This window comes from Erythrolamprus reginae, chromosome 1 (genome assembly GCF_031021105.1).
Source record: "Erythrolamprus reginae isolate rEryReg1 chromosome 1, rEryReg1.hap1, whole genome shotgun sequence".
Lineage (NCBI taxonomy): Eukaryota > Metazoa > Chordata > Lepidosauria > Squamata > Dipsadidae > Erythrolamprus > Erythrolamprus reginae.
In genome coordinates, this window is record NC_091950.1 from 376,836,505 (window position 1) to 376,975,525 (window position 139,021).

A 139,021-nucleotide genomic window follows, 5' to 3' on the forward strand; every position below is an offset into this window, starting at 1 on the left:
GGGAATCCCAGCAGCGCAAAAATGGACGCTTCGGCTGGCAAAAAGGGTGAATTTTGGGCTTGCACGCATTAATCGCTATGGGAAACATTGTTTCGTCTTACAAACTTTTCACCTTAAGAACCTCGTCCTAGAACCAATTAAGTTTGTAAGACACGGTATCACTGTACTTTGAGTAAATAAGAGCACTCCCACCATTCTAAACTGACTGAGACCATGGGTTATTTAGTCAGGCCAAGCCATATAATGGAATTTTGGCTTTGCTTTTGGACCTCACTCTTGTAGCTATCACATCCTACTTATTACACTAAGTTTAATAATATGGCCATTTTGTAATTTTATTCCAAAATAAAAGGTAAATCAAGTGCAATGTTCATGGAAGTTTAATGTTTTGAAAACACAGAAGTCTATATCATATAAGCACACCACACATTAAAACAAACTCAAAAATAGTTTTGTAAGTGACGTGATTGTGACAAATACATTTATTTAGCAAGCACAGTAAATTTGCTAATTTGCTTGCTTCAGCCTCCTGCCTGGCTAGTTGTTGCTTGAAGAGATATCCTCTCTGAAGTCAGTGTTGCTCACAATAGTTTTACAGACCATGAAGAAAAATAACCAGGAATAGAACAACACATTCTTAAGAGTGTAACACAAAATACATGTGAAATGGGAATGCTTGCAAACATGCAATATTTTATGCACAAATTTCAGGACATGATAAGACTTTCTCAGCAGAAACCTGTGATATTTTACTTAGATTTAAATAACAACAGCACAGCCCACACTATTTGGGGAAAATGTTCTGTATATGCTGAAAAGAGTAAATCAACTTTGTTTCCTTATTTGAAGCATTTCATGGCATTAAAATGAATCATGTGAACACCTAGCTGTAATCAGTCTAAACACAATTCATATTGAAGAAATGCTTAGCAGCATTCCTTTAACAAAATATTGTGTTCCCTGAAATCCCTCCATCATATATATATATTCTGCCTTTGACAAGAACATAGTAGAAGGATTTGAACCCAGCCAATATCCAGCATCTATAAGCTTCAAACCCAGAATGGCCAATCTATTCTCTTCAATGTGGTCATAAATTGACTATGCAATGGAAGGCAAGTAGAATGGTTGTTTGCTAAAAGCAACAGCCAAATAAATCTAATAGGTGCACCGTATTGTGGAGATTAGCCCTTGTCGTAAATGCACTTAAGGACGGCTTTCATGTGCAGCCTGGTGACAACATACAGTGGATTTTTCAATGTTTTTTCAACAGCTTTCATATTCAACTACTTCTTAGTTATGAACCTGCAATCTAACTGCACAATTTTATTTCTTAAAACAATTAAGGTCATATCATTTTTACATCAGCCAGGAAGGAAAGGATAGACTTTTTGAACTTATATAAGCATACTTAAGTATTTAATGAGAAATTGTTGATTCAAACCATAAGCTTGTTAAAGGCTGATTCTTAATTGTCAGTATTTTAAAGTTTTTCTCTGGTTTTGCTGATTTATTCCTATTTTCTGCCACTGGCCAAGAAATTGCTCCATCCAATTACAGTTAACTGCATTCCTTTCATCTTTAGTAGGACATGAATATCACTTTGCTTATTGAAGAGTAACATTGTTTGGATTAAGACCAAGCTAGCTAAAGAACTATTACAATGAATTTGGGATATTTATTTATTTATTTTATTAGCAAACTGATGAGGGAATGTCATCCCTTAAGGTAGGTCCTGTTTGATTTTGTATGTTCAATGCTATAAAAGCCAGATTAGGCCTCTAATCGATAATATCAAAGGAATAATCTAAAAGGCTATATAAATATCACTATCTGTATCTGTTTTATAAGAACAAGTGATTTGCACTTTTGCTTGTCTGCATGACAAAAATGTGCAAGAACCAAGGATTTAAGCAAATTCATAGTTTTGTATAATTATTTCTTTCTATTGATTAATTGGATGACCCTCCTTGATTTTTCTTTACCTGGATGGCTTCTAGATAAAATGCTACAACTCTAATTATTTGGGTGTATAATCCACTGAAGAAACATCAGAATATTTTATTAATGTCTAAATGACTATTCATTTGGAGCATGTTTGCCTTCATGATTAAGGACAAGAAGGCTTTATGTCTGAGAAACAAGAAATATTTGCAAGTGCCAATTAAGATGGTTTGAGTCTAGCAAGCAGGAATCTACAATGGTTAAAAAAGCAAGGCTTCCTAGTATTGAGGCAATGCAATGGTATGGGCTTTTTGTGATCAAAGTTAAGATACTCGATGACAGGCATTTTCAAACAGTAAATTGGGCAAGCTCTTTGGAAATTCCTCAGTTAATCAATCGGGTGGCAGACATGTGTTCGTGCCAATCTCTAGTTAATCATCTTTCATTAATGCATAGGCATTCTAGAACACAACTTAGAATGACATGGATATATGATGGTATTGCCATGAAAACCAAGTACTACTTCACAATTAACATTCTGAAAATAATTACTATAGGAAAAAAAATGTAGCCATATTGGTATAATCTTAATTTATAAACCCAGATTGGTAAGAATCATTTCTCCACTACTATTGCTACAATCAGATCAAATAGATTCCAATTAATCACAGATTCCAATTTACATGTACTAAGAAAGGATGATTAGTAGCTTTGGAACAAGCCACAAATGTAAATACATCTTAAACTGTGGTTTAACAGCTAGGCCTGTGCTAAGAATCTTTATAGTTTGGACAAGTTTTTTAGCACTGTTAGAATTGTATAAGTATGCCTACATACCACAAACAGCAAATTAAAAAAAAAACCTGACCATGTGAATAACATGCTTACAAACATCTTAATAAGTTACAAAACCTCACAGTTCATCTGAAATGAGGTACTATAGCTGTAAACATACCAATATATTCTATAAATGTTGCATAAACTTGGACTTTTAGCAGTTATTTAATGAGTTATGCCCTACACAAAGTAGAAAACCATATACTTAAAATTTCATCCACTTCGGTTAGACAAAAATACAGCATACTGATATAAAATGAATGTCAGTTTTACTTTCACAATTTGTTGTTTTCTGGAATAATGCAAGTATTGAAATTTTGTTACTTTATGGCTCTTGAAATTTATGAAATTATTCTGTTTCATGCCATTCCAATATGGGCACTGACTAGTCCTGGATAGCTGAAAGGCTCTTTTAGAAGTGACGCAGTGGTTAGAATGTAGTACTGCAAGCTACTACTGCTGACTGCCAGCTGACTGCAATTTGGCAGATTGAATATCATCAGGCTCAATCTTGATTTAGTCTTCCATCCTTCCAAGGTCCATATAATGAAGACCCAGATTATTGGGGGCCATAGGCTGACTCTGTAAACTGCTTAGAGAGGGCTGTAAAGCACTGTGAAGTGGTATATTAATCTGCGATTGATACTGATCTGCGTCAGCTCTGTGTCCTAACTTAGTTGCCATTTAAGGATTGGGATCTAAAATATAGTCAATTTCCTCAGCATTTGTAAAAAAGAAAAAATATTTATTTAGCAACCCAGGCTAGAAGACTGATAGGTGCCAAAATCGTGATGTTTTTGCCTGAAATTAAAATTCATGCATTTTCCCAATATACTTTTGTAACACTAGAAATGTGACCTCTAGAAACAACACTGACTCAAGAAAAATTCTAGCTGGAGTGGTTTCAGTATGAGAAGTAACAGGTATTTCAATGTATGTTCTTTATATATGATTGTTTTAAATAATCCATATAACTGCACAATTTGAAACATATACAGATAAAGTCTAGTTTCTAAAACAAAGCTTAGCAATCTACCACGAGGCTAAGCAAGTGTCTTAATTTTTTTTTTACTGCCACTTGCTCTGAAAATTATTCAGAATCCAGCAGATCAAAAAAATATGGCTCGCAATCTGACTTAATTTGGGCTGACCAATGCATCTTGAGGGCACCAGACTGGATGCTAACTTTATGAATCACAGGATGTTCATCTATTTCCATTTTAAAGGAAAACAAGAAGGGTCTTTGGTGCTTTTAACCCTCTTTGACCTCCATGTCCCTATAGGAAAAAGTATCTTGATTTTTCCGTTTGTGATAACTGGTCACTTAAAATGATTCTGAATTAAAAAGAACTGTCCAGGAGTACAGCAATGTTTCTCCTAATGAGTCTAAGTGTAGAGGGCAGGGGAAGAGGGACAAGGAATCAAATGTGTGTAAGAATGCTACATCCACAACTGGACAGTTGTGTCAATCATCAGAATACAAGTACCTAAGAGCAATGTTGTGTCATGGTGTCAGTAGCTATGTGCAATTTTGATGCAACTTCAGTTTGCTGCAGACACCACTGCAATTAAGACAGAGAAGTGACTTCAAGATAAGTGATGTGGAAAAAGCATTCTCCTTGAACAACAGAAGGGTTCCGGTCTAGCTTCCATTCCAGAAGGCAACATTAGAATGTAGAATCACCTTTTCCCATTCAGTTCTGGACTTTGTAGGCATCTTCTGACTGACCAATTGGGAACTGCCATAGGAATTAACAAATTTGGGGGCTTGAGGAGCCTCTCAGCATATAATGCATGGATACATATAAACCACACTGGCATACTGGATTTTTAAAAGAGGGCAAGATTAGAACACCTTTTTTTTGCTTATACTTTCTGTTTCAAACCTTGAATCTTATTACAGCCTATAAGTTTTGGTCAACTATTTCTTACTATCCGAAGCACCAGCTGCTCTCATTTCAGCTATATGCTTAGAAGGATGAAACAAACCTAAGTGTGGTGAAATACAAGACTGAATTCATCGGCAGACACGTCACAAGGAAGCAGGTATGTCTTAGCAGTAGTAGCAGCAGCAGCAGGAAGCCCATCAGGGTAATTGCATGCACCTTCTAATGGCAGATTTATTCCCTAGGTATGTTTGGAGGGGGGATTTTCACAGCAGAAGGTTCCACTCCCCAGATCTCTCTGGCATATTCAGTAATTGTCCTGTCACTGGAAAACTTGCCAGAGCATGCAATGTTCTTAATGACCTTTTTAGTCCATTCCCTAGGATTCTAAGAAGAAATAAGAAAGATATTATTAGGCTGATATCATAGCTTTAATAGTGCAAAGATAATTTTGTTAGTTATTCAACAGCTTGTTCTTCCAAAATTGATGAATTCAGAGCCAGAATTCATAATTTTCAGTTTCTTGGAGCTGCAATAAACTTTAACTGTGGTTTCTCCTCTTTGTCCACTCCTTATTTTTGTCTGTTTTAACTGATTGGGAATTGGAATTCCCCATTCCAGATAAATGATCTTAAACTACTGCCATCCAATCTACATTTAACCACTTTCAATATATATATCCATTTCAGATCGTGCAGAATGCAGCTGCGAGAGCTATCATGGGCTTTCCTAAATACGCCCATGTCACACCAACACTCCGCAGTCTGCATTGGTTGCCGATCAATTTCCGGTCACAATTCAAAGTATTGGTTATGACTTATAAAGCCCTTCATGGCACCGGACCAGAATATCTCCGGGACCGCTTTCTGCCGCACGAATCCCAGCGACCAGTTAGGTCCCACAGAATTGGCCTTCTCCGGGTCCCATCAACTAAACAATGTCGTTTGGCGGGACCCAGGGGAAGAGCCTTCTCTGTGGCGGCCCCGATCCCTTGGAACCAACTCCCCCCAGATATCAGAGTTGCCCCCACCCTCCTTGCCTTTCGTAAGCTCCTTAAAACCCACCTCTGTCGTCAGGCATGGGGGAATTGAGACTTTCCCTCCTCCTAGGCTTATAAAATTTATGCATGGTATGTTAGTATGTATGATTGGTTTCTAAATTGGGGTTTTAAATTAACTTAAATATTAGATTTGTTTACATTGTATTATTATTGCTGTGAGCCGCCCCAAGTCTGCGGAGAGGGGCGGCATACAAATCTGATTAATAAATAATAAATAAATAAATATAACTACCATGATTCCTGGAAAATAAGACTTGGTCTTAATTTTCTTTTGCCTCCAAAAAAGGGGCCAGGTCTTATTTTGGGGAATGTCTTCCACTGTCTCACCTTGTGGTGACGGCATTTGTTTGTTTGTTTGTGAAATTTATATGCCACCCAAATCCAATTGGGCGGCATATAAATTCTCAATCTCAATCTGTTATGTGAGATGCACTGGCTCCCAGTTTCTTTCAGGTACAAGTCAAGATGCCTATGTACATTCTGACTGGGCTTACTCTTAGATACCAGGAGTCCTTGTTATAATTTCCAGTTATGTCTTGAAAAAAACCTTTCTTATGAATTTGCAATTCAAACAATGAGGAAAGTCTTTATCTTACCATGTATAGTTGGTCCACTTGCCCTTGACATTTGATGTAGGCTTCATAATCAGCAAATACTTTAAACCTAAACAAAGTATAAATGCAAGCATGAATTCCAGTTATTTTGTGATCTCAGAGTCATAAAGAATCAACAGGAAACTCAAACTGCCCAAGGAGCTGCTGATACAGTTCTACAGAGGAATCATTGAGTCTGTCATCTGCATCTCTATAACTGTCTGGTTTGGCTCTGTAACCCAACAAGACCGACACAGACTTCAGAGGATAATCAGAACTGCAGAAAAAACAATTGCTGCCAACCTGCCTTCCATTGAGGACCTGTCAAAAAGGACGAGTCAAAAAGAGGGTGGGGAAAATATTTACTGACCCCTCGCATCCTGGACATAAACTGTTTCAACTCCTACCCCCAAAACATCGCTACAGAGCCCTACACACCAATACAAATAGACACAAGAAGAGTTTTTTCCAAAACACCATCACTCTGCTGAACAAATAATTCCCTCAACATTGTCAAACTATTTACTAAGTCTGCACTACTATTATTACTAATTTTTTCTCATCATTCCTATCACCCATCTCCTCCCACTTATGACTGAATGACTGTAACTTGTTATATTTTTATTAAGATTTTAAGATTTTTATTAATATTGTTCCCTGATTGCTTATTTGACCCCTATGACAATCATTAAGTTTTGTACCTCATGATTCTTGACAAATGTATATTTTCTTTTATGTATACTGAGAGCATATGCACCAAAGACAAATTCTTTGTGTGTCCAATCATACTTGACCAATAAAGAATTCTATTCTATTCTATTCTATTCTATATAAATAAATAAATAAATAAATAAATAAATAAATAAATAAATAAAATGTTGCAGCATGTTTGGATATGCTTTTCTTTCCCCTTTGAATAGTGTAAGTGAGGCTCTCTCCTCTATAACATAATTTCAAAGGACTTTTTCTGTGGTAGTTCCCTCTCTGAGAAAGTCTTACATCAGAATTGCTTAAAATTACCTTCTTATTTCATTAGTTGACTAATTTCACTGCATTGCCTCTCTCTAAATTTCAGGTACCTTTTAAAAATAAAAATATATCCAAAGAATGGCCTATGCCCTGATCACCACTTGGTTAGACTACAGTAATGGGCTGTATTTGGCATTGAACTTCGAAAGCTACAGCTGATTCAAAATGTGGCAGCCAGGCTCTTGACAGGCTAACTCTTTGAGAATAGAATTACATCTATCTTGAAGTTTCTGCATTGGCTGCACTGGCTTCTGAGCCCAATTCACAGCAAAAGGGAATAGGCCAGGGTCTGTATGTTATTAATAGAATATGTCATGCCCCTTCCTGGGTTTACAATATGTTGTGGTTAGCTCTGGCCCAGCTCCTGCCCCAGGCCTGTTTTGCTCCCAGTAGAATCTGTTGACAAAGTCTCCTCTGACCAAGGAAGCGTGAGTGACAGGGAAGAGGGGAGTTTGGCAGACAGCCCAGGAGGAGATCAGTCATCTGTATCATTCCTGGATTCTGAACAAGAATTAATGACACATCCACGCATGCGTAGAGTGATGCATAGGAGACAACAACTGAAGGATTACTACAAGAGAAAATGAGTCCACCTGTGGTTGGGTGGGGCTCCAGTAATTAGTACTACAGATAAAAGTGCAGCCTGGTGTTTTAGCCTCATGGCAGTTTATCTGATTCATTGTTTCATTAAGATTGTGGGTTTTGCTGTTCAGGATTGTGTGTGTGGACTCTCTGGACTTTAGAATTGGACTCAATTTCCCAGTTATTGGGTGAGCAATTGGACTGCATTTAACCTGTGCCTTGCGTGTACCAGAAAATCCCTTGACATTTAAAAAGGGAGCGGTTTCTGTTTTTCTGTTTATAAAAACTTTTGGGTGGTGTGTGTCTTCCTGAACTAATTACCCTGTAATTACAGGCGGTTGAGACACGCCGGCAGAACACAATATATAGTAGTCTTCCCCAATATGGTACTGCTGGGATGAGGAACTGTAGTTCCTGTACCTTTCAGCATGTATGGTGATTAATGTTGTGGCTGGAAATGTTGGAAGTTATATTTGAACCCACGCTGAGGACATTGAAAGAAAGTCCACTGTAAAAGCACACAATTGCTGCCTCTTACCTGTCATGATACATCAACATGTTAACAATATCCTGGAAACAGCTAGGATCATTTGGTGAGAAGAAGCCACTGTTTATTTGATCAATAACTTGCTTGAGCTCTGGAATCCTGTCGTAGTATTCCTTAGCAATGTACCTGAACAAGGAAAAATAGGCACACCTGTAACCTTTTCTGCTTCTATTGTTATTTACTTCTTGCATTTACATCCCACCTTTTCTCTTGGAATGGAAGGTGACACACACAAGGGTTTCCACAACGAGTGTCATGAGGTTAAGTAAAGTGTCATATCCTCCATTATCAAGGTGGACATTAGTTCAACACTTTATTTATTTATTTATTATATTTGTATGTCACCCCTCTCCGTAGACTCGGGGCGGCTCACAACAGCAACTTTAGCCACTACATCATATTGGCTGTACGGCAATACTCACCCAAACAGCCTAAATTATAGTGAGTTGGAAATAATACAGAAGACAGATTTAAGACGTCAAATTAAAAGGCTATTGCTGCATATTAATTCTTAATAAAGATATGATCAGTATTGGATCTTATACAATTTATGAAGAATATTGTAGAAATTGCAAGTTATTTTAAAAATGTTCCTATTTTTGATAAAATGAGTATGTAAGATCTGTTCCATTCTGCAGCAAGTTCTTCTTTTATTAATATAATTAATAAATATGTCACAATGTATAATTATATAAAATTAATTAATATGTCACAATGTATAACCCAATCTTCATAATAATAATAATATAATAATTTATTAGATTTGTATGCCGTTCCTCTCCAGAGACTCGGAGCGGCTTGTTATGACAAGGCTACTGCATTTCCTGTAGCAGTTTTCAATGACTGAATTTTCTAATAGGCTTTCCTCATAATCAGAGATATTGACCATAATTACCATAAGAGTAGGGATGGGATTCAGCCAGTTTGGGCAAACCCGATATTAATTTTACATCTGGTTCACCAAACCAGGAATTGCAAGGACTGGCTGGCCCCGCCCCCTCTGCCTTCTCCTCCCAGGAGTCTCCACGTGGCCTACTTTGGATGCTAGGTAAGAGCAGGATCTACATGGAGACTCTGGGAGGGAGAAAAACAGGCCTCCCAGAAGTTGCAGAAGTGTAGTAACAGGTCCATTTTTGGCCTCCAGAGCCAGGGGCTGGGTGTTTTCACTCTCTTGGAGGCTTGAGGAAAGCCTCCAGAGCCTTGGGAGGGTTAAAAATGGGCCTCCAAGAAGTTCGGAAATGGTTCTGTTTCCGGCCTTCGGAGGGCCTCTAGAACCCAGGGAAGGCAGTTTTCACCCTCCCAGAAGTTCAAAAAAAACTCTCCGGAGCCTGGGGAGGCCGAAAAATAGGACTCTCAGAAGTTCCAGAAATGGGCCTGTTTCTGGCCTCCGGAGCCTGGGGGAGGCCATTTTCGCCCTCCCGGGGGCTTGAGGGAAGCCTCTGAAGTCTGCGGAGAGCTAAAATGTTCCCCCCACTGTGGTTCAGGAAGCCAAATAGGGCAGGCCCACCATACCAATGGCCACCCAGCAACCAGCAGAGAATCGGTTGCTAACATTTTTGAATCTCACTCCTGCATAGGAGAGAATTCAGAGAAGAAAAATGGATTCTTAAGGAGTTCAGGTCTAACTTGACTGCTCTGCTTACTAGAGACAAGATAGAGAAGTCTCTCTGTCAAAATAGAAACTGAATTATGGCTAAGTGGTTGCCAATCAGTTTCTGGTCACAATTCAAAGTGTTGGTTATGACCTATAAAGCCCTTCATGGCACCGGACCAGAATATCTCCGGGACCGCCTTCTGCCACACGAATCCCAGCGCCCAGTTAGGTCTCACAGAGTTGGCCTCCTTTAGTTGTCAACTAAACAATGTCGTTTGGCGGGGCCCAGGGGAAGAGCCTTCTCTGTGGCGGCCCCGACCCTTTGGAACCAACTCCCCCCAGATATCAGAGTTGCCCCCACCCTCCTTGCCTTTCGTAAGCTCCTTAAAACCCACCTGTCGTCAGGCATGGGGGAATTGAGACTTTCCCTTCCCCCTGGGCTTCTAAAATTTATGCATGGTATGTCAGTATGTATGATTGGTTTTCTTAAATTGGGGTTTTTAAAATTAACTTAATTATTAGATTTGTTTACATTGTATTATTATTGTTGTTAGCCGCCCTGAGTCTACGGAGAGGGGCGGCATACCAATCTGATTAATAAATAAATAAAAATAAATAAATAATTCCTCTAAGGCAGGAATATCAAACACGCAGCCCACACACCAAATCTGGCCCACAATAGGCCCAGAGTTGTCCCATGGGTCTGTCCTGCAGATGGCAAGGGACCGGCCTGTGCTGCCCCGCCCACCTAGTCGGTCGGGACGAGCAGGCCACGCCCACCCCGGTTCCCAAAAGGCAAATAAAATCCTGATAAAGCCCATGATGGGACTGAGTTTGACACCCCTGCTCAAAGATGAAGCACCATCCTGAAGAAGCTCAGGAGAAGTTTCCTGCTGGTTCAAAGAATAAATCACATGCCCATAGGCTGTTTCTATGGCCTGTTCATGGAGAAAGGTTTATTTACAAACCCTTTCTTATCCATTGCTTCCACGTCATCCACTCGCATGCCAAAAATGAACAGATTATCCTCTCCAGCTTCTTCAGCCATTTCCACATTGGCCCCATCCATGGTCCCAATAGTGAGGGCTCCATTCAGCATGAATTTCATGTTTCCTGTCCCTGAGGCTTCAGTCCCAGCAGTAGATATCTGTTCAGATAGATCTGCAGCAGGAATCACTGGGATGGATTGGGAAAAGAAAAACAGGTGAGACTATATTCTTTTCCTATGTTAACAAAACCATTTATTTCTGCACCTAACATGAGCAAGCCTTGTGCGGTCTAATTTTACTGTTCTGAATAGACCAAGCAGTTCAACATCCCATGTGTTTGCTTCATTAATGCAGCTGCATGTCATACAGGACTGCATTTATACCTCTGCATTTGGAAGGGGTATATTTTCTTGTGCAAGAACCACATGGATCACAGTATGCAACTCTTTAGAGGCAACTTCCAACAGCTTCAGTCAGCACAGCCATAAGAAAGGTATACAGTGATCCCTCGAGTTTCGTGATCTTGAGCTTCGCGAAACGCTATATCGTGATTTTTCCACCGATGACGTCACTCTCTTCCTTCCTCATCTTTCTTTCTCTCTCTCTTTCTCTATCTTGCTTCTTCCTCTCTCACACTCTCTTCCTCCCTCTCTCATCTCTTTCTTTCCTTCTCTCTCTTTCTCTATCACTCCCCCTCTTGCTGGCGGGCGGCGGGCGGGCGAGCGGGGGCATCAGCGAGAAGCCGGGGTTTCCCCTTTGCGTGGGCGGCTGGGAAACCCCGATCTTCGTCTGCTCGCTACTGCTGCGTTACCGAGCAGATCAGCTGCTGGGCGGCCGAAGGAACCTTCCCTGGGTCTTCCCCCTCTTGCTGGCGGGCGGGTGAGCGGCGGGCATCAGCGAGGAGCCGGGGTTTCCCCTTTGCGTGGGCGGCCGGGAAGACCCAGGGAAGGTTCCTTCGGCCGCCCAGCAGCTGATCTGTTCGGTAGCGCAGCAGCAGCGAGGAGCCGAATCGGGTTTCCCCTTTGCGTGGGTGGCGGGGAACGCAAACTCCACCATCTACGCATGCGCGGCCATAGAAAAAAAGGGCGTGCATGCGCAGATGGTGTTTTTACTTCCGCAACCCTACATCGCGAAAAATCAATTATCGCGAGGGGTCTTGGAACGGAACCCTCGCGATAATAGAGGGATCACTGTACAATAAAAAAAGATCAGCAAATTCTGGAAATGCACAAGTTGTACACTACCTAGGCCGGGGGTCGGTAACCTGCGGCTCGGAGCCACATGCAGTTCTTTAGGCCCTCTATTGTGGTTCCATCCCACCACTGATTGTTCCGCCCCTTGCCCCCCCCATCCCAGTCACTCTCGCCAGGCCTGGGAAATTAAGGGTGATGATGGAACATGAAGAAGCGTCTGGAGCTGATTCTCTGGCATCTCACTCTTCCTGGAGCTTCTCTTGTTGGTGCCAGGCATGCCTTGGTTGCTTGTTCTTCATCTTGAGACACTGGCCCAACCCAGCTGTGACTGACGCTGGCCTCACTAACACAAGGGTTGGTGTATGTGTGAAAATGGGATCCAGGAAAATGGGATGATAGAAAGGGCTGAGCTGTGCCTTTAAAACATGCACAAGTTTGTGTGTGTGTGTGTGTTGACCCCCTGGCCACTGTGGCGGGGGCAAGATATTGCGCATAAGCACTTGCTTGAGTTCTCTTCAAGCGAGCGCCCGCCCACCACAAGCACGCCTTTGCTGCACTTTGAGTGAGCCCAGCCGCTCAGTTGAGGAGGGTCTCCCTGCTCATGCGCACCCTCCTGGCCTCATCACAGCTGGCCAAAGGAGGGTCATCAGAGCCTTAGTGCAGGAGCGAAGTGCCAAATTTGTGCCCAAGGCAGCCTTCGCCTCCTGCTGCTTTGGGCTGGATATAGCTGCGGGGGAACGGGACGGAGGCAAGGTGATGGCTAGAGGCTTAGTGCAGGAGCGAATCAGCCCTATACTTGCCTTTGTGCCACATTTTCACTGAAAGCAGCCCTCGCCTCCCACTGCACAAGGAGGACGGGGAGAGATGAAAGAGAGAAAAGGGAATTATCGGATCATCTTTTCTATCTCTCATCTCTCTACCATTCGCGTATGTGCACACACACAAGTAGGATACCTTCCTGACCTGGGATCACAGGGGGGCAATGACAACTCCTCCTCCTGCTGCCGCCACTGCGCTCCCAGGTGAGTAGCCAGCTGCGCTGCGCTGGAGAACCAGAGCTCTTCCCTCTGTGTATTCGGGGGCAGCGGTAGCTGTCCCTCCTTTCCTGAGCCGACACGAAGGGGACCGTGGCTGGCGTGAGCTGCCCACAAAGGACGCGGAATTGCATAAAGGGGCATTAGGGCAAGAGAGAGAAATCACCCTAGTGGCCCTTTTTATGATTCCGCATCCTTTGCAGGCAGCTCAGCCCAGCCACGGTCCCCTTCGTGTTGGAACAAAGCATCACATTTCTGCTCAAGGCAGCCCTCGCCTCCTGCCTCTTCAGGCTGGAGCTTGCACCTGCCATACTCAGGCAAAGAGCTGTAGGGGATGCCGGGGGTTGGGGTGATAGCTGGAGTGAAGAGAGAAGGGGGAGAGGGAGAGGAAAGAGAGAAACCAACGATAGAGAGAGAGGAGAGGGAGAGAGAAATGACAGCTGGAGGAAACGAATGAGAGAGAGCATGAGAGAAACAAATGAGAGAGAAAGAAGGGGGACGGGAAGAAGGCCCAAGAAATGAGAGAGCTAGAGGGACAGAATGAGAGGGAAAAGAGAGGGAAATGAATGAGAGAGAGAAGGAAAAGAAATAAAAAGAAAGAGGAATATGAAAGAAACAAATGAGAGGGAGAGAAAGAGAGAAATGAGAGAGAGAAAAGGAGAGAAAAAAAGAGGGAGAATGAGAGCGAGGAAAAGGGGAGAAACAAAGAAGGGGAACAGGGAGAGAATGAAAGAGATGGAAATAAATGAGAGAGAATAGGGGGGAAAGGTAGAAAGAAAAGAAAGAAAGGGAGAAGGGGAGAAAAAAGAGAAAAACAGAAATGAGAGGGAGCAGGGAGAGAGAGAGAGACATTTCCCACAGGGAAAAAAACGGGAGTCACAAAACTTGGGTAGGCGTGGCTGGGGGTCACAGTGGGAGTGACAGAGTTGGCCAAATCCACCCAGGTTTTGTGGCTCCCAGTATTTTCATTTTCTTTTATGTGGGAAACGGGTCCAAATGTCTCTTTGAGTATTTAAGGTTGCAGACCCCTAGGCCAACCTGCTTCCAAAACTGACCTACCTTTTTCAGCAAAAGACACTCTGTAGTTCTCCAAGAATATGACTTTGAGTCTATCTCCTATGTAAGGGTCATTATTGACAATTTCTCCAATGGCTGTGATCAATCTGATAATCTTTTTTGCCATGTGATAGCCTGGAGCTGCCTGGAAGATGCAAAGGAAAAACAAATTAAGAGGGTTTTTCCCCCAAAAAAAGGAGTGATTAAAGTCACAAGGCAAATGAATACCAAAATATACCATCTGGATTTCTTAATAAGAAACCACTACTCAGAATTCATTTAAAATCCTCCATCACTCGTGGCTTTTAAGAAGAGAGTGGACAGCCACTTGTCTGGAATGGCATAGGACAGGGGTGTCAAACTCAATTTCATTGAGGGCCGCAACAGAGTTGTGTTTTACCTCAGAGGGCTGGAGGGTAGGTAGCGCTGGCCGTGGCCATGGTGGGCATGACACGGGATCGCACCTCCACACACATGGTTTTATAAAAATAGTGAGGTGCACATTTCTGTGTTTTTTAATACTTACTTGAGCTACTTGCTCACCTTTGGAGAGACCAGATCAAGAAACTGACTCCACAAGAAGAGTAGAACTATGAATTATTGACATGGGTTATGTTGTAGGATGATGAAGATATTGAGGACTTGGATTCAGATAGTGTTTATGAATTAATGGGGGGCCCGGGGTTACAGGTAGTAGAACAGGTGGGAGGCCAGCCACAGGATGGGGCTATGAGTTCAGGATCTAGTAAGGGAGAATCAGACGCTTGCTGGGTTAATCCTAAATTCAGAAGGGTTCAGAAACGTAGAGACCAAAGGCCTGGAAGAAGATATTAAGGAGAGGAATGGGTTAAATATTGTAGTGATGTATTTGGCACGTCAGGGGGATAGTGGAGAAGAAGGGTGGAGTTTCAATGTTGCTGAAAAGAAATATGGATGTGTTTTCGCCAGGCTAAAGTAAGCCAAAGTATTTTGTATTGTATTTCGTCAGTGCTGCTGTTTTTAAAGCTATGTAATTAGGAAAATAAATCTTGTCTAAGTGAAGCAGGAAAAGGAATGTGAGAAATGTGGCTAAGAGAGAGACAACGGACCGAGTGATGTCTGGAATGTGTTGAAGTACAGGAGAGCAGAGAAATAAACGGAGTTGCTTTATTCATGAAATGATGCATTTAATGAGAATTATTTGTAATTACTAAACTTCTACCAAAAACCAGAACAGGTTATAGTAGCAGAATCCTGCAAGCCTGAAAGATAAAATACTTTACCTCCCCTCCCTTTTATAACCTTCTGAATTAAGGACAGCCTCCTGGAATACTGCGGAGGCCTTGTTTTGGGCCTGGAAGGCCTCCTGCTGCACTTTGGTGGCCAAAACTGGTTGTGGGAAGCCACATGCACATACACACCCCCAGTATCCCATTTTTACTATCAGAGGCACTGTGGGCTGGTACTTTCCTATTTCCAGGCTGGCCCCACAGGCCAGATCTAAGCATTCTGCAGGCCAGATTCAGCCTGCGGGCCTTGAGTTTGACACCCCTGGTATAGGATCTCCTGCTTGAGCAGGAGGTTGTAGTAGAAGATCTCCAAAGTCCCCTCCAAGTCTGTTACCCTGTTATTATTATATGACAATGATAAAGATGAAGGAAGCCATCTTCTAAATTTATCAGCTGAAATACCTAATTCCCAAAAGGAGTGCTATACATTTATATATATGAACACTTCTATATATAGTGTTTGATCTATCCCAGTAGAAGCTCCTGCTATATATAGATCTGCCTTTTTGTTCTTAATCTTTGCTGAGGTTTGCAACTCATAGATACTTTAATAAATCCATACCGCAATAGGAATTGTCAATGCCCCTGAGTTCTTATTTCAATATGACTTTCCAAGTAAAAAGGCTGTTTGAATTACACAAGGAAACGAAGAGAGACTAAAAATATTGGCCATGAATAGTTCTTACTTTGCATATTGAAATTTTAACATAAATGTGAAGTGTGTAGGCAGGCAATGATGGGTGAAAGGAATAAATATATAGTGATACCTTGTCTTACAAACCCCTCGTCATACAAACTTTTTGAGATACGAACCCAGGGTTTAAGATTTCTTTGCCTTGTCTTAAAAACCCTTTCCGTCTTACGAACCTGAGCCCGGGTCCGTGGGCTCTCTTTCTGTGCCTGCGCTCTCTGACTGCCGAAGGGATTCCCCTGCCTTGTGACTGTCACAGCTGGGGATTTCATATTTCCTTGCATGGGAATTCCCCGCCGGAATTCCCCGCCCCCTTTTGCACTAAATTCCCCCAAAAATCTGCCCTCCAAAAGCTTCCTAAGCCACCCCAAATCACTTCCAAAGTCTTCCAAACTCACCTCTCCTTTCAAAATGCCTCGTTCCTCCTTGCTGCCTTTCTTCACTTCATTTGCCTTTGTTAGGACCTCGATTTGGGTGGCATAGGAAGCGGCTGGAGGGGTGATTTTTGGGGGAATTTAGGGCAAGATAGGAAGATTTTGAAGTGGCGATTTTTGGGAGAATTTAGTGCAAGATAGGAAGCTTTTAGAATGGTGATTTTTGGGGGAATTTGGGGCGGCGTTAGCCTTCGTTAGGACCTCCATTCCTCGGTTCTCCTTGCTGTCTGTCTCCACTCCGTAAGCCTTCCCTTTGTCCGCCTGCCGCTTTTTCTTTAAGTCTTAAAGTTTGGATTTTGCAGGAATTATTTGCTTTTACATTGATTCCTATGAGAAACAATGTTTCGTCTTACGAACTTTTCACCTTATGAACCTCGTCCCGGAACCAATTAAGTTCGTAAGACAAGGTATCACTGTATATGTGTTGTGGTTAGCTCTGGCCCGACTCCTGCCCCAAGGACTGTGGATGTGGGGGAGACATTCACATGCCGCAGGCCTGTTTTGCTCCTGGTGGAATCTGCTTATGAAGGCTCCTCTGACCAAAAAGACATGAGTGACAGGGAGGAGGAGAGTGTGGCAGGCAGCTCAGAAGGAGATCAATTATCTAGCTCCTCCTTGGATTCGGAACAAGAGTTAATGATACAGCCACGCATGCGTAGAGTGATGCATAGGCAGCAACAACTGAAAGATTATTATCAAAGAAAATGAGGCCACCTGTGGTTGGGTGGGGCTGTGGTAATTAGTGAGGCTGCTTTAAATAGCAGCCTGTGGGTTTGGCCATTGTGGAGGATTATCTGATCGTTGTGTTTCGTGCCTGCCTTGCTGACTTCAACCTTTGTGTGCTGATTTTTCCCTGCTTTGAGACTAAACCAGAGCAAAGTGTGTTTCACTTTGTGAAAGAAGGACTGTGAATTGCCTCACAGCTGCAAGCTAAGTATCTCAGAACTGATAAGGGACTTGTACAAATTACCAGTTTGTTTGGAGACAAGTGCTCTTTGCTATACAAAAAGAGTGCTTAGTTTATTTGAATTTTCGATATAAAGAACATTGTTTTGAATTTTCAAACGTGTGTGTGTCTGAAATTTGTATCTGTGAATTTTCGGGAGGATTCTACCAGAGAGCTCGACAGAACAATATGTAGTCTTAAATACTAAGAAGTAAACTTAGCTTCACACTGAAATTCTTTACCTTTCCTCCAATCATAACTGTTCTTGGCACATAGGATTTTTTAGGGTCTTTTCTTATACCTGAAAAAAACCACAATAAAATTAAGACAGAGGAACATTATTTTTAAAATGGATGATTTTTTAAAAAGAAAGAATTAACAAAAATAATTCCACAAATTTACTTTCTGTGACATGTATAACTCCTATTTCAAGATAAGAATATCACTGAGAGGGGAAAAGCCATACATTTATAATTTAGGACAAAGTTATACTTGTTTCCTTAGACCAATAAGGGAAAATTTGTAGTTTTGAGATATTTGCCTAAGATCTAATCATGTAGTAGGATTGTATTATTATCCTTCTCACCCTTCCTTTTACCTACCGTATTTTTTGGTCTATAAAACAGATTCCTCCCCCAAAAAGTGGGTGGAAATGTCTGTGTGTCTTATACAGCCCCGCCCACATGCCATCCCCCACACGCTGTTTTCCGTCTCCACATGCCCCATTTTCAGCTTCAACGCATCCCATTTTTGGTCTATTCCAAGCGGCGGGGATTGCTACCACTAGCGATCACCGCCACTGATAGGCAGCGGTGATCTTCGCCACCTGGAACAGGCTAAAAACAATACATGTGGAAGCTGAAAACAGGACACACGGAAGTAGCAATAAGTGGCGGCGATCTTCGCAGCCTGGAAAAGCTAATTGGCAGTATTCAGGGAGGCCTACCCAACTTCCAATCAGCTATTCATGCTAAATCAGGCTGCGATAACATGCTGAAGCTGACCAGGATGTTTGCTGCAAGGATGCTAGCCAGATGAATATTGATGTATGCTGGGAGGCAGAGGCAGGTTTTTTTTTTTTTTTTCATTTTCCTCCCCAAAAGCTAGGTGCATCTTATGGTCCAGAGCGTCTTATAGTGTGAAAAATATGGTATTCCTATTGGTGTGATATGACTATCATTTATTGGTTGTATCTTATGCTGTATAATTATATTATACGAGTCTCCAGAGAGGGGTGGCATACAAATCTAATAAATTATTATTATATTATTATTACTATATCTTGTGATATATGTTTTGTCACTTTGTTGTTTGTATGTATACCGAGAGCTTTTGCACCAGAGACCAATTCCTTCTGTGTTCAATCAATTCCTTATGACACCAATAAGGAATATTCTATTTTATCACATTTCTAGCATGAAATGACAATCATACCAATTTCATTTTGTGAAATATTACATGATCTTTTTTGTCTGCTTGTTTATGACATGGTTCCGTGTTAAGATTTTGATCTCACCAAGGCTTCAATTATGTGTACCAATTCAGCTCAGGTTTCTGAATATGCTTCTTAACAAAGGCTAGTTTCCATCTTAAGTTCTAGCTTACTGAAGCATCATATTCAGAATAAAAGGACATGGTTGCTTCAACAGACATACAGTATATCTTCAGGTTACTTTCTGCTTGCTACCCAAATCCTTTTCATATAGACATTTTTTTCCACACTAATGTAGGAATATTATTATTAATGTTATATAGAAGGATTTAAAAGCTTTGATGCTGGCAAAAAAACTCACGATTATATAGAGTGATTATATGTAGGCAATTGAGGAGCTGCCTCTTGTATTCATGGATTCTCTTGACGTGCACATCAAACATAGAGGATGCATTAATTTTCACTTTGTACTGTTCCTCCAAGTATGCTGAGAACTTCAGTTTATTCTCCTGCCAAAAAGACATTGTAAGTTGATCGTGGAAAATTTAAACAGACATTCAACTCAAGTGCCTGGCCTAAATGGAATTTTTAAAAAAGATAGTATCTACTATATCATATAAATATAATTTTGCTAGGAGGTAGCATGGAAATGAATGTGATAAATAAATGAAGTTAGCTAGCTAGAGGTAAATACATGTGGTCTTTGATTTATGACCACAATTGGGATTGGAATTTCCTTCCTAAATTACTGAAGTCATAAGTTGAGTTGGAAATGATTTTATGATCATTTTTATGGCAGCTGCTAAGCAAATCACCATAATTATTAAGGTCATTAAACAGATCACACCTCCCTAATGGTATTTTTTGGTCAGCAATTAGCAAAAAAAGGTTGCAAATCATAATCATGTGATTGCCGAATTCTGCAACTGGTTGAGCCAAGTGCTTAGCGCCCAAATTACAATCACCAATCTCATGACTTGCAGGGATAGTATGATGATCATAAATTGTGAATGTAAGTCATAAATTACTTTTTCTGAAGCCATTGTCACTTCACTGTGAGTTGAGAGGTTATATAAATTTTTTTTTTTTTTAAATTTTTTATTATTAAAATATAGACATATACATCGTTATATACAACGTATGATACAAGATACAATGCGGGTATATCACATATAAAGGGAAAAGACAACAAAAAAACAAGAACAAAAAACAAACAAACAAACAAAAAAAAAACCTAATAACAATATCGGCGAATAAGCAGGGGAGTTGAATTGAAAACGAAAATTAGATCTAGATATTTTTGCTCAGTTAACATATTTCAAATAGGTTATCAAGAGTGTTAGAAGCCAGCGTTGCATTTACATATATTGTTAGGAAGTTCGCAAAAAATAATAATAGGTTTAGATAGTTAAATATATATACAGTCTCATGTAATAATATTAGATAATGAAATACTTTATACCGGATTTGTAACAGTTCATGGCTTGTTTTTTTTTTCTTTTTTGGTTTTTAACCTTCTTAAAGCCTATTGGTCTCTCTGTTGTTTTCTAGCCATTTATAGAGAGGGTCCCAACAACTGTTAAACGTATCTGACGGTTCGTTCCTGACTAATAGGGTCAGTTTCGACATTTCTGCGCAGTACATTATTTTCCTAAGTATTGCTTCTTTTGGGGGAAGATCTTCATTTTTCCACCACTGCGCGTATGTAAGTCTTGCTGCAGTAGTTAAATGGATGATAAGATGAGCTTGGGGTTTTGACAGTTTTTGCCTAGTTATACCTAGTAGAAAACACTCAGGGGTTTTGTCGAACGTCAAATTTAATATTTCCTCAATCCAATTTCCAATCATCACCCAATAGGTTTTGGCTTTACTGCATTCCCACCATATATGAAAGTAGGTACCCAATTCTTGTTGACATTTCCAGCAGATTGGTGAAAGTTTGTTGTTCACTTTGGTTAATTTAATTGGGGTAATATGCCAACGGTAAAACATTTTGACCAGGTTTTCTTTATATGAGGTGGCAATGGTCAGTTTATAGTTCTTTGTCCAAAGTGTTTGCCATTCCTCCTCTTTTATCTCTTTTTTAAGATCAAGGTGCCATTTCTTAACATTGGATTTTTGGTTGAAAGAGTCCAAGTCATTGTAATTTAAGAAGCCATAGAAGTTTTTGATTATCTTGTCTTGTGGACCTATACATAGCTTATCTAGCAAAGCATTTTTGGTAATCCCGGAATTTTTGGTGTCTTTGTTAAATTTGGTCTGGATCTGAAGGTATTCCCACCATTCCACTTTTTGGCCCAAATTCTCAAGTTCTAATCTTGTTTTAATTGTCCCATTTAGGTTTAAAATGTCTTTATATCTTATTATATTATTTCTCTTATGTAAATTAGGATGTACATAGGCTTCTAAAGGAGCATACCACATGGGAATTCCTTTGTATAATTTAGTTTTAGTTTTTTTCCAGGTGCCAATTAACGATTTTCTAATCAGGTGGTTGGAGAAGTATTTGTGGGTTGACGGCTTTTCGTCCCAGAGATAGTAATGCCACCCTGCATGGAGGTCATGGCCTTCTAATTTAAGAAGTCTAGTGTTTAATAAACTCATCCAATCTCTTGTCCAGTCTAGCGATGCAGCAATATAGTAGTTCTTCCAATTTGGAAGAGCCAGACCGCCCTCTTCTTTTTTCCCTTGTAAGTATTTTAGACGAATTCGGGGCCGTTTGTTTTGCCAGATAAAATTGTTGGTTATTTTAGTCAATTTGGTAAAAAAATCCTGTTTTACTTGTATAGGGATAGTTTGAAATAAAAACAGTATTTTAGGCAGAGTGTTCATTTTTATGGCTGCAATTCTCCCAAGGAGAGATAGTTGTAAATTCCTCCATTTTGACAGGTCTTTATTTATCTTGTCCAGTAATATATCGTAATTATTTGATTTCAAGCTTGACACTCTATTTGTCAAATTGATGCCAAGGTATTTGATTTTTGTGACAATTTGAATATCCAACTTAGCAGATAAAATATCTTTTTGTGCTTGTTGCATGTTTTTTGTTAAAATTTGGGTTTTAGTTTTGTTTATTTTGAGGCCTGCCACTGTACCATATTCTTCCAGAACTTCTAATAATTTAGGACCTGATTTTAAAGGATCTTCTAAGATTAATACCAAATCGTCTGCGAAAGCTTGGAGCTTATAAATTTCTTTCTTACAATTTAGACCCCGTATGTCTTCCTTGTCTCTAATTATTCTTGTTAGTACCTCAAGTGTTAAGATGAATAGTAAAGGGGACAATGGACAACCTTGTCTTGTGCCTTTGTGTAAAGAGATTTTGGTTGATGTATCTCCGTTGAGGATTATATAGGCCGATTGGACAGAGTAAATAGCTTTTATTGCGTTAATAAATTTGGGGCCAAATTCCATAAACTCAAGCTGTTTTATCATAAATTTCCAAGATACATTGTCGAAGGCCTTCTGGGCGTCGAGAAATATTAACGCCACTTGTTTCTCATTATGGGCTTCATAGTATTCGAGCGTGTCTAGTACAATTCTAATATTATTCTTTAGCTGTCTCCCGGGGAGAAAACCGTTCTGATCTGGATGTATAAAATAATTTAAAAAACTTTTGATTCTGTTCGCTAAGATAGAGGTGAATATCTTGTAATCGGCATTTAAGAGAGAGATCGGGCGATAATTAGCTATATCTGTATGGTCTGTATCTTTTTTTGGAATTAATGCTAGGTTTGCTTCTGTCCATGAATTTGGGATTTTGCCTCTATCTAGAGCTTCGTTTAACGTCTCTAAAAAGGCTTTTTCCATTTCTTTAGGGAGGTCTTTATAAAGTTCTGTGGGGAGTCCATCCGGACCTGGTGCTTTGTTGTTTTTTTGATTTTTTATTACTTCCTTTAATTCTGTTTCAGTAATCGGTTTATTGATTATATTGACCATATCTTGTGGTACTTTAGGGAGTTTAGCCTGTTCTAGGGTTTCTTGAATTTTTGCGTCTTGGGTATTATTTTGTATAGTTTCAGAATACTCATAAAGTTTACTATAAAAATCGCTAGCAATCGTTTTTTTCCTTTCCAAGTCATGACATGGTTCCCCATTTTTGTTTTTTAAACAGTTTATCAGTTTCTTTTCCTTTTGCTTCCTGAGCTTATTAGCTAGCCATTTGCTAGGTTTGTTGGCATTCTCAAAATTGTATTGATTAGTTCTTTTTATTTGTTGTGCCCAGTTTTGTTGGTCGATTAAGTTTAGTTGGTGTTTAATATGTAGCATACTTTGTTTGATTTCTTTTTTAGTGGGGAAGTTCTGAAGTTCTTCTTCTAAAGCCCTATACTCTTCTTCTAAATTAGCTAACTTCTGTTTTTTTTTGTTTAAATTCTCTAGCCATGAATGATATAGCTATCCCTCTAATAACAGCTTTGGCTGTATCCCAAACGTTTTGAAGGCTAGTATCCTCTTTTGAATTTTCTTGGAAGAAATAGTTCATTTCAGTTTTAAGTTTTTGTTTAAAATCTTCCTGACTTAAAATAGATTTCTGAAGCGACCATCTACAACTCTGTTTATTCCCTTTCCAACAAACTTTGAGCGCACTATGATCAGAAATATAATTAGGTTCTATATCTATCGAGTGGATTTTAGTGTTAATTTCTATTGTCGACCAGACCATATCCAATCTTGACCAAGATTGATGCCTATCAGAATAAAAGGTAAATTTTTTAAGTTTGGGGTTTCTGTCCCTCCAGCTATCTTTCAATTTTAGTTCTTTAATTAGATCGAAAAAGGTTTTAGGTAGAATTCTTTTCTTTTGTTTAGTCTTTTTGTCATTCTTATAGTCCATTTCGTTGTTAGTTATGCCATTAAAGTCCCCTAATAAGCAGATGTTCTCAGTGGAATGCTCTCTGATGGTGATTAATAGTTTTTTGTAAAACTTTTCTTGGCCTTCATTCGGGGCATAAATATTTATTAAAGTTATTTTGTCTTTTTCTATGGTAAGTTCTAGAATTAAAATTCTGCCTTCTCTATCTTTATATTTCAATTCAGCTTGAATATTAGGATTGATATAACATATTACACCTCTCTTTTTTTCCCCGGCAAGCGACGTAAACAGATTTCCAAGTTTATTTCTTTTGAGTAGGTGCTCAAATTTTTTTTTGATGTGCACTTCTTGCAATGCAATAATGTCGAAGTTTAATTTAGCTATTTTATTTAAAGTTTGGCTTCTTTTTTTTGGTGCATTTAGGCCATTTATGTTAATTGAGTATAGCTCAATTCCTTTGTTTAATTTTCCTTGTGACAAGTTTAAGTTATCTGTACTTGGGTCTTGTTGCCCTAGTGCTTCTAGTTTCTTTTGGGTATCCTGTATAGCCATTGTTGCCTAAAGTTAGTTTATCAGTAGCCTGAGTTCTTTCTAAACTTGTTGGGCTCTGTTCTATAGGTTGTACGCTAGTGGAAGGGAGGGTCATTGTTCCGGTATCGTCTTGGTTTTCAGGAGTTCGGTCGGTAGAGAAATTTTTGTCGAAAAATTCTTCAGCTTTTTCGACAGAGTCTATTTTTATTTTCCTATCTTGCCAGGTCACCAGCATACCCTCTGGGACCAGCCATCTGAAATTTATATTGTGTCTGGTCAATTTTGCTGACAGAAAGGTGTATGGCCTACGAAGGTCTCTGACGTGTTTTGGGACCTGTTTTAATATTACCAATTGTCTCCCTTTATGTTCTATAGGGTCTTCCCGTGCTCTGTGAAGGATTTCATCCCTGACTGATTTTTTGATAAATTTGATGTGGACTTCTTTGGGGAGGTTATGGCGTCTAGCGTAATTAGTGTTTATACGATAGGTTATATAAATTTGTTTACTAAATAAATAAACCTTCTAACAGTAGTTAAACAAATGGTTGTGAGGATGAGATTGATAGAGCGATAGATATGACAGGGCTTTATTGTTCTCTGAGCTTGCTTGTTTTTTACAGATGTTTCATTACCCCAAGCAAGGTAACATCGGTGTAGAAAGGATGATAGACAGACAGACAGACAGACAGACAGACAGACAGATATCTAGATAATAGAGCAAAGTACCTGTTGCAATTATTACCTGTTTGACTTTAGCTACATCCCTAATAAAAGCTTCATCATTGACAAAATCCAGCAGCTTCTTTAGCTGGCTAAGATCAGTTAGGAAATCTTCCCCAATTCTCTATATAAAGAGAATAAAAATTATAATTAACAGAACTGATATATTTTTGACAGCTGAATGCTTCTATTACTATGTACATTTTTCATTGTTAAGAATCACATGTAATGTTTTGATACTGAGATGAAATCTGGTTCACTCTTATAGGTTTTGTTGACAATGAATAGGCTAAATTAGGACTAACCACTGAATTGGATACTGGACATAATACAAGATGATTCTGCCAAAATGGAAAAGCTGAGACAAAACAAATAAAAACAACAGCATCTCTATCCTTTCCCTTGATATCAAATGTCTTCCCCTGATGTGGCTCAATCAAGAGAGGATCCACTGGCAGATGCAGTATTTGGGGGAAGGTAATGGTGGGCAGCACCCTTTGTGGCCAGGTGTGGAGCTCCGGTAGGTCCCCTGCACCCAAATGCAGAGCTCCGGTAGGTCTCCGGCACCCAGGTGCGGAGCTCCAGTAGGTCTCCTGCACCCAGACGTGGAGCTCCGGTAGGTCCCCTGCACCCAGACGTGGAGCTCCGGTAGGTCCCCTGCACCCAGGTGCGGAGCTCCGGTAGGTCCCCTGCACCCAGGTGCGGAGCTCCGGTAGGTCCCCTGCACCCAGATGTGGAGCTCCGGTAGGTCCCCTGCACCCAGGTGTGGAGCTCCGGTAGGTCCCCTGCACCCAGGTGTGGAGCTCCGGTAGGTCCCCTGCACCCAGATGTGGAGCTCCGGTAGGTCCCCTGCACCCAGATGTGGAGCTCCGGTAGGTTTCTTGCACCCAGGTGTGGAGCTCCGGTAGGTCTGGAACCGTGCACTCGCGCAACCAGCAACATGCCAGTGATTTTTGCCGGGTTTTTTGCTTCTGTCCATGCACGGAAGCAAAGAAATAGGCAAAAACCGGCCAAGTATTGCATGCACTAGTGTCCTCATGTAATTGAGGTTTGGGCAAAAATTGCTGCTTTTTGCTTCTGCGCATGCACAGAAACAAAAAAGCGGTGAAAATGGCCCAAATCTCACTCACGCGAGGATGCCCATGCAGGATTTCAACTGCTGCCCATGCGCAGCACCCAAATCTTATGCGTGCACACCAGATGCATGTGCGTGTGTATTGAGTGCACTGTGGGCGCCGGTGATTGGCAGCCCATCACTGGGAGAAGGCATGCCAATATTTGGAGTAATAATGCTAACTAACTGACTTGTTTTTATAAACATTAAGGTAGATAAATGCTAATAATAATAATATTAATTATAGTTATTTTTATGATCAGCCGACACAGACTTAAAGATTAAGCACTCTGGTTAAATTTTACGTTTCAAAAGAAAATTTAAGTAAGAAGAAGTGTCTACCCGATACAAAGTTGAACATGACTTTTCTCTAATCTGAATGCAGACTTACTATTTATCTATAGTTGTTTACAGATTCAAAATCATACTTTTATCAATCACTATATTGTTATGCTGTGCTCTGGAATCATCCTAAGTATCAGACCAGATAGTTTGTACTACATTGTCTCTTCTTTCTCCCCTCTTTTTGAAAGCAGGGACAATATTTGCTTCTTTCCAGTCATCTGGCGCTTCATCAGACTGCAGCTCAAACCCAACCAAGTATTTCTACAAGCATTTCCTATTGGCTGATAATGTCTTGTATCTTACCTCCACAATGACCTCAGAGAGTCCTGGGTTACACAGCAGAAGCCATCGTCTGGGAGTGATACCATTGGTTTTATTTTGAAATTTTTCTGGCTCTATCTCATAGAAATCGTTGAATCTACAATGTATATGAGTGAGAAAGTTTTAACAGGAACAGAATGTAATACACATTATTTGATGCCAATTGACACCATTAACTCTTTAGCAGCTCGAAGCAACCGTAAAAAAGAGAATGAAGTCATAGAATATGTTTATGAAAAATATAATCCAGATCTTGAGCAGTGCTTCCACATATACCAAAGTGTTGTGGTTACCTCTGGCCCAGCTCCTGCCCCAAGGACTGTAGATGTGGGGGAGACATCCACATGCTGCAGGCCTGTTTTGCCCCCCCGGTGGAATCTGCTGATGAAGGCTCCTCTGACCAAGAAGACATGAGTGACAGGGAGGAGGAGAGTGGGGCAGACAGCTCCGAAGGAGATCAATTATCTAGCTCCTCCTTGGATTCAGAACAAGAGTTAATGATACAGCCACGCATGCGGAGAGCGATGCATAGGCAGCAACATCTGAGAGATTATTATCAAAGAAAATGAGGCCACCTGTGGTTGGGTGGGGCTGTGGTAATTAGGGAGGCTGCTATAAATAGCAGCCTGTGGGTTTGGCCATTGTGGAGGATTATCTGATGGTTGTGTTTCGTGACTGCTTTACTGACTTTGACTTTTTGTGTGCTGATTTTTCCCCGCTTTGAAACTAAACCAGAGCAAAGTGTGTGTCACTTTGTGAAAGAAGAAGGACTGTGAATTGCCTCACAGCTGCAAGCTAAGTATCACAAAACTGATAAGGGACTTGTACAAATTACCAGTTTGTTTGGAGACGAGTGCTCTTTGCTATACCAAAAGAGGGCTTGGTTTAAGTGAATTTTCATTATAAAGAACATTGTTTTGAATTTTCAAACGTGTGTGTCTGAAATTTGTTCCTGTGAATTTTTGGGAGGATTCTACCAGAGAGCCCGACAGAACACCAAAGTATTTGTGTTCTGTCTGAAAAAACATTGACAAAGTGAAAGCAATTTAATATCTTCAGATATTCAGGATTACAGTTCCAAATGTACTTTGCAACAGAACACTGATTCATAGAGATTGAAATGGAAGCCATCTGGAGGTTACTAGATTATAATCTAGTATAATTATTAATTATCTGCCCCTGAAAATGGATTATGCCCAGGAAATGTATCAAAATGAAGAAATGTTTGGGAAATAATTCATAAGCAGAAAGCTTGCAGGTGATGGAAATGAGAGGTTTTAAAGTGAGACATGATAACTATTGGATGAAGCAGACAAGTTCTATGTAGCCAGCAATAGGATGAGATGAACTTTAACATTCTTTTAAAATCCTATGCCTCTAAAAATGGGGAACGTTGTCTCCATTAAAATCATTCAAGCTGCATATACTTAAGAATTACAGGGAAGGACTAGATTAAATCCCGTTTCTAGACTTGTTAGGTTTCAATGTATGGGGAGTCTTCTATTATGTAAATTTGAAACCGAAATGCAAATTGAGGAAATCAATTTGTGCTGACTATACAAACTAGCCTTAATTCATTCATTCAATTCCATTCATTCATTCATCCAATCCATTCATTCATTCAATTCATTCATTCATCCAATCCATTCATTCATTCAATTCATTCATTCAATTCATTCATTCATAATTTGTTAAAACTCAATGTCTATAATTTGTCCTCTCACTACTAAGCACTTCTATGCAAAATTAATACGATCATTTATTTTAATAAAATAAATAAAAAATAAAATCAGATTTGGAAGACAGCAGATATGTATGAGAAAAAAGGGCAATGACTGCTTCTTAGATCAGTGGCAGTCTATGGAGAACACCAGGATAGATAGCTTACTTATAACTAAGTAAAAGAGAAACAAGCAGGACTCACACAGAATTCTTCACAATGTTTGAGTGAATCTCAGCCACTCCATTGACTGCATGAGAACCAATGACACACAGGTGGGCCATATTGATCCTCTTGCAGTCTCCTTCCTCAATCACAGACATCCTTCGGAGGCGGTCAACATCTCCAGGAAAGAGAGAAGCCACACGCTGACAGAATATACAAAATGATGGGAATGTTAGGACAACAAAGTAAATCGTATTTCATGATAAATTCTTTTAAACTGAAAAACATGAACAAATCCTCCAAAATTCAGGAGAGTTGAAACTTTTACTGCTCTTCCCAAATGTTCCCCTCCATTTATTTTAAAGAATATCACTATCCCCTAGAAGGGCCAGTTCCATCAGAGTTTTGACATCCATCATTTCATACTCTTGAACTGTTTCAAATGCAGGATTTGAATAGTGTACCTTCTAACAAAAGAGCTATTCAAAGACGATATCAATGACATTGAAAAAGATATGATAGGCCATACTACAGGCACCCTTAAATGTATTTATATGGTCAACTTATCAGCTTCTAAGCCTGACAGTTTTAGCAGGGTTACACAGATTGCTACTTTCCAGAAGTTTGGTGCTGTCAGCAGCACTGAATTGTGGGCACTGAAATACAAGAAATATGAAGGTAGCAGCTGAATGACTGTTTGTTGCAAGACCACAAGAATCTGAAGTCTAAACATGATTGTTTCCACCCATGCTATTATTCTATACACTTGCTAGAGCTAAATACTGGCTCTTTGCTATGCAGCAAGGTGGCCAGAGAACGGTCAACATGGCATAAAAAAAGGATAGCTAAACAAATTCAATAAAACCGCCATGTCTGATATATGTATTCATTCGACTACAAGTGACAAATTAAGTCTCTTCTGGTTTGCCATTTGATATCTCAGTGAGCTTGATCTGATGCTAGCAACGTAGGGTCACACATATTAAGCATCTACCTGCAAAATAATGTTCAAAGCCACACAAAATGGGGAAAAAATACTTTTAAAATGGCCAAATTCTTACATGATCACCAAAACGAAGTTAGTGAAATCTTATGACAGCACTAAAACTTTGCATTATCTTGAGACTTCCCTTCCTTTCTCAGGGACACTGTGTGAGATCATGAGGCTATATGATCTTCTGTCGCACAAATCCCAGCGACCAATTAGGTCCCACAGAGTTGGCCTTCTCCGGGTCCCGTTGACGAAACAATGCCGTTTGGCGCGACCCAGGGGAAGAGCCTTCTCTGTGGCGGCCCCGGCCCTCTGGAACCAGCTCCCCCCAGATATCAGAGTTGCCCCCACCCTCCTTGCCTATCGTAAGCTCCTTAAAACCCACCTCTGTCGTCAGGCATGGGGGAACTGAGATATTCCCTTCCCCCTAGGCTTATACAAAATTTATGCATGGTATGTCAGTATGTATGATTGGTCTCTTAAATTGGGGTTTCTTTTTAAAATTAACTTAAATATCAGATTTGTTTATATTGTTTTATTACTGTTGTTAGCCGCCCCGAGTCTGCGGAAAGGGGAGGCATACAAATTTGATTAATAAATAAATAATAATAAATAAACAGTTGCCAACCTATGGTATCCTCTTCTCCCAAGTCCTTTATTCCCCTCATTTAGATAACTTACATCCAAATGCTTTTGGTTGATAGCGTAAATGATCTCCAGGTGCCTTGGCAGGAGCTTCTCAAACATAGACACCGGCCAGCGCTCCAGGGCCTCAGGCAGCACTGTATGATTGGTATATGCACAGGTTCGCCTTGTGATTTCCCAAGCCTAGAACCAAGGAGACAAAGGAATTAGTGCAAATTCTATAGACTGAAAATAAATGGTCGTTAACTTCAAATAGCATTAATTTTTGTTACTTGCCATAGAGATTACATTGGTGCTGAGCTGTAACTTATCAGTTGCAGCCTCATTATTAATGAAAAAAGCACATTAATGAAATTACAATTCAATTGGTGATGTTACTAGAGCTAAATAGAGAGCTTGAAGTATTATAGGAGTACCTCAGTCATCGCATACAGAATCAAAAACCTGTCTCTGGGTCTAATTGTTTTAGCATGCAATGTCCTGTAGAGGTATCCCGAGGGAAGGAGTTGAAACAGTTTATGTCCAGAATGCGAGAGGTCTGTAGATAGTTTCTCAGCCTTCCTTCTGACCCATGCAATATTCAGGTCCTTAATGGAAGGCTGCAATTATTTTTGCTGCATTCCTAACTATCTGCTGAAGTCTTTGCCTGTTCTGTTTGGTTGCTGCATCAAAGCACAAATGTAGAAGCATAAATGGCAGACTCAATCGATCAACCAATCAATCAATCAATCAATCAATCATTTATTTGTGAAACATGAACAGGATAGTAGTTTGTATAAACATAAATAAAAAATAATGATAAAAAAGGACAATGGGACAGGGAGGGTAGGCACAGTGGGGCGTTTATGCACGCCCCTTACAAGCCTCTTAGAAACGGGAAGAGGTCAACTGTGGACAATCTAAGGTTAAAGTTTTTTGGGGGTTGGGGAAGAAACCACAGAGTCAGGTAGTGCATTCCAGGCATTTGTCAATCTATTGCTGAAGTCGTATTTTCTGTAGTCGAGTTTAGAACGGTTTACATTTAGTTTGAATTTATTACATGCTCATATATTGCTGCGGTTCCAGGTGAAGTAGTCATTAACAGGAGAGATATTCAATTCCTGGGGCAGTCTGAATTTTCTGAATTGACGCAGGAATGTTGTGCCTTTTAAATGATGGCTCTAATGCTGGTGTTCATTTCAAATTGGGGAGATTATAGAACCCATAAACTTGATGGTTTTGATATTGCGTTGTCTAGTATAGTAAGAGGTGGTAGAATAGGAAAATTCCTCCTAAAAACCACTCTCATCTCTACAATTTTAAGCATGTTCAGCTCCAGATTGTTCCAGCTGCCCCACAAGACCAATTGTTTTGTGTCTCGTCTATATGCAGACTCATCACCATCTCAAGTGAAACCAATAACTATTGTGTCATCAGTAACTTTTAAGAATCTATCTTCTCACCATACTGGCTTAAAATTCTGGAAAATGCAATTCAAGTAAATCAAGTTGAAGAAGGAGAATTTCTTGGCAGTTTCTGAGAAAAACTTTTAGAGGATCAAAAGTTGTCTCTTTCCAGCCTCCACTCAACTCTTACCTTATCCCAATCCATCTGTTCAACATCAACAAAGATTCTCATGAGCTCAGGAATGGAGAGAGCTGGGTGAGTGTCATTTAGCTGAATGGCAACCTGTAAAATGGACAACATAAACATTAATATGAAAATCTCCATTATTTCTGACCAAACAAAGTCCAGTGAGTTCATGGAGCACAGTGGAAAAATCTGATTTCATTTAATATTGATGGCTACTTGGTAAATCCAGACCAGCTACACTAAACTTCAATTCCTGGATATAAAAAGGAAAAAAATATTAAGGACTCTGGGGGAACTACGGGGTTTAGTTATACATAATCTGGCCAGCGGCCATGTCTTGGATTTGATATTTAATCAAGTTTTTAAAAATAAACTTTTAATCCCTTTTAAAAGCAAAGAAACAGAAAATTTGCTAAAGAAGTATTTAGGGCTGCTACTTAGAAAGTTTTTTTCAATTATTCATTCATTCCAAGCACATAATCTGCCAGACTCTCAATCTGTCCTTTTTCTCCCCCTTTGTGTAACGGTATCACTTCACTTTTCTAAAGATCTTAACTATTCTTTCCAAGTTGTCACAGCAGAAAGAAATAACATAATAAAAATGGCACACAATTTTCTTTTGAAAAAACCAAATCCTCATCCGAAAATCCATATTTGAAGGAAGATGATCATTCAAATAGGTAAAATATGTTATCTAATTTTCATTACTGGTGCTTATTGCTGAATTTGTGTTTGTGAATTTGATACCGTATTGAAGACAGTTTCACAAACTCCTTCATTACTCATAATATCCACCTTAAAAGGTCCAAGACAAAGGTGATTGGTAATTTTATAAAATCTGATTAAATTCGCAAAAAAATCTGAAAGTGTTTGCTAACATAGAATTTATTAATAATTTGTTGTCATTGTTACAAACATCAGGGTATTAAACAACAACAAAAATAAAAATTTAGTGTTAAGTAATGTTCTGGCTGTACTTTTCTTAACATCAAAAGACTATTTTGCACTTCGGGAAAAGGAATCCTCAATCTGAGTATTGTATCGGCAGTTCTGTGTTAGCAAATACTTCAGAAGAAAAGGATTTAGGGGTAGTGATTTCTGACAGTCTCAAAATGGGTGAACAGTGCAGTCAGGCGGTAGGGAAAGCAAGTAGGATGCTTGGCTGCATAGCTAGAGGTATAACAAGCAGGAAGAGGGAGATTATGATCCCGCTATATAGAATGCTGGTGAGACCACATTTGGAATACTGTGTTCAGTTCTGGAGACCTCACCTACAAAAAGATATTGACAAAATTGAACGGGTCCAAAGACGGGCTACAAGAATGGTGGAAGGTCTTAAGCATAAAACGTATCAGGAAAGACTTAATGAACTCAATCTGTATAGTCTGGAGGACAGAAGGAAAAGGGGAGACATGATCGAAACATTTAAATATATTAAAGGGTTAAATAAGGTCCAGGAGGGAAGTGTTTTTAATAGGAAAGTGAACACAAGGACAAGGGGACACAATCTGAAGTTAGTTGGGGGAAAGATCAAAAGCAACATGAGAAAATATTATTTTACTGAAAGAGTAGTAGATCCTTGGAACAAACTTCCAGCAGACGTGGTAGATAAATCCACAGTAACTGAATTTAAACATGCCTGGGATAAACATATATCCATCCTAAGATAAAATACAGAAAATAGTATAAGGGCAGACTAGATGGACCATGAGGTCTTTTTCTGCCGTCAGACTTCTATGTTTCTATGTTTCTATTAAACATTGTCTGGGAGAGAAATGAAGGTATTCTTTAAAATTAAAATGATTTATTTCAAGATTTGTACAAGCCCTCACATAAAATGTTCACCTTGTCGGGGAAGGTTTCAAAACAGGTCCTCACTGGATCACGGCATCCAAATTTGGAAGACTTGAATCGGCGTATGATGTCCTGGAGAGTGGCAGCTACCACAAAGTACTCCTGTTTCAGACGCAATTCCTTTCCTTCAAAAAACTTAGGAACACAGTGGGGAAAAGGGGGTTATATTAGTTTATGTCAGAAACAGAAAAATGAAGATACCAAAAGTAGGCAGGTTAATAATGGCAATGATCTGGGGGATCGTAAAAATCAAGCTCCTTTCCAGAAAAAAATGAGATGGACTTTGCCAATTTGGTTTAATCCTCAATGGTTTCCCTATCTCAGGTCCGTATTTTATTTATTTATTTTATTTATTTATTAGATTTGTATGCCGCCCCTCTCCAAAGACTCGGGGCGGCTCACAACAGCAAAACAGTACAAATCCAATATTTAAAAACAATTTAAAACCCTTAATATAAAAAAAACAATCATACATCTCAGACAAACCATACATAAAACATAAAACCATACATTTTAAAGAAAAGGCAGCCTTCTTTTAATACGTTTTTACGGAGGACAAACATAAACATTCAGATTCACATTTGTGGATCAGCACTGATTTCAAGAACATGAAAACACACTGAAAATAAATGGAACTTTAAGGACACTTAATTTTTCCTGAATTGTATATCTAGTCACCTGGACTTGGATATAGTCCAGTAAATGTAAAAGTCTGGGCAGAGGAAAAGTTTACTACAAAATGGTATGTGTATGCTGCTACTGAACAGAAATTTATTCAGAAGAACAGAGGAGGGAATGCAGGAAGATGGAACTAAGGAAATTATATTAAATAAATGCATGCACAGACATCACTTGTGACTTTCACATAGTTTCCATAAATTTCACTCTCCCTCTATATTATAGCCTCTATATGTTTCCTTCCACCAGGAGTGGTTTTTTTTGAAGATGGCGAGAAGTTCATCGGAGAAGTGGAAACTCAGGACTCCCACACATTCCCTCCTCTGTTCTTCCGAGACAGTCAGCAGAAAAGCAGCCAAATGAAATCCACAATTCACTTGTGGCCAAAAGAGATTTAATGCAGCACTTAAACTGTACTGACACTGCACAATGCAGCAGATACTTACATTATCATTGGGGTACAACACTCTGGATATGTTTTCTGCTAGGTTTCTATCCAACACAGCTTCGATATAATCACCAACATTAACTATGGAAGAGAATGAAGATGTATCTCAGAGTAGTTACCGCATTTTTTCAGACCATAAAACGCACCGGAGTATAAGATGTACAGTGTTCCCTCGATTTTCGCGGGTTCGAACTTCGCGAATAGCCTATACCACGGTTTAAAAAAAAAAATTAATTAAAAAATACTTCGTGGGTTTTTTCCTATACCACGGTTTTTCCCAGCTGATGACATCATATGTCATCGCCAAACTAATAATTTTTGCAAATAAATAACAAAAAAAATAATTATTGTTAATAAAGTGTCTTATTCAATGGTGAGTACCAGTAATAATGGTGAGTAAATGGTTGTTAAGGGAATGGGAAATGGTAATTTAGGGGTTTAAAATGTTACGGGAAGGCTTGTGATACTGTCCATCAGTGTTCCCTCTAATTTTTGGGGGGGGTTGGGCGGAAAAGTATAGTGTCTGAGCGGCAGTCCCTTCGGGACTGGGCGGCACAGAAACAATAAATGAATGAATGAATGAATAAACAAACAAACAAACAAACAAAAAACCCACCCTGTTTTGCCTCAGAGAATTTCAAAATAAAATACTGTACTGTGTGTCTATAACAGTGAGCTCATAATAGGGCAACTCTATCAATATCAAAATGCCACTTAAATAGTTGAGCTAGTTTCAAACTAGATTTTGATTTTCTTTCTCTCTTCCTTACTCCCATTCTTTTTCTTTCTCTTTTCCTTCCTCTCTTTTTTCTATCTGTTTCTCTCTCTTCCTCTCTTCCTCTCTCTCTCCTTCCCTCTCACTCTTTCCCTCTCGGCTTCTGGGCAGGTTTGGAAAACTCTGAGTTGATGATGATTTTTAAGTGAGTGATTGCTCACTGCTCAGCTTAGAGGGAACTATGCTGTCCATAGCCAAAAATGGTGTATTTACTTCCGCATCTCTACTTCGCGGAAATTCAACTTTCACGGGTGGTCTCGGAACGCATCCCCAGCAGAAATCGAGGGAACACTGTACCCGAGTTTTGGGGGAGGAAAATAGGGAAAAAACAACCTGACTACCTGGCTAGTCTTTAGTCTGGTCAGCTTCAGCACAATAGTCTGCTGGCTTTGAGCACAGGTATTTGCTCTTTTTATCCCTTGTTTGGGGATATAAAACAGTTTCTAAAACATTTCACTTCTATCCAGAAAGAAGCAATGAGAAAATCAGGCAAAGGGAAGATCGCTCTGCTAGCAAAGCACATGCTTCATTTGTTAGCACCTTATTAGGGATGAAAAAAGGCTCAGCTGATTGTCAGGGGAAGAGAAGTAAAGAAAGCAGGCAGAGGGAAGATGGCTTAGCAAGCAAAGCATGGAAGACCACGTTAGCACCTCGTTAAGGCTAAAAAAAGCTTAGGAAAAGCTACGTTTGGAGTATAAGATGCATCCAAATTTTCAGCCTTTTTTGAGTGGTACCTCTATCTAAGAATGCCTCTACTTACGAACTTTTCTAGATAAGAACCAGGAGTTCAAGATTTTTTTGTCTCTTCTCAAGAACCATTTTCCAATTATAAACCCGAGCCTCCAAAACCGTAACCGGAAAAGGCAGGGGGAAGCCTCTGTGGGGCCTCTCTAGGAATCTCCTGGGAGGAAACAGGGATGGAAAAGACAGGGAGAAGCCACCGTGGGACCTCTCTAGGAATCTCCAGGGAGGAAACAGGACCTCTACCCTCCCTGTGGTTTCCCCAATCGCACACATTATTTGCTTTTACATTGATTCCTATGGGAAAAATTGCTTCTTCTTACAAACTTTTCTACTTAAGAACCTGGTCATGGAATGAATTAGGTTCGTAAGTAGAGGTACCACTGTACTTATTATAACAAACTTTATTCATTATTAAGACTACTTACACTCTTCAAGGTTGAAATCGTTGGGTGCCTTGGCTGACCACAATCTCATGGTATTAACTGTATTGTTCTTGTATCCTGGAATAGGTGTATCATAAGGCATGGCAAGAACAACCTAATGTGGAGCAATAGATCAAATGAAGATGGGCTAACACAGTGACATAAAAATGATAATAAGTTGTAACTAAAGGGCACTGCAATTGTTCACTCAAGTGTATCTTGATCATTTTGTTTTTAAAAAATGTGATTCACAATTCCAAAACAGCCCAACTTAATAAATTTAAAAAACAATAGATATTAAACAGCAAAATAGACCCTTGTATCCTCAAAAGTAAAGCATTCCCAATAGAAAAAGCAGAGGAGAAAAGAAGATAATTCACGTCTCTCTTAAACTTGGCATTTAAAAAAGTTCAGTACTGGGGCTACGCAGGTCTTGCTAGGCGAGCACTTGACAGAACAAAGAAGGATTTGATGTTCTTTAACTTACAAAGGAACTTGGCACTTAGTCGCAGATGTTATTAAATGAAGCTTTCAGAGAAGACTGTTCTTTGAAGGGGCTGTGAGGGAACTTAATTATGTAATTCTCTCCACTCTTGGCAGTTTAGCAATCTTAACTTTCCTCTCTCATGGTCTCCATTATCTCCTAAAGAATGTCTTTGTTAGCAGAACAACGTAAAGAACAAAACCGCCACTAGGTTTCATGCAGTAGGCTAATTCAGAGCTACTCCGAAGGGCCTTGTGTGGTTCAGAGCAGAGGTGGGCTGCTAAGGTGGACCGGTGATGTGTGCTCACCCCCATGGCGCACCTGCGTGTCCGTGTGCAATTTCGCTACCTGCCCAGGTGCAGTAGCATAATTGCGCTGGACTCCGCTAGTAGTCAGAGCCATGGGGGCGAGCACACGTCATCAATCCACCTTAGCAGGCCACCTCTGGTTTAAAGTAAGCTACAACGCAAAGCCCAGATCCCTCCTCTGTCCATCTAGAGTTGCATTTCCCATCTGCTCTTGACCAGACTTGCTGTCCTCTTGCCTTTCTTTCTGGGTCATCTCTCTTCTTTCTGGGTCACCCACTCTTTCTTCTTCCCGTTGTGCCCAATTGTTTTCTTTCCTGTGCTTTTCCATCTAGCTCTCCAAGTTAATGTCCTCTTTCTTGGCTATTCCAAATTCCTTCTGACATGCCTGAATCAGTCTTTCCTGCCAGCTAGGTCTGATTCTTCCTAGTCTATTCATTCTCCCCCAACCGTCACTTGCAGCTCCCTCTACCCTCTGCCCAATCAATCTATCCAGCATGCACAAACAAAATGCACACGCACACACACACACACACACACACACACAACTTCACTGACCTGCTTTCACTGCTTTTCCCCAGCCTCCCTGTGATATGCTCACTTACTCGATTGCTTTATAGGCTGCAGGTTCTTTGTTCCTTCCAAACGGAGGAAAAACATATAATTTTTTAAAATGGGGACCATGAGACCAAGACTGTGTTTTACAGTCTCTTCTATTCTACTTTTTGTAAAAACAAAACAAAATCACGTCCTTGTTCTGGATTGGAAGGAAGAAGCAAGCTGCTTCTTTCATTTGTTCCAAAGCAAACAAAAAAGTCGAGTGTTTTTGGCATCAGTAGGAAAGTTTTGAAGGGACAGATTCTTTTCTTAGTGTAGTCACCATAATTTCTTCTAAAATTAGTAATGCAATTTAAGAACAAATATTAGAATATAAAAAATAACGTTAAATATAAAAAATAAAGCATAAAGAAAATCAAAATTTTAAAAAATAAATAACAAATAAAATCAAAGCCTAGTATAAAATGCAATTAAAAAAATAAATTTGTGCCCTCAGCCCCTTTTAAGAGCATGATTTTCAAAATGAGCCACAAAGCCCAATGCAGTTCAATAGTTGACAAACATTGGGCAATATTTCAAATATTGTTTTATTAGTTTATTGAATAAACCTTAAATATTTAAATTCACAAAGCATATTAAGCCAGAATAGAACAATATGGCCTGATTCTAGGACATTTAAAAATTTTTTTAAACATACTGATGTTTTAACCAAAGGGTATCTATGTGATACAGAATAGTGGTTTGCTGGCTTGATCCAAACAGGCTCTTCATAAGCATTTAAGCCACACAGGGTAGATTTGTTATACTCAAGTGAACATAATATTATTTGTAATACACAAGTAAATAACTGTGGAAGACTATTCAAATTGAGATCTAGTCCTGACTGACACAAGCTTGGCAAGTTGTTTTATCCAATTCTGATCTACTTCATAATAGCAGGAGTCTTGCAACAAATGACTTGATTTAAAAAAAAAACCCTAAACACCCATGTGAAGTCATATATCTCCTAACAAGTGAGAAAATGAAACACTGAGTAATTACAAATACCCATGGAAACTCGTGTATTCCTAAACAGTTGAAAAATAGCACCAAATTTTCAGTTTTGAATGTCTCTCTAATAATTTGTTTAGTCAATCTCTTTAAGGAGCACTGCTGTTTAAACCAATTATATGCTGCTCAGCAACAAATGTGGAACACCGTGGCCCATTTGTCTATGTGGAAAACATACAGAGGCTGCAGCCATAACAGGTCCAAATAAGGTTTGCAAGCACAGAAAACCATGTTTTAAATTGATCTGAAGGGTTTCTCATGTTTGCAAAGTAAATCCATTTGTTTCTAAAGTGCCATGGGTTATTCTGCCTTTAGAATTCACATGGCATTCAGAAAAATAAGATAGAATCTGGTGTTTTTTTTTAAGAACTGAAGAATTATCCAATCATTTGGATAATTAAAGACTTGTAATCTCGAACCAGTTCCCGTGTTTGTGGTGGACTAAGTCCATTGTTCTTCTACTTGCATAATAGGGTTTTTCTCATTTTTTTTTTTTTTTTTAGGTTAGTGACCAAAACACAGCTTTACTAATTTGATGTTTTTACGTGTTGCCTATACTCCTCGGGGATTATGGGGATTGTATTCTCAATATATCTGGAAGGTACCAGATTATTGCAGCAAATAAAATAAAATCTCTGCATCAATTGCATGGAATTTGATCTGATTTGGATCAATACATACAATGAATTGATGAAACAATTCATACAATGTTTGTGCAAGCATTCATATACAACTACAATTAAATTTGACTCAAAAAGGATCCTGTCTGATTCCCAAATAATTTAGAATGAAATTAACTTAAAAACTAGAATACAGTGATCCCCCGATCATTGCGAGGGTTCCGTTCCAGGACCCCTAGCAATGATCGGGTTTTAGCGAAGTAGCGCTGCGGAAGTAAAAACACCATCTGCGCATGCGCAGATGGTGTTTTTACTTCCGCAGCGCTAGCAAGGAGCCAAAGATTGGGGGCCGCGCGGCTGTTTTAAAACGTCGCCGCCGGCATGGGGGGCTTGCCAGCACCCCCCGGACCCCCAACCCGGGTTTGGGGGGCTGCTAGGAAGCCCCCCATGCCGACGGCGACGTTTTAAAACAGCCGCGCGGCTTCCCAACTGAGTCCCAAAGACAAACGTCAAAGGCGAACTTCCGCGTTTGTCTTCGGGACTCATTGGGAAGCCGCACGGCTGTTTTAAAACGTTGCCGCTGGCATGGGGGGCTTCCTAGCAGCCCCCCAAACCCGGGTTCGGGGTCTGGGGGGTGCTGGCAAGCCCCCCATGCCGGCGGCGACGTTTTAAAACAGCCACGCGGCCCCCAATCTTCGGCTCCTCGCTAGCGGGCAGGCAGGCGGCGGACAAGCCATTCGCTGGCGCCGCTCGCTCGCGCTTCCCAGCTGAGTCCTGAAGTCAATTCACTTCAGGACTCAGCTGGGAAGCGGCGAGAATGAACGGCGTGGGCGGGCGAAGGGCGGGCGCGCGGGCAGGCAGGCGGCGGACAAGCCGTTCGCTGGCGCCGCTCGCTCGCACTTCCCAGCTGAGTCCTGAAGCCAATTCGCTTCAGGACTCAGCTGGGAAGCGGCGAGAATGAACGGCGTGGGCGGGCGAAGGGCGGGCGAGCGGCAGCGAGGAGTTTGCGTGGGCGGTGGGGAAACTCCTCGCTGATGCCCGCCGCTCGTCCTCCCGCCAGCAAGAGGGGGAAGACCTAAGGAAGCCGCCCAGCAGCTGATCTGCCCGGCGCCATCTACGCATGCGTGCCCATAGAAAAAAGGGCACGCATGCACAGATGGTGTTTTTACTTCCGGGTTGCAAAATCGCCATATAGCCATTTCGCAATGATCGGGATCGCAATACCCGGGGGATCACTGTAATTCAAACTGCATCTTTGACACATTCCCAGTGATGGCAAAGCTATGCAGGCAGCATTTATTGCTCTTACCGCTATATTTTTTGATGCGTCCTCTGATCATTACCTAGTAAATGACTGTTTTCACCCATTTCAATGAGAATTGTAATGTAGCAAACTGGGAAGTTCTACCGGTTGATTATCCTGGCTACATGAAGGATAGGTAGACAAATGTCGATTGCTATCGCCAAAATCTCCAAACACAAGACTGCTGCCATATAATATACAGTGGTACCTCGGTTCTCGAATGCTTTGGTTGTCGTACATTTCGGATACCAAACAAAATTTTCAGCAAAAATTTCCTTCGGTATCCGAACAAAAATTCGGATACTGAACAGCCACAGAAAATTTTGTTCATTATCCGAAATGTTACCGCCGAGGGCGGCTGCAATCCTGGCAGCTTCGGGGGGCTGAGGAGCTCTATAAGCGCTCCAAGCTGCAGGAAGGGTGGGGGCGGCTGCAATTCCGGCAGCTTCGGGGGGCTCCTTTCCTCAGTGCTTCGTCTTGTTACAGTACCTGTAGGCAACTGCACTAACTTTCTCCTTCCCGGCGGCGGCAACGGCGGTGGCTTCCCTTTGAGGAGCAACAGCGCCGGGAACGTCACGTGATGAAGGGAAGCTGTCGGAGTCATCTCAGCAGTCGCCGCCACTCCAGCAGCTTCCCTTCATTAAGTGATATTCCCGGCACTGTTGCTCCTTGAAGGGAAGCCGCCGCCGTTGCCGCCGCCGGGAAGGAGAAAGTTAGTGCAGCTGCCTACAGGTACTGTAACAAGACGAAGCACTGAGGAAAGGAGCCCCCCGAAGCTGCCGGGATTGCAGCTGCCCTCACCCTTCCTGCAGCTTGGAGTGCTTATAGAGCTCCTCAGATTTTTTTATCCCATAGGAAATAAAGAAAATACATTTAATTGGTTCCCAGCGAGTCAACAGGGGCTGGGAACCAATTAAATCCATTTCCATTATTTCCTATGGGATAAATTAATTCGGTACTCGACCAAATCGGTTCTCGACCACACTTCTGGAATGAATTGTGGTTGAGAACTGAGGTTCCACTGTATCTGTTTTGGCTATTTTGCCTTTGTAATTAATGGCTTCCCAAATGTAACTTTAAAAGCCATACCTGAGTATCAACCCATTTAATCCCATTAGGATTATGGTCTACTCGACCATAGAAATGTACAGGAAGCATGTATTCAGGGCGGGCTTTTTCCCAAGGATTGCCATAGCGCAGCCAATCATCAGCTTCTTCGACCTAAAGCAAGAAGAAACGAGATGCAAAAAAAGTTGTCTTCTTCAACCAATGAATTGTGATTAATGAAAAAGAGCTTTTTTAACAGCTTTTTTAACATGGACACTATTTGTGAACCCCTGCCAGCTTCCCCACTGAGGTTGTTTGTTAGAAGCTGGTAATGAAGATTGCAAAAGGAAATTGCATGACTGTAGAAAAAAGGCAGCACGTAATCGCAAGCTGATTTCTAAGTGCCTGGATCACAATGACGTGACAGGCAGGATGTTGTGACCATTGCAAGTACAAAGATCAGTCATAAGTACCATTTGTTCAGCAGCATCGTAAATTTGAACTGACAGTGAACTAGTGGTTGTTAAACAAGGATTACCTGTATAGCTTTCGTCTACAGATAAGACTTGGCTTCAATTTTGAGTATCTATGATTAAAAGATTCTCAGATAGTAGACTTTAGCAACTGACATTCCTTCCTGCTGTTTTTCCCTAAGGCTTTGAACAAGTTTAGCTACCATCATAGTCCAATCTCAAGCTTCTAGGGCAGTGTTTCCCAACCTTGGCAACTTGAAGATCTTTGGACTTCAACTCCCAGAATTCTGGGAGTTAAAGTCCAGATATCTTCAAGTTGCCAAGGTTGGGAAACACTGTTCTAGGGATACCTGACATGACAGATAGAAATAAAGGTGATCTTTCCCTCACCTGCCAACCATTGACAATCTTTTGATTAAAAATGCCAAATTCATAGCGGATCCCATAGCCATAGGCTGCAAGCCCCAGTGTTGCCATAGAGTCCAGGAAGCAAGCTGTTATGGGGAAAAAAACCAACACACGTTATTGCCCGACAGAAATAAACACCCAGTGAAGCAGCTTTTACTGATACAACTCAGTGTGTTTGTGTTTTTATAAGACTGCACACCCTCCCCTCTTACAATTGAGGGACAAGGGTGGAATAGTGGCTAAGAGATTGAGCTAAAGACATGAAAGCTCTTTATTTCAGCTCTTGAACTTACAAAATGGTCTTGATAAAGGCACTTTTTCTCAGTCCCAATCACTATATATTCAGGCATATACTATCATGATTCAGAGTTATGTAAAGATTATTACGAGATTTTAAAAAAGTTTCAACACTTTAATTCATATAGTATAAATTTTATAAAAAGTTTTTGGAGAGGGGCGGCATACAAGTCTAATAAATTATTATTAAATTAAATTATTATTTGTAGGCTTTGTATCTCCATTGCAAACGGCTCTCCATTTCACAATAGCTTGTTACCGCTCCCTGTAGAACAATCTAAGAAGTCTGACAATGCAGAATTCAGTTTTTCACACCCACCCAGTAAGATGCTTCACAAGGCAGTTGGTTAACTGAGAGCGCTGCATCCTATTTTATCAGCGCCGCACTCTACCTCCTTATTTTTCCCCAATCCTCTTATTCCCCCTGATTGCAATACAAATGGTCTTCGTCCGTAGAAATGTGCTGGCATCTTCTCACCAATGCTCACTGCTCACCTGCTAGACGCCCGAGTCCTCCATTGCCAAGGCCAGCATCTTCCTCGATCTCTTCCAACTCTTCTAAGTCAAGGCCAAGCTATTGGGAAGAGTAAGCCAAAGACAGAAAATACCATGAAATGTATAAACACATAGTTGTGTTTATAACTATATATTGTTTTACTTTATGGTGGAGAAAAAATAAAAAAAATCTTATACCAGAAAATTTAAAGTTTTCTACTTGGAATTTGAAATTTCTTTCAATTTTAGCCTTCTGTTAAAAGAAGAACAACTCTGCTTTTTCTGATCTTGGAGTAAAGTTAATTTCTACACTCTTTAATTTAGGTTGGATTGCTTTTTATGAACATTGAAAAATTTAAAGCCACTTAAAGAATGAATATCTGTTTGTCTGAAATACCTTAAAATAATCTCACTCCCAGTGTTTGTCCTTATTCTGATAATATTTAAATAAGATTTAAAAAGAGGACACGGTCTCGCAACCTCTGACACATTTCCTGGGAAAATACACACACACACACACACACGCATCCAGCTAGATAGTTTTTTTAAACACTGTTTTTATTGGAACTATTTAAAATATTTATCAATCAGATTTAGTTAATTCGTTCAAATCACCTTTAATAAGTCAGAGCAAACTTTAATCAACATGGGCAATCCTGGCATGTTACTTTATCAGAGAATGAAAAAGAAAATGATTTACATCAGCAAGCATAATAAAATTAGCTATACCTTACTTTAGATATACACTGTCACTCAAAATTAAATCTATTTATTTTATTTATTCATTGGATTTCTATGCCGCCCCTCTCTGAAGACTCGGGGTGGTTTGCAACATATAAAAACAGTAAGTTACAATAAGATTAATCCAATTAAATTAAAATTACATACCGTGTTTCCCCGAAAGTAAGACAGTGTCTTACTTTCTTTTTACCCCCAAAAGCCCCACTACGTCTTACTTTCGGGGTATGTCTTACATTGGAAAAAAATTGAAAGGGGCATCTCCCCAGAGTCCAGAAGGGCAGCCGCGGGACAGGAGCCTCGTGAGCCCTTTTCCAAGTTCAACCTCAGGGCTCCAAGCGGTGTGCACGCGTGGAGCCACAGACGCGTGTCGGGGAAGCGTGTGTCTGGACGGGAGCAGCCGCTCTGCGCAGTTGGGCAGCCCCACCTGCCTGCCGGAAAGGAGGCGGGCGAAGGAGGGCGCAGCTCCGGCCGCTCGCCTCGGAGCCGGTCGGCCTCACTGGCCGCTTGCAGCCGAGCCTCGGCAGGGGAAGAGGCGGTGGTGCCGCGGCGAGGCGAAGGCAAGGGGCGCGCGGGGAGCTTGGAAGCGACGTCATCGGGTTCCCCCCCCCCCGGCAATACCCCCGTGTTTCCCCGAAAGTAAGACATATGTCTTACTTTCGGGGTACGGCTTATATTAGCCGACCCCCCTGAAACCCCCGATATGTCTTACAATCGGGGGTGTCTTACTATCAGGGAAACAGGGTAGTTATATAAAATCCCTACTGATATTAAAATCAATCAGACCCATTTATACACCAATCATACAATCATTCATTGGCCAGGGGCTAAGGTCTAATCGGCCCAAGGCTGATGACATTAATGAGTCTTAAAACTCTTATGAAAGGCGAGGATGGTGGGGGCAGTACGAATCTCCGGGGGGAGCCGATTCCACAGTGCCAGGGCCCCCACAGAGAAGGCTCTTCCCCTAGGTCCCGTCAAACAACATTGTCTAGTTGACGAGATCTGGATAAAATAAAATATTCCAACATTTAAGGATGATTAGTTAGATAGAAATTTGGTGTTCTAAGTGAATGGTGGTTACTCCCAGCTTGGAGGTAGTAAAGCATCAATGTTTCCCTTGTCCCATTGATGGACTCCAACAAAATTTATCTATCACGTCTGAATCTAGTCATCTATTGATTTGGGAAATGCACATTTGTATTATCAGAATTGACCCTATCAATAACCATGAGAGATAAGTCAGGTTAAGAGACTGACCCAAGATCACCCAGTGGGCATTTATTTGAGATGAAATGTTAACTCAGATCTATGATACAGGCAGCCTGTCATGCAATACATCTAAGGGGCAGTTAGACTTAGAAAGCTTATTTTGGGAAATAAAACAATATACCCACATCTGGATCTAATCACGTTTAACATTATGCAGTTTAAAATAGAATATTATTTTCTATCAAGGTCCTCTTTCATATCTCCCTTAGCATCTGCTGTAATCTCTGCTCTTTTTGTTGTTGCCATTCCTATCAATGGCTGCAGAACCCGTTCTTACAGCTCCGCTCCTTTACATTTTTCAAACTTTTTGAAATTGCACATGGATTACTTATGATTGCTCACGTGGAACTGAAGACAAAAGCAAGTGGAGATATAGAAGTTTGATCTGAAGGTCCAACTTTTAATTAGAACAGGAAGGAAGTTAATCTTTCCCCTCCTTTTCATCCAGATCTTAATTGCTCCCTGCTTATATTGCTAACACAAAGTTAGAGAAAACAGCCAGAACTGTTTCTGCTGGGAAAACCTAATACAGTGGTACATCTACTTAAGAACTTAAATTTGTTCCGTGATCAGGTTCTTAAGTAGAAAAGTTTGTAAGTAGAAGCAATTTTTCCCATAGGAATCAATGTAAAAGCAAATAATGCGTACAAACCCATTAGGAAAGAACTAAAAGCTTGGAATTTGGGTGGGGGGAAGGAGGAGGAAGAAGAGGAGAACAGTCGCTGCTGAAGGAAGAAGGTGAGGTGAGGGGCATCAAAAAACCCCAAAACTTTAAGGCTTAAAAAAAAAAGAGGGACTCTGAGGCGGCAAGGAGGAGCACGCGCCTCCCATAAACCCAGCACGAGGCTGCCTCCCATACACTGCACCAGAGAGAGAAACCCAGGCGGGCAAGAGCGGTAGCGCCACCGAAAGGCTCCTCTGGCAGCCCAGAAAAGTCCGAGATGGCCAAGATTAAAGGGGGAATGGTAGGAAACTGGCCGGGCCTTCATGCCACTCTCAAATTCCCTGGGAAATTGTTCCAGGCTCGGGATTTTAAGTAGAAAAATATTCTTAAGAAGAGACAAAAAAATCTCGAACACTTGGTTCTTATCTAGAAAAGTTCTTAAGTACAGGCGTTCTTAAGTAGAGGCACCACTGTATGGAGTGACGTGACGTGACATGGAGAGGAAGGGAAGGGGAGGAAACCTAATACGGAGTGCCGTGATGTCACATGATGTGGAGAGGAAGGGAAAGGAAAAGGGAAGAGAAGAGAAGCTAAATTTTCTCCTAGCACACCTAACAGTTTCAGTTCCAATTAAAATAAGAGAAGGCATGGGAAAGCTACTAATTTTCACCTCCTCAATCCTTGTGTTCAAACCAAGAATCAGCATCCTCACTTCCCTTTCAAATTGCTTTTAACCAAAACCTAAACTTTCTGGAAACCTAATAATGGATCTCATAGATCTATAGGAGTGACGGCGAACCTATGGCATGTGTACCAAAGGTGGCATGCGGAGCTATATCTAAGGGCATGCAAGATGTCACCCTATGCCAGCTCCAGCGTGCATGCGCGTGCTGGCCAGCTTATTTCCAGCCTTCTTTCCAGCCGTTTCAGCTCTCCCCAGGTTTCAGGAAAGCCTCCTGAACTCTGCGGACGGTGAAAAATGGCCCAACAGGTCTACTGGAAATCCAGAAGCTTCAGTGAGGCCTGTGCACATGCGGGGTGGGGCTGGGCTGGGCAGGGGGATTGTGCACATGCGCAAAGTGTAGCATGTGTGGGGAAGAGTGGTGTGGGCACATGCGTGCACACTATCGCACCTACGCGCACCCTTTTGGCAACAGAGCCGAAAAAGGTTCACCATCCCTGGTCTATAGTTTGAGTTGCTGATAGTACCTTGATCTTTTCATTTTCCTTGGTGAACCTTCTCGGTTTGATTTCTTTCCAAACAAAACAATTCCTCCTTGCCCAGAAAGAAAATCTGTCTCTTTGTGAATTCGATAGCAAGGTAACTGTCCAGGGCTAAAGCGCATTAGCAGCTCTGCCAAAAGGCCTGGAATCCATGAGTCATACTGCCTTCAGCAATAAACATTGAAAGAAGTGTTGTGGGCGGATTAGACTGAAGCCTTACCAGGCTCTAAAAAATGATCAGGCTCTTTATTAATATAGTTTGCAGGCAGATATCAAATAGAGAGTGAGAAAAAGGAGAGAGAGAGAGAGAGAGAAATGGTGCATTTGCATTGTGAGGTATGGCTCATAAATTATTGTACAGCATAAACCAGTGATGTCAAACCTTTTTTTCTTCGGATGCCAAAAGACCATCGGTGTGTATTTTCATGCATGCACGAGTGCCCACACCCATAATTCAATGCCTGGGGAGGGTGAAAACAGCTTCCCCCACCCCCCGGTGGCCTTCTGAAAGCCAGAAACTGCCTGTTTGCCAACTTCTGTTGGGCCCAGTAGGCTCATATTTTGTTCTCCAGAGGCTCCAAAGACTTCCCTGGAACCAGGGTACGGTAAAAACGCACTCTCCCATCCCTCCAGAGGCTCTCTGGAAGCCAAAAACGTCCTCCAAGAGCCTCTGTGCAAGCCAAAAATCAGCTGGCCAGCACACACATGCATGTTGGAGCTGATCTAGGGCAATGGCTCATGTGTCAGCAAATATAGCTCCATGTACCACCTGTGGCACCCGTGCCACCACTGACATAAACTATGGCTTGAACAAATAAAAATTAGGGTTTGCGAAGAAAAGTGCTCCACTCTTAAAAGCTATGGATTTATCCTTCAAGATTTCTGGGATGGAATAACAAGAAATCAAACAAATTAAAGTTTATCTGATGGCTTGGGGTGGAGTGGGGTGGGGGAATGCGAGTTTAAAATACAAAAATAGCTTGCCATCATGCTCAAATCTGTCTGTTTTCTTCAATTTGTGAATCAGTAGACTAGCAGCAAATGTTGAAGAGATCCCAGTAACATAAATAAAATATCTGCAACGTTAGCTGGGCTGTGTGTACAGTGTAGATATTTGTGGCTCTTATTTTATGTCCAAATTTAAAGGAATGTAATTGCTAATGATTTGCTAATTTCCTTCCTTGTTACATTCTGTATTTTACAGATTCAGAGTTTAATTTCTATTCTGTCACTATCAGAATGAGAAATAGCAAGCTTTTAAGGAACTCATATTCATCTAATTTGCAAAATAACGCACCTATGATTCCCTGGTGTGTTTAACCCAATTTGCTGAATATTATATTGACTCCATCCTTTCATTGTGAAATTATTGAAATTGAAATTATTTTCCATTAAAAATAGGATTACATAATTAACTTAGATTTAATCTTCAAAGCTTCAAATATTGTAAAATTAAATACTATCTATGTAATGCTCAGGTATCACCCAGGCTGTTATGTTAGTTTGTTGCTTTCCACCAATCAGATCAATGCCCCACTATTTTAAAGGCTCACGGCACATGATCATATGTGTAAAAGAAAACTCATTTTTATACTTTATATTTTCCTGAAAAACTAGGAAAAGTAACTTTTCTAAAAAATACAAAAATCTTTCTGAATTTTAACATCATTTATGAACTGTCCATGAAAATGTTATAAAACACCTCTTGCTTCCTTATGTACACAAACTGAAGAGCACCAATCCAACCTCAAAGGTGGAACACACCTGATAAATAGCTTCATCACAGGCATTCTGCAGACCCAGATTCACCATCGTATTCTGAAGTGTTCGGCCCATGTAGAATTCCAGAGACAGGTAATAAATACGCTAGGAAAGCAGAGAAAAAAAGACAGTTTATATAAATATATTCTGCACTCTGAGCCATGTAGTAGACCAGTGGTCCCCAACCTTTTTTCCACCAGGGACCAGTTTCAGCAAGACAATTTTTCTATGGCCCGGTGGGGGCGGAAAGGGGGTTTAGCTTATCGTTCCATTGTCTCTCTCCTCCCCCCTTTTTAATTTTGCGGGGGAGTTGAGGTGACAGAGGGAGGAAGGGTAGGAGGGGGCGGTTTCCTGTCTCTTTCCCCTCCTGTTCACTCGGGACCGCCGTTTGCCTTTCAGCAGTTCCAGAGGACATCCCCCCCCGTTCCGGCTGGGATTGCAGCAAGGAATCCCAGAGCAGGGGGAGGTGCCTCCACGGACACAGTCACCTTCCTTTGGGATCGCTGCCTGCTTGGAGCACCCACCACTGCCAGGTCTGGTAATTTTCTTGCAGCAAGGAATCCTTCCAAAAGAAAATTACCAGAGCTGGTGGTGGGGGTTTCATGGTCACACACACACCCCTGGCTTCGCTCCCACCCAGGACCCCGGGAATAGGGTGGGGGAGCCTAGCAAAAAAAGAGCTGCACAATGCCAAAGCCTTTTCGTTTGAGCTGCAGGCAGAGCGAGGGCTTTGCAAGGGCTTTGCAAGGAGGAAATAGACCACTTTCGACGAGAGAAGAAAGACAGGAAAGGAAAAAAGCAAGCAAGCAAAGGTTTTCTCAGCCTGAGGCAAATGGCGGTCCCAAGTGAACGTGAGGGGAAAAAGACAGGAAACAGCTTGGCACTCGCCGGCTCCACAGTAGCTGCTGACTCCGCGGACCGGTGCAACATGCCTTGCGGCCTGGTACTGGTCCGCGGACCGGTGGTTGGGGACCCCTGTAGTAGACAATAAGCTCTTTTTATTTATTTATTTATTTATTTATTTATTTATTCATTCATTCATTCATTCATTCATTCATTCATTCATTCATTCATTCATTCATTCATTCATTCATTCATTCATTCATTCATTTATTAGATTTGTATGCCGCCCCTCTCCGCAGACTCGGGACGGCTAACAACAGTAAAAAGACAATGTAAACAAATCTAATATTAAAAGTAATTTAAAAAACCCCAATTTAAAAAAACAACAACCAATCATACATACAGACATACCATGCATAAATTTTATAAGCCTAGGGGGAAGGGAATATCTCAATTCCCCCATGCCTGACGACAGAGGTGGGTTTTAAGAAGCTTACGAAAGGCAAGGAGGGTGGGGGCAACTCTGATATCTGGGGGGAGTTGGTTCCAGAGGGCTGGGGCCGCCACAGAGAAGGCTCTTCCCCTGGGTCCCGCCAAACAACATTGTTTCGTCGACAGGACCTGGAGAAGGCCAACTCTGTGGGAGCTAACTGGTCGCTGGGATTTGTGCGGTAGAAGGCGGCCCCGGAGATATTCTGGTCCGATGCCATGAAGGGCTTTATAGGTCATAACCAACACTTTGAATTGTGACCGGAAACCGATCGGCAACCAATGCAGACTGCAGAGTGTTGGTATAACATGGGCATATTTAGGAAAGCCCATGATAGCTCTCGTAGCTGCATTCTGCACGATCTGTAGTTTCCGAACATTTTTCAAAGGTTATATATACATTATACATTATATCAGTGCTTCTTAATTATTTTCTGTTATGGTCCCCCCAGGAAGAAGCAAACATTTCACACACAGCCTAACTCTTCGCCGCCACTGTAAATAGTATCGCGACCCACCCCACCTGACCTACCATACCAAATTGCACCCCACCGCAAGACGCATATTCTACCTGACATTTGTACTGATACCTCCGTTGCGTTCCTCGGCATTGTGTCCAGGGCAGCCCGTTCTAGAAGAAAATATCTCGTGAGTTTGAGAAGTTTGATTGAACCTGAGATGTTTTCTTTTAGAATGGACACCATGCCAAGGAATGTGACAGACGTACCAGTACAAGGGTCAGGTAGGACGGCCATCCTAATCCCTGTGGCCAAAAAAAGCAAGTTACTCAGGATCACGTGCCTTCCCCGGCATCGCTTCATGTCCCCCCCCAGGGGAGTGTGCCACACTATTTGAGTAGCATTGTATTATATGAACGTTACATAAAGCCTAGGACAAATATCTATGATATTTGTTTCTCTCCTATTACATCCTCACATCCACTTTTGAGATATGGCTAGTCTAGACTTATCCTATGCTTCAGCGGGGTTTTGAACCAATGTGTTGCTAAGCCCATCGTTCCAGCCAATATATCACACAGACTCCACTTTGGGACCACCAAGGAAGTAATGATGCAATCCTTCATTTCATTTTTGCTGACTAACACAGGACTATTGTTTATTCTGCACTGTAGATTCCATAAAAGCACAGGATTGCAGCCACATTTCAGCAACCTGGAAAAATATCTTTCCTGCATATTTGTTCCCTGTGTCTGTCTGTTCATATGGGTATGCATTGTGTGAGTGTCTGAGAATCTAATCAGATCAGATTTGGATGTGCTGCCTTTTTACACGGGGAATTCCTACTTTCCCCCCTTATTTGTGTGAACTGGAATGTACAGTATGTGTGTCCTGGGAAAAGGCCAGTTGACTGTATATACAGTACTCCATTCTGGGTGACATAACTGAGGAGGCTTAGAATGGAATTGACAGGTTGCAGCAATACCTTGGGGGGTTTTTTTCCAAGAAAGTTTTCTCTGCAATGTTTGGTAGGTTCTAGATAATTGGTGCTAGATAAGAGTTAATAGAATTCAAGAGCAGCTGGATTTGGACCATTTGGGACTCCAGGCTGATTCTTCTCTTGTCTCCGCCCCAGGCTCTGCCTCTCTTTCTCCTACATCTGGGCTGCATATCTTGAAGCATAACTTTTCCTGGGGAATTAACCTCAATGAGTGCACTAATGTATGGTAAATTCTGAACATAGTTTCTTTGCACAGATGAATATCATTATTATGCACACAATCATGTGTTCCACCTTGGTCAAATAATACCTCACCATATAGGCAATTTCTTACAGCAAATAAAATTACAATAGGACACTTCAAGTTAACTCCGCTCCCACACACTCTCCAATAGGATGAAAGAACACATAAAGCAAGGCCAAAAAACTAACCCCATTAACTTCTAATTGTCAACATCCATAGTTGTTGCCATTCACACACTCGCGCTGAGGGGGGAAAACCTTCTGTCTATAGTACAAGGATTTAAGCATGGAAGGTGTTGCTTTTAAGGTATAACCTTGACTTGGTCAGAGTTCTACCTTCTGGCCAGAGAAATATAAAGAGCTTTCCAGAAACGGGAGTAAAGGACCTCTAAGCCAGTGTTTTTCCAAATAGTGGGGCGCACCCCCCGGGGGGAGGCACAGAGCAATGGCACAGGGAGTAGGGTATTTTTGCAGTGAACAATAACACACAGTACAGAGGAGTATTATTATTATTATTATTATTATTATTATTATTATTATTTATTAGATTTGTATGCTGCCCCTCTCCGTAGACTCGGGGTAGGGGATAGAGTAGGGGATATGAAGTGCATATAACAAACCTTAAGAGACAACATGGAAAAATATTAAACAGGGATGAAAAGAAAGGAAGAAAGAGATGGAGATAGCGAGACAAATGTAAGTCTCCCGAAAGAAGCCAAGATGAGGAAATATGACAAAGCGTATGTAGCGGTTGGATTCACTGTGACTACAATGGGAGACAAGGAAAGATCAGTATGTTTACTGTGTCTAAAAATGTTGGCAGCGGACAGCATGAAGTCAAATAAATTAAGGTGTCACTTAAACACATTACACCCCAATCACACTGATAAGCTGCTTGAGTAAAAGCTGAATATTGCAAACAATCATCCCGGCGGAGAGTTAAGGGGGCGCAAAATGTTTACTTCTTCCTGGGGGGGGGGGGGACATAACAGAAAATAATTGAGAAACACTACTTTAAGCAAATGAAAATGGCAAGTTTTTGGCAACATGGCTGTACAAGGAGGAGCACCAGTAGAAGAGACAAAAAGTGAGCAAGAATAAGACTAGCTAGTGCAAAATCTATCAATTATCTGATATGATTATGTTTATTTAAATGGGAGCTAAGGTTTAGCACATGTGATAGGAAACAGGATCAGCGAACACTGAAAAATTGGCCATATGGGAGAGTGGCACATTTCACTGTCCAAGGTAAAAGAAATGTCTATAAATAGCTATAAATAAAAAGATAATGCTAATTACAGCAGCAGATTTGAGGAAGAGAAGGAATGAAAGGCCCATTTCAGTTCAAGTGGTTTTGAGCACAGCTTTGTAGTTCATTTAAATGGGTGCCCAAATGAACCATGTTTATTTATTTTTACAGAAGACTACTAATTATTAAATTAGTCTATTATCCCTGTCCAAACCATTAATCGCCAGCAAAGGTCAGGCTGAAATCTAGAAGTCTATTTAAGTCATTGGGAAAATTCTTAGGTGCTCTTGGAAAGTGTTGAAACGTTTTTGAGTTTTCCAGAAAGAAGTTAGGACATTTTAACACACTGTTTCGCAATCCCAGCAACTTTTAAGATGAGGTCACTTCCCTCATCTTAAACTCCCAAAATTCTGGGAGCTGAAATTCATACATCTTAAAGTGGCCAAGGTTGAGAAATATTGTTCTATATGTCATGTTCTGACTGCCTCCTTTATGGAACATACATTGCATGCTTCAATCCTTCCTCAACATCATTTTTTCTCATAACCATATTTTATTTACTGATTTTATAAGCAACCCTCACACAATTGAAAGACCAATATCTAAAGTGTGCAATAGGGTTGACGTTCTTGGAGGGGTCTGTAATATGGTAAATGATTTAGCTTTACTAGATAAATGGTCAAAGCAATGGAAACTGCAGTTTAATGTTTCCAAATGTAAAATAATGCAGTTGGGGAAAAGGAATCCTCAATCTGAGTATTGCATTGGCAGTTCTGTGTTAGCAAAAACTTCATAAGAGAAGGATTTAGGGGTAGTGATTTCTGACAGCCTCAAAATGGGTGAGCAGTGTGGTCGGGCAGTAGGAAAAGCAAGTAGGATGCTTGGCTGCATAGATAGAGGTATAACAAGCAGGAAGAGGGAGATTGTGATCCCCTTATATAGAGCGCTGGTGAGATCACATTTGGAATACTGTGTTCAGTTCTGGAGACCTCACCTACAAAAAGATATTGACATTGATATTGTCTTTTTCTGCCGTCAGTCTTCTATGTTTCTAAATCAATCTGGTTTGAAATTATGGTATTATTAAATTTGAGGATTATTATTCATGTTTATATACACATACACATGCAGTATGTCACAGAAGTGAGTACACCCCCTCACATTTTGTAAATATTTAAGTATATCTTTTCATGTGACAACACTGAAGAAATGACACTTGGGTACAATGTAGTGAGTATATAGCATGTATAACAGTATAAATGTGTTGTCCCCTCAAATTAACGCAACATGTAGGCATTAATGCCTAAACTGCTGACAACAAAAGTGAGTACAGTGATCCCTCGTTTTTCGCTGGGGATGCATTCTAAGACCACCCGTGAAAAATGAATTTCTGTGAAGTAAAGATATTTTTTTATGGATTTAACAAGTATTTGGACTTTTAAAACTCACCCTTTGCATTAAACAGTCATTCTATAATGTTTCTCAGCTGGAACTACATGTGATATCCTACCAGTTTCTTTAATAGAGTACAGTAGTACTGTAGGAATTTTAATGGATTTAAAAATTTTAATGGATTTAATGGATTTAAGCCCCCTTTGAAAACCCGTGAAATAGCGAATCCGTGAAAGATGAACTGTGAAGTAGCGAGGGATTACTGTACACCCCTAAGTGATAATGTCCAAATGGCATGTGAAATGTCGCGATGCGAACCAGTGGCAAAGGTAAGTGGAACCCACCCAACACAAACACACACAATACACATGCACATATGTACCTCCTTGTGTCTGTATGTGTGTACAGGCGTGCGTGCACATACCATATTACCCCCCAAATAAGACCCTGTTATATTTTTTTTGAACTCTGAAATGAGCACTTGACCTTATTACAATGCATTCAAAAACCCGATTGGGATTATTATAATTATTAATTATAATAATAATTATTATTATTAATTAGATTTGTATGCCGCCCCTCTCCGGAGATTCGAAGCGGCTTATTATCAGGGGATGTCTTATTCTGGGGAAAACAGGGTATGTATTAAGCAATACTGTATACATCTATACAGAATGGGAAAGGTGCTAATAAAAGATTGGAAAGAGGGATTTTCACTTCTCATAAGGAACTGGTGGATAGGAAAAGACTAATAATTTTAAAAACACCTACAATCAGTGCAAAGTTTACAGTAGATAATGATAACTGGAAGCTATGGATATTTGCATACCAAAGGTTAAATGAAAATAACTAATTGTATGTGACAGTGACTAAATATCATTGCAGTATTCTAAGTCACCAAAAATAAGTGGCCATTCCCATATCACCTACTGCTTCTGCAATTATGAGGTGTGCACTTTCTATTCACATTCACATTCTAAAACAGATAAGGTCTACAGATTTTTACGTTTCTACAAAACCAACTGCATTGTAGAAAATCACCTCTACCACATCGCCTGGTTCTCAATCTCTGATTGAGTCTTTTACATTATGTGTGTGTGTGTAAGAGAGAGAGAGAGAAAAGGGAGAAGAAATAGCTACTAAAAGGTCTTTCAGTTCTAGGCTCAAGTAATTTTATTTACATGTGTAAAAGGCATCATTTCACATTTAAGAGATGGAATGACAAATAGGAACACTGAGTTCTTGATGATCCAGCTCCTCTGCCTTTAATAGTAGCTGGAGCTTAGTGAACCATTTCATTAATTTTTCATGCTAAGTGCCTGTATGCTAGGCTATTGTATAAGAGCAGGTCCAGTTTTTGGTTTTTAAAAAAGTTGTTCATCTTAACTGCAGAATTTGTTTAAAAAAATTTGCACCATGCACATTCAATAAATTCTGTCCAAGTGATGGGTGCATAAATTATTTTTCTCCCAAAAATGGTATACTCAGATTTCAGGTCTGACCAAAAAAACCCCCCAACTTATACATGTAATATTTTTAATACTCTTGATTCTCTACACATCACATAAATTTATGTGGCAGTGAATCTAACCAGGGTATATAGCAAAAACCATGTATGGAAAGGATGGCATTTTAAATGCTGGAACTCTAAATACTTTTACTTGAAAAATTTGTGATCAAAACTAAAACTGGGGCAGGCCAATGTTTAATTCCTCTTCCAAGCCTAAGGGAAGAAAAAACTTATGCAACCCCACAACAGTCAATTAAACTGCTGCAGGTCAGAGTAGCGAGTGCAGGGAGGCGGTTTCCTCTTGCATTCTTTAATCACCCTACATTTGGATGAAAGAAGCTAAAAGCTCCATTGCTGAACAAGGATTTTGAGAATAAATGGGGTATAAATCTCTTCCATCTCTTCACAGTGATAATTTCAAAATTGTTCCTAAGTACAGTACTAGGAAGTGGATTTGCACAAAGTTTGATCAGCTTTCCTGTGGCTGCTGGGGAGGAATCTTGGTTTGCTCCCCAGCTATAGCTGGCAGGAGATGGTAAAACCATTGTTCTATTAGCAATTGTTTGGGGTTTCACACAGCTATGAATTTTGTTGCAGAAGACTTTCTTCCAGTCCTAATAATTTTGGATTGTACACACAACAGACACACACACACACATATATAAAAATAAACGACTGGGTAAATTTATTATAGGTTGACATCTATAGAGAGGCCAAACAAATGGCATCTTTTTAGGAGGGATTCTAGTGGCAGATGAATAAAGTGAGATGTAAGATGAATAAGGTGACATGTTTATATCCTTTGGTAGAGAGGTGTAAACAGTGGAAATTGTTATGTTTTGTCTCTTAGCAGCACATCCATTTTCAACTATTTCTCCCCTGAAAACATGAAAAACATAAAACTAACTTTTGGTGGCCTGATCTCAGGGTGCAAAGTCAAATTGTGGGAATCGCCTGATGCTTGTTCACCTCTGATATAGGAGGTCTTGGGACTGATAACTAGTGTTTTAGTTAGAGAACAGATGGAGAATATGTGTAGTCCAGATGTTACTAGATGAAAACCCCCATTTCCCCTGATGTTGATTGAAGAGATAAAAGTTATAGTTTGTTCAATTAGAAATGCCAGATTCCCTACTGTTTAGCTGAAGGAACTTAAGCAGCAGAACCAAAAAGAAAATCTATCCCAAAATTTTAGAGAGCTATTTTTTTTACACAAGATCCACTTGGTTAGAAAATGACTATTACAGTAGAACCCCGACTTACGAATTTAATTGGTGCGGGAAGGAGGCTCGTAACTCGGAAAGCTCGTATGATGAAACATTGTTTCCCATAGGAAACAATGGAAAAGCGATTAATGCGTGCAACAACAAAAAAAACACCGCAAAAAACCGCTGCCGCCCGGCTGTCACCTTTTAAACACCTTTTAAAACAGCCGACGCAAGGAGAAAGCGGAGGGGGTGGGGGTGGCGGGGAGGCATAAGAAGAGAGGAACCCCCCACACCGCACTCACATTCTCTGACTAGCTAGAGGCGCGTGTCGGTGTGATTGCGACTCCCCTCCCGTGGCTGCTGTTGAGGCGGTAGCGGCGTCCGCCTCCGACGCGCGGCTCTCTCTCTCCATTCTTCTCTTTCCCCCTCTCGGGCTCCAAATGCGGCGGCGGGAAGAGGAAACGAGGTGCAAGGCAGCGCGTCTGCAGGAACGGGTGGTGGGGCGCCGTTGTTGTCCTCATGGCGCAAAGCCACACAGTCCCGGATCGCTTGCTTCCCCGGCCAGCAAGCCGGCTGCCTGGGAAAACAGAGCATTTGAAAAACGCTTTCCCAGGCAGCCGGCTTGCTGGCCGGGGAAGCAAGCGATCCGGGACTGTGTGGCTTTGCGCCGTGAGGACAACAACGGCGCCCCACCACCCGTTCCTGCAGACGCGCTGCCTTGCGCCTCATTTCCTCTTCCCGCCGCCGCATTCGGAGCCCGAGAGGGGGAAAGAGAAGAATGGAGAGCCGCGTGCCGGAGGCGGACACCGCTGCCGCCTCAACAGCAGCCACGGGAGGGGAGTCGCTGGAGCTGCCCCCGGACTTTCCACCAAGCCCAATGCCGCCAGCCCACATGCCCGCCTCTCCCCGCGGCGGCGGTAGTGCTGCCCAGCCCTCCGGCGTTGTCTGGGCTTCTCCCGCCATGCGCAGCCCAGCAGCTCGCTCCGGCTGGCGGCGGCGGAGGAAGGCGAATGCGGGTTGGAAGCTGGGAGGGGGGTGGAACGTCTTTGGCCACTTAGCTCTTCCTCCGAAAGGAAAGCGTGGAGGCTGCCTCTCTCCTCCCATATTCTGCCCCCCTCCCAGCTTCCAACCCGCATTCGCCTTCCTCCGCCGCCGCCAGCATCCAGCTCTTCCTCCGCTTCTTGCTTCTCTACAAAATGACAGCCGGGCGGAGCCTGGCGGTGGCGGAAGGAACGCTCGTACCCCGAATTTGGGCTCGTAAGTAGAACCAAAATATCTCTCCCCTCCTAGCTCGCATCTCGAAATGCTGGTATATAGAGCAGCTCTTATGTCGAGGTTCTACTGTACTCCAATTCAATTCACATCAGCTCTTTCCTAGTTTGGATTATATAAAGTGATAGTGACATAAGGTATGGCTTTATGGATTTTCAGATCTCCTATATTTGTATATATTGGTTGAATTAATCTGGGAAGTTATCATCTATTTCCTTTTTTTGTTAGACACTTACAGTGGCTTGAAAATGCAGAAAACTCAATTTGATATAGTGATTAAGGTACTGATCTAGAAACCAAGAGACTGCGAGTTTTAATTCACAGCTTGAAGGCTGGCTACGACCTTGTGCTAGTCACTCTTGGCCCAACCAATCTCAACAGTTTTTGTTGTGCAGAAAGTGGAGGAGAAAGTTGTATTAGGTGTATTCACTGCCTTGAATTACTTATAAAGTAATAAATGCAGTATAAATACAATGACCTTTCCCTGTGTTCTTTGTGTTCCCCTCCCCCACATCTTTTAATAGTATTTATTGCTGTTATTATTTATTTCTTTTCATTCCTGTTAAATATTTTTCCATGGTGTCTCTTAAGGTTTGTGCACTTCATATCCGTACTCTGTGCTGCATGCTATTGTTCGGTGCAAAAAATCCCTACTTTCCCGGGGTCATGTGCCCCCCCCCGCATCGCTCCGTACCCCCCCAGGGGCCCGCCCCCACTATTTGAGAAACACTGGCTTTAAGGAACAGTTGTAGATCACTTTAGCTTTTGCCAAAATCCCAGTTTAGCATTTTCTGTATGTTTGAGATAAATGTGTAAAAGCACCAAGTTATGTCTAACATCTGCAGAGGAGAATATGAGCTTCTACATAGAGCAAAGCCTCACAGATCTCCACAAGGAGTAGAAGTAAAGCTCTCTCAAATGATTCTGTTTATTGACATGTCTTCTCTTGTTCCCCTTTTCTGGGGAATGGTACTTTTTTTTTTTGAGTAGAAGCCAATTTACTAAGTCACATATATTTTTTATGGAATCATATTTATTTATGGCTTTAACTCCCACAGAGAAAGTCACATAACAATATTGTGAACAGCTAGCCTGAAAGATAATTATATATATGTATGTATGTATGTATGTATGTATGTATGTATGTATGTATGTAGATTGTTCTGAGTTCGGGTTTTGCCCTGTGTAATATTTTGCATGTTTATGCGACGTTTCGATGAAATCACATTCACCATCATCAGGCTGAAGTTTCCAAGCTTCGTGTTCCATTTTACAACAGCACGAAGCTTGGAAACTTCAGCCTGATGATGGTGAATGTGATTTCAACGAAACGTCGCATAAACATGCAAAATATTACACAGGGCAAAACCCGAACTCAGAACAATCTACATATATATATATATATATATGTATATGTATGTATGTATCTACACACACACACACACACACACAAAGTGGTGCATATGATCACTTCGATCAGTGACACATATAACCCCTCTGAGTAACAAGTAGAAACACACACAAGTAATTAGAAGGAGTCCTTGACATCTGACCACAACTGAACTCAAAATTTCTGTTGCTACATGAGGCATTTGTTAAGTGAGTTTTGTTCCATTTTACGACTTTTCTTGCCACAGTTGTTAAGTGAAACACTACACTTGTTAAGTTAATAACACAGTGGTTACATGAATCTGACTTCCCTACTAACCGTGCTTGTCAGAAAGCTTCAAAAGGTGATCACATGATCCTGGAACCATCATAAATATGAGTCAGTTGTCAAGCATCTAAATTTTGATATGTGACCATGGGGATGTTGCAACGGTCATAAGTGTGAAAAATGTCCATAAGTCATTTTTTTCAGTGCCATTGTAACTTTGATCACTAAATGAACTGTTGTAAGTCGAGGACTAGTGGTTCTCAACCTTTTATTTACCACAGATCCCATTTAAATATATTTTGTGGTCAAGGACCACCAAGAGATAATTTAAGACTTAAGTCATAACATTTCTTTGCGGACCCTCTGTCACAACATCATGGCCTCCCAGGGGTCCATGGAGTACAGGTTGAGAACCACTGGTTTAAACTAATTCCAAGATACAAAGATTTGAATTGTTTCAAGAATTTGGCTCCTGTTGCAAGGTATTCTTACACTGAATATACAAATGGCATTTGCTTAAAACAATTAATATGTCTGGTGCTCATGACAGTATCTGGTTGCCTTTTTAAAGAGTAGAAATAATGCCAAGATGGAAGTCACCTCTAAGCCAGCAGTCACTGAAAACACAGCTAGACAATAGAATCTCAAAGAGGACAAAATGTAATAAACTGGATATTTATAAGGAGAAGGATGTCGGGCCAGCTTTTTAATGCAGTCTCTTGCTCAACTTGTGAGACCCAAATAATTTTGAAGATGATTACATGTTCTGTGCTATATACCATATGGGGTCCTCAAAAGCATTTGGTGATAAGACAGTAGTCTGCTTAAAGCAATGTTTCTCAATTATTTTCTGTTTCTTCTCCCCCTAGGAGGAAGTAAACACCCCCCCCCCACTGTATATTTTAAGGAAAAGGATACAGGGCCAGCTTTTTAATGCAGTGACAATACAGAAAATGCCACCCTTTCAACGTAATTCATTTTCCAATCTAGGAATCCATGTATATAGCAATTTTTTTAAGGTGATTCTCTACAAGAGCCATGAGTATGGCCAAATTTGAGGAGCTGCTCATCAGGGGATCCTTTAATGCCAATTAACAACTTCCCTTTCTCTAACTAGGCTAAACCTATATGTATGAAGAGATATAGTTTTCAAAGCTATAATGACTTGTTTCAAATATAAATTATCATGGGCAGATTCATATACATTAATCTAAACTCAAAGTACTTTACAACTTGACCATTTAGGCAAACCAAAATTTATTTTTTCAAGACAAGGAAAGTATCTTAACTGATAAGCAGGAAATTCTCATGCTATGCTAGATGTTGCTCTGGAGCATTGTGGGTTCAAGGGATACCGCTTGCTGAGAATGAGCAAGGCTGTGGTCAAAGATGAGCTAATTATACACATAAAAGCATGTATAGAAATTACATACAAATAAGACCACCTCCATTTGTATGCATATACACAACAGGTAGATTTTAGGTACATAAGCAGTATCAAATTATATAAAGATTTAGTTAAATTCTACCACTCACTGGGGCCAAATCCAATAGAAATTTGTAGTGCTTACTTTGAAATCAACACTTTAAAAACCATCATTTGCAGCCGAACTCTGATTTTCTTTCTTTCTTTCTTTCTTTCATTGATTCATTCCTTTCTTTATTTCTTTTTTTCATTGATTCCTTTCTTTCTTTCTTCTCTCTCTTTCTTCCTTTTTTTTCTTTATTGTAAAACCTTATTTGTCAAATAAGGTAAATGAGGGTTCAAGGTGTGTTCTTGGAAAAAACAATATTTAAACCCCTTTCCTCATCTTTATTCATTTATTTATGCCTGTTTCCCAGAAATCTGTCTGCCTTCCTGCCTGCCTTCCTGCCTGCCTACCTTCCTTCCTTTCTTCCATCCATCCTTTCCCTTCCCTTATCAGCTGAGATTTCTTTAATGCAATTCTGGATCAAATCATGCATCATTTCTCTCCCAATGAAGTTTACTGACAAGTTTCTAACATTCTTATGATTATCTGAACATGTTTGGCCTACAGCAAGAAGACTTAAAAATAAGATCTTTTCTACCTGGTATTCTCCCCATTCAATCAGGTGACATCTGCATTATAAATGAAAGCATATGCCAACTTGACCTACATTAGGTTTAAGCAACAGAAGGTCTGGGTATCTATAATTAAGCTCCACAGCATAACCTCTAATCCTTGGCCCACACACTTGAAGTATACCCAATGATGAATTGCATCTATATTCTCATGTGAATTGCAAGCAAAGGGGTAAATGCCCTTTTGCAATATAAAGAGCAAAGAGAGGCTGTAATAGGGCCGCAGCTCTAACAACATTGAGATGCACAAAAGTAGGGACTAGCTGCTTCTGGCGGAGGAGTTTAGAGGACACTGCCAAAGGTTCTCCTCCTTTGCATACTGCGAAGAAGGAGGCGAAAAAGAAGAATTGAAGTCCCTTGCCTATATCTTAACTGACACGGGACTGAGTCACTAGGCAAAGCTGACATTTATACTCTACTATAGCTAATTTGACTACAGGAGTTGAAATAATTAGTAATTGACTAGAGATCTGAAACATTTTGGGTCCATCAACTCAGAAATGCTATAAGGAAAGGCGTTGAGACAGGCCTCAGAATATAGTACAATTGGCCACTTCATTGAGGTCAGAATACTGACAGTATTTAAATAATACTCTAGTATTATTTAAACCTCTCCTCCTTCTTACTATAAAGTCCAGAGTTTCAATTTATCTCATATTATTTTGTCCATTCATTCTTCATTCTTTGTTTTTCTTCTCTGGGTCTTCCATTGGAAATTATTTCTGGTTTATTATTATAGTGACTTCTTAAGATTTTTCCAATTCTGGCTATTCTTGGAATTGTCCCTAAATCAGAAATGAATTACCCTTCTTTGAAACCCAGCATTTTAATGAACCTGCAGTTTAGTATATTTAATTTCCAATCAGGAAAGTCACATTAAACAAGAAACTCATATTAAACTGTATCCATATACATTCTTCCCTTGCTATTTCTCTCTTACCTTTGTTGAATTTGAACAATATGAATTCTGCAGCATGAAGTTGTGTCCCTGACATATGGAGTTCTAACTGAATGACTAATACAGACTTTAAAAAAAATGTTTTCATAAAATATGTACTACATCTAGGGTTAATGTCAAAGGGGTGACAAAACCAGAATTCAAGACTTCAGATAGGCCAAGGTTCTACTAATGTAATAATCCCATTCTGTATATTGTAAAAATGTTATTTTCAATGCCAAGAATATTAAAACCTAAAAATATTTTTCTATCTTTCTTACTGGTGTTAAGAGTCTCTCTATATAAATAAGCTAAAGATGATATTATAAACAGATTTAATCACAATATAATATATGAAGACAGAAACAAAAGAACTCCTTGAAACCATTCAAGGTTCAGTAACCGTAATCATTCTGAACCCCAAATAAAGGAGTACACGATTCAAGGACAGAAAAACTGCTAAGAAATAGTGTTTGTACTATTAAAAGGTAGACTAAACTAGAATCAAATTGAATCAAAATTAATGTAGATTGAATTACCCCCCAAAAGAGGATGAAAACGTGGGTGGGTCTTATACACAAACTGTAACCCCACCCAGCCACCCCCACCCTTTAGCCTCTGCCCCCCAGCAATTTACCTCCTTGTAGCAAACAGAACAAAGCCTGTTAAACCAAGCAACTCATTATCTCGACACTCAGCTGATTTGAGTCTTCAACTAGGCAGGCCAAGTGATATACTCAAAGGGAAACTAGCTGCAAGGAGGCAAATTGCTGGGAGACTCTGATTTTTATATCCTGATCATACAAGATACAAGGAAGTAAGTCAATAACTATAAATGTCTGTAGAATGTTCAAATCATTAGACTTATTTTTTTAAAACTGCTTTATTATCGTTCTAGACAACAAAATGAAGAAATTTTTTAAAATAAATGATTGATCTGAAAAGGCCCAGTGGTATTGTATCTTCTTTTAAATAGCAGAGAATAATGTATACTTCCAGAAAGCCACAACAATTTTAATGCTGTGTAAAAGTATAACATGAAATGAAGTGTCCTGTTTAGTATTAAGATAAGGCAGCTGAGTTAAACCTTGACTTAGTCATGTTTATAGTAGATCTATTTAAATAATAGGGAGTAGTTAGTGTGACTACATTTAAGAAAACTTTCTGACATTAATACACTGCCATAATATACATTTCTCCAATTCTTTGTTATTTGTATGTGGTCAGGCACACATGCACAGAAATACACAGAAAATAGTGTATATCATCTGTACTTTTAGCTGTTTCCTGGGAGGCAGAGACAGATTTCCCCCCCCTTGTTGTATCTTATATCCCGCTGCGTCTTATACAGTACTCTGAAAAATACGGTACATACTATGGAAATATAAATATCATATTTCTCAGTTTCCTGTGAGAAACGTACCACTATTGCCCAATGTTGCCAGGAATATACCTAACAGAATGTTAAAGTTTTATATTCTGCCCCATTCTACCCTTTGTGTTGTTCTTGCAGTTTAGGGGTGTCAAACTCAAGGCTGGCAGGCTGCATCTGGACCGCAGGCTGCGGGCCCACCCTGGAAATAGCGAAGGATCAGCCTGTAGTGCCTCTGCCTGCAAAAACAGAGCTCCATTTTTGATGGCAGAGGGCTGCAGGAGGCTGTTGAGGCCGAAAATGGGAGCCTCGGTAGGCCATCATAGCCAAAAATGGAGCCTTAATGAGTTTTTTATTTTTATTCCTATACAAACATCTTCATATATTTATCATCTCATTTCTCATTTCATTATTTTACAAAATCTGTACATATATATTCTATATTTATTTTAGTGCTTTATTAGTTTAAGGTTGCTTTTTTAAAACCATCCTCCCTTCCTATCTCATACAGCCAGGGGTGGATTCCCATTACTGCTGATACCAGTGCCTTGCGCGCACAGCTTCAGTTCCCCTGTGTGCAGAAAGCAAAATCTCATGAAGGGATGCGCGCTAGAGAGACACATGCAAGAGACACATGCATACAGCCCTTCCTTCTTTCTTCCCTTGCCTTCTTCTTTCTCTTTCTAAAACTAATTCCCCGCCCTCTCTCCTTCTCCTCTTCCCTACTTCCCCCTCCTGCCTTCTCTCCTCAATCTCTTCTCTTTTTTCTTCTTTCTTTCTTCTTACACCTCTCTTCCGTTCCTCCTTCCTTTGCTGTACTTTCTCCATTTTTCTGGGATGGTATTCCAGAAACCTTGAATTCTTTTACACAGTCTTTCATTTTTTCATATTTTATTCCATAGATATTTTTAAAATCAATCTATTTCCTTTAATCCTTATATGTTTGTCTATTAATACGCTTCAATTTTAAGATTTTCTTTCTCTATCCCCTTTCCTATCCCCTCATCTCTTTCAACTGTTACATCTGGGTTATATTCAAACTTCTTTATTTATATTCATTTTCTAACCATCTATAAAAGTTTCCCCAAGTCTTGTAAATACAATGAATCCTCTTTAGTTTTTAATCTTAGTGTTAATCTGTTCATTTTAGCATAATCCAAAATTTTCTTGATTATCTGCTCATCTCTAAGAATAATACCTACTTTCCAATTTTGCACAGATGCAATCCCAGCTGCTGTTACTATATGTATTATTAAATATATATCTTTTTTTGTATTTTTCTGGTAAAATTCCTAAAAGAAAGATTTCTGGTTTTAAGTCTGGCTTTACTTCCACCATTTTCCTAGGCATGTTTATATCTTAATCCAAAATTTTCTTGCTTCTGTACATGTCCAGTACATATGATACTAAACCTGATATTTGCTGACATTTCCAACATTTTACTAATTTGTCTTTAAACATTTTTGATAATTTTTCTGGTGAGATATGCCATTTATAAAACATTTTGTACATCTTTTCTTTGTATGCTGTTGCCATGGTTAGTTTATAATTTATATAGAAACATAGAAACATAGAAACATAGAAGTCTGACGGCAGAAAAAGACCCCATGGTCCATCTAGTCTGCCCTTATACTATTTTCTGTATTTTATCTTAGGATGGATATATGTTTATCCCAGGCATGTTTAAATTCAGTTACTGTGGATTTATCTACCACGTCTGCTGGAAGTTTGTTCCAAGGATCTACTACTCTTTCAGTAAAATAATATTTTCTCATGTTGCTTTTGATCTTTCCCCCAACTAACCTCAGATTGTGTCCCCTTGTTCTTGTGTTCACTTTCCTATTAAAAACACTTCCCTCCTGGACCTTATTTAACCCTTTAATATATTTAAATGTTTCGATCATGTCCCCCCTTTTCCTTCTGTCCTCCAGACTATACAGATTGAGTTCATTAAGTCTTTCCTGATACGTTTTATACTTAAGACCTTCCACCATTCTTGTAGCCCGTCTTTGGACCCGTTCAATTTTGTCAATATCTTTTTGTAGGTGAGGTCTCCAGAACTGAACACAGTATTCCAAATGTGGTCTCACCAGCATTCTATATAGCGGGATCATAATCTCCCTCTTCCTGCTTGTTATACCTCTATCTATGCAGCCAAGCATCCTACTTGCTTTCCCTACTGCCTGACTGCACTGTTCACCCATTTTGAGACTGTCAGAAATCACTACGCCTAAATCCTTTTCTTTTGAAGTATTTGCTAACACAGAACTGCCAATACAATAGTCAGATTGAGGATTCCTTTTCCCCAAACAAATATCCCATATTTGAGGATTCCTTTTCCCCAAACAAATTGAGGATTCCTTTTCCCCAAACAAATATCCCATATTTGTTGCCGTTTATCCAATTCTATTATATATCCAAAATTCCTCATCCAAATTATCATTGTTTCTTTTACCACCTCTTCCTTAATTCAACTTGTAACAAATAACTATATAATTTCTTAATCATTTTTTATCATTCCCTGTCAATGAATGAATGGCCACCCCACCCACCCCAACCACAGCTCCGTCAGCCTCAGAGGTCAAACCCTCAATGAAATAGAGTTCCACTATTGTAGATGATAGAATTCATGGTGATCCCATCAAGTACCCACTGGATTTAATCTTGTACTGTTCAGAATAACTATTGTGAGTGGATATATAAATAATTTAAATAAATAAATAAATAATAATAATAATAACAATAATAATTTATTAGATTTGTATGCCACCCCTCTCGGAAGACGAAAATAAGTAGTGAATTGTAATTTCACTACTTATTTATACATTTAGGCAACATGACAAAAAACAGAGAAGGCTATGATATAGGAAAAAGTGAATTGTGAGAAATTATTCTTACAAACCACTGGAATTTAGAATTATCTAATTAAGCTCTTGGCCTAGCAAGTTTAGCATAAATAATGATTACCCACAATTGTGATATTAGCTATTGAAACAGATGGTTTGAAATAAATGAAGATGAGATGATATCTGAAAAAGCAAATCAGTGGCTAGCAATTTGTTTATGCCCTAAGGGAGTAAATATCATAACTCAGAATACTTAATGTGGGGAGTGATATAATTTCCGTTTGGCTGTTCAAAAGTTCTAGTTGCACTAAACAGCATCCATGCTCTTCAAATGATTTTTTTTCAACGTACAGTTTGAACCATTGGGTAATTAAATAATTTTAGACAATGGATTTTCTTTTATTGATATTCCTCTCAAACACTTTCAGAAACTTCGAAATATTGACTGTTTAGACCTGTACTTTAAATTTAAAAACATTTGAAAACATTTGCATTTTATTTCTTGATCAACCAGATCAACACAAAGCAAAATTCCAATGATCACTCAGAATTCCCAAAGCAGCAAACCTTACACGACCAATATGTCATTAGATCAAAGGATTTCTACAGTATAGATTTTAAAAAGCTGGTTTACAGCATCTCTCCCTTTGAAGATAGCTTCTTCATTCTTCCAAGGCAGTTAATCTTTCTCTCTCAAAGATTCTTCCTTCTGAATCAGGCCTATGATATTTTATCAACAAAGCCTCTGTAGTGATAACTATTTTTAAAATTGTTGTTGTTTTATTGTTGTTATTTGGGGGGAAAATACTTTTGGGATTTTTTTCCTGTTCAGGTGCTGAAATAATCTTACATTTCTTAAAAATGTTGAATTATAGTTATTTGTTGGTGAGTCTGGAGCAGCTGTCTATCCAAACCAATTTCTTGGATTTTATTCCTAATTTTAGCACAGTGATTTTCTAATAAATAATAATAATAATAATAATAATAATAATAATAATAATAATAATAATTTATTAGATTTGTATGCCGCCCCTCTCCGAAGACTCTCCTTATAAACTACAAAAAACCTTTATTGGTTACTGTTAGGTTGAACTGCTTTCTATCCTTTCTTAAAGTGACAGAATATTGTTATTGATATGTACCAACTGTTTTTGACACCCTGTTAGTTCCTGTTGCCAATCCCAATCTTGCCTCCATTTTAGCTACACGACTTAGAGGGTATTGTGATAAAGGAGAAAATGTTACTTTAACACCACTGTTTAAGCATGACCAAAACGACAGCATCATTCTGTAATGATTGAAATGATATTTAAACTTGGTCTGTATTGCTATGATTTTAGCAGAACAATGGCTGGGTGACTCTAGAAGATGCTGTCCGGAGCTAATGACCTTGCCTCATGACAGACAGTGCAAAAGAGGAAGGGAGTGTCATGGGGAAAAGACAGAAAAAGCTGTTATCAGGGAATGCTCCTGCCATGATTAGGCCCAGGGTTGAAAAGATTTATGACTGCAGAGAAATCCCTGAATACAGGAGAGAGAAAAAAAGAGGGCTTTTAAAAAATATTCTGCAGCAACCAATAAAGTTTATTGGTTCGTTAAAGCCTCGTTTACTTCTCTTGGCATAAATAGACCGTTTCCAAGCCTGGTACCCTCTAGAGCAGTGTTTCCCAACCTTGGCAACTTGAAGAAATTTGGACTTCAACTCCCAGAATTCCCCAGCCAGCTGGCTGCGGAATTCTGGGAGTTGAAGTCCAAATTTCTTCAAGTTGCCAAGGTTGGGAAACACTGCTCTAGATATGTTGGACATCAAGCCCATCTTCAAAATAGCTGGTGGAAACAAGTCCAGGAGTCCAAACTAAGGCAATCCCCCACCCTCCCAATTCATTACCCGCTGAGAGGATTCTTTCTAGCCATGACCTAAATCCCTGGTTCCCAACCAGTGGGGGCAATTCGATTTTTAATAGGGGCAACTGGAACCTTGTTTCAAACCAAACGAATGGTCTTTTTAGGCTTCCTACACATGAGTAGGAGTTCACTTTTTGAATAATAAAATTTATATATGGGGGAGGATGAGGATTTTAGAGATGCTTAGGTGGGGCCTGGCCAAAAAAAGGTTGGGAGCCACTGATCGAATTGCTCTTTGAGGCACAATGTCGCTGCAAAGGCACCCACCCACGTTCTCCAGCAGAGGGTACCTGCAAGGCCTCCTTTTTTTTTGCCTATGCAAATCTGTAAATAAGCGGGGAGGGGGGGAGGGATGCATGCACGCAGGTCCGCATCTTTCTTTCTTTTTTTTACCTTGGGGTCCTTCTCGTAATAATATTGCTGGGTGCGGATCCAGCGTCCCACCAAGTGATCGCGCACCGTGTGCGCCAAGGCGAAGAAATAATCCCGCGGGGTGGCCACGTTCCGATCTTTCACCAGGGTGAAGTGGAGGTGCCGATTGAAGCTCTTCCGAATCTCCGCCACATCGCCCAGCCCGGCGATGCCCCGCACGCTGATCTGTTTCCTTTTCTCGCTGTCGCTAAGCGGAACGGCCATCCCGGCTTAAGTTAAGCAAGCGGCCGCAAGAAGGTCGTCTGTCGGGAACCGGCCCAGGCGTCGGGAGCAAAGCAGCCGGTTTCGGATCAATGGCCCTCTCCTTCCTCCGGCTGCAGTCGCTTGCACGCCTAGCTGGATGCGGAGTTCATCAGAGGTGAGGGGGTGGGTGGGATGAGAGCAAAGAGCTGCAGCCCCGATCCTCCTCCTCCTCCTCCTCCTGCTGGCGGCTTTGGCAAAGCCTGGCCCGGCCTCGCTGCGGCAGCGCCTGCGCTGTGGGACGAGGCGGCCGGAGCAACTTTTCAAAACAAGACCAAGCCGGCGGCAGGGCTTTCTTATCGCTTTCCGCTCTCGGCTTCTCTGCGCTGGATGGTCCCGGGATGCTGGGCAGAGGCGCAGAGCAGCGGCGGCCAGAAACAGGACAGCGGAAGCGCCAGGCGGATCACCCGCAAATGAAAGGCATCGCTCGGGCGCCCCCGACCGAACGTGCAACGAGCGCGCCCTCCGGCCTGCCTGCGCAAAGCTCGGCTCGGCTCAAGCGATGAGGAGTCTGCGCATGCGCGTTCTGAATAGCTGCCTCAAGCGCGCTAAGCGCTCTGTTTACGGCAACGTGGCTTGGAGATCGATGGGCGGCTGAACGCCGGGCAGTGTTGGTTCTGTGTGGTAAAACTGAGAGGGACCGTCTTAAGGAACGGGGAAAAAAGTAGCTAAATATCTAATATTCAGTCAGAGTTGAGGAATAGCAATAGCATTTGGATTTATATATTGCTTCATAGTGCTTTAACAGCCCTCTCTGAGGGGTTTACAGAATCAGCAGTGGTGGGCTGCTAGCCGGAACACCTCATTGGGCTCACCTGGGCTCTGGAGGTACAGTGGTACTACTACTTAAGAACTTAATTCGTTCTATGACCAGGTTCTTAAGTAGAAAAGTTTGTAAGTAGAAGCCATTTTTCCCATAGGAATCAATGTAAAAGCAAATAATGCGTGCAAACCCATTAGGAAAAATAAAAGCTTGGAATTTGTGTGGGAGGACAGTCGCTGCCCAGAGCGAAGGGAGCGTTTCTTTTCTCTGGGCACTGGCAGAGGTTTATTCCCTCTCCAAGCGCCCAGAGAAAGGAAAATGCTTTGTTCGCTCTGGACTGCAAAACCCTCCTTAAGCGCAACGAAAATCTCCTCGAGCAGCCCAGAAAAGCCTGAAGTGGCCGCTATTAAAGGGGGAATGGCAAGAAACTGGCCGGGCCTTCATGCCGCTCTCAAATTTCCTGGGAAATTTTTCTAGGCTCGGGTTCTTAAGTAGAAAATGGTTCTTAAGAAGAGGCAAAAAAAATCTTGAACACCCAGTTCTTATCTAGAAAGGTTCTTAAGTAGAGGTGTTCTTAAGTAGAGGTACCACTGTATTGTGAGTTTGAGCAGAATTATGCTTCTGCACCTGCTCAGGTAGCAAAATCGCGCATGGAGATGCATGCACAGAAGCAAAAAAACTCGCTGGAACATGGGCATACCTGTGTCTCCACAATTTTGCTACCTGCATGGGTGCAGAAGCATAATTCTGCTCAAATTCACGGTACCTCCAGAGCAGGGGTGGGCTGCTGCCTGGACGGGGGGGAGGGAGATGCAATGGGGTAGCGAAAATGGAGCTCCACCCCAGAGCACCCAATTGCGCTGAAAGATGTTGAAAGAAAATGCAAGGCGTCCTGCATAAGCCACGCTCACAGTGGTAGTAAAAATTTTGGTAGCCCTTCACTGCTCCAGATCAACGGAGGTGAGCCCAATTAGGGGTTCCGGCTAGCAGCCCACCCCTGAGAATCAATATATTGCCCCAATAATGTGGGTCCTCATTTTACCCACCTCAGAAGGATGGATGGCTGAGTCATTCTTGAGCGGGTGGTGAGATTTGAACTGCTGAACTAAAGCTAGCAGTTAGCTGAATCCAAGAAGCTTCTTGGATGAGAAGTGAAACGTCTTCAAAGGAAAAATAAGAAAGTCCAGTTGTGTCTTTGGAGGGGGAAAAAAATCACCTTTGGGACAAGTAGTTAAATAGTAATCGCTTGAGACACGGACTTGATTACAGAGGCTTATGAATTCTCCACTGGGAGACGTGAAAGAACAAGGAAAGAAGAGATCTATCCGGGTGTCACATCATCTTCAGTTACCAGTTGCATTAAATCCGCTGGAAGAAATGACTAGAGCAGCCTCTGATGAATCTTCTCTGCTATGCTCTATGCTCACTGCTCTGATACAGAATATAAGGTTTGTCCATCGAGCAGTCTGATTCTCTCTCATGTGAAAGATAAATCAACAATTTTTAATTTATTAAGGGATCAGCATGCCGACTATCATTTAAAGTGGATGCGGTTTGTGCCAATATCACATGATTCAGTTCTGTTATCTGACATGTCTGGAAATGTTTATTAATTCAATTTATAAATCACTTAACATATGACTGTGGGTGGCACTCGCACAAGCTAATCAATAAAAGCATCTAGAAACTCCCAAACCTGTGGTGTCTACTGTATCAACGACTTCCCAAACTTGCTCATATTCCACAGATTTGGTACCAGTAGGAAACTACCTGCTCCCCAAATTCAGAGGACAAGCTGCAGAATGATTTGGTTTTACTAGAATAAAGAACCATTTGGCTTCACTTTGTATGACTCCTGCCTCAGGTGCACCTACCAGTTTGATAAAGGGGTATAGACTTGTCTGTAGAAGGGTGGGGGGCATAGGAAAACCCTTATCTGTTTTTTTTAAAAGAGTTCTATTGTCACAGCAATCAATAAGCATTACAGAAATAAATTTCGTGATCTGCCTTACCAGGAGCTACAAGGGTTAGTTGATTATCAGAAGAATGGATTTCTGTCCCTTTCCCTCAACTTCTAACTTTCTTAAAGAAGGAGCCAATGGGCATAGAAACATAAACTATATTGGAATAAAGTGGACATGTGCTATGGTGAATTGTTAAGTTGTTAGAAACACTTGCTGAAGGCAGAAGGGAGTAAACACATAATAAGAAAATGAAATGGTAAAAAATGAGGAAAGAGGTGTATATTGCTAACTTGTTTCAGGCCCCAGATTTTACATACTGCTCCTCAAAATGTTGCTAAGTATAATTTAGGTCAATAAATGTGGTTTCTGAAATGCCTGGAGCAACCTGGAAAATCTACCAGCAAGGGTATTAATATATGCAATACTTGCAAAGTCGGTCTTCTCCAGGTCCCGTCAACTAGACTGTCTTCTGGCGGGGCCTAGGGGAAGAGCCTTCTCTGTGGGAGGCCCGAAACTCTGGAATTGGCTCCCCCCAGAGATTCGCACTGGGCCCCTCTCCTCGCCTTCTGCAAGAGCTTTAAAACTCATCTGTGCTGTCAGGCTTGGGGCCATTAGTTTCCAGCCCCCTGGCCGATGTATAGAAATGTATGTTTGCCTGTTTGAATGGGGATGATTGATTTTTAAACATGGGTTTTAGATTGACTAGTTTTCAATTTAATTGGATTAGGATATGTTTGTATTGTTTTTTATATGTTGTAAGTCGTCCCGACTCATCGGAGAGGGGTGGCACATAAATCCAATAAATAAAATAAAATAACACATGCTGCATAGATACCAGCAAACCAGTAGTGCCTACTCACTTATGTCTATCTTATTTATTTTATTTATGTATTCGATTTTTATGCTGCCCTTCACCTTAGACTCAGAGCAGCTTACAACATGTTAGCAATAGCACTTTTTAACAGCCAGCATATTGCCCCCACAATCCGGGTTCTCATTTTACCCACCTTGGAAGGATGGAAGGCTCAGTCAACCTTGAGCTGGTGATAAGATTTGAACCGCTGACCTAAATCTAGTCAGCTTCAGTGGCCTGCAGTACAGCACTCTACTCTGTGCTACTCTGGTACCCAACAACAATCGTTCTTACAAGTTTTTAAAAAATATCTGCTCTCTAGCATCCGTGAGGGAAGGGCAACCTACCTTGCCAGAGCAAAGGCTTAAATATGGTACAGTCTTAGTTATAGTTATTAAAATGAAATCTCATTTGAACTTCCTTCAGTATTCATAAGCTTAGAGCATGTGAAGAATCTGAGGCCCCAATGTCCTGCATACCCCTCCAAGCTTTGGATGCACCCTATATATAGCATCTAAAAATCAGCTTCAAATTGTAATGTTCAAAGTTACAGAAAGAGTACAAATTAATTATATTTAATAGTACTATGTGTGTGTATCATATACATGTTAAATCCCATTAAAAGAAAATTTAGTTTGGGGATTTAAATCTTATACCACTCAAAGCAAAATAAGAACCATGGCCTGGAAAATTTCCTCGTGAGAGTATAGGCAGAGTGAAATAACTCAATCATCTTTATTTTTTGTCAAGTAAAAAATTAACACAGCATTAACACAGTTATTACATTAACACAGTTATTACATTAATTGCTGGAATGTGCAGAGTTAAATCAATTCAATTTACTAAGGTTTAAAAAATGAAGAAGCTTTAATAATAAATTTAGATATCAAATTTCGTCCCTAATTTGCAGCTGAATTTTCCCAGAGGTATCAAAATTCTTTTGAACTTAAGTATGCATGCCCTCATTGTATTGTCAAACTATATTTAGTGAATGTTTGTTTTATGTACTAAAAGGTGTTATTTTTCATATAGACAAGGACTTCCACTAAACTGGAATACATGTATTAAAAGGTGTTCTCTTTTCATAGACAAGGACTTCCATTAAACTGGTATAATGAAACTCTAGACCAGTGATGGCAAACATTTTTTTCCTTGGGTGCCGAAAGAGCATGCACATGCACTATCACACATGTGCGAGTGCTCACACCCATAATTCAATGCCTGGGGAGGGCGAAACCAGCCCCCCGGAGGTCCTCTGGAGGCCATAAATGGCCTGTTTCCCAACTTCTGGTGGGCCCAGTAGGCTCCTGTTTCACCCTCCCCAGGCTCCAAAGTCTTCCCTGAAGCCGGGGGAGGGTAAAAACGCCCTCCTCCATCCCCTCCAGAGGCACTCTGGAAGCCAAAAATGCCCTCCCAGAGCTTCTGCGAGCTAAAAAGCGGATGGGCAGGTGCCAAGCCTCTCGGTTGTAGCCCCCCCCCGCCCCTGTGGGCTGACAAGGGGATGGGGAGCGCATGCACGCATGCATGACATTCAAAATAAAAACCTTCACCAGCCTCCACACTTTCGTTGCTCCCTGCCCCCAACTCCAATGCCTGGCAGCCTTGCCGCGGGCCAGATAAATGGCCTCAGTGGACCGCATGCTCTAGACCCTAAATCTATATAATCTAAAAATAAATATCTAAATATTCTAAATATCTCTTACAAGGTTATCCTTTTTAATTTATTACAAAATCCAAAATCCAGACGAAGTCCCAGTGAAGTTTTATGTATTTCATGTGGAGGTAAATACAAAGGTGGCCCGAAATGATCCAGAATAGTTAAGCTAGAATCTCTCTTTAAATTTTTACTTGTCAAACAAAAACAGACTTGTGATGGTCTTTTTCAGTAAACAATATGTACCTGATCATGTAACAGTAAGTACTGAGAATACTGTACCGGACTAGGTCACATCTTATATGCTAATTAACTTTTTAATACAATGAAATCCTTTGTTTTATTTGATTGTAGGACCTTATTCTTAGTACAAAGCTGTCAATTATTTCCAAACTATATCTGGAATCAAACCAAAATGACATTCTGCAGGTATCACTAAACTCTATTAGCTTACTTTTCAAGGGCATACATTCTTTTCCAATTCAGTATTTATCTTAACCATAGTCTTACTCATCCTATTTACTTCCTTTGAATAATTAATAGAACATTAGTCTTTTTATTACCCAAGGGAATTTCATTAGTGCTCAACATTGTTTAAAAGGCAAGCAAAGGCAGTTTTATAGCTTGCTCCCATCTAAACCTCTTTCTTTGAAGGTCTTTCGGATTCAGTGGGAATCCATATAATTTACCAATTGAATATAATTGGGACTATTCACTGCATCAGTCAACAGTTTCAATTGTATCAGATATAATGGGGAGTTTAGCAAAATGGAATGAATTATACATATTATAATGTTTACTTCAAACTGCAGGAGAATGACATTTTTGCCTATCAGCATTGCTGCAAATATGACTGAAAAGCTAGTTTTTAATACCTAATACCCAGGCCATTCTGGTATTCTATTTTCCAAATGCTGACATCATAAGATTACAGAGTCTTCAATTACTAGAATGCTTTAATCTGAGTTATGGAATGAAAAATCAGCAGAGAATGAAAAGATAAAAATAAACAAATTAAGATTCCACAATAAATGGAAAAATATCATAATGAAGTAGCAAGGAGTGCAAGGACAGATGATATGAACCAAACCAATGGCACGGGATAGAAGTGGTTCATTTCTTCCTTTAATGAAGCCAAGGAAAAAAGAAGGTAATTATCAACAGATCAGCTTAATTCATATCCATATGGACATGTACAAAGGCCTATTTTTAATATATAAAACATGCCAAAAAGAAACAGCAATTAACAAATATCTTTTTTACTTTTCATACATATTATGTGCTTATAAAAACATATTCTATCAGCTAGACTGGCTGATAGATCAACTTCCTTTATGCCAGAATTTAAGTGCTCTGTTAAATTATGTATGAATAAAATATAAGAATATATTTGGATAATCTGTAACTTTTCACTTCTACAATGGGCTACTATGCTGTGTCTACCACATTTGCTCTATTGACAAGTGTTAATTTCAGTTTTAGACAACAAAATAATCAAATGCATCTTTAAAAATCAGAACGGCAGACGCCAGGGAAGGCAGGAATCATTCCTTTCTTGCTTGCTCTTTCAATTCAATTGCTATTAGTAAGAGAAAGGCCTTAGTTGATGTTTTTCTCCATAGTTATTGTCACAATGACTCTAGCAGCAGAGGTAAGAGTAGCTCCTTTCTTTCATGCTGCAGTTCTGACAATCCCTGCAGTGTCTTAATATGTTTACAAGATTGGCACAGTTTCTAAGAAAACATAGATTTTCATACTGTCATGGTTTCCTCTTCCGAGTATCACAAAAGCAACTTTTGAATGTTTTATGGCTTGGATCCTAGTAACTTTACAGATCATTCATCCCAGATAGTATTTGCCAATCCTACCTAAAGAGGTAGAGACAAGAAATATGCCTTTTGGGTTGCTTTTCCAGCCTTTTGAAATAATTGGCTGTCTTTATAAATATAGCCTCTCCCTATTGACATTTAGGAGGGAACTTATTAGTACGTTCAGCTGAATCTTTCCATCAAAAATGCATTTGGGGGTATGGCTGTAGCTTTTTACCAAGTATTTATTAATTCCTTTATTGTAATTGTAAGTGGAGGAGCACAGAAACAGTGATAAATAATTGAATGATTCTTATAAATTTCAAAACCATCCAGTCAGCTTTTGCTTTAGAAATTCTGCTATGATTGCTGATGTCTTGGAACCAAAAGGTAGGATGACACAAGTTCCTGCAGATGATAAAAGGGATCACCACGGAGTTGCATTGTTTCAAATAAAATATTTGTTTTACTTCAGTTTCAAGTACACTGCAACCTACCCAATGATAAATTAAACTCAGCCTTCAAACCCAGTACATTTTGGGATCTAGAAATACTTTTAAGCAGAGTCTTTTAGCTGGAAACAGCCTTAGTACTGGTGAAATTCAACACATAACCTTCATATGTTCTATAATCTTTGTGTAGGGCAACAAAAAAAATAGTTATTTAAAAGAAGACTGAAATAATACTTTGAAAAAATATTTGAAGTTTATTTAAAAACTAAAGAAACCTTAAATATATAAACTCTTTACTGAATTGATATATACAAAATTTGGAACATTCATGTTATCTTAAACATAATCTAATATTTAAACCAAAATTAAACAAATGCACACAATCATTACTAGAACATTCAAGTGTTTCCTGAATTTCCACATTATCTCTCAGATGTTACAGTAGGGAACTGTCTAGCTTTCATATAAATTTATACAATCAAAAACTTCTACAAGTATTTTATAACTGATTAATACATTCCCCCCAAAATACTATGGTCTAGTATTGAACAATGGTAGACCAAATTAGCATGGTCCAATACCACTCTGATGTTAGCCCATGTCAAAAAATTCATTCAGCTATTGCTATGACCTATATGAAAAGATTCTTTCATCAGTTTTAGATACAGATAATCCTCATTTAGCAACTGCTTCAGATAGTGACTTTACAAATACAATAGTAATAAATAGTAGTAAAAACATTTTCCAATCAATGCATGTGCTTCTGCTCAAAGTTTTGCACTGGACCATAATATACACCAAAATGAGACTAATGCTCGTGTTGCTACGTGAGAACTTTATCAAAATGACAACAACCAGTGATCTTTTTGGAGCCTCTCAGCCCTGTGGTTTGTTTAATGTTTGTATCACTTAGTAACTATTTCACTGGAATCAAATTGTGATTGCTAAACAAGGACTGCATGGAGTGATATCAAGATAACACTATCTAATCTTTTGCTTAACAGTAGGAACAGAAAATGTGCCATTTAAAAGTGAAAAGGGGAATTACATAATGGAATATACACCAGAAAGAAAATCGAGGGGAAATTATCAACTGAATTTTGTGTGGGAACAGGCATCCTGCTCAGTTCATCTCTTCCAAAATAAACCAGTACCCCAAAGACTTTGAAGGATTAAATGCTGGGTTTCAAAAGACAATCCAAAATATGTGTCAGTAAGGGTTTCACAAAGCATAACAAAATTTTTAAACAAATGCCCCAAATTTTCACATATTTTAAAATCTGAATGCCTGCTGTCTAACATTCAAAGATAGTTAAAAAGTTGCTTGCTTTTATATGCTTGCATCAAAAAATGGCAAATGTCTGCCTAAAGATTAAGTGCTTTTCTTATAAAGAACATCAAATAAATCAGAGATCATCAGCAAATGTTCATTAAAAATCAAAATACATTTGTTATAATAATCTGGTCCGATTTCTGATAAGCTTCTACTTTTAGCTGTCATAGATTATTCTTTTCAAAATGAGTGTTGCTGATTTTGTGATACACTAAAAGTCTTTGTGATTCCAGGACAATACTGAGCACCTTAAGTTACCATCTGAAGTACCAATCTCCATTACTGAAAGATTTAAAACATTTAAAAATATATATCTTAATTATAGCCCTTTTTCAAAGGAACCAATCAGGTCCAATTTCCTAGACTCGTTTCCCCTAATATAGCATGTGAAGTGAATCCATGTAGTGAAGAATTGCTCCCAATGCCCAGCTGGTTTCAATGTTGTTAATTTTCTGGGCCAACTATAATGAAAATAAAACATGATTAAATTTTTTTAAAGTAGAGATGTTTCTGTGGTCTGTTTAAAACACTGTTATCTATATATTTCAAGAGACTGCAGATCATAATAGTTTTCCATGTAGTACACACACACCAAATTTATATGTTGCCTTAGTTTTACTAAGTAGCATTTGGAATCCATGAGTTCCCAGATTTTATAATGTAGGGGAAAATAGAGGAAATAATATTTCTTGGCTATAGCATTTGAAACTTATAAAATAATAATACCAATAGCACTTAAACTTATATACTATCCCATAGTGCTTTACAGCATTATCTGAACAGTTTACAATGTCAGCATATTGCTCTGCTCATTTTACCAACCTCAGAAGGATAGAAGGCTGAGTCAAACTTAAGCCAGTCAGGATCAAACTCCTGGCTGTGGGTAGAGTTAGTCTTCACTACTTCATTCTAACTACTGTGCCACCACAACTCCTAAAACCTAAAATTGGGTAGGTAATGCCTGATGAAGGTTTATGAAATGGAGCAGTCAAAATAAAGTTTGTACACTTTAAAGTCAGAAATTTGATTTTGCACATTTAAGACTACAGTATTGTACATGATTCAGGGTGGAATGCAATGACTGGTGTACAGGTTCTTTCTTCCTGTACCTCTTTAGTCTGTCTATTCCCCAATGTCTATATCTGCTTTTTCAAAATCTTTCTCTAATTCAAAATGCTATCCCAAAATTCTAAAAGAATAAATATTTCCAAAGTTGAAACTTTATTATTTTTTAAACAAACTATTTATGTTTGATAAGTGTTTGTGAAACAAAAAAAGTACTCTTGGTACTTTCAATATTGATATTATAATTCTACTCCAAATATTGACATTCAAAATATTACCTTAAGAATGTGATTCTTTGGAAAGCCCAGTTCTCTCAGCAGCAAACTGATGTAAGTAAGATCCATGCATAAGAAAGGATGCTTTCCCTGTTGAATCTCCATTGTTTTACACACTGGGTAATTAAAAAAAAAATCAAATAAATGTAAAAGCAGACTGTTGCTAGAACTATTCCCATATAAACACTTTCCGCTGGATATTAAATAGCTTTTTTTGGATTTTATTTTACAAAACTTCCTTAGATCTTGAGGTAAGCATACAAGCAACAGTACTTACCTTTCTTTGCTGCACTTTCAAACTTCCAGATTGGTAGGATCCCGCCCTTTTTCTTATCTAAAGAGAAGGGAAAAACAGTCCTGCAGTTCTAAAACAGAAAAGGAGTGCAGTATTGGCAAAACAGTGCCACTTTAAATGATTAATAAGTGGTTAAGTAGACAGTATTGTGTGCATTTCAAGCACAGATCTTTAGGTTAAGTGCTCATTAAAATAAAGATATGTCTTATTTTCAGTCTAACAGGGAAAAAATGCCCTGCAATATTCATAGAATTACAGAAATGAATAGACATGCAATTGGAATCTTTTTGTACTTAAGGTTTCTATGTTCTGAGAGAGGTTTTCACAAATTATTACATATAATGTAATAAACAAAATAACAAATATCACATTAAAGAATAAGCATAAACATGGGAAGTTTCCAATCAGCCATTATGGGAAACTGTACAAAAGCAGAACACATTGCGGCTGAAATTGTACCGGAATACAAGATTTGGGTTGCTGAAATCTGAGATTCCAAGGTTACCCACATGTATTCTGTACAGGGTTGTTTTTTTAGCGAGCAGATGGCAGGAACTGCATTTTTGTGGTTGGCTTGTCATCAGCTAGGCAACATGGAATTCCATCCAGTTTGTTGTTGGTAATGTTGCCTATATAGACTTTAAGTTTGACTGAGTTTAATCTCTTAATCATTCTGGATTACTGTAATTTTTTTGCTGTTTTTAAAGATTGAAAAGCAATAGGCTGGCAGGTTTTACTTATATGTCTCCTTTAACTTTTTTTTTTTTAAGTTTAACTATGAGTTAAAGATTTGTACTTTGTGGAATACACAGAAAAAAGATTATTATGGAATAAACTGACAACAGTGTGGGCAAAATGAATGCCAGTCTTATTTGCATTGTCAAACTGGAGCAAACACCAGGTTTCCTTCAATGAGTTTATTAGTTCCTCTAAAATAATCCTCTACAAGTTCATTCAAGTTTATTTTCAATGGCTTTCTTTCATCTACTGACGCACTCGACACCTTACCAAAGGTTCACGTATAGGCTATGCCTGTGATGGCAAATCTATGGTCTGCATGCCACAGGTGGCATGTGGAGCCATATTGGAGGACATGCGAGACTTTGCCGTTTCGTCTTCTGGATGCTTCAAGGAAGCTTCCCTTAAGCACCGAAGAGAAAAAAAAATCCCCCAACAGACAAACCGGAAGTTCAAAAAAATACACTTCCAGTTTATCGTTGTGCTGTTTTTTGCACTCCAGAGGGTTCAGGGAAGCTACCTGAAGCCCCGGAGTGCAAAAAACAGCATAATGGGCAAACCAGAAGTGCGTTTTCCAAACTTCTGGTTTGCCCATTGTGCTGTTTTTTACACTCCAGAGCTTCAGGAAGCTTCCCTGAATCCTCCAGAGTGCAAAATTAGCACAACAGCAAAACGGAAGAGCGTTTTCCCGAACTTCCAGTTTGCCCATGGACTATGCTATGACATATGTGAAATCACCACATCCACCTATCTCTAGCTTGCACAGATACTGTATATTTATCTACTTGTAATTCCGTAGGCTGATGACCTTAGCACCATTTTTACATATTCATAATATGACGGTTGTGGGGGATTTCATAACACCAATGGTGATGTTTAATTTATCTTTGACTTTGTGAATAGCAAATATACACAAAGTTTTTAGAACCTCAAAATCTGAGATCCAACTTTTCTCTGACACTCAAATTCTCTCTCTCTCTCTCTTTCTTCCTTTTTTGCATCTTCCTTGTAAGTCATGATGGGCAAAACTCTTCCTTTCAATACTGTAGGTTTTAATCTGTAACCATAATCTCTGTGTAGTCTTTTAGGTCCAAAAAGGCCAAAAATTTATGACTTCTTCCACGGGCTTACCCTACATGATGCTTGACTTAGTGTTTTGGTTTTTTAAAAATGTTTATTTAACAAAGGGCATAACAGCACATTAGCAATAGCACTTTTTAACAGAGCCAGCATATTGCCCCCACAATATGGGTCCTCATTGACCATCCTTTTCGGACCAGTTATGGATGATATAGATATGGAAAAAGCTATATCTGGTGTCCTACCATGCTGAACTCATTTCTTATTTCAGATGAAACAAACTGCTATGCAGAGCAAATGGATTCACTATATATATATATTACTTTCTACTAAATATGTATAACAGACTATCCCAGATATGTATGGAGGAATTATGGTGGACACTTGGGAATTTCCTAATAATCTGGTAGGCAATACCATTTATTGCTTGATCAAATTGACATGATGCCTATTATTGCTTCAGAATATCACTTTAATCTCAATATTTTACAAGTAAATAAGGATTGGGGGTTAGTTAAAATTACTGATATTTAAGCTCTGTCCAGCCCATATGAGAAGAATTTCTGAAAGCAGACAGAAGAAACAAGTTAGATTCTTCTTGCTCCCTTGGTTTGGCTAATTAGAATCAATACCCTGTGGAACCTGTTACAGTGTATTGCATTTGGTGAACGAAATCCAACTTTCTAATATGAGATTCACACTGTCTTTATTGCTAAATTACCTATTAAACCAGCATCTACTGCCAAATCATAATAGTAGGAAAAAGCATAGAAATCCAAGTCCTTTATTCTGGTTTTCTCAGGAATTTTCTTATTCAGCACTTTTGATATTTCATTATGACATGATTCAAAAAGTGGCCTTCCTAAAAGAAAAAGGGAAAAGACTATAATGAATTCATATATTGAGATTTATTACTTTTCAATATCTTTAGCAAATAGTTATTAATTAGCATCAAGTAAGAAATAAGCAAAGTTGCAGGGCGTGACATAGGAAATTACAATATTGTATGAGGAGGAGGATGGCATGTGAAAATAACATGTAATTGTTTAATCACTAGTGGAACAGTTAAGTCTCTAAAGCACCATTCCAAGAGAGGTTCTGTCTATTAATTGAGACTTCTCTTTTTAATATAGACATTAAGTAAATTATTTATTTATTGGACTTCTATGTCAAGAAGGTGCATGTTATATTTGGTGCATGTTATATTTTTACATTTTTTGAAATCTGTTGAGTTTTGGAGCTCTAGTTTATACTTGTCCTTTGTTAAATCAGTGCATTATGTTTTGTTCTTAGCTGCCTAAAAAGATCTATTTTAACTGTAATTATGAGCCATCTAAAAGGAATAAAATGCTTCCACTATACTTACTCCTGCACTCAATCATAAAAATGAAGTATTTCGGGAAAATGCCTGATTGATGGGACTGTATTTGGAAAGAAGATAGGGAAAAACTCTATAATTGTTCTTACTTTCAACATCTTTAGACCAGTACAATAAAATTCTCCCTTCTGTATCTCTGCATTCTATCACAAATCACTTAGAGATCAAACAATATTAAAAAGCTGACATGTCACCTTAAATGGGTTTATGAGTCAGCCTTCTGCTGTGATTGTTCTCAAGCAACATTCTCACTCATGACTATGACAGTAAAAATTTGGTAAAACTGGTGCATATGGGAAGAATATTATATATGCACTCCTCTATTTAGAGGAGGAATGTTTACAAATGTAGTTACAATTGCTATTCAAAAGACTCATTTGCAAAAGTCAAATACCTTTGCAAAAATAAAGATCAGGTACCTGTTTTCTGCCCTTTAATTTTGTACAATATCTTTGCATGCTCCCATTCCCCTTGATAATTTGGTGATAAACAGGGACTTGTTAGTTCTTCACCTTCTTTCACTGTTAAGGAAAAATAGAGAGAGATCAAGTTCCCAAGATACCGTTTTCTATTTGATACTTGAATGTATAGTACAGCTATTAATCAGGGTAATAAGCAACACTAAGGTACCTAAGGTACCTAATTCTCCAAAGATGGAATGAAAGGTAAACTCTCATTTGAATTAAACAGAGTTCATACATACTATATGTAGTTCTCTTGACAACAACACAGAAGAGGTTGCTATTGCCTTCTTCCACAGTGGATTTAATTTTCCAGTCTAGACTGCAGCACATTTCCTATTGTTGACATTACCAATAGACTTCCAGATACTATTTAAAGTCTCAGGATGCTGATAATTAAAACCAGGTCTATCTGCAATAACACCATCTTCATCCATGACTGGGTACTGAATCAGGCAGCAGACCTGTCATCTATTAGTGAAACCTGGATGCACGAAATGACAATGTAGCCTGTGGGAGCGGAATGTGCTGAATCCTCATCCAGAAGGTCAATTCTCGCTGACTTCTGTCACTTCTTCCCCGAGGTCTGAGGATAAGTGTCCATCATGATTAGAGCTCGAGGAAGGTGCGGTTGCAAGGCCAATTAGATAGAAAATGGCCACCGCTAAAAATGAGTGGGAAATTTCATTGCGCAAAAGGAAAAAGGGGCACGACACATAGCAAGCTCAAACGGTCGGCCTCTATGCATTTACAATCGAAGCAAGCACAAGAGAATAAGGAAGCAACAGGATCTGATGAACAAGCTCAATAGACCCGATGTTGCTCCAGCCATGAAGAACTGAGAGGAGAAGCCGGCAAACGAAGGCTCTTGAGAAGCAGCCGGGGTCGTTTCAAAAGGCTCATCTTTGAGATCTGATGCAAGCACTCACAGGATCTCTAATTTGCCAGAATAGGCTGCCCACGCAGCGGTCGCTGAAACCAAAGGTTGTTATGAGTTCCCTCTTATCTGATACCAATGGCTGAAGTTAGAAAATAATGAGAACTCACATAAATTGTCTTGAGGAGCATATGGTAGCAATTCAAAGTGATGGGGAACATCTAACCTTGTGGAGGACTGAGTCTAAACTGGGAATATATCCAAGATGGTATACGATACTGCAATTGAATTTGATTGACAGACTCAGTCCTCAATGTGATTGGACGAGGACAACCCTATCTGAATGCTAGACTCATGGCTCATCAGCAGATAAAAGGTATGCTAAGGAACTTTGCCCAACTGCAACAACTGCAGCTACGGCAATTCTACTTGATGTAGGAGTTATTTATATGTTTTCATCACCATCTGGATTCGCTATTATAATGTGTTTTACACAGGCTTGGTCTTAAAGACTATTCAGAAATTTATACTAGTCTAGAACATGACAACCTGCATATTTCCTGCCTTCTGGCAATGAGAACATACAACACAAATTTTGCGGGCTCTATAATGGTTACCATTACCTTTAAAGATACAAGGTGAAGTGCTAGTCTTTTTTCCTAAAGCCCTTCAAGGCTTAGCACTGGATATGTACAGGACTGCCTGCATCAGAATCAGCCAAACCAGATCTTGTATGGAATCACTGCTAGTTTTCCTGCACTTCTAAAAAGTGAAGGAAGCCCAGGTTAAGCAGTGCTGCTTTTCTACAGCAGCATCACTGCTTCAGAAGGGTCTTGTCAATCAGATATATATCCTGATCTCCCAATAGTAATCAGATCTCACTTTGCTTAGCCTTTTCAAGATTAACCAAGGTTGATGTTCTTAATCTGTTTCCTGACTAAGAATATGGTTATTTTAACTGAGTTTTATATGTTTTAATTATCTTTTAATTATGTTTTAACTGTGCATTGCTTCTAACACCTTGAAAGAAGAGAGAAAGAAACTAATAGATTTTAATTGTGTAGATTTATTTATTTATTTGATTTACATGCTGCCCCTCTCCGAGGATTTGAGTTAATGATCTAAAAAACCTAAAAATCAATTAAAAGGCTCTCATACTCATTCAGTCGACAAGCTCACAATACATTTGTCGACCAGGGGGCAGTGTCTAATGGCTGCAAGCCTGGCGGCATAGGTAAGTCTTAAGACTCTTGCAGAAGGTGAGGAGGGTAGGGGCAGTACGAATCTCCGGGCAGAACTGATTCCAGAGGGCCGGAGCCCCCACAGAGAAGGCTCTTCCCCTAGGTCCCACCAAATGACATTGTCTAGTTGATGGGACTTAGAGAAGGTCGACTCTGTGGGATCTAACTAGCCGCTGGGACTCATGCAGCAAAAAGCAGTACCGCAGGTATTCTGGCTCGATGCCATACAGGCCTTTGTAGGCCATAACCAACACTTTGAATTGCGTCTGGAAACCAACTGGCAGCCAGTGCAGACCACAGTGTTGAGAAATATGGGCATGACTGGGCAGGCCCATGATCGCTCGCGCGGCTGCATTCTGCACAATTTGCAGTTTCTGAACACTCTTCAAAGGTAGCTCCATATAGAGAGCATTACAGTAGTCAAACCTGGAGGTGATAAAGGCATGAGTGACTGTGAGTAGAAATTCCCTGCCCAGATAGGGCCGCAACTGGTGCACCAGGCGAATGCTCCCTCGCCACACCCGACAGATGATGTTCCAAGGTAAGCTCTGGATCGAGGACGCCCAAGTTGCAGACCCTATTTGAGGGGGTTAAAAGCTCCCTTCCCCCAGGGTGATGGACGGAGAGATGGAAGTGTCCTTGGGAAGCAGGACCCACAGCCACTCCATCTTGTCGGGGTTGAGCTTGAGCCGGTTAGCACCCATACAGACCCTAATAGCCTCCAGACATCGGCACATTACTTCCACTGCTTTACTGAGTGGACATGGGGTGGAGATGGACATATCACTATCCCCTGGGAAAAGTGAACATTGAAAAAAAGCAATTTGGGATTTCGGTACATCATTCAAATCATATTTAATACTTACAGGCTTCTCCTTCAACTCCTCCTAAAATTGCCAGTCTTGCCGACATTAATCCAAGTCCCAAGTAACTAGACAAATTGAGAGAAGCAATTCTGATAAAGACTAGATTCTTTTTTTGTTTAATAGTACTTATGAAGTAGAGCATATCTACCCGCGGTTGATTATAAACAACATACAGAATGTAGTGGATTTTGCAGCTGCTGAAATTATGAAACAATAAAAAAAACTTGAGCTCACTTTATTGAAGACTATAAGACTATAAATGCCACATGTATAAGAAGGGATATTTTGAATGTGGCAGATCTACAGCTGAATTTCACCTTGCAGTTATTCTAATATTTTTAATGATAACTTTATGCTGAATATGGTTATTTTCTTTTAAATTTCATTTCATAGAATCAGTTATAAACACTAAATTTGCTTTCAAACCATACATTTTAAATAGTTAGATAGGCCAAAGGGGGCCTTTTTAAAAACGAACCTCAATGCTTAATAGGCAAGTTACTTCATGATTCATCAAAAGCAAAATGAAATGTATTCATGAACAGTCAAATAAAATATATTGTAGTCTTTATAATAATTAATAAGAATTACATTTGATGGCATCCTAAGCTCAATATTTAAGTAGTGTTTTATTATAAAATGCCTAATACTTTTATAACTAGCAACAGTATAGTCACATGATAAATTGCCCATAATCTGTTGTTATTCCCCGAAAGATTGTCCTTGAAGGAAGGAAAAACTATGGGATGGATATTACAAATATTTAACACATCAATCCGATCAGTATCTTTCTCTAACTTTATTTTTTGATTTTCTAGTTCCTGGGACTCCTGGTTTATAGGTAACAGTCTGAAAAATCTGATCCGTATCCAATTGTCCCCAGCCAATCTAAATTGCTCAGATTTTTCAAGGAAACAGTGTGAGAAATGTGGTTCATAAAATATCCTCTGGTTTTCTGTCTATAGGAGTCAAATAATTTATTGGCCTGTTGTTACTCTATGTTTGAGGTAGATTCTTAGATCCCTGCATATATTTAATCTGTGCCAACTCCATTCTTGTAATAATCTGGCCAAAAATCAGGCAGCACAATGTTTCTGATTAAATTTATAATTTTAATCTTGAAACGACTATCTTTTTATTGACAGCATCTCTATTTCTCCCCTAACCAAGTTTAGTTTTCAAAAAGAAATATATTATTTCACCAAAGATAGCTAAATGTTTGCATGAAACTATGTATTAGATATTTTTTATAAATAATCAATTACTATGAACATTTAACAATCTTTAAAAAATACTACATTATATGAAAAAGCTTTCTGATAACTAACCTGTGCGAATGCAATCTATATGTAGTATTAAACAAGTTAAATGAAATGATGTGTTCAGTAGTTGAGTTCTCCACAGATGTCTGTTAAGAAAGAGAAAATACTTGATATTCCATGAAACGAAAACAGAATCATGTGGTTGGAGAGCTACTAAAAAGTTATATTTAAATGAAAGATATCCAGGCACAGCTTTCTATTTCCCCTTCTTTGTATTTGTGTATCCCGCCTTCTGGTCCAACTTTCCAACTTTTATATTTAATCTTATTTGTGAGCTCTCATTCTTTTTTTCCAATTAAATAAATTAGGCAGATGCATGCTCTTATACAGAACTATTTCTCCTAATAGACCATTATCAAATTTTAAAAGTCATTTAAAATTTCCTTCGCAGAAGGATTCCAGGCAGCGTATAAATAAAATATTAAAACACAGAGTATGTAATAATTAAAAATGGCAAGGATGAATTAAAAAGCAGTGTTAAGGCTAATTAAAAAGCAAGGGGAGAGCTTTCAGGGTGCTAACCAGGCCCACTGTTTTGTGCTCCTGTGAGTCCGGTTTTTACCCCTTTCCAAATGGCCAGGAGAGAGCAGGGCCTGCCTTATTTCTGAAGGAAGAATGTTCCACAGGGCAGAGACAATGCCAGAGAAGGCACTTTTCCTGAACCTTATCAGTTGAAATTATTTAGCTGATGAGGCCCATTATATATTTTCCCTGCTTTGAGTGGGTGGGATGGGCTGATGTGGCCCCAATGCCATGTAAGGCTTTCAAGGTCATAACCAACAAACTGAATTGGACCAGGAAGCAAAATGGCATCCAATGCAGTTTGCATAGTAGAAGTGTTATATGGGCTCTTCTTTCTGTTTTTCCACATGGCCACATTCTTTACCAGCTGAAGCTTCTAGATATTTTTCAAGGATATCCTGAAAAACACTACCTCGTATAAATGCTGTCTATCAGCCCTTGGTGGCCAGCAGCTACTAGGGATCAAAAGCAATGCTGCCAGAGAGGCATTAGAAATGTACTGCCTGGCAGAATTTTTCCAGCTTTATACTTGCTGTGCCCCGAGTCTGCGGAGAGGGGCGGCATACAAATCTAATTAATAACAATAACAACAACAACAACAATAATAATAATAATACTGTGAATGAATGAATGAAATGACAAATAGTGCAATTTTGGTTAGAACCTAAGATACGCCGGCATACTTCTAGAACGTTATCAGACCTAGAACGATGTATCAGAAAGATCATTTGGATAATATCTGAAATATTTTAGATATTAAAATACTTAGGTTTTAATTTTAAGTAACATCCATAGGAGTTTATATAGCCAGTGTTAACCGTGCGTAATTCTCTTCAATAATGGAAGTCATGTATTTAAAAGCAATAATTGCTGACAGCCTTCCTCCTCTTGAATAGAAAAACCTACTATCATTAAATATAAACCGTGGAGAGTTAATTAAATTTCTACTTCAATACAGGTTTTAAATCAACTCTAAGGCTGGCATGTTTTTATGTCCCAAATCAAAACTGAAGAAAATCAACAGAAACAAAAAAAAAGTATAAAATTATCTAGTAATCTCTTGAAAGAGTTGAAATAAAAGGGACTTGCATTCTTCTTACTTCAGTGCTTGGGCGAAATGTGATTTGAGTAGATCCACCACCTAAATCGAGCATTCCTACACATTTCTTCCTTGGATTATTCAAGCTGTCTGAAATGCATCATTTGATAAAGCAAAGTTAAGGGAAAGTTTATTCAAGAAATGTAATTATTTTTACAAACAGTTCCAAGTAAAAAACATGTATCTTGCCTACATGATCACATATATGTAAATCAGACTTATAATTTCAAATAACAAACAAGGAACATAAATACATGGAAATATTTTAATTTCTTGTATTTGCTGAAATATATTTAAAGTAAGTACAGATTTTAAATTAAAACTATAACTGAAGTTTTATCTGAAGCAACTGTGGTTGACGTTTTATGTCCTGGGAACTGCTACACTGAATGCAATAGTACTTATGTAAATCTTGTACTTTTATAGAGCAAATTACTTAGCAAAAGCATCTATATACTACTACTATATACTTTGAATATTTAGAGGTAACATAAATTTTATTATATTGTGTTCTCAATGGGAGTGGGCACTTTGGAGGTGGCTGATGATAATACCTTATCTCCTCCTTGTGGACACTTTGTTCCCTCCCTCTCCATCTTGCTTAGTTTTATTTTAATTGAATTTTAAATGTATTATCTTTATTGCTGCTTTAATGTTTGATAGTACATTTTAAATGAAAGTCTGTAAGCCACTTAGAGTCGCCTCTGTCAAGATGGGCAACTTATTAAACTGACAAGTTTAATAAATAATAATAATATAGAATATAAATATAATGCAACATACTTGCAAATATACCTGTTAAAAAGTTGACTGTGATCCATGCTGAAATACCTGGTTTTTTAAAAGGCAATAAGTAGAGATCAGATTTCTATTTTTCAGTTCCTGTGACTTATTTATCAATAAGAGCACATTTAAATTGGTCAAAATCACTCAAAAAAGGATGTGTGAGATGGTGACACAGGAGACAAATGCTTGTTATAGCAATTAGGATATAGGTATCTGAGAAACACTAACTTTCTACTATATCAGAAAACAACAAGCTGCATCTTTAGAGGAAAATATACAGAAAATGTAAATTCAGTGTGCTATTTGCAAGCTAAAAGTTCTTAGTTAACTTGGAGCAATGCATGACACATGGTTTTTGTCTTCACATATGGAAATGGTCATTATGAATTGATTCAAAGTACCTGCTAGAATAAAATATTCTATAGTATAGAAAATTCTTCTTCCAATATTCTGTGTCAACACTGCATGTAGCCTCTTTTAGTTATAATAAAATAGACTAGAATAGAATTCTTTATTGGCCAAGTGTGATTGGACACCCAAGGAATTTGTCTTTGGTGCATATGCTCTCAGTGTACATAAAAGAAAAGATACATTTGTCAAGAATGATGAAGTACAACACTTAATGATTGTCATTAAGTGTTGTACAAATAACAACACTTACAATTACAATTGTAATTGTAACAATTGTAACAATTACAATTGTTTCAATTGTACAAAATTACAAACTAAATACAGTACAAACTAAAATACCTATCTATAGAATTTTGTCTCAACTATACTTCCAATCCAGAACATGTAAAGTTTAAAAGCAAGGAATAACTAAATAAAACTACAAACAATACATTTCATTAACTCAATTGCTTGCTCTCTCTTACATGAGTCTGTCCTCATTTTATGGAAAATGGATACTTGCAATTCTACCTGGAACTCAATACTACTTAACTAAACTAGCTTCATTTTCTGAATGAGGAAGTCATTTTTTCTCAGTAAAAGAGGAGACTAGGGCACTCCTGCAGGTGGCAGGCTGTAGCTAACATTGAAACCATGTGCCTACTACAAATTCCTCAGAAGCTAACTGAAAATGGCCATAAATGCAAATAGCATTTTCTGTTTATTAGTACAGTAGGACAGCCAATGGAAATTTCTCAATTTGTTTTCTGAGGGATGAATTAAAATGTTGCCCCTAGAGGATTGAAAAAGATGCTGAGGAAACACAGGTTTTTCCCCCCTCCAAAATCCTTGATAGTCTAACTTTAGACTATATGGAGTCATTGATGCTCTCTGAGCTTGTTTTCCTACAGATATTTCATTACGTAAACTAGGTAAAATCATCAGCACTAGGCAACCGGATGATGTACCTAGTTTGCATAATGAATCATTTGCAAGTAAACAACCGAGCTCAGACAGCACAAAGGACCCTTCACCTCTGAGCTACAAATATTCTCTTCTATCAGTTCAGATGTCAAATACATATTCTCTAATAAATTTCAATGAATTCATAGTACCTGACAACTGAGAATTCTGCATAGATAACAGCTAATGTCTTTCTCTTGTTTCAATTGGCTGCAGATATGGTAATAGGAGCCATTTTGATCTCTCTATAAAAGGATAGGAAATTATAGTGTAGTTTTTGGTTTTAATATGGACTACAAAGCCAGTATTTCTCTGTTTCATAAATTAAGAATAACTGATTTATTTTTTTAACTAAAGTAATTTAAAAAAACTTTCTACCGAATGGAGCAGTTTAATTCAAGAATCCTCAACTGTTACAAAACATGCAGTTTGAATTCTTTGTTTGACATATGCGGAACAAGATTTTCACATTATGATACAATGAAAAGTAACTGCGAAATGCTTTTCTAGCAATTCTTCTAATTTTAAGATGATGTATGATCATCAAAAGAAACACTCCTCCTGATAAAGATTTTGGGCACAATATGGTCACAAGCACTCCTTTTAAGGGAGGACTGAAATTCATTTACTGATTCATTTCCAATGAATCCTAACCAAAGTTTCAACTAAACTCAATATTATCATGTGTGTGTGTGTAAAAACCTCCTTTCCCACAATGTAGCAGATCTATGTTCCATTAATATATTAAAACACTCCCAAATATTCCACGGGCAAATAAAACTGAGAAATAGTAATTTAGCTTAATACAACAGGAATAGATGTTCTTTATATTACTCCACAAATATTTGCAAGCAGTTAAAATATTGTAGGAGAACTAGTTTAGTTAAGTAACTAAAGCATCAGGTTAAAGAATGGAAGACTGTGAATTCTAGGCCAATTTTAGTCACAAAGCCTGCTGGATGACCTTTCCCTTAGCTTTATGATGGGGAAAATGGCAAAGCACTTTTGAAAACCTTGCCAAGAAAACTGCAGTAACTTGTCCAGCCAGTTCCTGAGATCAGACATGATTGAACAAAAGGGAAAAAACATTGCAGAGGTATCAAACAGTTATGTTTGCCCTTAATTTCACAGAAATTCTGCCTGCACAAGATTATTTTAGAATAAAAAACAAACATAGTATGAAATATAAATTCAACTACCTTCATCTGATCCATCCATTATGGAGACATAATCATTTCCTATAAAGAATGGAGACTCTTGAAAAATGTCCTTTACCTACAATTAGGAGAAGATTGAGACAAATACATTTAAATCTCAAAAAGTATCATTTAGAAAAATTATATTTCTCTGCAGTTGCATATATGGTTTCATTCTTATTGAATACTTTACTGTCTTTATTTAAACTACCTCCTCCCTAATGAGTTTCCATCAAGAAGTAAAAACATTGCTGTATCTAAATCAAAGATAAACAGTAGAAAAAATATAAAACACGGCACAGAGATATTAGAAATATATCTTATTGTTTACCAGGATTACAAACAGTCCTTGACTTATGAAAACAATTGAGACTGGAACTTTGATTCCTAAACAAGGCATCATACCCAATTTTTAGCCAGTGTTAAGTGAATCTCCACTGTTGTTAAATGAATCTTGCAGATGTTGATTAAATCCCACTTTCCCCACTGAGTTTGCTTTTTGGAAACTGGCAGTGAAGGTCAGAATTGGAGATCACGTGTTCTTGGAATGCATTGTAAATACATGCCGGTTGCCAAAAGCCCAATTTTTTATTAAGTGACATTGGGGGAACATTGCAATGTTCAGAAGTGTTAAGGTAGGTCATAAATAATTTTTTTCAGTACCAAAGGTTTGAACAGTTATTAAACAAATGGTTGTAAGTCAAAGACTATCTGAACCAGTGTTTCCTAACAGTTGGTCATTCTCAGGAACTGAGAACTGATATATCATCTAAATGTGGTGGAAAACAATAAATCAAATACGCAGTAATCTTGATATTCAGGATGCCCTAAAGGAGCAAGGAGCACCCACCCCCCCAAATTAAAAGCATTTAGGGAGAATGAATCCTATCCAGGTCAAATTATTTATGCATTCCAGGCACAGATCTCTTCCAGATGTTTTATATGTATTAAGCCTTTTGATAAACCCTCTTAAATCATCCATTGCTTCATTGGAAGATTTAAAAGAAATCAATATAATATTGATTTCACCCATCCTTATAGTTCTGGATGACAAACTATAATGCAGCCCCCCCAAGTAATCATCAATAAGCCTGAATTCAAGTCATTATCTACTGGACTAGAATACATACTGCAGATTTAAGACATTCCTGCTCTGACACCAAACTGATTTAGACTAATCAAGATAATAATAGAGGACAAAATAAATACCTTATCCAATAATTTCTGTGCCTTTTCTCCTGGCAGTAATCTTAAACCAGCGGTTGCTTTAAGAACTAAGGGAGTTGACTTCCACAAATGCATAGGAACAGCTTCTTTAGCAACTGCCAATAGCTCATTTATTCCTTCAGCACTCTGACAAAATAAAACGTGTTGCCTTTTTATTTAAGCAGGGTTTTGTGTGTGGGTGCACGCATACATATGTTCTCTTATTTTGGCTTCTAGCCTAGAGCATTAAAGCACTAAAACAACCAGGCTCTCGTTCAAGTAGTTAAAAAACAACTATATAACTATAAATGTGAATGATGCAGGATAATTATTTATTTTTAAGATTTTGAGGCTGCCTATCTTCTTGATATACAGTATATGAAACAGCGTTTTGCTTTCTGTTATCCTGCCTGTTCTATGGAATAGCATTCCTCAAGATCTGGATGACTTCAGCTCTATTTTACCTTTTGGAAGATTTCCAGGTCCTGGCTTTCCCCCAAGCACTAAATCAGGAGATTTTGTGCCTATCCTGAACATTTTTGCTACATGGTCTCACATGTTTTATTGTTTAGACATACCTTATCCACATTGTCAGCATATGCAGACAGTCCTGGTTTTAATGCTTTGAATGTCGTATCAATTAATCTAGGAAGTTCTGTTTTAAAAAAAAGAAAAATTAGCCAATGTAGTAAAGTGATTCTATACATAATTTTGCAGTCTGCAAATCAAAGGTGCTGAAAATTAAGTTAATCAATCAGAAAATTAATGTGAAATCCTTCTTCATAAGAAGGATTAACTATAGAAAATAAAACCCAGCAGAAGTATCCCTTCTTTCCTTTCAAACAGCTCTTCACTGTAGGTCAATATTTATGTGATTCTTAAAAAACACCCACATTTCTTATTCTTATTATTATTTATTAGAATTGTATGCCGCCCTTCTCCAAAGATTCGGGGCAGCTCACAGACTACAGTACAAAAAACAATATGTATACAAATCTAATTAGTTAAAACTATAAGTTAAGATCCCATTACATTAAAAAGCAGTCAATTAAATCTGTCACATCCACACATAATATTTAATGGTCAGAGAAGGGGGTCATGTACTACAATATTTACATTCACATGGAAATTATAATTACACCATGTATTTTGCTTCTGTTGCTCCATCTTCAAAATAGATCTCAAAAAACTCACCACCCTTCAATATACAGTCATACCTTGTCTTACGAACCTAATTGGTTCCAGGGGGAGGTTCGTAAGACGAAAGGTTCGTAAGACGAAACATTGTTTCCCATAGGAAACAATGTAAAGTCAATTAATCCGTGCAACCCAAAAAAAACCCCCGCAAAAAAACTGCTTAAAACAGCCTGGGGGCTTCTCAGCGACCTCCCGAACGCCGAACGGCAAACCCAAACTTCCGGGTTCGGCGTTCGGGAGGCCGCCGAGAAGCCCCCAGGCTGTTTTAAAAGGTGACAGCCAGGCGGCGGGGCTTCCCAGCAGCCTCCGAACGCCGAACTTTTGCCGAACTTCCGGGTTTGGGGTTCGGGGTGATGCTGGGAAGCCCCCCAGCCCGGCTGTGACCTTTTAAAACAGCCGCGCGGCTTCCCAGCTGTCTCCCGAAGCCGAACGCCAAACCCGAACTTCCGCGTTCGGCATTTGGAGACAGCTGGGAAGCCACGCGGCTGTTTTAAAAGGTCACAGCCGGGCTGGGGGGCTTCCCAGCAACCTCCCGAACCAAACCCGGGGTTCAGAAAATTTTTGCCTCTTCTTACGAACTTTTTTCGAGTTACGAACCGGCGTTCGGGAGGCTGCTGGGAAGCACCGCCGCCCGGCTTTCACCTTTTAAAACAACCGGGGGGCTTCCCAGCAGCCTCCCGAACGCCGGTTCGTAACTCGAAAAAAGTTTGTAAGAAGAGGCAAAATTTTTCTGAACCCCGGGTTCGTATCACGAGTTGTTCGTAAGACGAGGGGTTCGTATCTTGAGGTACCACTGTATAAATAAAAATGCCAGTTTTTATAAACAATATTAAAATATTTAAGCCATTTAAGGGGGCAGCAAATTATGATATGAGTAAACAAAAGAAATTAGTATGAGGACAGCACAGGCAGTCCTCATTTAGTAAATCACTGCAGTCACTAAGCAAAACATCACATACTATGACAGGCTTATGATCTCACTTCCCATTCGATCATTAAGTGAATAATTAATTATTAAACAAAATATCACATGATCATGGAAGACTGTGATGGTTGATTGCATACCAATTCTGAAGTGCCAAAATGGCAATCATGTGACCAGCTCAGGCTGCATGTGAGTTGGGTGTGGGGGATGCTACTGTATGGCAGACAAGGGAAAGACAGCATGGTACAGTGCGCAGGAAGGCTGGAGGGAACTGACGAGAATGATTTATGACCTTTCCTGTTGTCTTCCCCATTGCTTTGCTTGTGGGAAGCAGGCAGAGACGATTGCAAATGGCAATCACATGACCACGGGGCACAGTAATCGTCCTGCCAGTTTCCCAAATCATGGGAAGTCTATGGGTCTACAGAGAGGGGCGGCATACAAATCTAATAAATAATAATAATAATAATGATGATGATGATGATGATGATCCCATGACCAGGGGAGAATTTTGAAGACAGGTTGTAAGTACCACTCATTCAGCGCTACTGAAATTTTCCAGTTACTGAACAAGTAGTTGGTAAGTGAACACTACCCATATTAGCAAAATTATGAACTGAAGGGGTTACCTTTTGGTTTCTGTGCAAATTGGAAGACATGCATACGGGTGCCAGTGCTTCCAGCATCAAACATAATGCCATAAATAACTGCCTCATCTTTTCTTGAGAACTCAGCACCGACCTGCTTTTCCAAATCTTTGTCAACACCTTTTCCTTTGTAGTCAAAATTCCACTTGGTATACACAGTATATGTAATAGCAGCACATGTGAAAACTGAAAATACGCAGAATAGTTTTGGGATCTTCATGATCTCCATTAGACTTCTTCCTTCACTTTTTTGAGCAGTTGTCTATGATTTCCTGTAATCCAAAAAAATAAAATTGTCTCATAAAAGGAACTAAAATTTTATTTGAGAAAAATGGAGTCATCATGTAAAATATACTAGAAAGGCTGCTTAGACACAATATAACATTAACATGCCATATCGATGATGCGGGTAATGCATTTTAGTTCTGCCTTGAAGGCTTTTATATGATGATACTGTATTCCTAAAAATAAACAATGTAATAAAAATCTATAAGAATTCTCTTTAAAAACTTGTTACTCCAGAAAAATTATAGAAAATACTGCTGGAAGTCTTAAGCAGGGTGGATAAAAATAATGGTTTTTTTTTTTAAAAAGATTGTTTTAATTTAAATTGAAGTTTTTTATATTTTTATCAAATTTATTTTAATAAAATGCTTTTGGAGTAAAAAATCAATCTATAGTTTTCTATTTAAAATGAATTTATCATTTTATTTATTCAGCATGAAATGGAGCTTAGTTATATAGCATGAGGCTGTATATTCTGCAATATTTACATTTTTGGGAAACTCATTCAATGAATCCAAGCTCTGCAAGCTAAATAAGAAACCCTCATTTTGTTTGCAAATTATATTAAAGATTCTAACTACCAGCAAGAACGAATTCTTACATTTAAAAAGCACCTGTCATTTCAGATCCATCATGGCAGCGCCTCTAAGCAGGCATCCACTCACCTGCTGCTCGCCATGTCCCTCACCATGTGGTGTCACTGCCACCTCACCAACCATCCCATTAAAGTGAATGGGACTGTGAGTGAGTCAACAGTGGGTCAGAGGAGGAGCCGCTGCAGAGATGACAGCTGCTCTTTAAAAAATCAAGTTGAGTTAAATCAAGCCTTTTTACTAATGATTTAAATCAACTTGATTTAAATCAGATCCATCCTGGCCTTAAGCCAAATTCTAAAATTCTATTGATGCTATTACTGTAAAAATACTTTTTCTTTTGTATGAGAAAAAATATGTGGAAAAATAATAAAATAGTTTATTGAGATAAATATTTCAATGATTTTTGACCAGGAGTAAAGAGAAAAAGAAGTAAAGTACATCTACCAAAACAAAATGTATTGTTAAACTAATGAAATTACATTATAGATGTATAACTAAGATATGAGTTTTGCAGAAATTTTCCTCACTTGTCAAAATTAACATGTTCTAGAATTTATTTTAAAAATGTATTATATTCCAAAGAATTATATAATATGCAACTAGACTAATCCTCTATATTTGTAATTTTCCTTGTGATGAATCATAGTTCTCTTATTAAAGCAACAGCAATAATACAGTATATTCAAAGGAAAGGTTTTTTTGGTTTTTTTTTAAAGTAAATAAGTTTCTAAGTCAGATAAATTCCTCATAGAAAATTACTATATGGTGAGTATGGTATAATTATTTCCTCCCTAATTATGTGAACTTTGATCACAGTTAATCTGAATCATAGTAACTGAACTTTTCATCATGCATGAGCACATAAACTGTTATGCATCAGCAAATACAAAATACTGATAAGCTTAAATGGCTGAATTAAAGAAGAATTTCAAATAAGAATTTCATTGGATACATTGACACTTCCCTAGTTTTTCTCAACAAAACTATACTTTAGTTCTAAACAACAGAAAATAATATTCTTTTTACAATATGGTGAATATATTTTATTCAAAATTACAAGCTAGTTGAATACTTTATAAGACAGGAACTAGAAAAGTACTGTTTTAAAATATTAATTTAAATCAAGGGAAAAATATTTTGTGTGATTTAGTTCAATTTATTTATTTTGGATTCTCAAGTTCACCAACCAAAGTCAGCTAAGGAATAGTAAGTCAAGAGAAAATGTGCATGCTCTTAGACTTAGTAAATAAGTATAGTATGCCTCTAAGCATATGGACAATCCAGAATTATTTTTTATAACTGAACTTTCAGTTAGTTGTGTTTCTCCCAAGGAACTTTAATGTCCTAGTTTAAAAAGAGGGTGGGGAAATTTTAATATTAGTGATGGCTATTAATATTTTAAACTAAAAACATTTTCAGATATATTATAGACCACCTAGAAATTTACTGAAACCTCTAAACCAACCAACTTTCTGCCTTTTTCCTATTCCTCTTAGATAAACTCTCTGCTGGCTTCTTATAAAGCAATGAGGGTTCTTTATAAATAAATCATTATGCAGACTCTTTAATCCTTCACAAAAAATTCCGCTAAAACTGTTCTTGTTTCTGTAAACTGAATTATTTAAGTGTCTCTTTTTCAAAAGTAATATATACAGCTTAGTAATTAGCTGGGAGAAGGTTTAAATACAAAGGTTCTCCCACATTATTTAGAGAGACAGTTCAAATTTGTTTATACTTTCAGAGACTCATGGTACCTCAAATATTAATAAACACTTATTTAATTGCTATCAATCATTATTTGCCCCATAATTAATGTTTACATTATAAGTGAACAAGAATTTTGTATTGTGAAATAAAGAATCCAGTAGCTAATGATCAGCTGTTCTTGCTCAAGAAACTCCGTGGCTTGCATTGGCTGCCGATCAGTTTCCGGTCACAATTCAAAGTGTTGGTCATGACCTTTAAAGCCCTACATGGCAATGGACCAGATTACCTCCGGAACCGCCTACTACCGCACGAATCCCAGCGACCGATAAGGTCCCACAGAGTTGGCCTTCTCCGGGTCCCGTCGACTAAACAATGTCGTTTGGCGGGCCCCAGGGGAAGAGCCTTCTCTGTGGCGGCCCCGGCCCTCTGGAACCAACTCCCCCCAGAGATTAGAACTGCCCCCACCCTCCCTGTCTTTCGTAAACTACTCGACTCATTTATACCGCCAGGCATGGGGGAATTGAGATAGCTCTTTCCCCTAGGCCATTACAAGTTATGCATGGTATGTTTGTGTGTATGTTTGGTTTTATAATAAGGGTTTTTAGTTGTTTTTTATTATTGGATTGTACATGTTGTGTTTATTATTGTTGTTAGCCGCCCCGAGTCCACGGAGAGGGCGGCATACAAATCCAATACATTATTATTATTATTGTTGTTGTTGTTGTTGTTGTGGGGTTCGGGGTATCCAAATAACCAGGATAGTAAAGAGCAACAGTTAGGATTACTGTATTAGTTTACAAAACAAGTGAGATTCTCATTGTTATTTAGTTTAGGAGCAGGAAGAAAAGTAAAGTAGCAATATTTGAAGGAAGTTATTAAAAGATTTCTAGTTATCCCATTTAATATTCTCTCTTTCATACTGTACTTACACTATGTACAACCTAGGTATGTACAATGTTTGCATCCATGGATACAAGAGTAGAGAATTGTTTGTGTCCTTCATTAGATGATAAAATATGGCAAATGTTCAGTTATATTTTAGCTTTCAAGTTGGTATATGCCATTTATATATTAATCACTAAAATACTTTCACAATCTCAAATGATTGATTTTCCATATAAAAAGAGAATGAAATAAGGGCAGTTTCACACCCAAGAGTTATACTTTGATAAACTAGCTTTTAGATAATGTATAAACTAGGGTAACTTATTGATTTATAAAAATTATTGGTCGTAATAATACAACAGGGTAGCTCTAGGCAGTTTTACAATCTGGTGACGAGTTGAAGAGACTGCCTTTTAAAAGATTATATAAGAACATTTCAGGAAATATAGCAATATTTCTCTTTCCTTTTCCTACCCACAGAAAATAAAACGCCACTTTGAAAAATGTTCTTCACGTCAATCGAACTGTGTTGCCTTTTGCATCTGGCCACCTAAAAGGAATGAAAAAAATATCTTCGTTTATACAATACATAAATGAATAATTTCAACGACTGAATTAACAACCAAGCCTAAATCATATGACCTGAATTATGGTTTCGTTTTACCCAACCCATTAAGAGAAAAACCAAATAAGGCATATAAGAGAACCCAGCTAAACATTGTATTGTACAGTACTAGGTTTGGATAGTTCGTTTCTACTGGAAATTATCCCAAGTTAAATAAACCCCACCATGTCGTTGTCATCATCTTATAAACAGCAATTAGTTTTCTAGGCAGGTTTACTTTCAAAAAGCCTCCCTAAAATTCCCACAGACGAAATAGGATCACAACGCGGAAGCTGGCTGGGTTCTCCACGTTTGACTCTCGCCTTGGATTGGCCCAGCTCCGATTTCTTGAGCCGTTTAAACCAAACTACTTAAGAGCAACGCTGAGCCCCAAAGCCGCGCTTAGAAACCACAGACCCCGAAGCGGGAGCCTCCCTTTCCAAACCGTCAGTTAAAGCGCGGCTCTATACCGTGCGGTCCCTTCCTTTCCCTGGCCTCTTTTCCTCATTTCTTGAGGCGCGGAGAACCCGACAGAAGACGTCGTGCGGTTTATCCCTTCACCGCCGCTCGTGGCGCGCCAGGCAGCCAAGGAACCGCATGCTGGAATCAGGCGAGCTCGTCGTGGCCCAACCCGCTTTCTTCACAACTCCGAGCGCTTTTTCCGCCCCATTTCAAGAAGAACGGTTATCGGCGGGGCTGCCTTGGCTGAGGAATATTACGCATGCGCAAGACGAACCCGCTGGTTCTTACAGCAGGCCCTAGCGCCGACCTAAATGGAGAGTCGACTGGACTTTCTGGTTTTGCTTTGAAGGCGTTTTGCTTCTCTTCCAAGAAGCTTCTTCAGCTCTGACTGGATGGTGGGGATGGGGAAGATGGTCAGAGCTGAAGAAGCTTCTTGGAAGAGAAGGAAAACGACTTCTGGAATAGAGCTCAGCTGTCTGGAACCCGCATTGCATATCAGACATTAATACAATCGAGAAAGTCTAGGAATATTTCACAAGAAGAGTCCATCACTCCTCTGTTCGCAACAAAATACATGTACTGTACCTTATTCCACCAGACTTGAAATACCGGGATTAGACAATTTACAAGTATGTCGCCTCTGATCTGATCTAAATGTAGGTCATAAAATCATATACCAAAATGTTCTTCCTGTTAATGACTCAACCGTAGCAATACATGTGATAGATTTAAACTAAATGTAAACCGCTCGACTGCAGAAAATACTCTGCAATAAAGTGATCAATGCCTGGAATGCACTACCTGACTCTGTGGTTTTTTCCCCAAACCCCACAAATTTTAACCTTAGACTGTCTAGTTGACCTCTCCCTGTTTCTAAGAGGTCTCTAAGGGGCATGCATAAACGCACTACTGTCCCTGTCGTACTGTCCTATTGTCATCTTTTATTCTATCTATCTATCTATCTATCTATCTATCTATCTATCTATCTATCTATCTATCTATCTAGTCAAACAATTATAGGATGGTAGTTTGTATAAACATAACATTAGAAAAAGTAATGATAAAAAGTAATGACTATGTACTTACGTTTATACAAACTACTACCGTACTATCTTATACATGTTTGACAAATTACATACATACATACACCCAGGGCCACCATCAGGAATTTTGGGGCCCCATATAGCCTAAGTGTCTGCCCCCCCCTGGCCATTTTAAAACTACTGCCCCCCAAATCCGGTGCCATGCTCACCATGGCCACACACCCTGGGCAAGCCCTCCCCCGGCCCTCTGAGGTCAAACACAGCCCTGATGTGGCCCTCAATGAAATTGAGTTTGACACCCCTGGCCTAAAGGCTAAATCCTATGAACAAGGGCTAAGAGAATGAGTATGTTTAGCTCAATAAATAGAAAACTGAGGGGGAATATAATAGTAGTTTCCCAATCCTTAAAGGGCTGCCACAGAGCAGATGGTATCTATTTATTCTCCCTGCCACCTGAAGGTAGTACAAGAAGCAATGGGCGGAACCTCACCAAGAAGAAATGCAATCTGGAAATAAGGAAAAACTTGGGACTGGGCAGCATAGAAATAATAAATAAATAAATAAATAAATAAATAAATAAATAAATAAATAAATAAATAAATAAATAAATAAATAAATACCTTCTTTTTTATTAAAAGAAATTAATAGAAACATAGAAACATAGAAGACTGATGGCAGAAAAAGACCTCATGGTCCATCTAGTCTGCCCTTATACTATTTCCTGTATTTTATCTTAGGATGGATATATGTTTATCCCAGGCATGTTTAAATTCAGTTACTGTGGATTTACCAACCACGTCTGCTGGAAGTTTGTTCCAAGCATCTACTACTCTTTCAGTGAAATAATGTTTTCTCAGGTTGCTTTTGATCTTTCCCCCAACTAACTTCAGATTGTGTCCCCTTGTCCTTGTGTTCACTTTCCTATTAAAAACACCTCTCCTGGACCTTATTTAACCCTTTAACATATTTAAATGTTTCGATCATGTCCCCCCTTTTCCTTCTGTCCTCCAGACTATACAGATTGAGTTCATGAAGTCTTTCCTGATACGTTTTATGCTTAAGACCTTCCACCATTCTTGTAGCCCGTCTTTGGACCCGTTCAATTTTGTCAATAATAATTTTAAAAAACCAAAATCCATTACTATTAAAACTAAAACAACCAGCAAAACTATTAATAAAAACAGGTGAGGGCTGGGTTTTTTTCTCTGTTATTATTTAAGTGCTTTTACCATATGCTTTAAATCAAGAATCACTTCTCTGTTTCTCTCTCTTTTCTGTCATTCTCTGCCTCAATCATGTTCTCATTTCTCTTTTTTTCTCCCCTTTTTTCTATCATTTCTCTCTCTTCCTTCCACTCTTCTCTCTTTCTTCCTCTCTTTCACTCTCTTCCTTCCTCTCTCATCTATTTCTTTCTTTCTCTTTCTCTCTCTTGCTTTCTTTCTCTTTCTCTCACTCTCTTCCTTCCTCTCTCATCTCTTTCTTTCTCTATCTTTCTTTCTTCCTCTCTCTTACTCTCTTCCTTCCTCTCTCATCTCTTTCTTTCTTTCCTTCTCTCTCTCTCTTTCTCTATCTTGCTTTCTTCCTCTCTCTCACTCTCTTCCCTCCTCTCTCATTTCTCTCTTTCTATCTCTCTCTCTCTTGCTTTCTTCCCCCCTCTCTCTCTTTCTTTCTCTCTCTCTTTCTCTATCTTGCTTTCTTCCTCTCTCTGACTCGCTTCCTTCCTCTCTTCTCTCTCTCTCTTTCTCTCTCTCTATCTTGCTTTCTTTCTCTCTCTCTCTCTTCCTCTCTCATCTCTTACTTTCTTTCTCTCTCTCTTTCTCTATCTTGCTTTCTTCCTCTCTCTCACTCTTCCTCTCTCATCTCTCTCTCTTTTCTTTCTCTCTTTCTCTATCTCTCCCCCTCTTTCTCTCTCTCTTTTTCTCACTTTCCCTCTCTTGTTTTCTTTCTCTCTCTCTCTTGCTTTCTCTCTCACACTCTCTCCCGTTCTCTTTCTCTTGCTATCTCTTCCTCTCCCCCTATTTCTCTCTCTCTCTCTCTCACTCACTTTCTCTCTATCTTGTTCTGTCATCGCTCTCACTCTCTCTCGTTCTCCGGAGGCTGGCGAAAGTAATTTTCAATGTCGGGCGCGCGGGCTGACGCACGCTCTCCCCATCCCCCTGCTGCCAGCCCAACCCGGAAAATTCAAAGTAAGAAAAACCTTCGCTCTTACTTTGAATGTTCCGGCCCGGGCAGGCTGGCAGGGAGATGGAGAGAGCGCGCGTCAGCCCGCACGCCCGACATTGAAAATCACCTTCGCCGGCCAGCGGCCCCCGCTATGAGAATGCCTGCAGAGAAGAAAGAGAGGCAGAGCGGGCGGGCGGGGGCAGCCGCGAGTAGCCACGGGGGCGCGAGGGGGCTAGAGGCGCGGGGGGGCTGGGGCGGCCGCGGCTTCGTGCGCGCCCTTGGAAAAGGGTGCGTGGGGGGGCCTTTTGGGGGACGCTGGCGCACACGTGCGAAGCCTACAACTTGCGCTTGTGTTAAATTTTGTTTCTTTCCTAAGCAGCCTTCTGTGTAAAAAAATCCATTTGATGACGACGATTCTGTTGCTTTGCATGTACTGAGTGCTTCTGTGCTGGAGACAAATTCCTTGTGTGTTGAATCACACTTTGCCTTATAAAGTTCAATTCAGTTCCATTCAGTTGAGTCCAAAATTTCTGATGCTAAACGAAATAGTTATTAAGTGAATTTTGTAAAGAATTTTACAATCTTTTACAGCAACCAGTTAGGTCCCACAGAGTGGGTCTTCTCCGGGTCCCGTCAACTAAACAATGCTGCTTGGCGGGACCCAGGGGAAGAGCCTTCTCTGTGGCGGCCCCGGCCCTCTGGAACCAACTCCACCCAGAAATTAGAATTGTCCCCACTCTCCTTGCCTTTCGTAAGCTACTTAAAACCCACCTCTGCCGCCAGGCATGGGGGAATTGAGATACTCTTTCCCCCTAGGCCTTTACAATTTTATGTATGGTATGTCTGTATGTCTGTTTGGTTTTTATTATAATGGGTTTTTAATTGTTTTTAGTATTGGATTATTATTGTACGCTGTCTTATTATTGCTGTTAGCCGCCCCGAGTCTCAGGAGAGGGGCGGCATACAAATCCAATAAAATAAATAAATAAATCTTTCTTGCCACAGTTGTTAATCACAGCAGTTGTTAAGTTAGTAAAACAGTAACATGATTGTTAAATGAATCTGGCCTCCCAATTGACTTTGCTTGTCAGAAAATTGCAAAAGGTGATCACATGACTTTGGGACACTGCCACTGTCAGTTGCCAAGAACCTGAATATTGATCACATGACCATCGGGATGCTGCAACAGTCATAAGTCACTTTTGTCAAGCCTGAATCTCACTGGGCTGTGGAGTTGTTTCTATCATGGGTTATTCCCACATGAATTCAGGCTGACACAGTTTACAGCTGAAGGGGGAGAGCAGAGATGGATGGAGTCTTCAGCCAAAACAACATAGTTGGCCGATGAGTCAGATACATTGCAATGGCTGGCTGGCCAAAGGAGGAGGAGGAGAGAAATCTCCAAGCAACTGGCTCTCATCCCGATTGGCTAATGTAACATAGTTTTAGAAAAATGAGAAATTCTTACTTAAAGTGGGTTGGAAAGTGTGGGAACTTTTAGTATTGGCTTTCCACCAGTTTGTGCCAAGATGATGTATCTAAATAAATTTGTTCTTTGAGGAAACGGAATAATGCAGGGTTCGATTTGGGTAATTAATTGCAACTTGACAATTTTTTCCAGTGCCGTTATAATTTCAAATGGTTACTAAATGAACTTTTGTAAATAAGAACTACTTGTACTCTATTACAGTATTCAGATTTTGTGCTGGTGTATGTATTTTGAACTTTGCAAATGAATAATATAATCTCTGCTTTTAACTATAAAATGAAAAGTTTAATGGCCTATTAATGTCTAACCAATCTATAATTTCTTTGTATTTTATAGTCCATCTCAACAATTGCACATAGAATTATCCTGAGAATTGAATAGCCATAGTTTAAGGAGGAAAACTGATTGCAGAAATTAATTAAATAGGCTTTTTAATTTTATAACGAATATCTTAAATAATGTAATATACCATCATAGAACTGCTTTATGTTTTATGCATTGGGTAGGGTGAATTAATCGTTTTTACCAATAGGGGGCTGTGTTTGATTACATAAACTGTCATGTTGCTTAATAAACATTAAAGAATAATAGTACTGTACTGTATATGTATCTTTAAATTTCACTTACTGTAAAAGCTCATTCTCCTAGCCTTAAGGTTGCTCTATTTCTGCCAAAGTTAGCAAATTTATCTTTTTATATATACATCTGCTTTATATTAAAAAGCAAATTGAATCAAAGCAAAAAGTAATCTTTATATTTTAGGTGTTATATTTAGTTGGACTTTGCCTATTTAACACATTTTTAACACATGTTAATGATGTTTCCAATTAAGATTTCAATTAATCACTGGATGGAATTACACATTCAGCCACAGCTTCTGCAACAAGCAAACCTGTTGATGTGGGTGAGTGGGTTTTCTTTATTTTTAAAGGGAGGGTTTATTGTATTGTTTAGATGAAACATTTCCTAGCTTTGATCAAGAATAGCTCTTGATCAGATCAGACTGATAGAAGTTAGAACTAAGTAGTGTGATGCCTACAGTATGCCCATCAGTCTCCTCTTTGTGACATGCCCGGGTATTATCTGGCTGGATGTCACTCATTTAAGGTATAATATTAATGGCAGTTTTTGGCACCATTTTTGTGAATAAGTGTCTCTTGTTTCATGGTAGCCATATTCACATTCAGTAACCAATGAGATTTCCCAAAACAAGATGATTTCTTGTGGAAATAAGGTGGTAACTCAATTCAGTGGCCTTGTGAAAAATAATAAGATAAAACACGATCTAAGTATTGCCCACAAGATCATATGCTGCAACGTTCTACCTGTCAATGACTATTTCAGCTTCAATCGCAACAACACAAGAGCACGCAACAGATTCAAACTTGATATTAACCGCTCCAAACTTGACTGTAAAAAATATGACTTCAGCAACCGAGTTGTGGAAGCGTTGAACTCATTACCTGACTCAGTAGTGTCAACCCCTAACCCCAAACATTTTTCCCTTAGACTATCCATGATTGACCTCTCCAGGTTCCTAAGAGGTCAGTAAGGGGCATGCATAAGTGCACCAGTGTGCCTTCCGTCCCCTGTCCAATTGTCTCTCCTTATCTCATTTATCTTTTCTTCCTTTCAAATATGTTCACCTATAGTTTTATATCTTTTCTTCTATTCTTTTCTTTACTTATATTATTACATATCTTTCTCTTTAATGTGTATTATGTATTGGACTAACTAACTAACTAACTAACTAACTAACTAACTAACTAACTAAATAAATAAATAAATAAATAGTGAGTTTGGGGAATCTCAGGAATAGCAGTTCTAGAAAGCAGACAAGCTTTAGGCGCTGAAAGAATATTTTGAGTCCACCAGAACAAAAGCTATTGTTTAGGATATTTTTACAAAGCTCTCCTTGTTCAGCAGCCAGAAGCCATACTGAGTAAAGTTATAAAGAGCCCAGGCTAGACTACGATTGGCTGCAGCTAATCTATTGCTACCCATCTCCCATGAAAAGCACTTGGTTGCTTGAAGTCTCTCGTGAATAGCTTGAGTTAAATTTACCAAACCAAAGTGAGCTGCTCATCCAGCTCTCTATTCATTACTTCAATTAACAATCAGACGCCTGAAAAATACCCCAATCTGCTTCTTGAGAAGGTGTGCGGAAAATCGATGAGCCAAGCCAATTAGCAACCCATTTGTGATCATCTAGGGAATTTAATTGGAGCCACTTGCTTGATCGAAAGCCCAATAACATTGTCATTTAGTTAGGGAGAATGTAACGTTTGGTAAATGAATAAGACTCCCCTAAGGCCCATATGCTAGTGGCATTTCCAGGCCAGAAGGGGCAATAAGGCAAGCGTGCTTTGTTGTGTACACATGGCTTCTTGTATTCTTGCGACGGAGCTACAGCAGCTGGACCCAAGAAGGACAAGCCGACACCACCCGAGGTGGGCGTCATAGCTTCCTCGCTAAATTATTGCACACATGAGCAGGCACATTGTCCACTCTTAAAAAGGCATTTCAACTGCCCATTACCAAGGAGCTGCCAGACAACAGAAAGGATGCTGCCTCAGTGTGTGGACAACCTGTCCTCAGAACATATTGTTTGGGGGCGATTTATTTGCAAATTGCCTGCTTGCAAATCCATGTCTGAATTAGTTACTTCCCTCCTCTCAAAGCATGTTTGCAATTTCAGTTACACTTTTTTAAAAAAAATCAGAGGAAGTCCCATGAATTCAAGCTACCAGATCTGGGCTGCAAAAATCTGGATGGTTATTAAATAGCGTCAATTTGGTAGAGTTTTCTGTATATCTTCACTGACTTATAATGATTACCTGGACTTTTATAGCTTAAACCAGTGGAACATGCCTTCAGAACCTGCAGGTGCTCCAACATTGGAAGTTTTTAAGAAATTGGGCATCATTTTTTAAAAAGGTAGTATATAGACTTTCCTGCTTGAGCAGAGAGTTAAAACTAGAAGATCTCCACTGTCCCTTCCAACAATATATTTATTTTTATTTATTTATTCATTCATTCATTTATTCAAATACACAATAAGGGTTTCAGTGGGTATATATATATACACACATAGTAAAATACATGATGCAGGTTATAGAGGAGATACTCATAGTAAAATATATCTAAGAAAGAATAGAAAAGAAGATATAGTAATAGAACATATAAATGAAAGAATAGAAGAAGAGATATAGGAATAGAAGAAAGGTATAGGAGATATAGGAGAGCAATAGGACAGGGGTTGGAAGGCACTCTAGTGCACTTGTACTCGCCCCTTACTGACCTCTTAGGAATCTGCATAGGTCAACTAGATAATCTAAGGGTAAAGTGTTGGGGGTTTGGGGATGACACTATGGAGTCCGGTAATGAGTTCCACGCTTTGACAACTCGGATACTGAAGTCATATTTTTTACAGTTAAGTTTGGAGTGGTTAATATTAAGTTTAAATCTGTTGTGTGCTCTTGTGTTGTTGTGGTTGAAGCTGAAGTAGTCGGCGACAGGCAGGATGTTGCAGCATATGATCTTGTGGGCAATACTTAGATCTTGTTGAAGGCGTCTTAGTTCTAGGCTTTCTAGGCCCAGGATTGAAAGTCTAGTCTCGTAGGGTATTCTGTTTCGAGTGGAGGAGTGAAGGGCTCTTCTGGTGAAGTATCTTTGGACATTTTCAAGGGTGTTAATGTCTGAGATGCAATATGGGTTCCAAACAGATGAGCTGTATTCGAGGATGGGTCTGGCAAATGTTTTGTAAGCTCTGATAAGTAGTGTGAGATTGCCAGAGCAGAAGCTACGTAGGATTAGGTTTACAACTCTTGAAGCCTTCTTGGCTATGTTGTTGCAGTGGGCTTTGGCACTTAAATCTTTTGTTATTAGTATACCGAGGTCTTTAACAGAATAACAATGTTATTCTGTTATCTCTTATTTGAAACCTGGTAGCCTGACCGGATTGAGTAGTGCGATCTCATAAGGAGTAATTGTTTCTGCCTCCACAAGTGGTAAAATAACTGGCTTTCAGAATAATGACAGGTGACTTGTATAGTACTTAAAATTTTTATTTTAGGCTGAAGTGAGCAAAGATGTTTTAAGACAAATGAAGAGGATTGAATGTCTTAGCACTATTTTTTTTTTGCCTAAACCGCAATTGTATCTAGTCTGCAATCTTCTGAAAATAAACTAAACTAAATTAAATTATTATTAAATAGTATGATCAGCCAGTAACTGAATGAATATTCAGAGCACACATAATGGTATTTTTTATCACATGCATTCCGTTTTTGAAAAATCAAAGTCTTCACTTTGAAAAAAGTTGGCTTTATTTTGAACCTCTTAGAAGTCGGCAGTCTGATTTCAACCCAAAATATAAAATGATGGTTTCTGCCAAAAAAAAAGAAAGAAAACTGAAGGACTAAAGCAAATGTAAATGTCCAAACATAGAGTATTTCTTTTCTTTCGTCAGATACAGCTTCTGAGTCTATAGACTTTTCTCCAGGGGTGGGGATGGATTTACAGTAGCTTGGCACCATCTCCATACCTGTTATCCCATAAGGTTAAGTAGGAATGGAAAAGTAAGTTGATTTCCTTCTGGTTCAGCTGCAGGTCACGTGGAGTGTGGTTTTTTTAAAATATTGCTATCCATGTGGACATCTCTACATCTGCAGGAACATAATCTGGAATAATTACTTTGATGTGGAAGTAAAAGCTGCTTTTCCCTTTTGCATGGAGTTAGGGAATGATTAGTAGTCCACTTTGAGATGGTTCAGTGATTGAATGATACCTGTTTCTCCTCCTTTTCGGTGTTTAAAAGCTCAATTGAAGTTAGTTAAGACAATTATGGATCATCTTCATGCTGCTTTTGAGAAAGATGAAGTAGACTTAGCTCTATGGTATGTCCTGGATTCTGTTCCTGTGCCTTCAGCAGAAAAATGTTTCCTGTTTCTTGGCAGCTGCGATCATATCACAAGCAACTGTGTTCTTTTTGCCGACGATGTAAAACTTTTCAACACCACGGACAACACATTTACTCTCCCAAAAGACCTCGACTTAGTCTCAGATTGGTCTAACACCTGGCAACTTCAAATATCAACAAAAAAAATGTTCTACCCTCCACATTGGCAAAAAGAATCCTAACCTCATATATAAACTGAATAAACAAATTCTCACAGCCAACCCACACTCAGTAAAAGACCTTGGAATACTAATATCAAATGACCTAAGTGCTAAAGCCCACTGCAACAATATCGCCAAAAAGGCTTTTAGAGTTGTTAACCTGATCCTACGTAGCTTCTGCTCCGGCAATCTCATACTACTCGCAAGAGCCTACAAAACCTTTGCCAGACCCATCCTAGAATACAACTCATCTGTCTGGAACCCATACCACATCTCGGACATCAACACTCTTGAAAACGTCCAAAAATATTTCACCAGAAGAGCTCTTCACTCCTCCACTTGAAACAGAATACCCTATGAAAATAGACTAACAATTCTGGGTCTAGAAAGCTTAGAACTACGACGCCTAAAACACGATTTAAGTATTGCCCACAAGATCATATGCTGCAACGTCCTACCTGTCAATGACTACTTCAGCTTCAACCGCAACAACACAAGAGCACGCAACAGATTCAAACTTAATATTAACCGCTACAAACTTGACTGTAAAAAATATGACTTTAACAATCAAGTTGTCGAAGCGTGGAACTCATTACCAGACTCAATAGTGTCAACTTCTAACCCCCAACATTTCTCCCTTAGACTATCCACAATTGACCTCTCCAGGTTCCTAAGAGGTCAGTAAGGGGCGTGCATAAGTGCACCAGAGTGCCTTTCGTCCCTTGTCCAATTGTCTTTCCTTTATCTCATATATCATATATATTTTCTTCCTTTCATATATCTTCTCCTCTATTTTATATTTTTCTTTATATATATTACCTCATATCTATTCTCTTCTATATGTATTGTGTATTGGACAAAATAAATAAAATAAATAAATAAATAAAGCTTTCAAAAATTGTCTTCTTTATGTGGCTCACTGGGGTAGGTTAATCTTTACTTTGGTAAAGACAAGCAATGGGAAGGAATAGTTAGGATTCTGTTGATATCCTGTTACATGGACCCAGTGGGAAGATGCGAGCCAACATGTCTACCACTGAACCATCACATCACTCAATCACTGTAATGCAAAATCTCCAGAAGTGTTTCAGCTGCAACTGCTGAATTTCCTCAATTCTATATAGGACACATGTTGGAGAAAGCAGGTACAATGAATGCAATCTCAGTTTTATCTCATTCTTTGAGAGTTTCATCTCAAGCATCAAGAGTTACAGATGCTACATCTGTATGTTTTAGGAAGGATTGTCATTGGTTATCTGAAGTGTAAAAGGGGGAAAACATTTTCAGTTTTGCAAGATTCTGTTAATGTAGCTAAGAAATAAAGATAAGAGTTAATGCTCCTGGTTGTACCTCTTGTCTGGACTACTCTACAGAGCTAACAATAATCTAATAGTGGACTAACTTTATGAAGTGGGGTTCTCACTAATAGTTTTTGAGAAGCTTCAGTAGAAAATATACAATATGGATTGATTGATTGAGTGAGTGAGTTAATATCAGACATGCTAATAAAGCTGGGATTTGGTTTTACTTTGTTTTTGGGATAGGAGGAATTTATTTTCTTGATTTTTAAAACCTGATTGCAGCTTTTGTGCATTTCTTCCTCAATATGCTTGCATTCACTGCCAGTTACTTTCCAAGTACAACTTAAATAATCTATAAAATCCCTTGATTCCCAGATATTTTGAGGACTAACTCTATCCAGTACTGGCCTAACCAATCAGATCAGAGAGAAAATATTATTGATTCCACATTTTAAAAAAACGTTTAGGATACTGAAGGAAGAAAGCACTGCTTTTCAATAGCAGGATCAAGTACAGTGTGGAACAGCACCTGAAAGAGATCGAGATATTGTTTGGAAGCTTCTGTTATTTTAGAGAGCCTTAATCTAATTTTACCATGTCACGTCTAACTGCTTTTGTTGCTTGAATCCTTATATTTGGTTGGTGGTCTTATTATTGCTTTTCGGAAATTAGTATCCTGGATACAGTGGAACCCCGACATAAGAGCTGCTCTACTTAAGAGCAACTCGAGATAAGAGCTGGGAGGGGAGAGATATTTTTGTTCTACTTACAAGCCCAAATTCGAGATACAAGCGCCAAGGAGCTGTCTCCTGAAGCCAAACGCTAACTTCCGTGTTCGGCTTCAGGAGACAGCTGCGAAGCGGCGCACGTGTTTTAAAAGGTTGCAGCCGGCCTGGGGGGCTCGGGGGGGTGCTTGCAGCTTTCTTTCTTGTTCTTTTTCTTTCTCTCTTTTACCTTCCCTTCCTCTATTTCTTCTTTTCTTTCTCCTTCCCACCTTCTTCCCTCCCTCCCTCCCTTCACTCATTCCTCTCTTACTCTCCCCTTTCATAAGTTTCCTTGCTTCCTTCCTCTGTTCCTGTCCCTTCCCCCTTTCTTTCTTTCTTTCTTTCTTTCTTGCTCTTTTTCTTTCTCTCTTTTACCTTCCCTTCCTCTATTTCTTCTTTTCTTTCTCCTTCCCACCTTCTTCCCTCCCTCCCTCCCTTCACTCATTCCTCTTTTACTCTCCCCTTTCATAAGTTTCCTTGCTTCCTTCCTCTGTTCCTGTCCCTTCCCTCTTTCCTTCCTTCCTTCCCACCCTCCGTCCATTCATTCACCCATTCCTCTCTTGATCGCTTAAAGCCGGTCCCTGGTGCAAAAAGGGTTGGGGACCTCTGTCCTACAGGATTGGGTGGCAGAGAAGTTGAACATATGTAAATTTAAAAGTTTAAGAAAGTTTACAAGTTAAGTGAAAGAAACTTCATTATTCATTTATATGTACATGTACATTTCTTCATTAAAAACATGTCTTTCTGCATAATTTAGACTAACTTTGTGAGTTTTTTGAGGGCTGGAACCAATTAAAATTATTTACATTAATTCCTATGGGGAAAAGTCGTTCGAGATAAGAGCTGCTCGACTTAAGAGCCCAGGTCCAGAACGAATTAAACTCGTATCTCGAGGTACCACTGTATTTTGTTTTATATACAGTAGTCTATGTAAGCCATCAAAATCTCTTGGAGTATGAAAATGGGTGAGACAGACAGACAGACAAGTAGATCAGTGATTTTCAACCTTTTTTGAGCCGCGGCACATTTTTTACATTTACAAAACCCTGGGGCACATTGAGCCGGGGGGGGGAGGGCTAAAAAAGGTTTCGACAAAAAAATTATCTCTCTCTCTTCCTCTCCTTTGCTCTATTTCTTTCTCCCTTCCTCTTTCTCTCTCTCCCTTCCTCTTTCTTTCTCTCTCTCCATCCCTCTTTCTTTCTTTCTTTCTCTTCCTTCCTCTCTTTTTTGCTGTCTTTCTCTCTCCCTCCCTGTCCCTCTATGTCTTTTTCTCTCTCCTTCCCTCCCTCTCTTTCTCTCTCTCTCTCTCTTGCTTTCTTTCTCTCTCTTGCTCTCTCGCTCTCTCTTTCTTTCTCTTGTTCTCTTTCCCTCTCTCTTGCTTTCTTTCTTTCTTGTTCTCTTTCTCTCTCTCTCACTCTTTCTCTCTCTTGCTTTCTTTCTCTCTGAGCTTCGCGGCACACCTGACCATGTCTCACAGCACACTAGTGTGCCACGGCACACTGGTTGAAAAACACTGAAGTAGAGAGATAATGATAGACATATAGATAGATAGTAGAAATGTACCCCATATTACATTTAAAAGGGGATTTGGGGACTAGAAAAAAAAGGAGGAGTATTTGGGGTTATAGGTTACCCATCCCAGCTGTGATGTGTATAAACTACTTAATTTGTAAAACAAATGCTTTTCATCAAACAAGTATTATTCAGACTGAATTGTGAGACAAATTCATCAAAGAGGCTTGTTAGTGAAATGTGGACAATAGAGTAACTGATCAGCAACTGTTGGGGCTGATTGCATCACAAGGGTTTTTTTTCTTTTTGACCTTGCTGAGTTCCTGCCTTCCTAGGTCTGTCTGTTCCACAATAGCTTTGTGTTTTTATTCTGTGTTATTCATATTTTCAACCCTTCCAAAAAGACTGTTTTCTTGACAAATTCTCAGGAACTATTGCAGCCAAGAAACAAATGAACATTTTACACTTTCCACTAGAAGATACTCAGGGTAAAAGCAACAATAATTTTAAACCAAATAAGAGTATTGGGCTCTTCAAAACTGATTTAAAAAACAATGGTTACAAATTATGTTCATATATTAAAAATGTAATATCTTTAAAGGTAAATAAAAATGGTGATAGATAAGACTTCACAGTTTACACCTTTGCTGTAAACCTGAAGATTCCTTCTGTATCTGCGCGCATGATTGAGGTCATATAGTTCTTTGAGAATCACCATTTTATTGGCGATTTCATGGATAAATCTCCGATTGAAATTCTGAACGAGCTGGGAATGTAAACACCCCAAATTTATGTTGTATTTATGTCTTGTTTTTCATTTTGTTTGTCACTGTTATGTTTGTGTATGTATATAAAATAAAAAAAGTAAAAAAGAGCATCACCATTTTAATTCAGGAAACCAGGAAGAATAATTTAACTGGATTTAATGAAAGCATGTAGCATTACAAATATTTATAAACATTCTAGAAAAGAAAGACGCACCTTTTAACTTGTCTCTTATCTGTTTAATACATAAAATGTCACAATTTCCTCAACTTCATCTGAAGCTCTGGAATCTAACTGCTAATCTTTGGTCATTATTTATTACTGCATTCTTTTATGAAGATTATTTCTATGGCTACAGAAAATCAGGTGGAGTTCACCAGCCCAACCAATGCTCTTGGTCTAATCTTCTTTAAAATTGTCAGGGCATTATTAGATATAATGTAATCTTTCCAGATTAATACCAGCGCACTTGAAGATATTACTCTTCTCAAAGAGAATTCAGATTTTTAAAAAATGACAAATGCTACTCCTTTCCAGTTAATGTAATAAAATATTTCATGAAAGCTGACTGAATTTCAGTAATATACTGTTGCTTCCAAGTAAAGATTGATAAAGGAAAAAGGTTGAGTGTGCAACACACATGACTACCTTATTTTACTGGCTCCACAGTATCATACTTAATTTGAAATTCTGTTTTTGGTAATAAAGACAGAGATGGGACTCAGCGATTCCCCCCAGTGAGCCGTGGGCTAGTTAGGGCTGCAGAAGAGGATAGGCAGCGTATTACACACACACACACACACAAAAGACCCTCAATGGTATGTTTTTATAGGCGCCGAGCTTCTTCGTTCAAAGGGGAAGTGTGGTAAAAAGCCCGTTTTATTTGCAGAGTGGCCTCCACCGCTCCCTTTGACTTCCTCAATCGCATGCATTATTTGCTTTTACATTGATTCCTATGGGGAAAATGGCTTCTTACAAACTTTTCTACTTACGAACCTGGTCACGGAACGAATTAAGTTTGTAAGTAGAGGTACCACTGTAGTTTTCTTGGCAATTATTTGGAAGTGATTTACAGTGTGTTGAATTCATCTAGGATGTCTTTTAATTTCTCATTCTATTTTACACCCTTGGATTTCCTGGTGATCTCCCATCCTTCTTATTCATTCATGATCAGCTAAGGGAGACCAGATAATACTACTAAATGGGACACTTAACTACTTTTAATTTATTATGTGAACCTAGCAGATCTATGGGCTGTTCTTATTTCTCATGGCTGATAAGTCAGCGTTACATACCAATGTACATCTAACTATTTGCATAATAGCCACTGATTGGCTAATCAAGCAGCAGGAACTATGAATGACTGCCAGTAGCCAGCAGCCTTCAGGGAAACCCTTAAAAGCGGCATCCCTGGAGACTGCTGGCAGTTCTGCTACTGTTACAGCTTGGAGAGAAATAAAGTGCCGAACTGCTACTGCGGCTCGCGTCTTCAATTGCGTGCGAATCTAAACTTCACTATTAAAGTGATAATCAGCTGCATTCATATCTAGTTTTCTTATGGCTTTATACAGGTAGTCCTCGACTTATAACCTCAGTTAAACTCAAAATTTATATTGCTAAGTGAAAAGTTGTTAAGTGAATTTTACTGCATTTTACAACCTTTCTTGCAACAATTGTTAAGTGAATCACTGCAGTTGTTTACATTAGTAAGACAGTTGTTAAGTGAGTCTGGCTTCCCTACTGACTTTGCTTGTCAAAAGGTGATCACAAGACTATGAGACATTGCAATTTTCATAAATACCAGTCAATTGCCAAGCGTCTGAATTTTGATCATGTGACCATGCAACAATCCTAAATCTGAAAAATGGGAAAAATTATGTATCAGTAAATAAAATTCACTCAACTATAACCAGATTTATTTATTTTTCTCTTATTAGACACCTTAAAAATATTTAGAAAGGTTATCTGAGCAATGATTTATTATTCATAAAAAGAATGACTGATTAAAATGGAGAAATTGAAAAGAAATCAAGGAGAGATTATTATTATTTTGGGATGAAAGGCACCAATCTTCTCTGAGTCTCAAAGTTTATCAAACAGTGCATCACTTGAAAATGTAATATTTCTTTTCCCTCTTAGATTTCTTTCTTTGAATAATCTGAAAAAAAGATGTACTGTTCTAAGTTTTAATTTCTCCTATTGCCTTTAAAAAAAGGTTTTTGGGGCAGGAAGAATAATTTCTCCAAAGGGTTAAACCGTTTATTTAAATAGGTTTGTTTATCATGTTGTAGTGCTTTGCTTGTTCTGCGAATTAATAAAAGATAAGCTAAAAGTTCATTTATAAGAGTATTAAAGGATAATTATGATGGAGTAAATGCAGAGGGTCAAAAAGCATTATCATGAATAGCTACATAATAGGAAACTGGCTAAAATATAACCAGTAGCGTACAGTAGCACCGGTACCAAACTTTTCATTCCATCAAATGGGGCTTGTGGACCATTTCTCTGACACCATTTTAATTAAAAAGCGAGTTATCTGAAATTATCTGTTCATCCACAATGGCAACTCAGCCTCAGCAACTTAAATTAAAGCTGAAGACAGGGATTGTAAATATGTGACCCCTTAATATCAACAAAATAATAAAAAAGATTTGGGTAGGAAATCTGTTTCAATCAGATTAGAAGAAAAGTGGGTAAAGCTGATTACAAGCCCACTAAACATAGTATTTAAGCAGTGTTTGTTGAGGAACAATAGCGTTAATTCTACTTTAACAAGTATCAATAATGGGAACGCGTTATTAATGTGTAAATTTAGGTGTAGGGAAAGTGGAAGCGAATGGATTGTATTCTTTTAACGTGATCTATTAGATGGATAAACTTTACTCAGGATTACAGTTGAGTGGATGGGGATGGAAAGCTAGACCCACAGGCACCCTTTAATATCTGTACCTTTGATTTTTTAAAAGTACGCAATCATTTGTCTACAAATTCCCTAACTTGATGCCTTTTCCATTCACACTACAGCATCCATAACTCTCAGCAGTGAGTGAAAGTTTGCAGAACTGTATAATAGTCCAGCGCATCTATCAGGCACCACCTTGAAGAAAGCGGCAATATAATGCTAATTTTTACTCCTGGAGAGATATGAAGTAGAAAACCAGAGGTGGTTGCTACCAGTATGGCCCGGTTCTACACAAACTGGCAGCAGCTGTGGTAGTATGCTCCACCCACCTGCTCTGGACCTTCTCTGCACGTGCAGAAGCTTTTGCACACACAAACCAGTAGCGATGGGATTTGGAACACTATTATTTTGTGTTAGGAGATCCTCCACTTAGAGACAAACAATCCAGAGGTGGGTTGCTGCTGGAACGGCTAGTTGCGCGCAACTCTGAGGCTCCGGAACGCGAGTGCGGTATTGAGCACAGTTTTGCTTCCCGCACCTGTGCAGGACACAAAATCTCACACGGGAACACACATGCGGGCACGTTTTGGCAACGTTTTTTGTTTCCCCGCAAGTGGGCCCACCCGGTACGAATGGGATCAGTGAACCCAGTGAAACAGCAGGACTTTTTACTGGGTTCCAAAGGCCGGCGTGGGTGGGTGCATGCCCGACACATCTGCACACATCTCCACATGAGATTTAGCTTCTGCGCATGTGCCCAAAGGGAAATCTCATGCAAGGATAGTCGTGCGGATAAGATTTCAACAATTTTCGCTCTTTTTTTGTTTCTGCGGATGCACAGAAGCAAAAAAAGGTGGAAATTGCTAAAATCTCACCTGTGCGAGTGTCCATACGCGAGAATTCACTTCGGGTACATGCGCAGAAGCGAAATCCTGCATGGGGACTTGCACACTCGTATCAGGGCGCACCCGCCTGCGCCGGCCTCTGGATCTGTGACGCCATCATCAGTACTGGGTCCCACCCGGTACAAATGGGATCAGCGATCCAGTAGGACTTTTTACTGGCTTCCGGAGGCCGGCGCAAGATTTCTGCAATTTTCGTCTTTTTTTTTTTTGCTTCTGCACATGCGCAGAAGCCAAAAAAGGTAAAAAATGCCAAAAATGCCAAAAATCTTGTCCAGGTGTGGGTCCTCGCATGAGATTTCACCAAAGGTATATAAAGAAATAACTTTTCCCTTCAGCAAGATAAATACAATTCCAGTCATTTATTACTTATCTTCACATTTCAAAAAAAGATCTTCCCATCCTTATTTCTTATCTATAAATAAACCTTTAAAGCCTCTTCATTTAGCCTCAATCAAGAAAATTCTATTAAAAGTTATCAGAAACAACATATATATTTTAATCTTAATCGAATATACCCACTTTTAATTCTTTCTGTTTACTTGTAAGAATCTTGATCTCTCTCCATTGTTCCACAAGCTGATTTTTTTATCCTTTTGTCTTTTGTTTTCTTCACAGGTTTAACACATCTGTTTTGTAAATCAACACAAGAAAGCTATCCAAATCATTTTTCTATTTGTATATCCCCTTTAGTAGGACATAAACTGGTTTATTTGTAAATACAGTGTAATTTACAAATTGTAGCTTGACATTTTAAAATCTATTTTCTGATTTACGTTTAAAACAATTTCAGTCTCCGTTTTATCCTGTAAAATCTGCTCCTCTTCCATAATTTCTTTTTAATCCATTTTTATAATACTGGACATTCATAAGAGTAATTTCTGAATATACTGTTCCAAAAGATTCTGTATATACTGTTCCATTCTGTATTTATGCATCTCTTTTCCTTTAATTATAACCTTTAGTTATCCTGGTACCAGGGGTCCTGAACTCTCAGGCCATGGCCTGTTTAAAATTGGACCACTTGACTGATGGGCAAACATGCTTGTGTGCGCAAAGCTCTACTCACACAAGTGTTACCTGGGAAGTGCAAAAATGTCATCATATGCTCCTAGGTTTTCAAGATCTTCAAAACTATTTTATTAACTGGATTAGAAAGGTAAAAGAAACAGTCATTATTTGGAGCTAGGAAAGATAATCAATCAGATTATGTGAAGCTGACTTTCTTACGAATATGTAAAGGCCAAGCTGTTGATGTCAGTTAGGGACAAACAATAGAAAAGCCATGAAGAATGAAATCTCCCATAAAACAAAACAGGGAACCTTGAATAAAAAGTATAGAAGGAAAGGCTTCAGCTTCACTAACCAGAGTACGCTAAGGAAAACGGGAAGTATTTAATTTAATAATTTAACCTTAATTTTCCCGCCCCGTCCTGATCCCTGAGAACAGAGAGTGGAGAGGAGGCTGGAACAGTGCAAGGGACTCGATCACTGGGGAGGAGAACACTCCACCCCTCTTCACAAGGCACACCTAGTACAGACTTAAGGGGACACTGTGTGGAGGAGTGCTTGTCAAGAACAAACACTGAATTTGTGGAGTTTGGGGCACCAAACTTCAGAAGAGAAGGATTTAGGGGTAGTGATTTCTGACAGTCTCAAAATGGGTGAACAGTGCAGTCAGGCGGTAGGAAAAGCAAGTAGGATGCTTGGCTGCAGAGCTAGAGGTATAACAAGCAGGAAGAGGGAGACTGTGATCCCCTTATATAGAGCGCTGGTGAGACCACATTTGGAGTACTGTGTTCAGTTCTGGAGACCTCACCTACAAAAAGATATTGACAAAATTGAACGGGTCCAAAGACGGGCTACAAGAATGGCGGAAGGTCTTAAGCATAAAACGTATCAGGAAAGACTTAATGAACTCAATCTGTATAGTCTGGAGGACAGAAGGAAAAGGGGGGACATGATCGAAACATTTAAATATGTTAAAGGGTTAAATAAGGTTCAGGAGGGAAGTGTTTTTAATAGGAAAGTGAACACAAGAACAAGGGGACACAATCTAAAGTTAGTTGGGGGAAAGATCAAAAGCAGCATGAAAGAATATTATTTTACTGAAAGAGTAGTAGATGCTTGGAACAAACTTCCAGCAGACGTGGTTGATAAATCCACAGTAACTGAATTTAAACATGCCTGGGATAAACATACTGTATATCCATCCTAAGATAAAATACAGAAAATAGTATAAGGGCAGACTAGGTGGATCATGAGGTCTTTTTCTGCCGTCAGTCTTCTATGTTTCTATTGTGATGTCTGGAGTTTTGGATTCATTGCCTAAGTCCTTTGCTTCGTTGACTCATTGCCTTGTTCCCTTGCTTCACTAGATTTTTTGCCTAGAAGCTATTGTGCTAACAGTGTTTTGCTGGACTATTCATAGCCAGAGGCTGCTGGAGGTGTGTGTGTGTGAGCGTTTTACTCCGGGACTTGCTATAAACATGGGAGCATTTGACGGAAAGTTGGAGCAATAAAGGGGAGTTTGAATTATCAGATGACTTTGTGGCCTCCTCATCTTGCCCCGGATCATCACATCACATCTTTAGAACGTTTGTGGTGATCACAACAAGGTGTGAAATGTGCTCAAAAAATGGGGAACCCAGAACATTTGATTGTCTTCACAAAAAAATTAAATATAGATCAGGAAGCCATAGTAGGGATAGTATTTTAAGTCACCTTTTCCAGTTCCCTTTCAAAAATTGGTAAATGAATGGTTGTAAATCAATGATTTTCTGTATGTGAGCCAGCTGTAAGTAAATTGCCTGATGGATTTGCAAAGATATTCCCATTCATATATCTTTACAGAAATCCCCTTCTTAAAATGAATTGTGATAATCTTGTACAAATATACTTTTACTCCCTTCTTGCCAATCACCATATGGCACAAACTAGAGTATGTTTCAGTTCTCACTGAAATGAGTGGCAGTTGTGCTTTTGCCTATTAATTTCAACAGGACTTGCAGAGAGCAGATTTACTCACCAAGTCAGATACACTGCACTGAATCTCTTATTCCTGACACTCTTAATGGCCTACAGAATCTACTCCATACTCAAGGCAGCTATATTTGTTTGTTTGGGGACACGTGGACTTGGGGACAAAGAGAGGCCAACACTTTCACGGCTGTGAAGAATCTATTATCATCAAACAGCATCCTCATCCAATACAACACCACCTTACCTCTAAGACTCACGTGTGACACCTCCCCTTTTGGAGTGGGGGCAGTCCTAAGCCATATACAGTGTTCCCTCGATTTTCACGGGGGATGCGTTCCGAGACCGCCCGCGAAAGTCGAATTTCCGCGAAGTAAAGATGCGGAAGTAAATACACTATTTTTGGCTATGAACAGTATCACAAACCTTCCCTTAACACTTTAAACCCCTAAACTGCAATTTCTCATTCCCTTAGCAACCATTTAGATTATTACTTTAGATTATTATTTAGATTATTATTTAGATTTAGAGTCTTCGGAGAGGGGCGGCATACAAATCTAAATAATAATAATAATAATAATAATAATAATAATAATTACTCACCATGTTTATTTATTAAAGTTTATTAAAAAAAATATTTATTAAAGGCAGACTAAAGTTTGGCGATGACGTATGACGTCATTGGGTGGGAAAAACCATGGTAAAGGGAAAAAAACCTGCAAAGTATTTTTCAATTAATATTTTTGAAAAACCGTGGTATAGCCGTTTCGCGAAGTTCGAACCTGCAAAAATCGAGGGACCACTGTATTCCCAAATGGCTCAGAGGCGGGAATTGTTTTCTATTCAAAAATGCTATTTCCTGCTGATAAATTTCAACCAGCTAGACAAAGAGGCTGTAGCAGCAGTAGTGGACATCAAAAGACTCCATGAATACCACAAACCATTGCTAGGACTGCTAGCAGGACAAAGACAAACCCCACAATATATGTACCCTGCGAATGACCCGATGGTCTATCTTCCTGTCGGGCTACAACTACACACTCTGCCACAAACCAGGAAAGGACATTGGACATGCGGATGCTTTAATGCGCTGCCCAGATCTGTAACTTGTTACAGACCCTGCTCCTGTGGCCAAAATTCTACTGGTATACATTAAATACACCAGCCCAGTGACAACCAAAGACATTGCAGAGAAGACTGCAAAAGATCTGATACTGGCTACAGTTATGAATTGGGTGTTGAGGGACTGGCCACAGGAAGTGGAAGAATTCCAGATGTTTAAAAACAAATAACAAGAGCTATCAATAATCAAGGGTTGCCTACTCTGGGGGTAAAGAGTAATAGTACCCCAAAACTTGAGAAAAAGAGTTATAAGAACATTACATAAAGGGCACCCAGGCATCGTCTGCATGAAAGCCCTGGCAAGGAGTTATATATGGTGGCCACAACTAGACGAAGACATAACAGAATGGGTGGCCACATGAGACTCATGACAAGAGTTGAGACCATCACCACATATGGGAAAATCCCAGAGGCCCATGGTCAAGAGTGAACATAGACTTTGAGGGGCCAATAGTCGGGCAATAATTTGTGATAGTAATAGATGCCTATTTCAAATGGCAAGAGGTAGCCCCAATGATAGCCACCACAAGTGCCACCACCTGAGCGACCCATGGGTTACCAAGCATCCTAGTCTCAGATAACGGGCCACAGTTAACAGCCAGACAGATGGAGCTCTTCCTTGCCAACCTTGGCATCAAACACGCACTGGTCTTACCTTTCAGTCTGACCAGCAAAGGTCAGGCAGAACACATGGTGTGACTGAACAAAGAAACATTAGCAAAGATGGGTCGGGAGACTGGCAAGAGCAAGTAGACCAGTTCCTACTCACATAGCACATAATGCCTTGTGCCGCTACAAGTAGGAGCCTGGCAGAATTACTGATGGACAGGAAACTAAGATCAACATTAGACAGACTGAACCCAACTTGGGACTACATCATGCAGATCAGATCCTGATTGACTTAGCTAGAAACCTAATGGAGAGGTGTGTTATGTTCAGAGGTACATGCCCTAATTTACATAGCGCTAGCTGATTGTGTAAGCTGTGAGTGGGAGAATTGACTGGCTGTCAGAAGCTGGACGCCTCTAAGCAATCACTTAAAAGTGATTTGCCTGGAGCCGACTGGCAGTCTGCATTCATTACAGTGGAGAATCAAATAAAGTGCTGAAACGTCGTTATGACACTGTTCTCTTCTGTACGTGTGATCTAACAATAGCAGTCTTTTCCAACAACCCAAGAGACGACTCTACACATGGACATCACCAGATAGTCAACACAGAAATCAGATTGACTGAAGCCACAGATGGAGAAGCTCTATACAGTCAGTAAAAACAAGTCCATGAGCTGACTGTGGCTCAAATCATGAGCTTCTCATTGCAAAATATAAGCTTAAATTGAAGAAAGTAGGGAAAAGCACTACGCCACTCTGGTATGAACTAAATCATATCCTTAATACACAGGAAACTTCAGATCATGCAGAATGCAGCTGCGAGAGCTATCATGGGCTTTCATAAATATGCCCATGTCACACCAACACTCCGCAGTCTGCATTGGTTGCCGATTGGTTTCTGGTCACAATTCAAAGTGTTGGTTATGACCTATAAAGCCCTTCATGGCATCGGACCAGAATATCTCCGGGACCGTCTTCTGCCGCATGAATCCCAGCGACTGGTTAGGTCCCACAGAGTTGGCCTTCTCCAGGTCCCGTCGACTAAACAATGTCATCTTGCAAGACCCAGGGGAAGAGCCTTCTCTGTGGGGGCCCTGACCCTCTGGAACCAACTCCCCCTGGATATCAGGGTTGCCCCCACCCTCCTTGCCTTTCGTAAGCTCCTTAAAACCCACCTCTATGGTCAGGCATGGGGGAATTGAGATATTCCCTTCCCCCTAGGCTTATAAAATTTATGCATGGTATGTCTGTTTGTATGATTAGTCTCTTAAATTGGAGTTTTTTAAATTACCTTTTATATTAGATTTGTTATATTTGTCTTTTTTACTGCTGTTAGCTGCCCCGAGTCTGTGGAAAGGGGCGCCATGCAAATCTAATAAATAAATAAATAAGTCGACGTGACAAATAAATTAGATCTGATAGACAGAGTGCCTGAAAAACTATGAATGGTTTGCAAAATTGTACAAGAGGTAGCAATTGAAGCCATCCCAAAGAAAAAGAAATGCAAGAAAGCAAAAACGGCTGTCCAAAGAACCTTTACTGAGGAAAGAAGGGACGTAAAAGGCAAGGGAAAAAGAGAAAGATACACTCAATTGAATGCAGAATTCCAGAAAATAGCTAGAAGAGATAAGAATGACTTATTAAATGAACAGTGCAAAGAAATAGAATGAAATCATACTAGTATAACTGTTTAACTGTTGCTTGTTTTGGAAAGATTGGTATGAGTTTTCTGGCTACTTTGATTCAATGGCTTCTCTGAAGGCTTATCATACCTTCTTTCTCCTCCAATAAAACACTGATATCAAATTGTATGGCTTGATTATTGATGATTTGCTGCCAAATTTCAGGTGCAGTCCTAGAAAGTTCAGGGGGGCTGCGAAATAGAATTGTATGCAGACTATAGGTTACCCATCACTGATTTAAATACAGCCACTGTAATCTCTGAATCATGAAATTGGTCGTTTCCAGGTGCTTCCTCAAGCTTTCTAGAAAGCTGCAGTAACTGTCAACTAACCTGAGTATTGTAAGAGTAACTGTAAGATGTTCCTTTCTTTCACTGGAGGCATTTTATGACTATAGTGACTTTTAATTATTAGATTTGTTATATATTGTGTTATTACTGTTGTGAGCCGCCCCGAGTCTACGGAGAGGGGCGGCATACAAATCTAATAAATAATAATAATAATAATAATAATAATAATAATAATAATAATAATATATGTTGGCCTCAAAAAGCAGTTGCACTGTGCAATAAGATTCTTGACCATCAGTGAACTAGCAGCTTTCAGCAGAAAAAAACACAGATTGAAGACAGATTGCACAGATGATAAACTGGGGTGCTATGTAGATAGGGAGTGGCTCCAAAGATGATATTTAAATATTCAGCATTAACTCAAGACATCTGTCACCATACACAGCAGTGAGTGGGCTTTGCTGATGCTCGGAGCAGAAACAACATGTTCTAGTCCTCATAATCACTTGGGCTGGGGGGGGGGGATTCTACTTTTGCAGAAAATTCTTTTAGTGACTAGTATAAATCCGTATATTTTATTATAGCAATCCCAACACAAATCCTTTAATAAATGGAGTTGTTATTAATGTGCAGATGTTAAATAATAACAAAAAAAGCAATAAAACGAATCCCTTAGTAATCTTGCTGATCCCAAATGGTAAGAGCAAGAAATAAGAATAAATGTGTACTGATTTTTATTATTTTACACATGCTCTATTTCCCCCCCCCCCCCAATCCCCCCTTTATTTCTAAGTGGCTCAGTTTGCAATTCCCAAAATCAACTTTATTTCAGTATCTATTTTTATATGAATAATGTATGTCTTCGGAGAGGGGGGCGGCATACAAATCTAATAAACTATAACTATAACTACAACTAACTATGTACATCTGAGTAAACAGTACCGTACAGCATTTATATGAGTGTGTGAGCGACAATACGGTATATACAAAGAATGTTGACAGGAAATGATAATAAAACAGCATTGTAAATATATCAAGAAACAAATCAGCTCCCAAAGCATTAAATAAAGTATACTTATTTGAATAAAAATGAAAAGATTTAGATTTAGATAAGAATAACTCCAGATGGTAACTATAGATTTAGATGGATACGTTTGAAAGATTAAAAAGTTGCTGAATTAATCTAATTCTCAAATATTTCAGGTTTGTTATTATTATACCCAGCTCTTATGCACCAGAATGTGTTTGTGTGTGTGGTTTTGTTTTTTTGTCTTGTGTAGGGATTTTATTCCCATCTGGAATGCAATTCTTTCAGTTAAAGAGTGGGCAATTTTGGACAGGTAAGGATAATATATTTTTAAACAGTTTTTTGGTGCAGTACAGTAATTCACAAGGTTTCGTGGGGACTTGATATTGAACAAGGCATACTTCTAGTATTTTGTTTTGGAGGAGAGAACCGGCACGTGTGACTATTTACTAAATTAAGGCTGAAAGGAAAGTTTATATGCCTTTTATTTAATTGTTTTACATAGAAACTATGGAGAATCGTACTTGTTTTGGGGCACTTTACAGGGATGGGTTCTAACTTTCCTCACTGCTGGTTTGCTTCCTCCCTCGCCACACACAGTGCTGAAAAATCTGGGGGGGGGAAAACTGAAAAAAAGATGGCAACTCAATGTGCAGTGCGGGAAACTTAGCTTCTGCACATGCTCAGAAGAAAAATAAAATAAAAATTTAAAATATTCAAAAAAAAGATGGCAGCACTCACGGACTGTAACCAACCGAATTGGTTCTGTGATGTCATTGTGACATTTACAATCCGACCAATCAGGCATTTACAGTGGGGGTGTCCCACTGATTTTCCTGCTGGTCATCTTAAAGCTCTGTTGGGAGAATTGGTGCTAGATTTATGGTTGAGGGTCACCCCAACATGAGGAACTATATTACGGGGTCGCACCATTAGAAAGGTTGAGAACCACTGGTCTAGATGGTATTAAGATTTAATATGTTTTTAGTAACTTGTTGACTAAAAAATTATTTCAACAAAAATGACAGCTAAAAGCCAAGTTGTCTGCTTGATACCCCCTCAACAATCCCACTCTGTCACGTTTTTTACACTGGTAATAACACAATAAAATAGGAATTTTTTTGGGCTTAGTGAGCTGAGGTCCAAAATTCTGAACATTCATTTTAAAGAAGAAAATACATAAACAGAAGTATGATGGTTACACTGAAATATATAATTAGATTGTAGGGAGGTTCACAATGAAAACAGATACAGTGGTATCTCTACCTACAAATGTCTCTACTTATGAACTTTTCTAGATAAGAACCGGGTGTTCAAGATTTTTTTTGCCTCTTCTCAAGAACCATTTTCCACTTACAAACCTGAGCCTCCGAAACTATATCCGGAAAAGGCAGGGAGAAGCCTCCGTGGGGCCTCTCTAGGAATCTCCTGGGAGGAAACAGGGACGGAAAAGACAGGGAGAAGCCACCGTGGAACCTCTCTAGGAATCTCCTGAGAGGAAACAGGGCCTCCACCCTCCCTGTGGTTTCCCCAATTGCACGCATTATTTGCTTTTACATTGATTCCTGTGGGGAAAATTGCTTCTTCTTACAAACCTTTCTACTTAAGAACCTGGTCAAGGAACGAATTAAGTTCGTAAGTAGAGGTATCACTGTACACTTTTATTTTATCCTAACTACCCATTTTTCCCATTGAAAAACTCTCATACAACTCTCTGAACAGGTAGCCGTCGACTTACAACAGTTCATTTAGTGACTGTTCAAAGTTATAACAGCACCGAAAAATTTAACTTATAAACATTTTTTTATATTTAAGACTGTTGCAGCCTCCCCGTGATCACGTTATTTACATTTGGAGGTAGACAACTGGTTCATATTTATGACAGTTGCAGTGTCCTAGGGCAGTGATGGTGAACCTTTTTTGGCTAAGATGCTAAAAGGGTGTGTGCACACATGCACACACCCATAATGCAAAGCCCTCCCCCTAAGCCTGCGCACAACCCCTGGGCTGCCCCCTGTAGATACGCACAATCCCCCACAATGCCGACCCACGCATGCACCCAGGCCTCACTTACATCTTAGGTCTTCCGGTAGGCCCATTGGGGCACTTTTCGCAGTCCCCCAAAGCCTGTGGAGAGCAAAAATGTCCGAAAAGAAGTCCGAAAATCAGCTGGCCAGAACATGTATGCCTTCAGAAATGGCTCCACATGCCATAGGTTCGCCATCACAGTCCTAGGGTCATTTGATAATCTTTTATATCCTTCTGACAAATAAAATAAATGCGGAAGCCAGATTCTTTCTTTCTTTCTTTCTTTCTTTCTTTCTTTCTTTCTCTCTCTCTCTCTCTCTCTCTCTCTCTCTCTCTCTCTCTATCTATCTATCTATCTATTTATTGGATTTGTATGCCGCCCCTCTCCGAGGACTTGGGGCGGCTCACAAGATGTCGAAAAACAATATACAGTATACATAACTAAAAAGTCCAATTAATATAACTAAAACTTTAAAAAACAGCAATAGAGTTAAAATGATCACTTAACAACCATGTTACTAATTTAACAACTGTAGTGATTCACTTAACAAATGTGGCAAGAAAACTCACTTAGCAACATAAAAATTTCTCACATAGCAACATAAATTCTGGGCTCAATTGTGTTTGAAAGCCAAGGACTACGTGTAGTTAACGTAGTTTACATCAGGCCACCAGAACTGGGCTGCAAACATCCAGACAATGTTAGATGGTAGCAAAAAGATCCCCCCACCAAACCCCCCCCACAAACCTCTGATTCTTTACTGCCATTAAGTAATTGTCTGGATTTTTGTGGCCTAGATCTGGTAGCTCTAATTTGCATGAGAGTGTGTTTGAAAGGAAAGTGATTGGTGGAACACAGGATAAGATGGTAACTGCTTTATCTTATAATCATATATTTTGGTACAGATTTTTTCACTTAAGCATTTCTTTGCAGCGAAGGACTTTCCTCTACAAACTGTACCATCTGGTTATCAAACTTGGAAAGTAATTAATACAGACTTCTGTGCATGCCTGTAACCTACTGCATGCCAATTAGAGAAGGGTGAATTGATTTGGAACATGGAAAGGATCAGACATCCTTAAGCCAGATTTTTATCTAAATTCCATGCCAGGTTGTGTTTAGAAACTGGAGGTCTCTACCTTATCTTTATTCCTTACCATCATCGCTAATCCTCTGTTTGAACTCAATTAAACAGATTGGCTAAAGTCAGTGGTGCCTATAGGGGGGAACTTCAGAACAGAGAACCACAGCCTATGCAATAGAATTAACAGAAGGTTCCCCAAAAGGAACTGGGACCACCCCCAATTGGAGCACAAAAGGTTAGTAGATTTTGAAATAAATTAAAATATGTATTCTTACCAAAAGAACACATCTTTCCTATATTATGGTTATAAAATTCAAAATCTAAAATTTTGTAACTACAAGTTTAAGAACACTCTTTGTTATTAGAAGAAAAAATATTCTCCAGCCAGTCTAATGCAAAACAGTTACTTGGGACAGATGCAGCTATTAAAATTAAACATATGGCTGAGACCAAAACTGAGCCATATATCTGGTTTCAGATTCAAAACTTACTATGCTTGCTGACTTTTCGCACAACTATTTACTCTTGGTTTCTTTAGTGTCTTGCCTTTTATCTTTCTTCATTTCTGTAGCCTAATTTAACATCAAAACAAAGATCTAGATCTATTTTTTGCAGATGGCTGTTCAGTCCTGGGCTTTACATAGAATAACTGGAGAATGGTAGAACATTTATAGATAAAATCTTGGTGACCGAAGTAACTTGATGATTCCAGAAATAATCCTATAATGATTTAGCCCAACAAGATCTGCTGATAGCAATGATATACAGTGGTCCCTCGATTTTCGCAGGTTCGAACTTCGCGAATAGCCTATACCACGGTTTTTCAAAAAATATTAATTAAAAAATACTTTGCGGGGTTTTTTCCTATACCATGGTTTTTCCCACACAATGATGTCATACGTCATCGCCAAACTAATAAATAACAAAAAAAATAATTATTGTTAATAAATAATTATGTTTATAAATATCAGGATCACTAAGTGTCTTATTCAATGGTGAGTACCAGTAATAATGGCGAGTAAATGGTTGCTAAGGGAATGGGAAATGGTAATTTACGGGTTTAAAGTGTTAAGGGATGGCTTGTGAGACTGTCCATAGCCAAAAATGGTGTATTTACTTCCGCATCTCTACTTCGTGGAAATTCGACTTTTGCGGTCGGTCTCGGAACGCATCCCCCGCGAAAAGTGAGGGAACACTGCACTTTAAAATTGTATTTTAAAGTACAGTGTTCCCTCGATTTTCGCGGGTTCGAACTTCGCAAAAAGTTTATACCACGGTTTTTCAAAAATATTAATTAAAAAATACTTCGTGGTTTTTTCCCTATACCACGGTTTTTCCCGCCTGATGACATATGTCATCACCAAACTTTTGTCCACCTTTAATAAATAATTTTTAAAATAAACTTTAATAAATAAATATGGTGAGTAATAATCTAAATGGTTGCTAAGGGAATGGGAAATTGTAATTTAGGGGTTTAAAGTGTTAAGGGAAGGCTTGTGATACTGTTCATAGCCAAAAATAGTGCATTTACTTCCGCATCTCTACTTCACGGAAATTCGACTTTCACAGGCGGTCTCGGAACACATCCCCCGCAAAAATTGAGGAAACACTGTATATCATTGCTATGATGAGTTGAAAGGCTCTATCTGATGACCAATGTGAGTAGGTAGATAAGGGTTTTGAATATCTGGCTATAATTTAGAGAGAAAACAGAATTTGGTATAAGAGAAAGTGAAATATTAATCAAACTGAGAAGAGGAGTTTACTGTAAATGCTTAGCATTGAAAAACCTGGGTTTCCAATAGTCAGCTCTATACAATATGTTGTGCTGATTTAGCTGTTGCCACGTTTTCTCACTAAGAGGCTCCTCATCTTTAACAACCAATAAGCATGATTCCATGCTGGAAATACCTGTAGCAATGCAGAAGGATGACAATTTCATTGATATTTTGCTAAATAAGAATTTTTTCATCCTGTACACTGGATGGAGAGGAAAAACTCTAGAGATTAAAAAATATTTAATTTGGAGAGAAAGAAAAAATGACAGATGAAGGACATTTTTCATTCTGGAGCTGTTAAGCCATTATCACAAACGCTGCCATGGATTGAATAAGACAACACTAGCACATACAAGCAAATTAAAAAATGTTTCCCATCTCTCAATGTAATACAAATTTAAAAATTTAAAAACTTGTAAGATTTCCTGTCAAAACCCCAACATCTCATAACTTCTCACATGAAGTTTGGATGATCTCATTCTCAAGTGAGATACATCCAAACTGATATTTAGAATAAACTATTTGTGCACATTTCTTGGCTTTCACGCTGAGCAATTTTAGTTATTTATATTGAATGGCATAAAGGCTGTAAAATATTCTAGTCATTTAGCATCCCCTAGCTGAGTGTTTTTTAGTGGAGAGTTTTTCTCCTACAGGCAACTATTTTCGCTGATTTTGTTAATTTTATTAAAATTGTTGGCCAGCGATTACACTAGATTAGTAACCATTAGCATCACTTCATCTGCATACTGTACAATTATCCATTCCATTTTACTAATTGCTTAATTATAAGCTGCTATAATGGTACTATTCTAAAGTACATATGGTGACAGATGTTGAATAAAATGGGGACATTATAGTAAGAAAAGTGAATCCTATGTTTTGGGTTTATTTAAAAAAATATCTGATCATACTTTAAATTATATCCATCCATCTATCTATCATCTACCTATCTACACAAATATTTCTTTTGCCTAGCCAGATGTTTGTTTGTTTGTTTGTATTTATATGCCGCCCACTACAAAAAGGACTCAGGGCGGCTAACAATAGTCATAAATATTAGGACAATAAAAGATACAACAATAATAAGCAGCAATGCAATAAAATATATAATATCCTAAAAACCATGCTTACATACAGCCATTCCTAATTCCAGGCCTGTCAGAAAAGCCAGGTCTTAACGACTTTCAGGAAGACCGGTAGGGTGGAGATAGTACGGATCTCTGGGGGGCAGTTGATTCCAAAGGGTCAGAGCCACCACAGAGAAGGCTCTTCCCCGAAGTCCCGCCAGACAACATTGTTTGGCAGATGGGTCCTGTCAGAGAAGGCTGACTCTATGGGCCCTTATTGGCTGCAGAGAGGTATAAGGCAGGAGGCGGTCCCATAAATAGTCTGGTGGGGCAGGAGGTAGTGATTCCAGAGAGTCGGGGCAACCACAGAGAAGGCTCTCCCCTGTGGACTACCAATCGACACTGACAGGACCCAAAGAAGACCAACTTTGTGGGATCTAACTGGTCGCTGGAAGGTATGTGGTAGAAGGCGGTCTCGAAGATATTCTGGCCCTGAGTCATGTAGGGCTTTAAAGGTAATAACCAATGCCTTGAATTGCATCCGAAGACCGACAGGGAGTATGTACCACCATCCAGACAGATCTGAAGAAGCTTCTTGGATGAAAAGAAAAATGTCTTCAAAGAAAAACCAGAAAGTCCAGTTGCCTCTGGAAAAAAGCACCTTTGGGACAACCATGACTTGGATGACTGAGAGTCTCCATAGATATTTAAGATATGTGAACAAAGCAAGAAGAAAGGACAACTGCTACTTGGACTCGAGAACAGTTACACTATTTCCAGTTAAAGATATGATCCAGTATTATTTGGGGCTTGTCAGTCTGCTATGATGGTGGTAATATTTCAGGTGTGCTGGATCACAGCATGGGATCCAGAGCAATTTTATGTAAATTGGGAGAAATATCTGCATGAAACGTCATTATTTCCTCTAGTCTGTGGTTAAATCCTATAATTTTCTAATCAGAAATATTTCACAGTGGTGAATGAAATTTAATTGTGCAGAACTTTGTATATAACTTTGAAGTAAAACACAGAGGCTAAAAGAAATGCCATCCAGAAATGTTTCAATAAATAAATACTATCTTATCACATTAGGAGTTGGATGTTCATTTTTTCTTTCCTGTTTACACTGAACATTTCTCTAGGAATTAATTAAAAGGGTTCAGCGAAGACTACTCTGACAGCTGTCTTGCCTTTCTATTTTCCAGCAATCTAAGTAATCTGCCATATTGTATAAAAGTTGAGTGTTTCATTACATGCTTTGCTCTTTTAGGCCATTTAAATGACTGCTCTTCTGACTGTAATCAAAAACAAAATGATTTAAGAAAATAATCTACCAGGAATTAAGAAGGATGTCTACTATGCATATAAAAATGAGGTTAATAGCAATATTTTTAGATCAACAACTGGAACAGGTCATTAATTACAAAAAACACACAATTTCTTTCAGCAGCATATAATTTTAAAATTAAGATGCCTCTGTCTATTTTTGAATTCTTGCAGTTACAAATTAATATTGGCTAAAATTTACATTTGATTCATTTGATTTCTTTTCTGCAATATTCACGCATGCAGGGCTGCAGAATCAAACATTTCAACAATGTTTCCAAGCTGCTCCATAGAATAAAATAGAATAGAATAGATTAGAAGTTCGAAGATACCTTGGAAGTCTTCTAGTCCAAACCCCTACACCAATTCAGACAAAGAGTTATCCAACATCTTAAAAACTTCCAGTGTTGGAACATTCATAACTTCTGGAGGCAAGCTGTTCCACTGATTAATTGTTATGTCAGAAAATGTTTCCTTTGTTCTAAATTGCTTCTCTCCTTGATTAGTTTCCAGCCATTGCTTTGTCCTACCCTCAGATGCTTTGGAGAATAGCTTGACTCCCTCTTCTTTGTGGCAACCCCTGAGATATTGGAACACTGCTATCATGTCTCCACTAGTCTTTCTTTTCATTAAACTAGACATACCCAGTCCCTGCAACCGTTCTTCAAATGTTTTAGCCTCCAGTCCCCTAATCATCATTGTTGCTCTTCTCTGCACTCTTTCTAGAGTCTCCACATCCTTTTTACATCGTGGTGACCAAAACTAAATGCAGTATTTCAAGTGTGGCCTTATCAAGGCATTATAAAGTGGCATTAACACTTCATGTGATCTTGATTCTATCCTTCTTTTTTGCAGCTTGGAACTGTGTTGGCTTTTTTGGCAGCTGCTGCACACTGCTGGCTCATATTTAAATGGTTGTCCACTAGGACAGAGAAGAAACTGGAGGTCTTATATTTGTATATAGAGAGGACATCTATATTCAGAGGATGATAGTCTTCACAGCCTGGGTTTACATAACGTATTTATTAGACCATTGAATCTGGACTCTGATAATTTATAGTTGTGAATCTATTTCATTTAGCAAACCATGGCTCAGTTCACCAAGAATTAGTACAATATGTATACTGTCAAGATCAGAAACAAATTACTGTATAACTATGTTTTATATAACACTTTAAGTATCAGTTCTACCTTAACAGATTTAAAATAAGGATAAACGGAATAGTTTCAATCTATTCATAGGTCTTTGGTGATCAATAGTAGGTTTATGTATGAGTTTCTGGCTCCCATTCGTTTAATTCTAAAATTTCTGAAATGTAAGTAGTTTGAGGAAAACAAAGTGGACTTGGGGAAAAGAACTGATGTTTTTTCTGTTACTAAAAATAAATTATAGGACTAAGTGTATTCTCAAATGTACTTCTTTAAATCTTGATGCATTTTGCATCCTCATTCTAACTGATAGATCTTGGCAGTCCACCTGAATTCCCACTACAGTACATACTATAGATCTGGAATCCCACTACATACTATAGATCTGGAATCCCACTACATACTATAGATCTGGAATCCCACTACATACTATAGATCTGGAATCCCACTACATACTATAGATCTGGAATCCCACTACATACTATAGATCCCATATATTTAAAAATTCTTTAAAATAGGAAGAGTTGTCAACTTTTAACACGAGGAGAGCCAAAACAGTTGTTATAAAATATAAAACTACTCCTGATTTGCTGCATTGGATTTTGGTAATACTTGACTATTATTCTTCAAGTTAGAATTGCATTTCTTTTATTCAACAGAATGAATAAGAGAACTTTTGAACCCTTTGGTTAAATTATTTGGAATTTTGTTTATGATATATTTTTCAAGCTACAGGGTTTTTTAAAGGTATTAATGTATATGTGAGAGCCCATTCAGTGTAGGGGTTAAAATACCAGGTTAAAAAGTGGGAGACCAAGATTCTAATTACCATTTTAACAACAAAGGTAGGTGGCCTTGGGCCAGTCATTCTTCCCTCACCCCTAAGGAGGTGGCAATGGAAAATCACTTTTGAATATCTTACCAAGAAAATTATTACTTCAGGTAGTTGCTAGGAGTCAACTCTGTTTTGAAGGTACAAAAAGAAAAAAGACACCCTACCTACTCTGTTATTTCCAGATAGAGCAGTGGTTCTCAACCTTTCTAATGCCGCGACATCTTAATACAGTTCATTTGAACGAGTCTGCGGAGAGGGGCGGCATACAAATCCAATAAATAATAATAATAATAAGAATTTTGTGGTGACCCCCAACCATAAGTCTAGCACCAATTCTTCCAACAGAGCTTTAAGCTGATTGGCAGGAAGGTAAGAGGGATACCCCTACTGTAAACGCCTGATTGATCAGATTGTAAAAATATTTTCCAAGGCACCAGAATAGAAGCTTTAGTTCATAACACCATGGGAAATTCCCATGGTTTTAGGTGACCCCTGTGAAACTGTTGTTCGACCCCCAAAGGGATCCCGACCCCCAGATTGAGAACCACTGGGTTAGAGGTTGTTCTGTTCTATCTAAACAGGTAGCACCTCTTTGCCTTGTGCTCCGGGGGCTCCCTTATAGATAATGGTTCTGCAAACTGCCTAGAATCCATGAGAACTGAAGCAATGGATAAATCACATGGGTGAAATAATTTCTGTACCATTTTTTTAAAAAATCATCAGTATTCCCATCAAAAGCACTGCAGAGAAGGGAAGTTTTCAGTCTATGCATACCAGCTGTGCATTCACACCTATCTGAATTAAATAGGCAAAAACAGAGCACCTTGAAAGCCTGATTTTCAGAGGTCAGCCACGATTTCTATATCTGTATCCTCAGGAAAAAGGTCCCCAGTTAATATTTCTGCGGATAACGTGCACAGGGTGACTCAAAGTAATATGATTTAGGACAGAGGTCTTCAAACTTGGCAACTTTAAGACTTGAGGAGTCTATGGAACCAACTTCTCCCAGACACTCGTATTGCCCCCACCCTTCTGGCCTTCCAAAAGGCTGTGGAAATATGGCTCTGCCAGTAGACTTGGGGGCCACTGAACAACAAGCTCGGCCCCAGAGAGATTAATGTTGTTGAACGAATGTTGGTTTCGGGTTTTTTTTTTACTGGCTTATATTTGAGTATTTGCAGTGATGGGGAACTATGGCATGGGTGCCACAGGTGGCACATGGAGCCATATCTGCTGGCATACGAGCCGTTGCCCTAGCTTAGCTCCAACGTGTAGGTGTGTGCCAGCCAGCTGATTTTTGGCTCGCACTGAGGCTCTGGGAGGGCGTTTTTGGCTTCTAGAGGGCCTCATGGGG

At 39.2% G+C, this 139,021-nt stretch overlaps 2 protein-coding genes across 9 annotated transcripts; both read right to left on the reverse strand.

Annotated features, from left to right (window-relative positions):
- Positions 1-364: 364 nt before the first annotated feature.
- Positions 365-71,326, reverse strand: PYGB (glycogen phosphorylase B). The gene is made up of 20 exons (XM_070734696.1): positions 70,551-71,326; positions 49,676-49,777; positions 44,014-44,092; positions 43,204-43,307; positions 42,383-42,514; positions 36,977-37,088; positions 35,031-35,113; positions 33,898-34,041; positions 32,056-32,148; positions 30,517-30,663; positions 28,884-29,047; positions 26,942-27,056; positions 25,202-25,303; positions 19,477-19,624; positions 17,926-17,984; positions 14,348-14,489; positions 11,041-11,248; positions 8,470-8,604; positions 6,324-6,390; positions 365-5,054 (listed from the first exon to the last, which is right to left on the reverse strand). The coding sequence occupies exons 1-20, from the start codon at positions 70,791-70,793 to the stop codon at positions 4,902-4,904; spliced, it is 2,532 nt and encodes an 843-aa protein (XP_070590797.1). The 5' UTR covers positions 70,794-71,326; the 3' UTR covers positions 365-4,901.
- Positions 71,327-78,557: 7,231 nt separating this feature from the next.
- ENTPD6 (ectonucleoside triphosphate diphosphohydrolase 6) lies at positions 78,558-103,010 on the reverse strand. 8 transcript variants are annotated; one of them, XM_070734682.1, is made up of 15 exons: positions 102,733-103,010; positions 102,133-102,208; positions 98,168-98,457; positions 95,995-96,071; positions 95,420-95,563; positions 94,214-94,289; positions 91,671-91,706; positions 90,877-90,965; positions 89,261-89,340; positions 87,933-87,997; positions 84,907-85,008; positions 83,831-83,971; positions 81,274-81,330; positions 81,000-81,112; positions 78,558-80,117 (listed from the first exon to the last, which is right to left on the reverse strand). In XM_070734682.1, the coding sequence occupies exons 3-15, from the start codon at positions 98,412-98,414 to the stop codon at positions 80,031-80,033; spliced, it is 1,314 nt and encodes a 437-aa protein (XP_070590783.1). In that variant the 5' UTR covers positions 98,415-98,457; positions 102,133-102,208; positions 102,733-103,010; the 3' UTR covers positions 78,558-80,030. The 8 variants fall into 8 exon arrangements, with proteins under 8 accessions (XP_070590783.1, XP_070590782.1, XP_070590781.1 ...); XM_070734681.1 differs by having other exon boundaries at positions 102,137-102,208; positions 102,733-103,008; XM_070734680.1 differs by having other exon boundaries at positions 102,824-102,987.
- Positions 103,011-139,021: the final 36,011 nt, after the last annotated feature.

Excerpts from the sequence above, each read along its gene's own strand:
- PYGB (XM_070734696.1), bottom strand. The coding sequence starts at position 70,793 with ATGGCCGTTCCGCTTAGCGACAGCGAGAAAAGGAAACAGATCAGCGTG. Across the intron at positions 14,490-17,925 it reads CAGTTATGATTGGAGGAAAG|GCAGCTCCAGGCTATCACAT; the intron begins GTAAAGAATTTC and ends TGCATCTTCCAG. Across the intron at positions 6,391-8,469 it reads ATGTTGATGTATCATGACAG|GTTTAAAGTATTTGCTGATT; the intron begins GTAAGAGGCAGC and ends TACTTTGTTTAG.
- ENTPD6 (XM_070734679.1), bottom strand. The coding sequence starts at position 98,414 with ATGGAGATCATGAAGATCCCAAAACTATTCTGCGTATTTTCAGTTTTC. Across the intron at positions 85,009-87,932 it reads AGGAGTTGAAGGAGAAGCCT|TGAAAGAAGGTGAAGAACTA; the intron begins GTAAGTATTAAA and ends TTTCCTTAACAG. Across the intron at positions 83,972-84,906 it reads AATTAAAGGGCAGAAAACAG|GAAGGCCACTTTTTGAATCA; the intron begins GTACCTGATCTT and ends TTTTTCTTTTAG.